Source organism: Primulina huaijiensis, chromosome 14, assembly GCF_012295235.1.
Source record: "Primulina huaijiensis isolate GDHJ02 chromosome 14, ASM1229523v2, whole genome shotgun sequence".
NCBI lineage: Eukaryota > Viridiplantae > Streptophyta > Magnoliopsida > Lamiales > Gesneriaceae > Primulina > Primulina huaijiensis.
Window position 1 is genome coordinate 2,065,226 of NC_133319.1, and position 137,835 is coordinate 2,203,060.

General features: G+C 34.9%; 20 protein-coding genes, 1 long non-coding RNA gene and 1 pseudogene across 37 annotated transcripts in view; 13 read left to right on the top strand and 9 right to left on the bottom strand.

The window, feature by feature from the left end:
- Positions 1–807: 807 nt before the first annotated feature.
- On the bottom strand, positions 808–2,449 carry LOC140957313 (glycosyltransferase BC10-like; annotated as a pseudogene).
- On the bottom strand, positions 1,885–7,234 carry LOC140957311 (AP-3 complex subunit delta-like). The gene is made up of 2 exons (XM_073414511.1): positions 4,285–7,234; positions 1,885–3,383 (listed from the first exon to the last, which is right to left on the bottom strand). The coding sequence occupies exon 1, from the start codon at positions 7,148–7,150 to the stop codon at positions 4,319–4,321; it is 2,832 nt and encodes a 943-aa protein (XP_073270612.1). The 5' UTR covers positions 7,151–7,234; the 3' UTR covers positions 1,885–3,383; positions 4,285–4,318.
- Positions 7,235–8,019: 785 nt separating this feature from the next.
- LOC140956781 (kinesin-like protein KIN-8A) lies at positions 8,020–12,904 on the top strand. The gene is made up of 7 exons (XM_073413646.1): positions 8,020–8,925; positions 10,023–10,296; positions 10,563–10,613; positions 10,718–10,810; positions 10,894–11,259; positions 11,730–12,410; positions 12,547–12,904. Exons 1-7 carry the CDS (start codon positions 8,204–8,206, stop codon positions 12,586–12,588), a joined length of 2,229 nt encoding a protein of 742 aa, XP_073269747.1. The 5' UTR covers positions 8,020–8,203; the 3' UTR covers positions 12,589–12,904.
- A 1,216-nt stretch (positions 12,905–14,120) lies between these two features.
- On the bottom strand, positions 14,121–15,201 carry LOC140957480 (protein MIZU-KUSSEI 1-like). The gene is made up of 2 exons (XM_073414765.1): positions 14,781–15,201; positions 14,121–14,618 (listed from the first exon to the last, which is right to left on the bottom strand). The coding sequence occupies exons 1-2, from the start codon at positions 15,181–15,183 to the stop codon at positions 14,251–14,253; spliced, it is 771 nt and encodes a 256-aa protein (XP_073270866.1). The 5' UTR covers positions 15,184–15,201; the 3' UTR covers positions 14,121–14,250.
- A 2,196-nt stretch (positions 15,202–17,397) lies between these two features.
- Positions 17,398–20,792, bottom strand: LOC140956503 (uncharacterized). The gene is made up of 6 exons (XM_073413261.1): positions 20,484–20,792; positions 19,960–20,102; positions 19,651–19,794; positions 18,982–19,167; positions 18,773–18,897; positions 17,398–17,883 (listed from the first exon to the last, which is right to left on the bottom strand). Exons 1-6 carry the CDS (start codon positions 20,686–20,688, stop codon positions 17,658–17,660), a joined length of 1,029 nt encoding a protein of 342 aa, XP_073269362.1. The 5' UTR covers positions 20,689–20,792; the 3' UTR covers positions 17,398–17,657.
- A 2,385-nt stretch (positions 20,793–23,177) lies between these two features.
- On the bottom strand, positions 23,178–28,479 carry LOC140957296 (uncharacterized). Of its 5 annotated transcripts, none has more exons than XM_073414490.1 (10): positions 28,278–28,479; positions 27,387–27,649; positions 26,768–27,002; positions 26,349–26,518; positions 25,826–25,968; positions 25,593–25,724; positions 24,880–25,454; positions 24,460–24,572; positions 23,845–24,085; positions 23,178–23,547 (listed from the first exon to the last, which is right to left on the bottom strand). In XM_073414490.1, the coding sequence occupies exons 2-10, from the start codon at positions 27,575–27,577 to the stop codon at positions 23,197–23,199; spliced, it is 2,151 nt and encodes a 716-aa protein (XP_073270591.1). In that variant the 5' UTR covers positions 27,578–27,649; positions 28,278–28,479; the 3' UTR covers positions 23,178–23,196. The 5 variants fall into 5 exon arrangements, with proteins under 5 accessions (XP_073270591.1, XP_073270592.1, XP_073270588.1 ...); XM_073414487.1 differs by having other exon boundaries at positions 23,180–23,547; positions 24,880–25,459; positions 25,547–25,724; positions 28,278–28,478; XM_073414488.1 differs by having other exon boundaries at positions 23,180–23,547; positions 24,880–25,459; positions 25,547–25,724; positions 28,176–28,478.
- Positions 28,480–30,485: 2,006 nt separating this feature from the next.
- Positions 30,486–34,298, top strand: LOC140957319 (single-stranded DNA-binding protein, mitochondrial-like). 3 transcript variants are annotated; one of them, XM_073414522.1, is made up of 5 exons: positions 30,486–30,848; positions 31,532–31,761; positions 32,307–32,407; positions 33,766–33,846; positions 34,007–34,298. In XM_073414522.1, exons 1-4 carry the CDS (start codon positions 30,606–30,608, stop codon positions 33,843–33,845), a joined length of 654 nt encoding a protein of 217 aa, XP_073270623.1. In that variant the 5' UTR covers positions 30,486–30,605; the 3' UTR covers position 33,846; positions 34,007–34,298. The 3 variants fall into 3 exon arrangements, with proteins under 3 accessions (XP_073270623.1, XP_073270622.1, XP_073270621.1); XM_073414521.1 differs by having other exon boundaries at positions 33,766–34,298; XM_073414520.1 differs by lacking the exons at positions 33,766–33,846; positions 34,007–34,298 and adding an exon at positions 33,502–33,738.
- A 957-nt stretch (positions 34,299–35,255) lies between these two features.
- Positions 35,256–37,623, top strand: LOC140957320 (uncharacterized). Its single transcript, XM_073414523.1, has 4 exons — positions 35,256–35,663; positions 35,806–35,927; positions 37,123–37,278; positions 37,350–37,623. Exons 1-4 carry the CDS (start codon positions 35,439–35,441, stop codon positions 37,456–37,458), a joined length of 612 nt encoding a protein of 203 aa, XP_073270624.1. The 5' UTR covers positions 35,256–35,438; the 3' UTR covers positions 37,459–37,623.
- A 1,119-nt stretch (positions 37,624–38,742) lies between these two features.
- On the top strand, positions 38,743–43,024 carry LOC140958126 (protein MICROTUBULE BINDING PROTEIN 2C-like). Its single transcript, XM_073415520.1, has 5 exons — positions 38,743–39,058; positions 39,178–39,261; positions 40,805–41,137; positions 42,255–42,473; positions 42,685–43,024. The coding sequence occupies exons 1-5, from the start codon at positions 38,885–38,887 to the stop codon at positions 42,835–42,837; spliced, it is 963 nt and encodes a 320-aa protein (XP_073271621.1). The 5' UTR covers positions 38,743–38,884; the 3' UTR covers positions 42,838–43,024.
- Positions 43,025–43,247: 223 nt separating this feature from the next.
- On the bottom strand, positions 43,248–44,743 carry LOC140956672 (protein BREAKING OF ASYMMETRY IN THE STOMATAL LINEAGE-like). Its single transcript, XM_073413519.1, has 5 exons — positions 44,620–44,743; positions 44,125–44,468; positions 43,929–44,045; positions 43,671–43,837; positions 43,248–43,492 (listed from the first exon to the last, which is right to left on the bottom strand). Exons 1-5 carry the CDS (start codon positions 44,699–44,701, stop codon positions 43,399–43,401), a joined length of 804 nt encoding a protein of 267 aa, XP_073269620.1. The 5' UTR covers positions 44,702–44,743; the 3' UTR covers positions 43,248–43,398.
- Positions 44,744–47,262: 2,519 nt separating this feature from the next.
- Positions 47,263–57,094, top strand: LOC140957240 (isoaspartyl peptidase/L-asparaginase 1). Its single transcript, XM_073414382.1, has 4 exons — positions 47,263–47,499; positions 51,709–51,942; positions 52,797–52,883; positions 56,339–57,094. The coding sequence occupies exons 1-4, from the start codon at positions 47,338–47,340 to the stop codon at positions 56,813–56,815; spliced, it is 960 nt and encodes a 319-aa protein (XP_073270483.1). The 5' UTR covers positions 47,263–47,337; the 3' UTR covers positions 56,816–57,094.
- Positions 57,095–58,139: 1,045 nt separating this feature from the next.
- LOC140956511 (serine protease SPPA, chloroplastic) lies at positions 58,140–70,880 on the top strand. 3 transcript variants are annotated; one of them, XM_073413277.1, is made up of 13 exons: positions 58,142–58,688; positions 59,358–59,541; positions 61,395–61,532; positions 61,875–62,045; positions 62,119–62,222; positions 63,053–63,120; positions 63,588–63,754; positions 64,362–64,431; positions 66,134–66,288; positions 66,957–67,062; positions 68,814–68,901; positions 68,992–69,135; positions 70,405–70,879. In XM_073413277.1, the coding sequence occupies exons 1-13, from the start codon at positions 58,251–58,253 to the stop codon at positions 70,639–70,641; spliced, it is 2,070 nt and encodes a 689-aa protein (XP_073269378.1). In that variant the 5' UTR covers positions 58,142–58,250; the 3' UTR covers positions 70,642–70,879. The 3 variants fall into 3 exon arrangements, with proteins under 3 accessions (XP_073269380.1, XP_073269378.1, XP_073269379.1); XM_073413278.1 differs by having other exon boundaries at positions 58,547–58,688; positions 59,354–59,541; XM_073413279.1 differs by lacking the exon at positions 59,358–59,541 and having other exon boundaries at positions 58,140–58,688; positions 70,405–70,880.
- A 1,371-nt stretch (positions 70,881–72,251) lies between these two features.
- On the top strand, positions 72,252–75,596 carry LOC140956514 (COBRA-like protein 4). The gene is made up of 6 exons (XM_073413283.1): positions 72,252–72,384; positions 72,489–72,568; positions 73,173–73,629; positions 73,714–73,861; positions 74,040–74,317; positions 74,455–75,596. Exons 1-6 carry the CDS (start codon positions 72,252–72,254, stop codon positions 74,736–74,738), a joined length of 1,380 nt encoding a protein of 459 aa, XP_073269384.1. The 3' UTR covers positions 74,739–75,596.
- On the bottom strand, positions 75,471–77,683 carry LOC140956515 (protein SPIRAL1-like 3). The gene is made up of 3 exons (XM_073413284.1): positions 77,605–77,683; positions 76,529–76,816; positions 75,471–75,729 (listed from the first exon to the last, which is right to left on the bottom strand). The coding sequence occupies exons 2-3, from the start codon at positions 76,781–76,783 to the stop codon at positions 75,649–75,651; spliced, it is 336 nt and encodes a 111-aa protein (XP_073269385.1). The 5' UTR covers positions 76,784–76,816; positions 77,605–77,683; the 3' UTR covers positions 75,471–75,648.
- Positions 77,684–78,454: 771 nt separating this feature from the next.
- LOC140956512 (protein EARLY FLOWERING 5-like) lies at positions 78,455–84,820 on the top strand. 3 transcript variants are annotated; one of them, XM_073413281.1, is made up of 9 exons: positions 78,455–78,709; positions 79,221–79,314; positions 80,104–80,189; positions 81,088–81,137; positions 81,241–81,310; positions 81,390–81,471; positions 81,638–82,050; positions 82,972–83,484; positions 84,292–84,820. In XM_073413281.1, the coding sequence occupies exons 1-9, from the start codon at positions 78,626–78,628 to the stop codon at positions 84,502–84,504; spliced, it is 1,605 nt and encodes a 534-aa protein (XP_073269382.1). In that variant the 5' UTR covers positions 78,455–78,625; the 3' UTR covers positions 84,505–84,820. The 3 variants fall into 3 exon arrangements, with proteins under 3 accessions (XP_073269382.1, XP_073269381.1, XP_073269383.1); XM_073413280.1 differs by having other exon boundaries at positions 78,457–78,709; positions 82,969–83,484; XM_073413282.1 differs by lacking the exons at positions 78,455–78,709; positions 79,221–79,314; positions 80,104–80,189 and adding an exon at positions 80,400–80,556 and having other exon boundaries at positions 82,969–83,484.
- Positions 84,821–92,968: 8,148 nt separating this feature from the next.
- On the top strand, positions 92,969–104,331 carry LOC140957153 (protein LEO1 homolog). Its single transcript, XM_073414284.1, has 11 exons — positions 92,969–93,061; positions 94,333–94,454; positions 94,895–95,027; positions 95,129–95,305; positions 95,946–96,119; positions 96,575–96,712; positions 96,924–97,103; positions 97,178–97,309; positions 98,906–99,004; positions 99,091–99,249; positions 103,966–104,331. Exons 1-11 carry the CDS (start codon positions 92,969–92,971, stop codon positions 104,095–104,097), a joined length of 1,539 nt encoding a protein of 512 aa, XP_073270385.1. The 3' UTR covers positions 104,098–104,331.
- A 2,503-nt stretch (positions 104,332–106,834) lies between these two features.
- On the bottom strand, positions 106,835–120,165 carry LOC140956743 (protein LEO1 homolog). Of its 3 annotated transcripts, XM_073413612.1 has the most exons (13): positions 119,931–120,152; positions 119,622–119,699; positions 117,503–117,825; positions 117,171–117,297; positions 116,874–117,059; positions 115,514–115,690; positions 113,895–114,026; positions 113,543–113,722; positions 113,334–113,465; positions 113,080–113,181; positions 112,731–112,967; positions 107,738–107,905; positions 106,835–107,237 (listed from the first exon to the last, which is right to left on the bottom strand). In XM_073413612.1, exons 2-12 carry the CDS (start codon positions 119,634–119,636, stop codon positions 107,774–107,776), a joined length of 1,743 nt encoding a protein of 580 aa, XP_073269713.1. In that variant the 5' UTR covers positions 119,637–119,699; positions 119,931–120,152; the 3' UTR covers positions 106,835–107,237; positions 107,738–107,773. The 3 variants fall into 3 exon arrangements, with proteins under 3 accessions (XP_073269713.1, XP_073269711.1, XP_073269712.1); XM_073413610.1 differs by lacking the exon at positions 119,622–119,699 and having other exon boundaries at positions 119,931–120,165; XM_073413611.1 differs by lacking the exons at positions 106,835–107,237; positions 119,622–119,699 and adding an exon at positions 107,352–107,579 and having other exon boundaries at positions 119,931–120,165.
- A 679-nt stretch (positions 120,166–120,844) lies between these two features.
- On the bottom strand, positions 120,845–126,006 carry LOC140957430 (uncharacterized). Of its 3 annotated transcripts, none has more exons than XM_073414670.1 (9): positions 125,727–126,006; positions 125,387–125,471; positions 124,557–124,598; positions 123,447–123,615; positions 123,015–123,067; positions 122,677–122,901; positions 122,044–122,090; positions 121,434–121,495; positions 120,845–121,306 (listed from the first exon to the last, which is right to left on the bottom strand). In XM_073414670.1, exons 1-8 carry the CDS (start codon positions 125,951–125,953, stop codon positions 121,435–121,437), a joined length of 909 nt encoding a protein of 302 aa, XP_073270771.1. In that variant the 5' UTR covers positions 125,954–126,006; the 3' UTR covers positions 120,845–121,306; position 121,434. The 3 variants fall into 3 exon arrangements, with proteins under 3 accessions (XP_073270771.1, XP_073270770.1, XP_073270769.1); XM_073414669.1 differs by having other exon boundaries at positions 120,845–121,322; XM_073414668.1 differs by lacking the exon at positions 120,845–121,306 and having other exon boundaries at positions 121,423–121,495.
- Positions 126,007–126,186: 180 nt separating this feature from the next.
- Positions 126,187–129,327, top strand: LOC140957431 (uncharacterized). The gene is made up of 2 exons (XR_012171623.1): positions 126,187–126,678; positions 129,037–129,327. It is a non-coding gene; the product is annotated as an uncharacterized lncRNA (long non-coding RNA).
- An 894-nt stretch (positions 129,328–130,221) lies between these two features.
- LOC140957154 (uncharacterized) lies at positions 130,222–132,785 on the top strand (the record flags this gene model as incomplete). The annotated part of the gene is made up of 5 exons (XM_073414285.1): positions 130,222–130,605; positions 130,754–130,901; positions 131,004–131,197; positions 131,312–131,419; positions 131,538–132,785. Coding segments are annotated over exons 2-5 (1,677 nt in total), but the record flags the coding sequence as incomplete, so codon positions are not given.
- A 22-nt stretch (positions 132,786–132,807) lies between these two features.
- On the top strand, positions 132,808–134,909 carry LOC140956985 (uncharacterized). Of its 3 annotated transcripts, none has more exons than XR_012171571.1 (3): positions 132,808–133,350; positions 133,433–133,505; positions 134,487–134,909. XR_012171571.1 is itself a non-coding variant. In XM_073414005.1 (3 exons), the coding sequence occupies exons 1-3, from the start codon at positions 132,828–132,830 to the stop codon at positions 134,462–134,464; spliced, it is 411 nt and encodes a 136-aa protein (XP_073270106.1). In that variant the 5' UTR covers positions 132,808–132,827; the 3' UTR covers positions 134,465–134,909. The 3 variants fall into 3 exon arrangements, 2 of the variants coding, with proteins under 2 accessions (XP_073270106.1, XP_073270105.1); XM_073414005.1 differs by having other exon boundaries at positions 132,808–133,147; positions 134,447–134,909; XM_073414004.1 differs by having other exon boundaries at positions 132,808–133,147.
- Positions 134,910–137,359: 2,450 nt separating this feature from the next.
- LOC140957026 (uncharacterized) overlaps positions 137,360–137,835 on the top strand; it is a 5,949-nt gene continuing 5,473 nt past the window's right edge. The window contains exon 1 of the mRNA XM_073414073.1: positions 137,360–137,789. Within this exon, the coding sequence (XP_073270174.1) occupies positions 137,414–137,789 (376 nt within the window). The 5' untranslated portion in view covers positions 137,360–137,413. The remainder of the gene's footprint in view (positions 137,790–137,835) is intronic.

The window sequence follows — 137,835 nt, forward strand, 5'->3', positions numbered from 1 at the left end:
CTGATAAGATATGATATGATAATTTCTTAATTTATGAAAATAATAATACCATATCTCTTGTTTGAAATGATTTCATATTTCTAGGCTAGGATATATAATTCACATTTTTTTCTTGAAAGAAAAACAAATACTTCAAAAACGTGAATACCGATCGAAAATATAGAATTTTTTTAATTTTGACTATATTTTTTTCCTGTGAAATGCGCTTATTGCAGTTTTTTTATATTTTTATTTTTATAATGCTTAATTTAGTTTTGGGAACGAGTATTATTAGTCGTATATTCATTTAGTTATCTACATATGTATATAAAACTTGTGTTTTTATTCTAAATAAAAATAACTGATTTAATTTTAAAAATAATAATAATTTATGGAATCTAATTTTTGTTTTTATTTTACATTCAATGTAAATATGGATCTGCTTGCAAGTCTATTTCAACAAATTAAATTGTTTTCTTGTGATTAATAAATTTTACAAGAAAATCAAGTTTAATTAAAAAGTTATAGTAGTACTGCTGTCGAATATTAATTTTATCGTTGAATAATTTATTTTAATATACTTTTATTGAAATATGAAAAAAAAAATTGGTTTTTAGATAATTTTTTCCCCTAGAAATGTATTTTATATATATATAAACTCACATCAACCACCAAAAATCCTACATTTATCATCACTGACTGGCTTAATTGTCCAAGTGTTTTAATTTGTGAGCCAAATTAAATGGAGAAAACGAGCATTAATTCAAAGTTTCCAGCCAAATTTCTAACATCCAGGAACAAATACCATAAATTTCTTGTGGATCTTTNATAGCTAACCGATTAATCAAAAATTCATCACCTTTGGAGCAAATCTGAGCAAGCGATCCAATGCGTTGGCGGTGAATTTCCTGGCAAACAAGTAGCAAACGTTGGTAGGCTTCCCGTTATACATGCATTCGGTGCCCGTCCTCATCAGGTTCAGCATCTCGACCGTGAGGTCGAGTCGGAGAAATTTGGCCGGGTGAGGGCCACCCTTGGACCAGTCGACCCAAGTCAAAGTCCGGTTGGCGTTCCTCCTAGGGAATTTCATCGTGAGCATTGTGGGTAAGTAGTGTTCATCCGAATAGCAAGCAGGTTTACAGTATCTCTTGAACAAAAAGTGATACTTGTGATCGGATATCACCTCCAAGGCCATTTCCCGGTCCATCTCGAACCATTGGGCTCCCTTACGCCATTGTTCCAACTTCACGTGTGGCATCATCTGCTTGTTGTATCGCCCCCGACCCACCGGACCCAACAGGTCGTAAGATTCGACAAATGTTGTGCGCGAGTAAACCAGACAGTCGTACACTGTTTCGAAGTTGAACAATGGAATGCAAGATTCGGATAACAGAATGAACCGTTGGTTCGATACATCGAGCAACGCGTTGGCTAGCAGTCGTTTTTCGGCTTCGATCATGTTGAATTTTCCCCATTCTACTTCCTGCAAATTTTGTATAGATCACAGGTAACATGAATGATGTTTACATGTCAATGTGAATATGTGATATTGAGCTTATGGTAGCAGAAAATGTGGTATAAAGCTATCATGTTTACCCGACTATATATTACATAGGATAATGATAATATATATACACACACACACACACACACACATATATATGTATGTATGTATGTATGTGTATATATATATATGTATGTATGTTCAGAGTCATGTACAATAATGTTGGAATCAATTCAAAATGACGAGAGAACGTTGCAGCACCAAAATGCATGCGGTAACCGAGGAAGATTCAAAACTTGGCCGGAAAAGGAAATGAATGAATAACTTAATACCTTACTTGGAATCCTCCGGCCATAGAACACCGAATCTTCCGGCATAGTCCCATTGAACGACGGCTGAGAATGCACGTATATCGAATACAACCCTTCATGGCCACTGAATAATCTCTCCCAAAGCGGGGCCAACGGCAAATACCCTTTAGCCAGAAACATGAAGGCGACTTTCGGGGTACGTTTGAACGGGAACTCACGAATCTTGGGCAGTGGGCACCATTGAAGCTCTCCACAGAAGTTCCTCCTCCTTCATGTCATGCATGGCAATTGGTGGCTTGATATATTCCTTCAGCCCAATTATTCCAGCTGGGATTGGCGGCAGAGGCTGTGGACACGGCGGTGGCACTGCTGTTGTTGTTGGAGGCGGTGGTGGCAGTAGCAGAGGAGGCGGTGGTGGCGGTGATTATGATATGGATAATGAAGAAGACTGGACGATGTCATCGGAGAATCGCTTGCGTTGCGAGTCAACTGGGATTTCTTTGAGATAGGAACTTAGAGTGATTCCGATCACTAAACCGGAACCAAAGAAGAGGAAATAAATAATGAGATTATGAAGGTAGCCTTGAGAATTGAAGAGATTGACGGCTGTGATCAATTGTTGTTTTTCTTCATGGGGTAACTGTTTGTTCTTCATTTTTTTTATCAATGGAGATGAATACGTCCCAAATGCTCGGAGAGGGAACGATCAATCAAGAAAAATGAAATATCATCGTATTGATCAAAACCTTATATGTGTCATTATCCTTATTAAAAAGAATTTTCAAGAATGTTGTGGCATAGAAGAAGCTTGACGACCTTTCCATTTCCCAAGATTCCAAAACTCAAAACTCTCCCATATTTTATGTGCCGATCGGCATTCTTCTTGAAATTTTAAAAAAATAATTAAAAGAATCTGAGAAAACTAGTAACTGCTTTAGCTAACATCACTCGTAATCCTCGAACCCTGCCAAGATCAAAAAGAGACATTTTCATCGACTTGTGAGGCAAAAATACACCTACTTACTATGTGTAAGATTTGGAAAATGAAAGAAATTAGTTGTTTAAGAGGAGAAGCAATTAAAAATGGCAAGTGGTGAAAAGGGAGATGGAGAGTTGAGAGAGAAGAGAGTGCCAAGTGGATGCCAAACTTCCAATGCTTTGCTTTGTTTCCTTATTTTGAGGTAAGGCATTTCACGTGGACAAATTTTTTGTCGAGACCGTTATCATGCGCACATAATTACATATATTTCAAGTTTGTATCCACTATTGACGTGGGTGTGTGAGGTCAACCAATGACTTTGAAATTTTTTTCCTCTTTTTTTTTCCTTTAGGTATTCAATCCCATAAATAAGAAATATTTTTTCTTTATAGTTAAGTATTGCTATTAAACATAATTTCATTGAAAAGTGTATCTAACTCATCGACTTGAGCCTCTGATTCGTATAAACCCATGGCATACCATCGTGTGTGGCTGAGGCTAAATAATTATTCTAGTCCTGACGTACAAGCTGAGCCAAACTCATGACGATATCGACTCAAGGGTCATGCAAACGCTAGCAGACTGGATCCTGAATGAGCCAACATCAAACCTGCTCGAATCAAACAGAACTCAATAGTATTTCTGCAAATTCTTCGCTAAATACAATTTATTTTAGCAGAGTCAAGACTGGCATCTCACTTCGACTCAAGTTTACAGTAGTTCTTTTTTCTTTATGCGAAAAGCACAGCACACACTTGTGAAAAGTTCACGTTTCTCTGATCCAGCAACTTGCTAATTCTAAAGGCTTATAAATCATTGGCAAGGGGATTCGTTTTCTTCATTACACAACACAACTGATTATGTATCACTCAGTCAAATTGAATATCAATTCTAAGTTTCAATTTTAATATGATATCAAGTACCAGACTTATGGTTATATGTATTGGACTGCCATTATGGATCACCAGCTAATATATTATAAACTTCATGTTCTGCTCCAGTTCATTCTTGGACGTGAAAGAGTGTATTAAGTATCTCACATTGCTTGGATTAAGTTATTAAGAGTTATATATATGGAGTTGAACAATATCTTTTTGAGCTAGTTTTTGGGGTGAAGTTAGACTTAACTCTATAATTTTTTTTAAGAAAAAATACCATGAAATTATGATAGCTGACCAACCACGTGGAAACCGATCGAGTTATCACTTTTTTTTTCTAGAGTTGGCAACAGGAACCTCCTATCTATCCACTGTATATATCAGGAATCATCACCATAGTCAGGACCAAGATCTCGTCAGCATTTTCTCGACTAAGTTATGCTATATACAAATTTTTTAAATGAACTCCTTCCCTTTTACTATAAAAAAAGAAAAAGCAACTCTTCATCTCACAAATATTGAATGATAGGAATAAAAATACCTTTGATTAAACCTTCTCGTGAAAAGTAAATCAAAAGAATCTACACAACCAAATCCACATGAGTGAAGATACATATATACAGCAAAACTGACCTTCAAATTCAGAAGATAAGGTCATATAACCATGCTATAGAAGGAAATCTGGGATTACAGGTGATTTTGCTCCCGTATTTAATGCCACGTCTGGTCTTTGCCGACTCTTGTGCTTATCACGTCGACAACCTTTTTTCTTCTCGCTTTGCTGATCATGTTCCTTCTCCTTCATAGAACTTTTATCCTTTCTGTCTTCACTGTTAATATGATGATCTTTTCGTCTTCTTGAACCAGCAAACACTGGTTCATTTACATCAATATTCATCGTCATATTTCTTGATCCTTGTATTCCAACAACGAATTCATTATTCTCCCTTCTCTTACTTGATTTCTCCGATGATTTACTTCTTGAAGATGATGGTGCAGCTTCATTGCCTAAAAGCACTTCTTGCACTGCACCAGAGATAAAACCACTCTTGAACGCGGGTCTTTTAGAGGTGTCGTTTTTTCCTTCCCCATCATCAAATTTCACAACCACGGGCCTTGGCTTTGATGGGTTCATTTCTTTCTTAGTGACAAGTGATTGCTCAGCCAACTTGAGAAGGCCCTCTGTTTTGTCAGTAGCATTTAGTTTAGGCTCATTAGCAGGTGGGTAGTCATTGGTGATCATTTCTTTATCATTTGAACCAAGATAATATAGCCCATGACGCTTCCGATGCTCAGCAAGTAAAGAAGTGGACTCAGTTGATAACTCAGTTTCATCCTTATTCTGGCAATCAGAATTGCTATGGCCATCTTTCTCCATCGAACAAGGTTTTACAAGAGAAAATGAAGTTGATATTGGTAACTTAATATCACTGAGAATTGCTTCCAAGTCACTGAGGTTTTCTTTAAGCTGCAGGCCACCTGGTACAGGTACTCTATCCTGGGCATTAACTGAAACTGGACCAAGCTCCTCTGAAAACGCATCAACAGTCAACATAATCATCTCCAAAGCTTCAACTTCTCCGTTCATTTTATCCCCTTCAAGCTGGTCCAAAGAGCCATGTAAGTTTGATTTCATTAACTTAACTAAACCAAGAACATTATTTGCCCTCTCCTGCACTTCTACTTCATCACTAAAAGCCAAGGGTCCCAAATTGGATTCAACAAGCTGTACCAGGTCCATCATAGATTTACGAGTTAGATGATGTGCCATTGAAGAAGCTACAGAAGTCAACTCAGGAGCGATAACCACAATTTCTCCATCCATTTTGGTATTAAGCAATGAACCACTTGCTACAGCATCAGAACTAACCTGGTAATCTGTTGATTCTATCGATGGTGAAGCACCCTCTCTATCCAATGAGAGATATGAATGCATACAGAATGCTAGTACTTTAAATGTGGACTGGATATATACGGCTCTTACTGATGGTGGCAGGAGACTAGTCTGTCGTTGTAACAATGCTTCCACAAGTTCAAATGGGTTTCTTGAAAGCACGACATACTGCCCTGAAACCCAAGCAGCAGCAGATAGAACCTTGTGGATTAATCGGTTGGCAAGTAAAGCTGGATCAATCACCAAATCTCGAGCAACATGAACAAGCTCTGATCTAGCATCCTTAACCCTCATGCCAATATCAACAATCTGGTCCTCAATCTCTTTCCCTTTCTGACAATGTGGAATCCTTGCCATTTCCCCGAGAAATGACACATACCATTCAAAATCGAAAATTATCTCATAGAAATTTCTTGAACAAGTCAACAACATCATTCCCAAAATCTCATTGCAAAACTCGGGGTCAGACTTCAGTGCATGACTGATCAAAATACTGCAGATTTCCGCAACATTATCCTCGGAGACAATAGACATCACAAGCCTCAAAGCCTCGAGTTTAATGTTAACATCAATATCACTCAAAGCCTTAACTATAACCTCCTTATTCTCCATAACAGCCCACAAATGATTCTGAGCAACAATGGTAAGCGCTCGAAGTCCAAGATACTTGAGATTCGAATCATCATCTAGCAAGAACTCTCGTATTTTACCAACTGCAAGCTTCACTGCTGATTCATGCTCACTCAAACTAGTAACAATAGTCCACACGCACTCAAATACCAAAGATTTCGCTCCACTCCTCTCTAGATGCTCGCAAATTGGCTCCACCACTCTCCTCCCCAACCTGGGTTCAAGCGGGGTCAACAGGGAAAATATCTTCAAAATCTTAATGAGAACCCAATTATTCCTACACTCGACTAAAACCTTATAAAACTCAGGTGCCAAAGGCAAATATGATCTAGGTTCTTTCACAGTGAGCTCACAGACCAATCCCACGGTTGCTGACAACACCCCCACATCACTACAATCAAGATTCTCTACTACCCGTTTAAAACAAACCCGAACCGCATCCGGGTAATGCTCGAAGACTCTCAAGACACACGCGGTAGCTTTCTTCCTCACAAAAAACTTACCACTACCAAGCAAATTAAACAATTCGGGAGTTAAATCACGCGCCAAATCAGTGTTGGCAATAGAGGAGAGAGTAGAAAGAGCAATACCCAGGTCGTGTACATTGGATGAGGTGAGATCCTTCCGCAGCTGATGGGTGAGAAGGAGAATAACATCGGTAGTAAAAGGGTCGAAGGAGAGTGCAGCAGAGAGGTATGCAATGCGTTTGTGGGGATGCGCAGGTGAGGAGGAAAGCTCGATGGAGTGAAAAGCTGCCCAAGACATGTCAACTCCGTGTACAGAGTGGAGGTAGGTAAGTTTTTGGAGGGCGGTCGATTTGGTTAGGGGATCGGTTGATTTGATCTCGCGGCGGATTTCATCTATGGATTTGGAAATGAAGTCGGGAAGAATGGAAGGAGGGGTGAGACGCACGGATTTGATTAGGTCTTCCAATGATCTCTGGAAAAGGGACTCCATTAGTGAAGGAGAAGCCATCTTCTCTGCTCTTCCTCGGGTACAGAGATTGGAGGGAGGGAGCCTGCAGTAAAGAAATGGAAACGAAACAGGGGATGGTTGGTTTGGGTCGTGCGAAGGATTCAAACCCCATATTCAATTTTATATTGATTTTATACAATATATGTATATTGATTGATATAACATCTACTTAACAATACTCTAAAACATAATTTAGTACACATAAATAATAAGATAAATATATAATATAATATAAAAATACGTTAAATGATAAATAAGATGTATGATATTATATTTAATGTTTGATATGATTTTAATAAGATTGATTAAATTATTTTAATAAGATTGTAATGACAAAATTAATCTTATCATAATAAATTTTATAATTTCAAAGTTGTTGTTTGAGTTCATATTTCTTATATGTTCATGAGTCGACAGTACTTGCATGATTTATTTATTTTTACCTAATTTNTATTGAGGTTGAAAGGCTGAGACTTTTTACAAGAGGAAACTTTAAATATTTACAAAAATCATTTATCACATTTCATAAAAGGGATATTTTCTACTTATATAAAATTATTTATCAAAGGCCCATGATATTATCATATCATGGACTTTTTAAAAAGATACCAAACATAAAATAAAGAGGATTGTCTATCAATCCTTCTCTTGTCCAATATGGAGAAAAATTATCCAGATTTTCATATATTTATTTGTTAATTGGGTTTTTAAATAACTTTTCAGAACTGGGCCGAGAAATTTAATATTTGGATTTATTGTTGCTGGGCCACCCGGTGTTTGATGGCCGAATCCAGCTGATATTTTCGACCGTTACAAGGATGATACCCCTCACTCTAGAGTTCAAAAACATCTCCTTTACTAACCGTCAATCTCTTTCATATTCGAATCCCAAAACCCCGAAGCAAAATCACGACTAATCTTGATTCTCTGTCACGACTTCAAACCCTTTACTAATTTCCCAGCTGTGACATTTGCCATTTTTCATCAAATTTCATTTCATTTTCCAAGAAGAGTTTCAGAGATAGCGTTGATCAAGAAAACCCTCTGAGTAGGATGCCCGTATCGACAAGAATCACAAGATCGCAGAATTTGATCAGAAAATCACGGGATGATCGGAATCGAGAGAAAGGAAGCAGAGCACCCAGGAAAGATCCACTTGAAGACACCCAGAAAATGGGTGTAAACCCGCACCATGGCCTCAAAGAGAAGATGAAAGCGCTGACCCTTCTGTACGAGCAGCAGAAACGGGGCCTCGTGGAGCCTCGATTTTTTACGCACCCGAGTGTCGACCTCATCGGTTCTTCAAAGAGAGATGAGAAAGAGAACAAAATTTTGAAGCTCAATTCAGGGAATGTGATGAGCGAGCACGCGTATAGTGCTCATTTACCGTATAAGTTGCCGCCACGCCCAGTTATTGATGATTTTAAGGAGACAAAAAGGTCGAGTGCAGTGGTGAGGAAACTCTCAATGGGGCCCAAATTGGAGTTAAGAGAAGATAAGAAGGAAAATGCACCAGAAATAGGGAATCTTGCTGAGAAAACAAGAGGCGAGGCGAGCCGGATTCTTGTGTTCGTGAGGTTGAGGCCTATGGCAAAGAAGGAAAAGGAAGCGGGATCAAAGTGTTGTGTGAGAATCGTGAATAAAAGAGATGTTTATTTGACGGAATTCTCGAATGAGAACGACTATCTTAGGCTAAAGAGGGTTCGTGGTCGACACTTCGCATTCGATGCTTCCTTTCCGGAGTCTACCAACCAACAAGAAGTTTACTGCACAACGTGAGTGCTTCAAAAATGATAATCTCTTCTATAATTCGTTTCATTATCTTTCCATAAGATGGCCGCGAGAAAGCAAAATTAGTTTCAAGTATGCTTGTTCTTGTGTTTTGGAAATGAACTACAATTATTTATGTGGTCAAAAACTGCTTGATTTCATTTCTTTTGGTGCTATTGTTCGTCAGAAGCTGACTTTAAATTCAGAGTAGCTGCTGATCATTTTTTTGTAACAGGGAAATCAGCGGATTACCATTTTGTGATTTTTGTAATTTTTAAGGAAATAAATGTGTCCATTTTTAGCTTAAACACTGACTACATTAAATTCTTGATATGCATTATTAACAATCGATTTTCTTGTTCCTCATCTTGATTATTCACTGGTTTCCTCCAATTATAAAACACATCTGGTTCATCTTTGTCTTTCATGAGACATGACTCGCACGAATGGTGCCTTGGAGTCCTTGTGCTTCATGAACTTGTTGAACCTTTAGTAACATTGTTATTTGTTTTTAACAGGGGGAAATGCATACACTTCCAGCTAAACATAGACTTTATTGAATTGGATCAATTTTTTTGTTCCTTTTTACTGAATTTGATTCCTATACATTTTTCTTCAAATCTTATCCAACTTTGAGCCATCCGAAAAACTCATTTCTTCAGTCAGATGGCATGAGACAAATAGTCCGAGGGTACTTTTACTTTTCCTTGGTTGTTGAGAGACTTTTGGGTAATTAAAGATCTCGGTCTTCAATGGTAATCCTAGTGTAGTACTATTTGTATATGTCATGTAAAAAAAATTAGTTGTACGACCAGAAGATCTTAAGAAATCATGCTAGTTTGAAATGCTTTTGGTAACTATAATGTATCTCCAGTTTCCAGGGGGTGGTGATGTCTTCTTCCAATTACAGCTTCATGTTAATGTTTCTTTGATCCTGGATTTAATGTTTTGTGCTCATCATTTATTTCCTAAAAGGAACCTACATTGAGTTATTGAGTCAAATGATTGTTTAATATTATAATTTATTGTCTTGGACATTTGTTTTCCTTATAGGAATTTGTGGACAAAAATGTTTTACCTTGATACATTGTTAATTTTGCAGAACAGAAGAACTCGTCGAAGCTGTTTTGCAGGGAAGAAATGGGTCGGTCTTCTGTTATGGTGCCACAGGAGCAGGAAAGACTTATACAATGCTTGGTACAGTTGAGAATCCGGGGGTTATGGTCTTAGCTATTAAGGATCTCTTCCACAAAATAAGGCAAAGGAGTTTTGATGGACATCATGAAGTCAATCTATCTTACCTCGAGGTCTATAATGAAACTGTGAGAGATTTACTGTCCCCCGGAAGGCCGCTCGTTATAAGAGAAGATAAGCAGGTTCGATTTTTGAAAATATGAAAAGTACTTCTTTATCCTTGCCATGGTAGTTAATCCCTTCCCATATCCATATTCTGGCTATAAAGGACTCTCTGCTTCTAGATATTGGTCATTGTTTTACAAAAAAGCAGAGACAGAGTTCTTGTTGGAGATGGGAATCAGAGATAAAAATATAGTGGGGAAAAAAGTCATTATCCTTAAATGTATATACAAATCTTATTACTATTAAGTTTCCTTATTGACCAAATATTGTGCAAAAATTTCAGGGTATTGCGGCAGCTGGTCTTACTCAATATAGGGCATTTTCCACCGATGAAGTATTCTTTTTCTTGTTTCATTTGATTCATTGTCAACTAAAGGCTTCTGTTCACCAGTCATGGAATGAAATTGAAGATTCTTTTTTCTCGAAAAAAAATTGCAGGTAATGGCATTACTTCAGAAAGGGAATTTAAATCGTACAACCGAACCAACTCGTGCAAATGAAACTTCTTCCAGATCACATGCGATTCTGCAGGTGATTTTGATCCTTCCCTTTTGCAGAGTTCAATAACAAAAAGTTGCTAATTAATATTTCTTTTACATGCTATGCAACTCCAGGTCATTGTCAAATACCAAACAAAAGATGCTCTAAACAATGTTGTCAACCGAATTGGAAAGCTTTCACTTATTGATCTAGCAGGTTCCGAGAGAGCTCTTGCTACTGATCAGAGAACTCTTAGATCTCTTGAGGGTGCCAATATTAATAAATCACTTCTTGCCTTGAGCAGTTGCATTAATGCCCTGGTCGAGGGTAAAAAACACATCCCTTATCGCAATTCAAAGCTCACCCAACTGTTAAAGGACTCCCTGGGTGGAGCTTGTAATACAGTGATGATTGCAAATATTGGTCCAGGTAGCCTTTCATTTGGGGAAACACAAAACACACTTCACTGGGCAGATCGAGCCAAAGAGATCCGTTTAAAGGTCAGTCCTCAAGTATTGAGCTTCTTGCATGTGTTTTACTAATATCTACTCTCTTCAAATTCCAAAATGCAATAGTTGCATTATTCAAAATTAAAATGTGAGCTTGTGTTTCTTTTAAGTCCTAAATTTGTTATGCAAGCATTCATATCATTGATCATTATCAATCTGAAAGATACCAAATGAAGGTTTGTTTTTTTAAGTAAGTTTCACCCTGTATTAATTGTACGAAGTAGTAGGCAGTTGGAGAAGCTGCTTTAGCTAATTAGCTTAATGATTTCAATATTCTAATCTTGTACAACTTGTGATTCTTATTTTCTTCTCCGATTCTTTGACTTCTGACCCTTTTCCTTCTGTCTCAAATCTTCATCAATTTAATGCCTAGACAAGCTCCTCTAGTGACAACAACGCCCAGCACCGAGTTAAAGCCCTTTTTCAAAATATTTACGAAGTAAGTTTGTTATTTGTTGCAGGCTTGTGAAGTAAATGAGGAAATGCAAATACCAGATTCCGAAACAGATCAGGCCAAGTTGTTACTTGAGTTACAGAAAGAAAACAGAGAATTGCGAATGGAGTTGGCTCGTCAACAACAAAAGCTGCTAACCATCCAAGCACAAAACTTGGCCTTAAACTCCTCACCCACCCCTTCCACGGTCTCTTCTCTACTATCCCCGGCTCCATCCTCGTGTCAGCCAAACGAAAAACGAAAACCAAGATCATTTTTCTTGGAAAGAAACTGCTTCACACCTGAATCAAAGAAAAAAGTCGGGATTGAATCTGTCAAAGACCTTTTGAAAACTGTGAAGACGTTTGAGGCAGAAATAGAGAGGATGAAGAAGGATCACACATCGCAGATGAAACAAAAGGATGGTTATATTAACGAGCTTTCTCGAAAGGTTGAAGCACTAAGCCGAGTTGGTGGTGGCGAAGGGGTGGCAAGGGTTATCACCCAATCAAGACTGAACCCGAAGGAACCAACTAAGGGCGACTCTAAATGCCCTTCTTATCGCTTTCTGTCTCCTGCCCCTACTGCCAAAAAAAGAACCTTTTGGGACATAACTGCAGCTAATAGCCCTTCTGTCACTACACTAACTGGACGAAAGACTCGAAGCCATTTTGTTGCTGGTGCTGCAGCCCCTTCTATGCTTCTACAGGTACTCCATGATCAAGAATTTCATTTCTCAAGTCATTGCTTCCTTTTTTTTCATATTCAAATCTTGAATAGCTTCTAGGTGATAAACTGTGTTTTTTGTTTTTCTGGTGCCTCATGTGATCCATGACGACTTGTAGCCTGGTTTTTCTCGCCAAATGACTGAAACTTTGAAGCGTTGAAGACAAACTACATCAGATAGCAGTTTTGCCGCAGTTGGTGGCACATCCTTTGCTTGCACCGAGACAAAGTATTGGCTCGATGTTTATGTCATGTTGAGGCTCATTTTGATTTATTTTATTATGTGTTCTGAATGATCCTTTTTTCTGTGCTTTAACCAACTGTTCATCCATGTTAGAAAGAAGAACTCGCAGTTCCTTAGGCTACAAAACGATAGAAGCCAGCCAGCCAGCCTTGGATTTCTTATAGCAAATTGTTGATGCTAAATCTTCTTATTTATTATGTTCCTGAAATTTGTGTCAATAAAGTGTTATCCAATTCACCGAGTATTGTCAATACAAAAAATTAGTTAATTCACCATCACTATGATAAATTAATTATACTAGTACATCTTATATAAACATTATTTGGGATTAAGAGTTTTTTCTTTGGTAAATTTGAAATAAATTATCTTTATAAATTTTTGTAAATTTTAATTTAACTATAATTTTGGCTTTCATGTTTGGTAATGGTGAAGTGGTTAGGATAATGATATAGTGAAATCTTTTTGAGTGAATAATATGTTTTTTTCACCTCAATTATTTTGGAAGAATAATAAAAGTAAATTTGGACATATATTGAAAGTACAAAATATAGTTTCTCGGCTTCTCTCAATTATAAAAAAAATAGTAAAGAATCTTTAAATTGAGCTGGAATTTATAATATTTCAGACAATTGGCACATAATGATAATGAGAATTAGATCTAAGCATTGTGCCAGGAAAAAAGACGATGGACAACTAATAAGCTCATGCTGGAAAAATATTCAACTGTGACTCATGTTGAATGTTGATGAGACCCTTTCAAAGCAAAAGAACCCGCAACTGATACTTAAAATTCAAAGCCAAAGAACCCTCCAAAAAATGGTGTATTCTGTTTGATTTCCAATTAGTGAAAAGCTAAAAAATAGTTCACCTTGTGCTCATCTCTTCGTTGCACGGCCTTTCTGACGCTTCGCTGCTTCATTTATACGATATAGTCGCCAGCTTAGCATATACTCTTCCGATGTGGGATCATAGTTTCGAACGTTTCAAAAGTCTCAACATGCCTCGCTGAAGAAAAACGTAGTAGAGAAGTTGGCCCACAATAAATGCCCGAATATTCAAGAATCTCATGCCATTCCTTCCACTTTTATAGTTTTATTTGCCATACAGAACTTGATCATACAAACCCGTCCTGGACTGGCTATTTCGGCTTCAGTAACAGTTCAACATGCATATCAATGATGCCCTCGAGAGGTTCCAGCAAAAAATCGACACCGTCGCCAAGGACTCGGAATAGTTGTTTTTATGGATTTCGAGAAGAATAACATAAACAAATCAATAAAACAGAGAGAAGCTGAAGTGTTTTAATTCTAATTTCTTACTTTGTATCATATCTAATTGTTATTCACCTTTGATTTATTCATTTTCTTGCTGATGCTCGAAAGTATACAGGCAGTTTTTTGACACTTACATTTAAGCTGGAGATTTAAGAGCACACTTCGCTACCGATGATTGAAGTACCTAATTTCCGCTTGCTCTTAGATTTTTTAAAACGAGAATGAGAACAGATTACATGAAAGACATTAGAATATCAGTGAGCATTAATTAGTTCATGTAAAGGAAATTAACCCAAAAGAAAAAACTAGGCTCTGAGAAAGTAAACGCTAAGTTCAGGAGCAGCCTTGTTATCAGGATTGATCATGTAGAATGCTTCAGAATTTGCTGTTCCCACGACTCTTTCAAATTTAGCCCTCATATATATCACTTCCTCATCTTCTTCTTTTTCTTTTCCTAAAACACCAGCTCCCATAGATATTGGCTCCACGGCCTTCAATATCTTCCATTCCTTCTCCCCACATTCCACTTTCGTCGCGAACCCGAGCTTGTTCCCGTTGCAATAAGTCCTCCACGCTGGCTCATCTAAGAGACTGATCACCTGACTGGTCCGGCCTCTGTTGTCACACTCGAAGGCAATACGGACTAGTCCCGGCCCCATCTCTCGGACCAACCCTATCAAATATATATCCAGGAATATTTTCTTAGTATATAGATCACAAGATTTTGAACAACTTTAGTTGAGTGAGTTGCTGAATTACTGCAAAGTATTGATCAGACAAACTGACATCAACATACATATATTCATGATGCATATATTATGTTGTTTGTTCTTGCCTGTTATTGGTGTAGCGAGTTCAACCAACAAAATCGGCGTCGACTTCGCATCCTTCTGGAAAGCCAAATGCACATTGCCACGCTTGTTCCCGAAAAGGGTTCCAAGAACTAGTCGGCGCTGAAAGCGCGATGCTCGACTTTTGACGAAGGAGTTTAGCACGGCTTGCAGCCTGGAAACAGCAACTGCAGCTTGCAGTATTTTCTTTCTCCTCGGATGACAAGATTTCCCTGCTTCTGCCTCTGTCAAATCGTTCTGATGTTTCTTGGACAATGAATTCAATATTTTTTGAGGTTCTTGGAGAAAAGAGGACACATTATTAGTATCATTTTTCTCTTCGATATTGCTGATCTTGGTTGTCCAGTGGAACTGCCTCTTGCTGGATATTTTCTTGTTATTCATCATCTTATGTCTCTTGGATATCAACGAAACAAGTCCTATATATGTGCGTCTTCTATATTTATTTATAATTATACTGCGTTTGGTAGGTTAGATTAGGTGAGTTTATGTTATGTAATATTTTATTTAACCAAGTCAATCTCTCCTATAAAAGATTAAGTTATATTAATTGGGATAAAATAATCACTCCTCCCTCCCTAAGATTATTTATCCAACTCTTAATACCTCCTATTTTTTCAATTTTATCCTTCTTGTATATCCAAACTCATCATCACTTCCCGCCACCACCGCCGACCGCCGCCGACTGACCATCGCCTCCCGCCGACGGCCGCCAACCGACCACCGCCGCTGCTGTCGACGGCCAACGGCCGCCCACCCCCGCCGCCGCCGACCACCACCACCGCCAGCTGATCACCCCCACGGCCGACCATCGCCGCCGCCGCGGTCGTCGGCCGACCATCACCGCCGTCGACGACCGCCACCGTCTCCGTCCGGCCACCATTATACATCTCTTTATATCAATGATTTTTATGCATCTCTTTATATTTTTTTATTTTTTTTTCAACTTATCTTTAATTTATTTAAAAGTTGAAATTATATGATTAAATCTTATCCAATTACGGTCTGATTTGTTATTTTTGTTTTCAGGCTATTTATTTTATTTGTAAAAGTTATTAATTATTATTATTAATAAAAGAGTAAATAAAGCTAAAAAGAGAACACGAATATGGCCCACTATCTCGGGATTGGGAAAATATGATCATAATTCACTTCTGTAAGATGTGTCTTTTGACCAGTCGCATAATTTTTTTATATAAAGAAAAAAAAGAGAGAATCTAAGGAGACAAAGGATGTGTTATGTAACTTTCGTGGAGCCAAAACGAGAGAGTAAATTATTGACTCACCATTTTTGGCAAACCTTGGTTTAACCTTTTATTTTCGAGATATATTTATTTAAAAAATATATTTATTGGGATAAGTTTTCAATATTCAGAATTTGATTACTCTATAAACAGGATATTATTTCTTACGTACCACGTTATGTAGGAAATATTATGAAATTGCATAACATATATGACAAAAATTTGTGTTAGACGGTTTCACGGATCGTATTTTGTGAAACAGATATCTTATTTGGGTCATCCATGAAAAAATATTACTTTTTATGTTAAGAGTATTACTTTTTATTGTGAATATCGGTAGGATTGACCCGTCTCACATATAAAGATTCGTGAGACCGTCTCACAAGAGACCTACTACATATTAAGTTTTTAATACTTGAAGTAAGAGAAAATAATTACATCAGTGAAGATTTTGTGTGATCGACTCACGCTGTTTGAAGTATTGCCGTGAAGTGTTTGAGATACTCAAAAACAACACTTGTGTAAAGTTTTGGTTGAAGAGTTATTTGTGGATCTGGGTTTCAGAGATACACGTGTACACAATATTTAAAATCTGATACACACAATATCAGTATTTTTATACTTTTATGTTAAAAGAAATCATCTTTCGATGACGAAGATGTGACGACGTTGGTAACAAAATTTGACTATCGACTGTGAAAATTTCATATAATGCTTTATATTATAAGATTGCTATCAAATTTAATGATATATTCTTCTTTTTGTCTTTGAAATTTAATTTTATCGGGAGATTATTAATACTAGTACTATTTGAGCACATATAGTGTGTGCAATATAAAATTTATTTTTCTATATAGAAAGAAATTTAAATTAATTTAAAAATTATTCAAAAATAATTATTTATCTCATCAAGATTAAAAGATTTAAAACAAATGTTATTTTAGGAAAATAAAATCAATTGTTTCGTGCCATATTTTTTTTTTTTGACTTTATTTCAATTTAAATTTTTCATCCCAACTAATATTTTGTTTTATCAAATTCCTATATTTAAATCAAATCATTCCATATCAATATAGTGCAAGGCAAAAATAGAGAACCTAAGCTTGTGAAATTGACAACGGCTTTGAGAACCGATCTTCTGAATTTGAATTTTGAATACTTAAATCTAGCTTTTTTATGAAGGGCTTATTGAATATTGACACCGCGGAGATAAAATTCACCTAATATAGATATAACCTTTGAAACGATGTATAGTAGCCCAATATTTAATTTAAAAAAACTTCCCTCTTTTGTATTTTCTCCATATGTAATATGAAAAAGAAAGAAGACGTAGAAAAATACATTTTCGGACTAATAGTCAATAACCGGGTCGGGATGGCTTAACATCCAAATAAGGCAAAATTTGATCAAGTTAAAGTTTACACATTGCTAAATACATTTATGTGACCATCTTAATTAAGAGTCGAAGACATTGTTGTAACATAAATAAATGGGCCAATACTTCTTCCAGAGGCATCACAAAAACATTTAAAACATAAAATTAAAACGAAAATCTTACTATAGCTTATCCCGCCTAATGAAATAATAATAAATCCGAAATACACCACTTGCATCACTTCATTCAGAAAATTTTGAGATCAACTTATCAACATGAATTATGATATCACCAATGCAAGGTCGAACAGCAGCCTGGGGCTGCAACATCCATGTTATGAACTGGTGAAGCGCCTCTGGATATGGAGGATTAGGTCCAGTAGGCCACTTTATTTGGGCATTTACAATCGCTAACTGCAAGCTTCCTCCTGATTCCCCCAGTGCATACTCATATGGAGAGACACCGTACCTACAAAATACATGAAGATAGATTTAACAGAGGAACAGACTTGCAGACACCGCCTGAAGATATAAGTGTGACAAAAAGAAATATATTCAGGCCAAAATCTCCACCCAAACCATCCCCTCGAACTCGAAAGGTGCACCTAAATCCCCCAGATCTCTCATGCCTTACTGCACCACAATCAGGTTGTTGCGGGATACTCAAGAGGTGTTTGAAAAGTGAGTGTGTCCCACATATTTCTCCACTTCAGAGTATGTACACCCGTAAGCCAGTGAACCATGCCCCAAGTCAATTTCAAGTTTTTCGAGACAACAAAAATAAGCACGCACAATGTGACTGAAATATAGGACAGGCCTCGGGAAACCAATTTCTCACCAGATGCCTTAATTAATTGCCATTATCCGAATTAGGTTAATCTTGCCACACCACCTGCAATAAATAACATCCATCCCAATTTTACCACCTAAACACTACATTTCCACCCAGCAGCACCTTCATCCCCCCAAATGTCAGACGGTTACAAACATCGTCAGCAGTTCCTCAGAAGTATGCCAATTCTCATATTGGTTCCGTGTAAGCGAGGAAAGCATGACAAAAGAGACCAGAACTAAACAGAATCCCAGCCTTTTATTCTGGCAACATTACAATCACGTCCACGTTCATCACTTAGTAATTTAACCACCCATATTTTGATCTTTGTAATCATGTCACCAATAACAATTCTTAAGGGTCTCTCTACAAGCATAAGCATAAAATATCCATAAGGCAACAAAAGGTTTTTACAAGAATAAGATGTACAGCGCCAGGGGACTAGTCAGGTGAATCTCGAATACCCTGGGTTACCGAAGAAATGAATAAGATGTACAGGCTCCAAGACATGAAGAAAAGGCCTTACATGATTGCAAACAAAGTGCAGCCTAATGACCAAATATCAGTTCTCTCATCAATGTCAGTGTGGCTTGGGCAATCCCATAATTCGGGAGCTCTAAAAGGAGCTGAACAGTGCTCAGATGCCCATTCCTAAACAGCAGCATACAGAAATTAAGCCCAGACAATACAAAACACAGCAACAACAGAGATCAACGAGATAACTTTTAAAAGAACCTGCAGCTGTAGTGCTTCGGAACGAGATCGAATTTGCTTCCTTGCAGGACGCGCGCTTCCAAAGTCCATCAATATTGCTAAAGGCGACGGTCCTTTCCTGTATGTCGCAAGGACATTTCCAGGTTTGACATCATTATGGGCATATGGAGGATCAAAACTGTGCATATGCTCGAGTCCTGAACAAAGCTGAAGATGAATGCTCACTTAGTGGTTTTTTTATCCTCAAGGCAAACATAGGTGTAAACAGCTATATGACTGTTGTGTTTGAAGCCATTAACAGGTGTAATCATTAACGTCATATCGCATGCTAACGTAACACATCTTGGGACATAATACAAATGCATTTCACACAAACAGCTATTAGATATATCACCATATGGTATCACTTAAAAAGTTTTTCACGACCAAGCATTTTAAGTGATTAAATTCGAATAGAAGTTCATGCAAGCAAATCACACATAAAGCATATGATTGGTTTTATTATAAGATAAAAGAGTTTCTAAAATATTGATTCAACACATTTTAAGGAGAATAATGAGAGTATGACCAATAATACAGTAATAAGGATAGCACCGAACTCACGTATATATATTATAACTTCTTCATTTGGGCAATGCCTCATGCCAATTTGCACAAATTTGGTAGGCAGAAAATATTCTTCTTATCTACCTGGCGAAATATTTGAAGCACATCTGAGGTGGAAAAGAACTCCTTCTTAACTTTCATAGTTTTTGCAATGTCCAACAATGTTCCATCTAAATGGACTGGAAACAACAGGTATGCTTCATTCTTCCAGGATTGATCTTGTGAAGGCTGCAAATTAAACAAAAGATTCTTGATAATGGACAAACGTAAAGAGGACAAATTCAGTAGACGGAAAGAAATATATGAAATGTTCTAATTAGGCATTTCAAATCTGCGCCAAGCAGCTGTAGCCTTAAGAACCCTGTAAGCAGCTCGTGAATCAACAGTGAGTACCTTTACAGCAATAATTGCATGATCTAGCAGAGGAAGCAGATTGGGGTGGCTAAACTGTGATGAAACACGTATTTCCTCCCTCACCAACTCCAGCTGCTCATTGTTTTGAATGAGAATTTTCTTCACAGCATATGTTCCATCATCTGCACGTAAATAACCCGTGGAGAACCTGTCAGGTAATTACTATATTGTCCTATTTGGCTCCAACTGACAATCATTTCCTTAAAACATTAATGTTGACTCGTGATCCAAATAAAAGTAAAACGAGTTTCTAATCAACAGTAACAATTAGACCTGATTCGCATCGCTTGTTTGATTGTTTTAAATCTTATTCCCATTCTAACACATTTATAAAAATGAAACCGTCTCTCCTTCACATAAAACACGGAAATCGAGATCGAAACTCCGGTTGAAACAGGGAATTTGAAGTGCACGGAGATCCTTGTCACAAATACCAGGAATTCCAAATCTACATACCCCCATGAACAATAATTAGGAAAACGGAGTAAATGAAGGATCAGTACCAGAGATGTGAGAAGAATCCTTGATCTTGGCGGAGATTCCAGGAACGGAAGGATCAGAGAGAACCTCCTTCACAAGGAAAACGTACGCGAATCCACCTTCCCCCAGCTTCCTCACAATCCTGAAACGGTTCTCATTGATCCACACATCTCCTCCGCCGTAAACCGCGTCTTGAAAGGCGTTCAAACCCGAGAAAGAGCAACCCATCTCCTCTATAACATAGACAGACTACAAGTAAATTCTACGTTAATTTTCTTTTTCCCAGGTCTCAATCGTTGAGCTCCCTCACTTCAGTATGCATACAGTTGGCGACTGTTGAAAGTCGTTGTTTTAAAAAAGCACGAAATAAAAGAATAATCGATGTCCCTAACGCGCTTTCTAGCTTACCCATGACTTCAAACTAGCCAATTACAGGATAATTCATAATTATATATTTATAGTTTGCATTTATTCTCAATTTTATTCCTCAAGTTTTAGACTATGTTCTGATTTCATCATAATAGTTAGTTCGTCATTTATAGTTGACGGACCACGTGACTTATTTTTTTTCATCTAAATTGAATGATCAACATTCATAATCTCTGATTTCATCGTAAATTGAATGCTGAAACTAAGATTTAGATATACAAATCGAAATAAAAATAAAGATTATGGATGTTAATTGTTCAATTTGAGGGCAAAAACTTGTGTGCGACGGTCTCACGGGTCGTATTTTGTGAGACGAATATCTTATTTGGGTCATCCATGAAAAATTATTACTTTTTATGTTAAGAATATTACTTTTTATTGTGAATATCGGTAGGATTGATCCGTTTCACAGATAAAGATTCGTGAGATCATCTCATAAGAGATATACTCCAATTTGAGAGCAAATCAAAACTTAAAGAACAAATTGAATATAAAAGCAGACTACACAAATATAATTATTAATTATCCTGTCAATCAACCTACATAATGGGGTACCGGGTACTTTCGTCCTCTCTATTTGTTAGTATATTTGTACACGGGTTATAGTTGTCTAGAGTATAGTTTTCCTATAACTATATAATAAAATTTTTCGTAAAATAAATATCTTTTTAATTGGTTTATCTTGCAAAAAATATTGATGAAAAAAATTATACGATGATGTCACACTTAGTATATAGAAGTAGACGATGATATCCAACTTAACCTTTCTATAAAAAGTTTATCAATAGTAGTAAACTCTTCTATACAAGTCAGATGTCTCTTGACCCAAACGAGAAGGTAAATCGAAAAATATGCACGAGTAGGTAGGGACTTGAGGGAGAGAATAGTAACGTCGACCCTCAGAGTACACTCTTACAATATTAGAGTGAAAAAATGATCCACGAGAATCGGTTGAAATAACCACTTACACTCTTTACGCTCCCACTCATTATGGTATGTCTGCACAAAATTTGTAGTTTCCAATTCAAAAAAAAAAAATTTGTAGTTTCCGGTCGGCAACGAATATCTTTCATGCAAATATCGAATCATAATATTGCGTAAAATTGATCTGACTTATCTATGTTATACATTAAATTAAACCCTACAATTGATATTTGGATGTATTTCCGAAATATTCTATAAATAACATAACTTTCAATAATTTATATCCTCAATTTTCTATATTCAATTCCTCCTACATAAATTATTTAAATCTAAACATATTTATATATATTTCCGTTTTTATAATATTTTCATTTCAAATTAAATCAATAAACAAAATATTATTTTATGTAAACCGATGTCATGTTCACGTAACTTGTGTGTATTGACGACTGATATTATCTCATACACATACGTGACATATTATAAATAGAGATATTGAAACGGGCCAATCCGACCCAATGCAACCCACCATCAAATGAGATATGCGAGTTAACTCATCGATTGATGATTGGATAAAACTCAACCCAACTCAACCCACTTTGAGTTTCGGGTTAGGCAGATCAACACACCAAATTTTGAAAATTTTAAGAAAAAAATCATGTTTTAATACATATATTATTCATTATATAATATATTTAACCAAATAATTCAATAATTAATATCATTAATATAAGAAATAAAAAAAGCATAAAATTTCAAAATAAAAGTTTAACAAAATCTAGGAAAATATTGAATAAATAATATACATACAAATTCTTCAAAATCCATCAACAGTCATTTCTTCGTCTTCTTTCTACTTCCTTCCGCTCTTTATCTTTATCAATAATCTGATATTTGCCAACAAAAACTTAAAATAAACGGTGTCATTCTTCGAAGTTCAGAAATTTTTTTGGAAGGTTTTTAAAAATTCAGCCCAAGCGACGGCGACATAGATTAATATAAAAAAAAATAAAAAAATAAAAAATAAATTAAATAGGTAATGAATTGTGTTTTAAAAATTAAAGAGAATTGAGTTAAAAATTTATCGGACATTACTTAGAGATGAATGATAAATACTCGACTCAACTCGACTTAACTCAAAACTCAAACGGTTTAACCCATTTTGACTCACTTCCAAATGGGTTACTAAATCTTTATTCTAACCCACCTTTTATCATGACGGGGTTGGACTGACCCAATGACCTAGCACACTTAACATTTCTAATTCAACCGGCTAGACAACGTTGAAATATGCACCGACAAATTCAGATCAAATGCAAAACCACCTGTCTTATTCTGTGAAATAAAATTATATATATATATATACATATATACATATAAAAACTACGTGCAGTGCTTTTTACATATGGAAAGGGAAAGCATTGGCACAAGAAGAGGGTGAAAAGATAAACATTCATTTACATGAAATGAGAGCAAAGAAAAACTAGAGATGATATTACATGTGAAACATATTTGGGGTGANTCGTCATTATATCTTTCAAGTGCGACGGGAGCTGCTGGTATGCTAAACCACCAATCTCGAAATCGTCTTTGCCACCTTTCAGTGTTGGCTCTTCTAAGCGGTGAATATCTGGTAAATGTTTCCAGAAAAGCCACTAGAACAATATATTTAACAGGCACAAAAGCAACAAGTAAAGCTATGACCAAAAGCGCTCCTGCACATCTCTCGGTAGCCTGCATATAAGATGTACATAGTAAATGAACATAAACTACTTCAACTAAAATAGATGACAACAAAATATGGGACTGACTCGTTCTCTCAAAATCGACGCCCATTCTTCTAAGATTTTCAAGAACCAAGAAAAAACAATCAAATATTTAGTTGACAAGAACCACAGAAGAAGTGGGAGAATAGAAAGATTCTAAGAACCAGAAGTATTAGCCTTTCATGGCACACAAAATTATGTTTCCCAACGACAAAACAACTATTAGGAGAATACTGCATGGATAAAAGAAAATTTAAAACGACACCTGCGGGAAAAGCGAGAGAAGCAACGCACGGTATTTGAGAAGAAGAATGTTTCCTTCCTGGACAAGATTTTCAGCTTGGGAAGCTGCATTTTGAACTGCTAAAAGCCGTTCCATTGTGTTCATGGGAGGAGGTGCCATTACCTTCAGTTCATCAATATGCCCTCCTTGAATACAACGGTTAATCAACATGAAGAGTGCCAGAAAGATAAGTAATGAAGCAAGAACATGGCCCAACCAGCCTCTGCAAAAAAGGTAAGATTAAGTCACTCGATAGACAATTGTTTTCCTCAGAAATTCATCCACTTGCATGATGTCCCCAAATGCGTGCACAATCAGTAAAATTGAGATTACTTTCACATTATTTACTCCCAATTACTGCTTAGATGGTAGAACACGTGATTATTTCTGATTAAAAGAAAAGGGGAAAAATAGTTTTACATCGATCTGGGATATAGATTGCAATATTATTTCTTTGAGCTTCCAACTAAATGATTTGTTCCATTATTATCAATTGATGAACAATGTCATTCTTCATAATCCAGAACACAGGCTCCAAATATCTCATGCACAACAAACTTGCATGATCAATGAAATCAACTACAAAAATGTACTAACCTACACAAAATATAACTAGAAACCAAGCAGAATGCAAGGGATTTCCAAGGGCGTTCCCAGTAGAGCAAAAGAATAATCCAATTCCAAATGTCTGTCATGGGAGAAAGCAATTCCTGCATTAACATGCACATCTTGAGAACTACACAACTTAAAAATATAACAAGTTTTAGAACAAGAAGATGGGAGAAATAATAGAATAATTTATAGCTCAGAACCATTTTTTGTTCTGACTTCTGACTGCTATGTTGTTGACCATCAGTATATACACCAAAGCCATTTTTAGAAATTAAAATACAAGGGGCTCCGTGATATCAGTTCAAAAGGTCTTATTTAACAGAATACAAAAGCACCAAAAAGCCAGCTGTTTCCTATCCTAAATTTAAGTACATGAAAATCTGTTCGACAAAATAATGTTATCACCTTCATCACTGTCAAATTAGTGTCAATACCATCAACTTTAACTCCATCAACTGTGGCTTGTGCAAGAATTACGTTTTCATAGCTGCTTCTAGCTTCTTTGACTGCTTTCTCTAAAAGTGTTATCTCTCCAACAGCAATTTCACCAACAACAAGGGCAGTCTCATTAGTATTGCAAGAACTTGTCCCAAAAGCAAAGCCCAAGTTAGAAGCAAGCGCTAAACCTGAGATTGAATACATCCCATTTACAGATTTTGTAGCACTTCTCCGGTCTATCTGTCTCATGGTCAACATGTTTGCAACACTTTCTAGAATCAGATCCCCACAGGGCAGCTTGTCACAAACATTGAACATAAGAAGAGCCTCACAGCAAATAGGGATGGTGGAACTTATTTCTTTAAGGGCTTGCACTCGCAGAATCCCAAAAATAGCTTTAAGTATCACTTCATCTCTCTCGAGACCACCGAGCTGAAACTTACGAATAAATTTATGGGCATATAGAACTTCACGAATAATAGCTAACCAATAGTCACGACGGGTGTGACCTTTAAGCTCTGGAAACTCCACAACAACTGGTTCTGATCTGCATTACGAGTCCCAAAAAAATGAGCTTCCAAAAACACAAAATTACTTAGCTTATTACAGTATTTTGTAATCCACCACTGCTTACAAAGATTTTGATTTGTAAAAGACTGCGTTGTCAAAAAGCCTAGTACCCCATGGCCCAGAGAGCTCCGGTCTGATGATTTGCTGTAATTCATCTGCTAGATCATACATCTTAGCTTTGTCATAAGAAACAACTCGATGATCTTCAAAGTATAGCGCATGGTCTGTCAGAGTTAAACGACCTGCAATCACAAATCTATTCTCATGTCTTTTCAGAATAATTAAAGAGCTGTGTGTATACTCCCAGTTCTCAACTTATTCCATACTGCATTTCAAGACTTGCCTGGCCATGCAGATACACCCACATGCTCGATAACTGGTTGGCTAGCAGCTGTCCCATCAACTTCCAAAACTTTTTCTCCTCTGACTAATCGTTGGGATGATAGGAGAGAGGATTCAGATTGAGACTGAAATTTTCGTATTACCCTATAAAATAAGATAAGTAAATTATTAGGAGCCTAACATATCAGAAAAAAAGCTGCAACAGGGCATCATTGATAGTGAAAAAAAATGAAAATGAAAATGGACACTATCCTGTCATTCATTCGTGATTCGCAACAAAACAATGAATTAATCATGGTGTATGTTTAAGTTTCTCCTATCCTGTTAGCCAAACTGAAAGGTGAAAAACCTATCACCGCGACTTATAATTGAAAAAAGATGCAAGAACTTGACATTATGAGCATTTGTTCCATTCTAATTAAGTCCAATTTATTGTGCATGCATAACAACGAGCATGACGTCAAAGTTGTGGAAGTTTTCCCATTAAAAAACTATTTCTGAAACAAGACAGCAGCAGTTAGTACCTTTCCAATCGAATGAGGTACTTGTCATAGACAGAGAAATGAAGCCGGCGGCTGGTTGAATCTGAAAGAACCTCAAATATCTTATCAGCGACAATCACATTACCGATAATGGGAACTGCAGGAGCGATTCGAGAAAAAGCCTCTATTCCAACAGTGGCATCATTGTCCAACTGAAACAAACACTAGCTTCAACAAGACTCACCAGTTACAAGAAGAAAAATTGAGCCTCAAGACCATGGTATACGATGTAGGACTTGCAATTTTTCAGTTCTCATTGTAAAAACAGTTTTCTGGCATTTTTAACATGTTACAGCTGCTCAGACATGATAGAATGAGAGTGAAATAAAACTACACGATAAAGCTAAAAGTAATCAGCATGGTGCTTAAATCTGTTCTGATAATATGACTTGAAATCGTACAGCTGGAAACGGTTGGCTGGAAGCTGCGGGAAATTCCCAGGAAATCATCATATCAAATATAAGCCGGCGAAAGTTCTTGTCATCTAGATAATTGATTGCTTGAATAGAACGAGAAAGAGCCAGGAAGCAACAATATTCCAAAAAGTTCCGTGCAAAATTGGGATGATGCTTAAGAAAATCAGAAGCCTCAGCGTCAAAGTTTTCTCGAAGTTGGCATGTAGGAAGTCCAAGGATTCTGTAAGATTTAATTACACGTATCATATCAAAGAAGTTATCTCAAGGATCATCTAGGTTGTGAATAACTAATTGTCGCGATCTTCTTGCATCTTCAATAAATAAAATTATTTTATTATAAGCATTCATTCCATTCTTAATTACTGGTGTCCCGCTTCACAAAAATACCCCCACTCTATAGCCATTTGTTTTTTAACTGCAATTTCTGATTCCCTGTACTAACTCCCACACATTGTTGGTTGTTGCAGTTGCACGGAGATAAGTTTCCATCTCATTCATTTTGCTTAGATTAATTTTCATACATAATTTGGCCTTAGCTGGATTAGAGTAACAAAAGAAAAACCCAAATAACAACAAAAGGCAAAGAGTTCAGCAACAAACTAACTTTGAGCATCTGTGGACCAGAACATTTGCAGGTGGAGAGAGCTCTGGCAGCCAATTATTCCCAGCAGACGGAGATCTTCTCAGCTCTTCAACCTCTTCATCAAATAAGCTTCGCGTTCTAGACAACCACTTGAATGACCCCTCTTTCACCAGACCCTCCAGCATATCTCGAGTTTTGCTCACCATAGTCATTTCCACCTACCTGTTTTCATGGACCACCCATGGGCTTTAATTACAACAGACTGGTATGGAAGTCCAGATTTCCTGTTTCAAAATCACTTTGCAATCTCATTAACTATAATTTATTTATTAGATGAACGATATTAGTTAGTTACAAATGATTGTATCCTTCGATATTCATATAATTGCAAGCATGATTCAGTTTCATGTTCCACTACAATCAAGTATTCTTCGTCTATATCCAAAGTAACATGCGTCTTTTATCGAAAATATATGTAACAGGAATTGCTGTGAGAATTCAAGTTTAGACCCCAATAAGACAACATCCCATGAAAACCAACAGTAATACATCGTGTATTGCAGCAAGTTTTCAATTTTCGCAGTACATATAATACTGATTAAAGAACCCACATGGAATATCCAAAAAAAAGTGATATTAGTTAGATATATCCGTGAAAGAAGCCCTGAAATCACGATGACGCAGTGCTGCTACAAGTACATAAACCATAAAAAAATTATGCGTATTGCTTGCTAGAGTTAAACTAGGAAATAGGGCGAAAATCCATAAAGAAGGGAAATTTTCATGAATTCACATGAGACTGAAGTTCACCGCTGGAATTCGAATCCCCACGAGGCACGAAGCAATTCATAGATAATCAAGAACTAAAGCTAGATATAAGACGAATGTGAGAGAGTCAACATGAATACCCACCGCCTGTTGGGTTTCTGCAAAGCGACTCAAGCTATACTAGATGGGATGAGAACAGGGATTCGATCGAGATTGATATGTGCAGTCCGGTGACACCAAGCGGGCCCACTTGTCTGGAAGCCTCGTAGACCGTAGTAGTTATGCGAAAGCCTGATTCTCTCGCTTTTTTCTCAATAGAAAACACAAGTGTCAGTGTTTGGTTTAATAAAATTGAAAATTGTAATTGGATTTGAATTCCTTACCAACCTTGTTAAATAATATATATNTGGGTCATCCATGAAAAAGTATTACTTTTTATGATAAGAGAAGAAAAACATATTTTTGTTAAATATTATTTTAAGAAGTAAAAAATAAAGTTCATTAAGAGGGCATTTAAAAAAAAATGTTGCCATGTTTTGAAAAAATAGGCTTGTGTATTGAAATAACCCAGTTTTTAAGAGTAATAAATATTTATAGAGTTTTTAATATAAGTTAATTTTAATTATTTAAAAATAAATTATCAAAATATATAAGAAAGTAAGGGTGGCGTCGGTCGGTTCGGTCCGGTTTTTCTCTATAACGGTTCGGTTTTTCGGTTTTCTGTTTTGAATATATCTAGTCCAAAACCAAACCATTTTATTACGGTTCGGTACGGTGTTTTTGTAATACGGTTCGGTTTATATGGTCAGTTATATACGGTTTTATAATATTTTGTTAAGAAATAAAATTATACATAATTTGATGCTTGATGGATGCAACACATATAAAAGAAACAATGACAGTAGATGAGTATAACATGTACGGTTACAATACACTTATGACTTAACAATCTAATCTTCAATAACAATTTTAAATACAATTTCAAACAGTAGATTTTCAATAAAAGGATACACAGTCATAAAATTCCAATTCTAAGACTCCAAAATGCACATAGATTTTGCATCTCAAATCTCAATATATTTAACAATACGAGCTTCAATAACAATTTGAACTTCCAATTGTCAAACTCCAAAATCCTGTTTTGCAAAATTAGAAAAAAAATGACATTAAATTTATCACAACAGTGATTATGAATCACAATCTTGAAGCATAACTTAAATATATATAAATTTATTGAAACTAACAAAGATCTTTCCCATTTATTAGCCCCTTATACAAAAAGTCATATAGTTAAATATAATATGGCCAGTTCGGTTATTTCGATTTTCTGAGGATCAAAACCGAAAACCGAACCGAAAAATCGAATTTTTTTAATTTTAAAACCGTAACCGGCCGAAAAACCAATAAAACCGAACCATTTAAACCGAATTTTTCGGTTCTGTCAGTTACTTCGGTTTTAACCAAACTATGCTCACCCCTATAAGAAAGTATGTGAATTAATAGTACGAATTTTTGGAGAAATTATATTTTGTAAAATTTGAAAATTAAATTAAAGTTTTTGTGAATGCTTATAGATATTTAATGTTATTATTTTAAAAAACCAAATCCCAATAAATCATTTTAAAACTAAAATCATAAAATAGTATGTATTTAAATTTTATTTTAATTATTTTTTTAAATTTTTACTAGATATATATTTTTTATGTATGTACGTTTCTCATACGAAGGAGTACTATAATTTTTAATATAATTTTTTATATTATTAATCAATAACATATTATTTTTAATATTAGAATATCCAGTCATGTAAATTGATGTAATATATCATAACACCTAATATTCGTGTCTAATCCAAAATTAATATTTACATTGATTATATGTTCACAAAATATACCAACAGACCTGATCTTTACAAACATTCAAAGAAATATATTTTTGGCATTTTATTAAAAACTAATATTATAATCATTTATGAAAATAGTGTAATTGAATTTCAAGACTATAGTGTTTTATAATTTGAATATCAGTTCTATCAAAATTTGATTTACTTACATAACATGGTTTGTAGAGTATTTTGTTAGTTCGAAATCTACACAATGTACATTGAATGATAACTATTGCGAATTTCTCATGTCATAAATTTTTTTTAATGTGAAAACTCTGTTGTGTGAATTATATCAATACATTTGTAAATATATAAATATAAAAGAATTAAAAATGTGTAAATTGTAGTTAATTATCGTTCATTATTTTACAAAATTACAGTATGATTTTTATTTAAATATAAATTAAATACTTTTATTTAAATATAAATGACTAATTACAAAACTGTACAAACATCTAAAGCGATTATGGATAAAAATAGTTAAATGACAAACCTCGTATCGCTCCACTTGAGAAACGTGGAAAAGCTAAAACCCTAACCCCTTGGAGTTGGACTGCTACGGTAGGAAGGAGACACGCAGAAAATCAATGGCGTCTTCACTTCCAAGAAAGCTTTACGGTGGAAGTTTCACCAGATACAAAGCAAACGCGAAAACCTCTTTAGTTTCTTTCTGCACAAAAAGCCTCTCATCTGCAGAGAGGGAGGCAGATTCTGATTCTGATTCTGATTCTGATTTTGAGACAACCCGTCTTTCGTCATCAAATCAGCAGCAATTTACGAGCAATACGGAGCGAACCCTCGAAAACGGTTTGGACTTGGGCATTTACAAGGTGTTTTTTTTAATGGTGTTATTCGTTAATCATTTTCAATTGTAGTTTGGCTCTTGTTACAGCCTACATTTTGCATAGAATTTCGAAGTTTTTTGTCGCTGTCCACGTCTTTCTGGTCCAACGCATCCTTGTTCGAATTTATTTTTTGTGCAGCTCGTCCCCGAATCATCTTCTAGACGTAAAGTTAAAGGTAGAAGGTGTATACGTGACGATGAGTACAATTGAATTCTAAATGTTAAAACAGAACATTCTTCATTGTTTTTATGCCGTACGCGTACAGATTACACATATGTTGCATTCAGGACTTGGCACGGCATTTAGATAAATGACCACTTAATTATGGACTCGGCATAGCTGAACTAGGTGTGCCTTCTTGACTCTTGTCAACACACCTGAATGCCCCAAATGCACAAAATACTATGTTTTTGGATATGGCTTAGTTTGATCAACTTTTAGGAAGTGTAGACCGCTCTCATTAAATTTTATTCATGTTTCTTCTCACTGATTAAACAGAGATGACCTAACAGTTTAATGTGTCTGCATACCAGTTTAACTTATGATAGTGTATTTGGAAATGGTACACGTATAAATTAACATTATTTACATTATCTATGCTATAAAATTGTTACTCCATACTGGTTAACCATTGTGATGTTTGATCTGGGCTTCAATTTTGTGTGAAGCGGGCAATATTGATTGGGCAATTGGGACAGGCTCCCATACCAAAGAAATTAAAGAGTGGGAGGATAGTGACTCTGCTCTCTGTTGGAACTGGGGGCATCCGGATTAACAGGAGGCCTTTGGATAACGAAGAACCCAGAGATTATGCAAATCGTTGTGCAGTGCAGTGGCACAGGGTTTCGTTATATCCTGAGAGATTGGGAGAACTCGCAGTGAAGAATTTTGCAACCGGGTAACTTTCTATTTCTAGTAAAACTTGGATCTGTGGACAGGTGTATTGTAGTCTAAGCACTGTTTGCAAATGGAAATCAGTTACCAGAAATTGCTTGAGAAGAGCTCCCAAAAAGAATGGGGATGAATAGTGATTTGTAGTTTGAAATAAGCTGGTCATGAATTTGTTTATATCGATTCATGTCTTTATGCAATTTAATTAGGATATAAGGGATTGTTAAGTCTGCGCTGTCATTCACCACACTGATCCTATTACTATGTGAAACTATAAATAGTCAATGGAGAAGTCAATCTCTCATGCACAGATGAACTGATATTTTTTCAACTTACGTCACTTTTGTGCATATCATGGAGTAATTTACTTTCAGTTCACACGGTTTTCACTCCTGATTCATGAAATCAAGTAGGACCTCCTTTGTTTTTCCTTTGTTTCCCCATCGGCTCTATTTTTCTCTACACCCAGCCTTTTCAATTTCCTTCATTTCGTAAACTTGTACCTATTTTGTTTTGAATTTTGGTATTTTGATCGAGTTTTACCCATTGTAGTTCTATCTTGTATGTGGAAGGGAATCTAGAGACAAAAATATTCAATGATCCCATAACTGGTTTAATCCGGCGAATACGAGAGATTGCTGTACGTGGAAATGGTAAGCTGACTTTCAATTCATTTGCTTCATTGTGTTAATGTTCCTTATTATATACTTGTTGGATGGGGCTATTAGGAATGCTTTTCTGGTTGCGGCTACTGCAAGTTTTGTCCTACTTTGAATGTTCCATACTAACGGATTCGGGTCCATAACCATGGGTTCCAATGCACGAGATCTTGTAGCACTTACCAATGAGGCCCTATCAATTAGTATTACACAGAAGAAATCAATTCTAGACACTAATACAATTAGATTCTGTTGGTCCGAGGCTTCCATGCATGTTGGAAGGGGTGCTATACCCATTATGGCTAGCAATTATAGCCTATAGGTGTTTATTAAATGTGTGATTTGACATCTTGATGTGCATGCACGCTCATATTTGGCAGGCCAACCATTTAAGAACATAAGCATGTTGGTGCTCGAATTGCTGCTATACCCTCTCAAACAAGTTGAATTTCAATTCCTACTAATAGGGAATAATATAACTCCCAAGGAGTGGCAGTGTTTGTCAGGGGAGAGGAAAGAAGTGTGATAGAACACATGATATAATGTGTGTGTGTGTGTGTTTTTTTTTTTTCCGGTTATATTATTCTCTCTATTACTTAAAAAAGAATTTCAAGAAGTTTTCTAGAGAAGAATCTGTACTTTAAATGCTAAAAGTGTTTGTGAATGTTGAATTATGTTAAAGGTTTTCTACTATGTTTGGGATGGGTGACTTATGGGCTTTATGATATAATCTAGAGGTGAGAGATGAGCTCAAACTTAAGTTTAAATTTTATTTAGTTTGAATTTACATGTTGCTCAAAAGCTCGTGAGGAGTAGTTTAGTTTAATTTGATGTTCATGACTTAATGTGAATTATATGTTCTGAAAATTATAAAGGTCGAATCATCAATGATGTTTAGCCCATATATTATTGTCTTCATTATTATTGTCAGCATGTGCTGCTATTGTTTATACTATGTCAAGCATCAATAGATAAACAACCTAGCCAGACATTGTTTGAATCTTGACTCGAGTTGAACTTGTTTGTTCCCTTATGTATTTTCCACTTCTAGGTATATACCCATATATTATTTTCTCTTGATCATGTAGTTATGGATCAAACCCAGATGTTGGAAGCTGTATTGGGGCTGGACTTGTTTGCATCCCCAACGTATTTTTGCAATTATGAAAAATACATGTATGCTATAGCCTCAACCATTCAGTTTAGTTGTTCATTGAACCTAGGATTTGTGGGAATGATTTGTGGGATCATTGTATAATTTAAGCAGGCTTTTGCTACTTTCTTGGATTGGACTTCTGCTTTGAATTACATCGTGATTCTGTGTCTGAACTACAACTATCTTGGTCTTGCAGGTCGGGTTTTGTTTTTAGGTCACGGAAATGATGCCGAGAAGCTATCAAAAGTTGATTTAGTAGGGGTTGGTTATTATTAAGGTGAATTTAAACATAAAAGCTTAACCTGTTTCACTCTCCTTTGGGGCGATTCCTTGGTCATTGGTACGGCCATCTCAATCTTGCTCTTAACTTGCTCTTCTGACCCCGCCTTTTTTCATGCTTGGGTATCCAACCTGTCTCGGAAATCCAATGCAAGCAGAACCAGTTTTTTGTGGTGCAAATCTAAAAAATTTGGGTTCAGGTTTAGCCCTGTAAATCATAAAAATATCGTTACTGGATATTAATTTCGAACTACAGTTGAGTGACAATAGTTGGATACTCTGTGTTTGACATTTTTAAATTATAGGATGTAATGCCTGTTAGGAGTTATAGGGCAAGTAATTGGTTTAGCTGGTGATATATATCATATCATATTAATTAAAGATTTAAAGTCATTCTAACATAACTTTACTGAAGCCTTTTTAATAATTCCAATAAATCCTTTAAATTTTAATTATCCAATTTCATATTTTACATTATTTTTATCATATTTTTATCTCATACTAGATCGATTCTAAAAATTGATCATTTAATTTTTTTTTTAAAAAAACTCTATTTTTTTTTTCATTTTTTCTTACGGATTATACGCATCATGTGTCACAACCAACTAGTATATAATATCGATGCACAGTGTAACAATTGTCAAATCGCAGTTGGAAAACTAATAGTTCTCTCATAGAGTGCCACGATATGAAGGCCTTAATAACAGTGTGTTGAATGAAATAATGGCTGTATGTATGTATGATTCAATTGGAGTTGTGTTTATCCAATGAATGGGTTTGGTCCCGATTCCACCCAACCAGGTTTTAGTTTCGAATTGGCTTGCCGTGTTTATGTTTAACCATTGAATCCAACACCAACTTAGCAAGGAAGGCCATTAAGATATTATCGCCCTCCAGTCTCCAACACCACTATGCCGCCAAGTCTTCTCACCCATCCATCGTTATCATATTCCTTAATTAAATCAGTCCAACAACATATAGCCAAATCAAAAAATAAGCATGAATCTTCGCTAACTTTTTCAATATCTATAACTATATTGTTTAAAAAGTTCTTATTATATTGGTGTTTTAGTATATTTTTTTGTTCTCTATAACTATTGTTTTTTTTTAACTTATTATTGTTTTTTTATGTCTTTATTATATATTCATCCTATATTAACTTTTGGTGGTATAATTTTTGAATTTCCTAAAACACAATCTGTCCTGATTAAATTTTCCTTCCCAACCCCACATAATTTTCACTTCATTTTCAGTGAAGAACGTTCATCGATTTTCTCTCATATATTCGTTACAAATATAATACGTGTATCTCAGTCGTTAGTTATAATAATTCTTTAAAATAATAAAATTTAATTCAGTGCTTTTAAATATTCAAAACCATTAACATATAATATATCGTGCATATGACATGAGTGTTGTTCAACTCTTCGATACCTATAGTTCCTTGTGTGTATATATATATAGTCATCCCTGCTCCCTTTTCAATGATAGAGTGGGATAGGAAACAGGTAGACACATCATATCATCAAGAGCCAAAATAAACAAATAAACAAATCCGAGCTCCCGCAAAGTTTCCAAGGGGGGAAATTGATGGAAGATGTGAGAAAAATAGTCGTCATTGTGGAAGATGTACAAGTAGCAAGAACGGCCCTCCGGTGGGCACTTGAAAACATCCTCCGTTTGGGTGATTTAGTCATACTTTTACATGTATACCCAAAATCAAGATCAAGAAACAAGAAAAAGAACAGAACACTTCGTCTCAAAGGTTTCCAATTGGCCCTCTCCTTTAGAGATATCTGCAACTCTTTCCCTAATGTACGTATACATATATACATACGTTCACTCAACATTCTACTTCATCGATCTTTTTTAATTTTTTTTTTTCCTTTTCTTGAAAAATGGAAGTTAACAAAAAATGGGCTTTTCTTTCTTTCTTTTTTTTTGGCTATGTTTGCAGACGAAGACAGAGATTGTGGTTACAGAAGGTGATGGAGAGGGAGGAAGGGTCGGCGCAATAATCAGAGAGATTGGAGCTTCCACTCTTGTTTTGGGACTTCATAATCATAGTTTTCTTTACAAGTAAGTTAAAAGTTTTGGTTTGATGCAAAATAATTGATTCTTAGCTACAAACTTCTTGAATTTGATCAAAATTAATTTGGGTTTGAAACTTAACGAAAGATGAAAAGATGAATGGTTGGTCAACGGTTGTTTCATTATGGGCAAACCAAGAATTCAACATGTTAGTTGGGTTGATGAAATGCTTACTGAATTACAACCACAACATATGCAAACGAAGAAATTTCGAAAATGAAACAAAAAAAAAGTGGCCTCCATTTCTTTTCTAAAAAAAAAAAGACTCAATGAATAAAACTTGATTATTGCTCCATTTTTATAATATTAAGGACCATCTTGCTGGCTGTTGCTAGTAGTGGGATGCTTCTACATGTCTACCTCAACCCAAAATCAGTTCTACCACTAAATGATAATGAGTATGAAAAGGGCTCCACTTGAGTTAAATTTCTCGCCTCCCTTTTGTGACCTATTCTTTTTAATGAACCAATTATGTTGATTGTGACTCAGGCCCATGGGTGATCGTAGCAAATACAATATTGAGACACTACTTTTTTTTTTTTTTTTTTTTTTTTTCTGAGGTCAGAGAGAAATGTTGCTGTTTGGCGGTAGAATTGAGCGTTTGTCGTTTTACTAAAAGTTATAATTGTAGTGATGATGCAAGTCAAATCTTTGAAATCACACAATAAGTCATGTCGTTCTAGTTAATCTATCCAACAAAGACAATTATTGTACTCAACATAAGTTTCGAATCGACAAGTCATCATATAAAAAATTTAGTGATTGGGATATTTATTTTGGTGGATTGGCTACAACTTTCAATTGAATAACTAGAGTAGGTTTTTTTTCTCTCTAAAAAGAGATAATGCAACAATTAAAGTTGTATCTAAACACAAAATCAACGGCATGAAACTAAATATACCTAAGTAGGTGAAACCATGCAGATAACGTGTGATTAAATGAAGGATACAACATATTTGTTTGTCAAGTGTATTGTGATATTCACGGAAAATATAAGGTTCGATTCCAGCAATTGTCGTTAGTCCAGATGCTGGTTTTGAAATTGCCCTGAGTCTTAACAAATCTGAGATATTAAGTTACTTAATTTTCATTATTGCTCTAATCTCATTAGATACTGTTTGGCTAATCTTTCGTATAATTCGGTTGAATGAAACAAATATATGTACATAATTTGTTCATGTAGGTTGGTGATGGGCCAAAACAATATCTCAATTAACTTGAATTGTAAAGTACTTGCAATCAAGGAACAAGCAACTGATCTGACACACAGAACCATTTCATTACAAGGAGCCACTTCTACTAATATGGACTTCTCTCAAATTGAAGTTGCTACATTAAGGTTAGATAATTACCAACTTCTTTTTCTTTATATTGACAAAAGGAAGACGATTAATTTTCATGGTTTCGCAGTGTTCCTCAAGTTCCGATTCCAAAAATCGAATACCAAATTTGTCCGGATCCCAATGCGATTATGTGGAAGTCGAAGCCATCAAGAACCTCGAAATATACCTGGAACTGATCAGTTATACAACTACAAAGCCAAATCATATATGTTACTTATAACCTACATAGTAAATTGATCATTGTACAATGATTTCACATACAAGGACGTGGCCTTTTTTTTGGTTATTCCGAGGATTCAGACTGATGTTGTTTGGCTCGAATACGGTCATTAATTGAGACATGCTTCAATGTACTAAATCTTCCCCATTAAGAATTTTTTTTTAAATTCACGTAATTAATTTTTAATCTCTTATTTAGGTTCATATTATTATAAGAATTGTAAAAATAAATCGATATAGGGTGAAGTTTACACAAGAGGGGAAGGGGAAGTCATGGGTGGGTGTAAACGAACCGAATTGAGCCGAATATGACGAAAATCTGAAAGTTCAAATTAATTATATTCGAGTTCGATCTCGATTCGAAGTTCGAAAATGTTAAAATTTTTGGTTCGAAATATTCAAACATGTTTGCGAACTAATTTGAAAAATTGCTCGAAAATAAGTACTCGAAAGATGCGAAATTTATTTATTTAGTATATAATTATATTATATTAATAAAATACTAAAGCATGTGAGCTATTGAATAAAATAATTTGAGCTCGATTTCAACTCCAAAAAAAATTTGAACATATTCAAGTTTAAATCGAATTCGATAAGCTCGAATACGAATCATTTATTTTTTGTTCGAAAAGCTCGCGAACATGTTCGGTTTGTTCACACCTCTGTGTCTGTGCTTGGATCCGTCGGATTGCAACTTAACCGAGTGAATTTTGAGATGGATGCTCAGTTGTGGTGGCCTTCAACTCTTTTGATGAATGGCGAGTCAGAATTAATAAATGAGATTGCTCATTCTTTGACAAAAGAATCTCGTTTTTATGCTGATCTTTATATTTGGTCGAGTTAACCAACGATAATCTGATTTTTCAATAAAAAGATTTCATTTTTGCCTAAAAAACGTGAAATTAACTTTCATTTTATTATAAATTTAAATGATAAGTTGAGTATATGTAAGCTTGGATATTATACCTAATTATCTATGTAACCCTAATTGGAATAGATGTTTTTGACAGCATATTTGTACAAAATTCGAAGAATAAATTAAAAATATTTTCTCACATTGAAATCCAATAGACGTGCTTGATGACAATTATTTTTTTATTTTTTATTTTTATTTTTTTATAAATATAAGAAAATCAAATTATATATATTTTAAAATTCCCATTAAAAAAATCCAATAGACGTGGGCTGCCGGCCGATTTTAAAATTTTTAAACAATTGACAATCACACTCTATATGTTTTCAAATTAGCTTTTAAAAAAAGTGTTTTCAAATTAATTTCGGGAGATTGAAAGAAATCTATCCTCGATTTCAGTTGAACAAATTTACCATCGAATCGAAGAATCGATTCCCATTTCACTTCACTGTGTTTTCGTTAGAGCAAAAATGTATAAGCAGCAGCAGCAGCATTTGGTAGACTTGCAAGACACCGCCGGCGAGGACCACTCACCGCTCAGTCGCACCTTCTCTTCTCTGTCCGCCGCAGCCGCCACTGGCAATGTAGACCGTGTTCTTTTTAACGACCTTGTCGAGATCGTTCCACTTGTCCAGTCGCTCATTGTAAGGACACCCTTGCATTTCAGTACTTTCTTTCGTTCCATTTTATTTTATTTTTGAGAAATCTGGAGTGATGTGTTCTCTGTGTTTCTGTATTTTTCCGTTTGGAATTGAAACGCTAGGACCGGAAAGCGAATTCTTCTTTCACGAGAAGGGGTTCGATGATCTATACCAAAACGCCGTCTAGAGAATCCCTTTATAAGAAGGTAATTTTTTTTTTTTTGTAAAATGGAAGGCAATCTGTTTATATCAAACGACTCCAATAGAGGGTTTGGAATCCGTTATAATGAATATTCAAAATTCATACAATTTTGCCGTCAAGCACATCAATCCGAAAACGCCCACAATCTATTTTGAAAGTTCTAGCTACTCTGATGGAAATAGTGGATGGGATTAATTCTTAGATTGCTGCCAACCATCCACTGCAGACGCTAATCTTGGCTGTTGAGACATCATTATTGGCAAAGAAGATTAAATTTTTCTCATCCTTATAATATTTGTTTCTTTGAAGAATGTGGCTTATCATTTGAATACCTTATCTGCAACGAGCACACATAGTAACAAGTTATTGTGTATGCTGATGTATAGTTGAGGATGGAATTACTTTTTTGGACGCTACTTTATGTATATTTGGCTCTTGTCTAACTACAATTTTTTTTCCTTTGTCAACTGCCTCGGTGGATTTTCTTTGGCACCTGGCGAAAATAATAATGTTTTTTATACTCTCCGTGCCAATCCATTACTTAAAAATGATTTATTCAGGAGTAGTTTCATCCATTTTCATTCTTAATTTTTGGTGGAATAAATATTCTCAAACCTTGAGTCTGGATGCCCAGTTTTCAAATCCTTTCTGTGTTTTAATTTAGGTAGAGTGGACTGCACAGTTTTGCTGGATTATGCATTACACATTGATCTTTGCTCATGTTTGGTAGTATTTTTCTGTTCAGAGAAATTGCACCAGCTTCACACATCTATTATTTATATTCTTGGTATTTCTTAGTTTTCCTGACTACTTTGATACTAGTTTCAGGGTGCATGATGCTTTATAACGTGAAGGAATTTAGTTAAAACAGACCATCTTAACTTTACAATAAAAGCCGAACTCGGTTAAAATGTTAAATATCACTTTCTTAATTCACAGTGATTTTCTCAAAGTAAATCAATGCACGCAACTTCAGGGAAAATGCAAGCAATCAAATAATCAAGTAAAGAGACGAGGAAAAACGAAATTTTTACGGTTCAATGATAAGGTGACTACTCCATTGTTCTTGGCCATCTCGTTTGCACAAGTAATTCACTATTTCAATATTCCTCATGGTTTATGGCATTTAGTCTTCCAACTTCAGTGGTGCTGGGTGATGTGCTCTTGTGACTTTAGGAAACTGCCCATCTAAGAATATGAATTTTTTCAATCTTTAGACTTCAAGGCTTTCATCTAATTTTTGTCTTTTAAGCTCCTTGTTTCATTGTGCCTTGCATGCATGGATACACTCACGCACAAACACCTTTAGAGAAAAAAATTTGATGCTTAAACTCCAAATGGCTGTTAAATTTCCATGTTTGATAACTTGTACTTGTTCTCGTTATGAAGCATTCCCATCATGATTTTAAATTGACTTCCTTATCTCCGAGTTTCCATGAAGGTCTCATTTCATGTGAATATTCATTTCATTCATCACGGTTCACTGTCAAATGAGTTAAATTTATTGATTGACAATGAATGCATGCTGTTGATAATGTTTGCCGCAGACAACAGAAAGGAGCGCTCTTCAAACCAAAAAGCAAAGGGAGGAGAAAAACAAAAATACAGCCAATAACCAAGATGGCTGCGATGACAGCTTCTCAAAATTTTCGTCTAGATCATTACCATCTGAAAAGGATAGAGAAGAACTGATGGCATTACGGGACCAAGTCGAGGATCTGAAAAGACAATTATCAGAAAAAGATGAACTTCTGAAATCAGCGGAGCTTTCAGAGAGTGAGATGGCTTCAATGCAATTGAAATTTGATGAGCTAAAAAATGAGGTCGCAGGAAAGGACTTGCTGATTAAGTCGACACAGTTACAGCTCTCTGATGCAAAGGTATGATCACTTATGAGTGTCTTCAAAATCTAAAATTTTCTATTGGACTAAATTTATTACTTGTCAAGATTTTGTACCGGAGTACCTTGTTATCTTTGCTGTAACTACTCTTATTCAAAAGTCGTTGTCCAAAAACATATCTTTCTCTAGATGATACCTTGATTAGGTAGATTTTGTGCTCATTTCTCACTTCCTTTGTTTAGAACACTTCCATCTGCATTTTCATCCACACCTCATTCAATATAACTCCTAAGCATGAGTAATTGTTGTCCAAATTTAGCATAGACATAACCGGAGCATGTAAAATCGAGATTTTTTCCCGGTAGACAGTGTTTATAAGATATGCTAAAAAAGATTCCATTATTCTCTCTCTATTTCGCTATTTCCCGGCGACTGCTGTCTACGATCATCTAAACACTTGCCCTGTTCACCCAGACCAGAGTAGCAAAGATTACCACGACCTCCTATAAATGGGTGACTTAAACAATGTTCATTTACAATTTTTAAACAAACAGTTTAGTGTCTTTTTAATTGTAATTATATTTGTTAATCATCTCTACCAAACACCCCCTTCGGTGATAAAACATAACCATCCCCTAAGATTTAAAACCTTACTCAAAACATAATATTTGAGGTGAGTTGCACCAAATCATCAATTCTTTTAGTTTTGATTTGTGCTCGTTTAGGTCCTGTTAATTGAGGGTAAATGTATATACGCAAATATTAAATTGGAACATAGTGAGGTTAACCGAAACTTATTGAATGGAACAATGCCGTTGCACAATACTTGAATGGAGATATGACTAACTGTGGAGGTGGCGCGTATATAAAGATATACTTGTGTTATACATGTTAACCATAACTATCTGGGAGCAGATATAGTGGTTCAACAATTTATTATCATGCGCTTCTCCATGGTTCTTCATTTTTTATTGTAAAAGCTGTCATGTTGCATCTGAAACTTGCTATTAAATAAGAAACTACTACATGTTATCCCCGGCTGAAAAAATTTGATTGCTGATGTGATGAAATTATTTTGTCTGACCTTAGTTATTCTGAAATGTGATATATTTATTTTATCATCTATCTCTGTTCTTGAGGGTATATATTCTAACAGATTAAGCTAGCAGACAAACAAGCTGCTGTGGAAAAACTACAGTGGGAGGCAATGACTTCCAACAAAAAAGTAGAGAAGCTTCAGGAAGATCTAACAAAACTAGAAGGAGAGATTTCATGTTTCATGTCATTAATCGAAGGCTTGAGAAGGACTGATATTACTCTTTCTGATTCAGACTGTGAATTTGTCTCATACCCTCTTGAAGAGGATCACGAGTCAGTAAGTTATTTATACTCATGAGCACCGTTCTTTTTATTACTTCCTCTCTCCCCCATTTCTACTTTGTGTTTTAGAAACTATGTTCTTTATTTCAGGTAACACAAGTCTTGTGTGCATTATATATTTTATTTTAATATCTTTTTAGATCTTTTTCTTTTTCTTAATTTATTTTATTTTAAGTATATTGTAAGAGTCCGTGCTTTGTGGGCAGGAATCTTTGACTGAAGTAGAAATGCAGAAATTGGAAGCAGCTAGGGAAGCCTATATCGCTGCAGTGGCAGAAGCAAAAGAAAAGCAAGACGATGAATCTATTGCTGCCGCTGTCAAAGCTAGATTTCACCTGCAATCGGTTGTTCTTAAATGAACATGAATGTTGGAAAATGACCTGCTCGATGGGGTTTCTTGTCCAAGTTCGTCAGATGCACGTCTGCCCTTAACTTATGTGTTTTAGTTGTCGGAATGATTGTAATATTGTCCTATATTTTGTATCTTACATTTGCTGCTGTTAAGATGGGATTGTTATTTTTGCAATCTGAGTAACTTATCTCTAATTTGCCGGTTGATATAAATTAACTGTTCTAGTTTGGTGCTTCATTTCCTTGAATGAATTAATTACGCTTATTTTTAAAATAAATTTCAAATTTATTTATATTTTATTTTCAAATTAAGTTTTTGAGGTGCTTAATAAAGTCATCGGAGCAAGGAAAAAGCAGACAGGAAAGGGAAACAGATTTAGCTTGTGGGAAAAGAAAAAAGACGTGCATCTGACGAATCGTGTATGCATGCATATGGTAGGCTTATTACATTGTAGCGCAACAAAACACATCGCAATGAATACCAAACACCCCACAATTTACATAAGATATGTAGGCTTATTATCGTCAGATCGTTGTCGTCGCAACTCGAATCGGGTGCTGTAGCTCGTTTAGAATCTGCAACAGTGAAGAAGCACACTTGTGGCCCTGTGTTTTTCCGGCTTGGGCATGTGAACTGGACTCCCTATCCATTCAATACCCAATCTGCAATGTACATGTTCAAACCAAATTGAACAAAATATTTCAATAATGACAATCGTTTATGCATGCATGTGGTAAGACTTGATGAATATTTGACAAATATTCCTCCATGTATCGAATGGGTGAAACTAAATCTCAAAATGTACGTATATATATAATAAATGGTGGGATGAGATTTTACTTCGGGAAGGAGAAGGAGTTTGTGCTGGTATCTGATTTATTAGAGTTACAAGACTCGAAAGATTCTTCTTCGAATCCCTGCTTGGTCTCAATGGTAGCAGAGTCAATCTCTTTGATTTCATCTTCAGGCCAATCACTTTCCATCTCATTGCACCATTTTTCCTCACCCTAATCATCATATATTACATATATTAAATAAATTATTCTTGGTATATTTTTTGCTTTGAAGCTAATGTGAAGATATATTATGCACTTAAACCTTTGCAACCAAAATGGGGATTTCTTCCGCATCTGTTTGAGTATCCTCTACGTGTTCATCGAAACCTCCCCCTCTTATAGCATCACAAGATCGCTCGGCTCGATCTTGACGACGAAACTATCCTCCCACGGAGTGATGATCACATTAAATATGTTAGAAAATTTGGTATATATGTATATGTGAGGAACTAACTAACCTTTTTGTTGTTTTCATCATATGTTTTTGATGGCTTGCTATCATTGATCATATGGATAGCCCCATCTTCTCTAAAGCAAAAAACTATGTAATCCTCTTCCGAAAATCGAGGCCATTTAGGATCTCTGCTGCTTCCCTCTTCGACTTCATTGTCGTCAGTACTATCTAGTGTCGAACTTTGAGCAGATGACTCCCCTTTCTCTTCTTCATTGCATATTTTGTTTGCATCCGAAGTTTTCCTAGACGAATCGCGGGTTTTACTCGAACGTTTCGAGTTAGCATCCATTCTTGCTTTTTGCATTTGAGGGATCGTGCTACGGATGATGGTACCAGGAGATTCTTCTTCTAAATGAACGAAACACCTAATATACATGAGTTTCTTGCAAAAACTCCATGTTTGAACTAGGATCAAGACTGACAAACGATTTGCGCAATAACAAAGTGATCCCTTTTATTGTACAATAAAATTAGATGATCTTGAATGGAAAAATCTTACCCAGAGGAAACCTGCAAGGGTAAAAGCATGACGCCAGATCTTTAACTCGACATCGATCGAGCCTTGTACAAGGTGAGCTCATGATCCTTATAGCTTGTTGCTTTGCTAGGGTAAGTAGGTCGTTTTGTCTCGTGTTAATTATGAATGAGATAGTTATGCTACGAAGAAGGAATTAATGGGATATATTTATTTTGAATTTGAATTTGAATTTGAAGTTGAAGTTGGATGAAAATTAGGCATTGAAAGGGAGTTACGTTAAAATCATAGTGTGGAGGATAGAGTCGGTTATGATTTTGTAAACATGGGATGGGAGTAAAATGTGGAGATTTAAAAGGTAAACACGTTGCTTCAATATTTTGATTAAAAAAAAAAATCCTAATCGAAGTAGAAAAAAATTTGTTGATGTTTTTTTTAAGACAATAAAGAAAATAAGTACAAAGATTTCTCAAATAGTCACACATCTTAGTACCATCCTCATCTTAATATGTTTAACTTCAGAGTTCTGGTGGAATCCGGTGCATTAGTCCCAAAAATTTATTGATGATAAAAATGTTGTGTGGGAAAATTTTAAATAAATAGGAATTAAAAACTAAAAAAAAGTTAGTATAAAAATATGAGAATTGAATTTTTGGTGCGCAGTCCCATGCATGCAAGATTTCATGCATCATAAGTCGTGGTGAGTTCCATCCCGTTTCATCGTTTGTTTGTCGATTTGTGATTTAGTAGTGTGTTTTGTGTATAATATGATATGGGAAAAGGTTGAATAGGCTAATTTTACAGAGTGATACTAATATAATAATAAAATGTGTGAAAAATGGGTTCAGATGCAAGAATATGAGAAATTTTTTTAAAAATAATTAACATTTTCTTAAATTCGGATAAATAGGGAATACAAGAAATTTCAAATTTGTCGATTTTTAGAAGATATTAGAAATTAACATTTTTTCCAAAATTGCCCAAAATAAGGGTAATTAACTTCAGAGTTCTTAAGTGATGAGATCTCGAAAAGAAATGCATATTTTTTATATAGGTACTACCTATCAAATTTTTGTATACACTACACAACTGCACAATCCTATATTTGAACATTTTTGGAATCATTCTCATTTCCGATGTGAGATCGGTTAATTCATGTTCCATTCACCTAGAAACCTGACAAAAGTCGTTCCTTGTCCATGTAACTTAATGACACAGGCGATCATTTCCCGCCATCTTCGATCCGGGCGTCACAAATAAACTCACAAAAACAAAATTAACTAAAAATTTGTGAGAAGTAACTAATGTATTAATGAATAAGGGTAGAATGATGAAAGAACAAAAAACATAATACTAAATACAAATATCGAACTATGTGTTTGAAACATAAGAAAAAAGAAATTTAACTTTTATATTTGAGACATAAGGAGAATTATCTATATCATTTTATTATTATTATTATTATTATTATTATTATATATATATATATATATACACACAATATATTTTATTGTTTTAGCATGGTATAGAAGATGTTTTGGTTCGACTTGATTACATCTATGTCCAATTTCATATATAACTCTAAAAGCAATTATTGCTAACTAACCATTTATGGACAAATATGTCAAAAATATATTTTCGTTCATTTTCTCACACTAACTATTGTAACTTTCGACTAACATAAAAATTCCCTAAGTTCCATCTCATATAATCTCTATTTCTTATATCCTCAATTTTTTTATAATTTGCTAAAACTAGAAACTTTAATCTCATTCATTCGTCTATTTTTTTTTAAAAAGACAAAGTTCATGTATTATACACATTGTGTCACATTTGTAAAATTAATGTGTATTTATTGTCTTTGGTGAATAATTATTTACAAAAACGTCATTTTCAAAAATCTTCTCTATTTTCTATTTTTATATTAAGGCTTTTGTATTTTTTATTTACCATTTATTTTTTTCATTTTCTTTTTGTTTTCTATTAGCACTCGAATACTAGTTATAATATAATAGTTGAGACCTTCTCAATAATCTTTACTATCTATTAAGAATCTCTATAATAGAGACAAAAATGGTGTCTTGGTCTGTTTTTGACTCTTCGAATTTTGCCCTTATGTGATGTCAGTATTACATTTTTATTTTTATTTTTTTTATTTCAACAAATATTTTTGTTTTTATTTTTTTTATTTATAACAATTCAAATAGCACTTTAGTCTCTCGAAAATTATTAAAATAAATATACACACACGTACCGCGTGTACATAATAGCTAGTCTTTATGACGTGCTAAATCATCCCAAAATTTATTCTCATTTTACCTCAAAATTTAACCTCAACTTATTTAAGTTATATTTCAAATTACAAATTTATCCATAATTTTTATTCTAATAATTTTTTTATTTCCTTCAAATTTCATCAGTTATAAATTCCTATTAAATTATTCGTATAAATTTTTAGTCATAACTATCACATGCGTATAATTAAAAAAGACATCGAATAAAACATTTAATCAAATAAAAAAATAATACCATATATCTTCCGTTGGGCTTTCACTACTTATTATTTAATTAAAAAAGCCCAATGTCGTTATCGAAAATATAAAAAGGAAAGGCCCAACAAGGGGGCCCGCCCAAACGATATATTACGTACGGAGAAATCGTACAAAAGCAACAAACCAAGGATGAAGTAAAAGTCACTCACTCAAGGTGTTCCACAGTTCACGGGAGGTGGTGCTTGTTGCGATGGGTTGGGCAATAGCACTGCACGGCGGCGCCGGCGACATACCGCGTTCGACGCCGCTGGATCGATTGAAGCCCAGAGAAGCTGCGCTCCACTATTGCCTCAAGATCGGCGTCGATGCTCTCAAAGCCGGTCAACCACCCCTGGACGTTGTAGAACTCGTTGTATGTACTTACAAAATTTTTAATCGTCCTTTGTGTATGTATTTTTTTGTTTTTTTTTGCTTTCGATGTATTCTTGGTGAAAAAATAATGAACTTGTCGGGAGTTTAAAATTTACGAGGTTCTTGCCGGAGCTCGAGGTTTTGGTCTGGGTGATATATCCTCAAGTTTTTACTCATCAATTTGGTATAGAAAATTAAGGAGATGGTTTTTTTTGGATGCTTAGTGTTTGCACCAAAAATAAAATTGAGTAATTCAAAATGATTTGAATAAGTCAAGTAGCCTGCCGATCATGCATGAGATCGGGGAAAAGATCATGGGCAGTGAGGAGAGTTGAGAGAAACACTCAAACCGAGAATAAGGCAAGGAAGATCGGCAGAAGAAAAACAACTCACAACTCAAATCAAACTCAAAAAATTGTTTTAGCAACTCTTCAAATTTTAGTATTTAAATTAAAGTATTTCCATCCTTTTATTCCAGAGTCTAGCTCTTTTCACATCTTCATTCCAGATTTCGATATAATTTTATTCAAAGTTGTCAAAGGCGCGCCTGAGGCGCGCCTAGGCGCGCCTCAGGCGCTAGGCGGAGCTTCAGCGCCTTAGATGACAACCAGGCGACGTGCATGGCTGGGCGAGCGCCTTTAGCGCCTGAGGCGCGCCTTTCTCCAGGCGACGGGCGGTCCAGGCGTTCCGCCTCTTTGCAGCAGGCTTCTCCTTTATTTTTTAATGACCCAAAGCCCAACTAAATAAGCCCATTACTAATTTCAGCCCATAAGTAATTTATTTTAAAAAAGTAGCCTAGTTTTGCATGTCGATACGTATTCTATTCCTACAATCGTCCAAAGGCCCGCCAATTGAAGCTTCTGCGCAGTACGCACCAATCTCTTTCTGCCGATTGAAGCTTCTGCGCTTCCTGGACTGCCGATTGAAGGCTCCTGCCTCCTGAAGCCAAAACTTCTGTAAGTGAATTCTTCTATTTCAACTTTCAAGTAATATTATTATGCAGAGTGCTTATTTTAGAAAGTGGTGGATGGTGATGTGGATGAAATGATTGAAGCCATAGGTCAGTACGAGCCAAACAAAATGTGGTGGATGGTGATGTGGATGAAATGATTGAATTAGAAAGTGATTGATCTGAGTCTAGATTGTTTTGGAAAAATTAAATTGTCTAGCATAAGATTTGAATGTGTTGATTTATCGACAATATTGAGATATTTTTGTTTTTTGTTACTTGAAGCTTTATATATTTAGGTTTTCATATAGTTCATTATTATTAATAGTTGATTTTTAGTAGAACATAAATATATATTACATTCTCTCTTTATTATCGCCTCGTGGCTAGGCGATCGCCTTTTGTCGCCTAGGCGTTCGGGCGCTAGGCAGTGGCTCATCGCCTTGAAGTCGCCTAGCGCCTTGACAACTATGATTTTATTATATTTGTCATGTTTTGGAATTTTCTATTTATTAGTATATACATAATTAAGTTTGAATTTTATTTTTTCAACTTCCATTATCGTTCTTTTAGTTTTAGCATCATATTTTTTAGGAGATTAGAACTAACAATCAAATTAGGGATTCATTTTGTATTTAGAAGTTAGATTTTTTACGTTTTTACTCAAATTAGTGCTTGAAGCACCTGAAACGCCTGCAATATAAAAAATTGGCACGTCCGGTGGGACACCAAAGTATGCCGCCAAAAAAAAAAGAGATCCATCTGAGAAAGCTAAGGGAATTGAAGTTTATCTAGAATGTGAAGAAGAGAGTTTTGAAGAAAATGCACAAGAAGTCTGTGCAAGACATGACTAAACAATTGGAAGGCCCATTCCATGGTCAGCTTCCGTTCTAGGAGACTCATGAATCTCAAGAGCCTTCAACCAAAGATAACTCAAAAGAAGTGGATGAAGCATCTAAGCTACTAGCCTCCTAGCCTATGTGAAGGCTATGGTGAGCCAAACAACCTAATCTGTGAATGCAGGTCAGGGGTGCAATTTTCTCAAAGAGGTTGAGCAAGGCTTCGGGGGTGGTAAGGTGGGTGATACTCACCGCCCAACTTCAGCTCTCCCCGACCATGAAGATAGATACACACCACCTCACCGTAAGGAAGAACCTGTTGGGCAAATAATTTCTTTCCATGCTAGGGGGTGGAAGTGGAAACCCAAGGCCATATCTGCACTACTTGTATAATGTGACTAATCAAGTAAATTAATCTGGTTTTTATGACGAGGGTTTCAATGGTGCATTTCAAGGAGGTAATACTGATTTTAATGCAAATTTTCAAGCTCGGTGGCACATTATTATCATCATACACTCCCAGCTTGAATATCCCAGTGATAAATCTTGAAATGGTAAGAGAAACGGTTCAAGAGCTATATGGGCTAGCCTTGAGACAGATAGGCCGCCCAGAGTTTCACAAGCACTATCCAAACTACGTAGACGTGAATAACCCATATCTGAGAGGTTATAGAGTTCATGACTTCAACTTATTCTTCGGGGAGGACAGTCGGTCTAGCATAAAGCATATAGTTAGATTCACTATCATCTGTGGGGAGTTAGCGAATTTTGAGAATTTCAATAACTTGAAGTTACGGTTATTCCCAAACTCCTTCTAGGAACTGTATTTGCTTGGTATTTCTCACCAGAAATTCAATATGAAATTGGTAAGAGATGGAAAGACAATTTTGTACTCAATTTTATAGAATTGAACCAGAGGTGTATATTGCTGATTTGTCTATAATCACTCAAAAGAAATACTGAGTCTCTTGGGCCGCGAACGTATCAACAGTAGGGCGGCAACTGGATGGACAATCAAATAGGTGATGGAGTTGGCCAAAAAAAGACTCTGGAACAATATGAGAACTTATCGTTGTTACTGGACATAACACATATGACACGTGGCTAGAAATCCCAAGAGAAAATGACGTCCTATAAGTCGAGGAGAAAGAACAAGCACATAAAGGAGACAAGTTCGTCGTGACTGGCAGAGATGAAGGTCGATAAAAAAACAATGGCAACAAAATGTTTATGGATTTTCATTTGGGCAAATCCACAAACACCATTAGGACGCAATGATGAGCAAAATGAGTTCTAGGTTGACATGGCTAACACAAGGGGTGAACCAGCGGTAGCAACGACGAGAGATTGTAACCGAATATTGGAGATAATGCAATGATTGACTTGAGAATTGAACGGAAGGTCTGGGGTCAGGGCTCTTAATTTTGAAATGTGGGGGTTGGATTATGAGTTTTTAGAAATCTGGTTGTGTCTAAGGCTGGTACGAGAAATTTTTATAGAAGCATTAGAAGAAAATTTAGTGATGTCAGAAGATGAGCGGGATAAAACGTTTTTTCTCGATTTGAAATTTGATGGGGGAGTTGATTTCTTGGATTATTCTTCCCAAAACAAATGGTCCAACCTAGCTACTTTGGACCTCATGTTGCAAATGAGTAAGTTGAATAAAGATACGAATTTATATACATAGATATTTCGGTCCAATGGGCCAATACCTGCGGAAAGCATTTGTTTATACCAAAAATAAATTAAGTCTAAATTAATTAGGCCGGAGTCCAAAAATTTGAGGATTGCGAGAAGTATTAAAAGAAGCCAAGAAGCCCATCACCATATCAAAATGGTTTGAATAAGTCAAGTAGCATGTAGATCATGGACGAGATAATAGAAAAGTTCACGAGCAATGATGAGAGTTGAGAGAACCACTCAAATCAAGAATAAGGCGGGGAAGAATCGACAGAAGAAAAACAACTCACAACTCAATTACTCAACATATCAAACTAAAAAATGCTCCAGCATCATCTCTTCAAATTTTAGTCTTTCAATTCAAGTATTCTCATCCTTTTTTTTTTATAGGAAGTATTCTCATCCTTTTATTCCACATTCTAGCACTTTTCATATTTTAATTCTAGATTTCAACATTAATTTTATTATATTTTCTATGTTTCGTAATTTTCTATTGATTTGTATATACATAATCATGTTGGAATTTTATTTCTTCAAGTTCCATTATCGTTCATTTTAGTTTTAGAGTAATATTTTCTTGGAGGATTAGGAATAACAATCAAATTAGGGATTAATAGTCGCTTTGTGTTTAGAATTTAGAAATTTTTACGTTTTTTTTTCTCAAATTGGTGTTTGCACTTGGCACACCAGCAATATCAAAAATTTGTGCAAACACTTAGATTACATATATTGAATGATGTAGGTGCGTGAACTTGAAAATAACCCACATTTTAATGCTGGCAAAGGGTCCGTTTTGACCAGCAAAGGCACTGTTGAGATGGAAGCTTGCATCATGGATGGAAATACCAAGAGATGTGGAGCTGTTTCTGGTCTCACTACGGTGAAAAATGCCATATCTTTAGCTCGGCTGGTAATGGAGAAAACTCCTCACATATGTCTTGCATTTGATGGAGCTGAGGCATTTGCGGGGGAACAGGTTAGTGAGAGATTCTGCTCAGTCTTTGTTTGAATTTTTTCTTACATTTGGTATACCTCATGTAATTTCTTGCTGAAATTCGGTGGCATGTTTGATTGTTGTGGTTAAGTACATAAATTTCTGTTGAAGTTGCTCATTTAATGTCCATGGCATTTTCTTATTTACAAGCTCAACATTCTGCTCTGTTATAAAATTGTGTGGCTAGCACTGTTGAATATTGTTGTTGCATATCGTTTTGAATGCAACACATTGATAATCAGCGACAGAAGTAACTAAATGTCTTTGCACACCCCATATGTTAATAAACCTTCTTCTTTGTTCAAATGTTTGATGTTAACAAAGAATCTTACCTTTCCATACAGCTATATCTTGGAAATTTATACGTTTCTGACAATTTTGCATCCTCTAATTTTTCCTTACTTGTTTCCATGTTACCTCTCAAATTTTAAGGCTCTTTTAGGTTCAGAGTTGCAGTGATTATCGCAAAAAGATTATTATGTTGAGTAAAGAGTTCGCCATTTTGATTGCATATTTTTTGGTGTTAGCTCATCAAATTGTCCAATTTTTCATGTCTTCAAATAGCAAAACCACTGTAAATATTGAATTATTTCCACTTAAATTTTAACCTTGATAATCAATTATATGCTTTCTGTTGATATTCCTTGTTTATCATCATCGAAATACTGAAAGTTGGAAACACAAAATTCCAGGCTTCCAGCAAGGCACTTTCTACCATATGTTTACATTTCTAGCTGATCGATAAGCTTAAAATGAAACTAAAACCAATTTAGTTATCTGTTGCCCCCTTTCTCATTTCATATGGTTTATCATTGATTTTTCTGTCCTTTTTGTAGGGCGTTGAAACTATTGAATCGGGGCATTTTATAACTCCGGAAAACGTTGAGAGACTAAAACAAGCAAAAGCAGCTAACAGAGTTCAGGTATTCTCTCTCTCTTCCTTTCCCCCTATCTCTTGCTCGTTATTAGTTGTTCTTGCTTCCGCTTCCATCTCTGTTTCATTTTCACATTCCCCTGTCTTTTAGTAATGGAAGGTTTGATTAAATTGTCCATTTTTCGATATGAACTAGAGTCTGTAGTAAGTTCTCAGTGGTAATCATGTTATGCACCTAACCTTCAAAAACGTGCATCATATATACTTTGTTAAAACTTGGGCTATTTTACGCAATTAAGAATAAAATGGTTGAACAATATAAACTTTAAAGAATTTGTCCAAATGATGTCAAAATGCAATCTTTCCTGACCAATTGTAAGTTTGCCAAGCTTTGTAAAAATAACAGCCACTCATGCGATGTCATCTTAACAAAGAAATGTTCGCTGAAAATTGTGGGAAAGTGGCATCAACATTGGGAGCTGGACTTGCTATTTTTTGCGCTGGACTTGCTATTTTCTGCACTCTATGGCATGAATATTATGTTGGATCTCGGTTTTCTACAAGCCCAAACGCAACGGAAGTTTTAAAATTTTTTATTATATTTTGACAATCAAAATATATTTGATTTGGACGCTCGTATGGTTTTACGATTAAACATTCATAGGGAGTTAGAATATTATACCTTTGTGAATTAAATCACTTGGCTCCAACTAATCCGGTATAAACGGATTAGCTCTTGATGAATCCCTACGAACTTTCTTCAAAAACTCCTTTGTTAATTCTTCTAATCAGGTCCACGACCAGAAAATTTGTTCCTCTTCCAATTTGCACTAGAAAATTGGAAGAAGTTTGGCGTTGAGATTAATTAAAACAAGAGACGGCTCAACTTTTGAAAAACAAGGCGGCCGAAAATATTTGGAGGATGAAGAGGCTGATTTTCGAAAATTGCTTATGGTGGTGGCTAGGGTTTTGACTCTCAATCCCTATTTATAATAATCCATGACCTAATTATTATAGTATAATAATTGGGCCCTTTAATTAACATTAATGTGCTTAATTAATTAATTGGGTTAGTCACACTAATTTAATCAATTAATTAAGGTCCATTAACAATTTTAATTATTTAATATGTTGGACTTGTACTCCTACAAGCCCATTAACATATTATCCACCATAATTAATTTATTAATTAATAAGCTCAACGTTTGAGTTTAATAAATTAAATCATTATAAATTCAACATTTGAATTTATTATTTAAATTATAAATTCAACTCCTTGAATTTATATCACCTCTAAAATTTAATATCTAATAAACCCAACATTTTGAGTTTAATATATTAAATTCTCAAATTTTATAAATTCAACTCATTGAATTTATTTTCTCCAAATTTCATAATTTCAACTTCTTGAATTTACAATCTCATAAATTCAACTCCTTGAATTTATTTTCTCAAAATTTAATTATCATAAATTCAACTCCTTGAATTTACTATATCATAATATAAATTCAACATCTTGAATTTATTCTCTCAAAATTTAATTATCATAAATTCAACTCCTTGAATTTACTATAATATATAAATTCAACTACTTGAATTTATTCTCTCAACGGGAACAAATGATCCAGTACTTGTGTGACCCTCAATGGTTCAGGGATACAGCTAGCCGTGGGTTCACAACTCCTTGTGATTCAGAATAACATTTATTCTTATTCGGGCTTACCCTAGTTAGCCCCATTCTTTTCATCAACACCTTGATCAAGAATGTCAGAACTCATTTCTGATTGCACCCATCGGATCATGGTAAGAGCGTCTAGTAGCATCGCCCCATGATCCCCTAGGTATCACTGATAGTGCCTGCAAGAACCAGTCGATTATGATTAACGTACAGTACGGTCCCTTCATCTCATATATCCCGATCGAATCTGCAACCATTGGTTCATCGAGGGTTGCATATTAATTCGATAACTATGTGACAACTATAATAGTGGCATCGCGTGTACTATTGGAGAACTCTTTCTCTAACGTACATCTCATACTCTGGCCAGAGATTCCATGCACTATTATTACATCAGATCACATAGGATATCCACACCCGTAGGTGAGCGGTGAATCCCCGACTACAATGCACTGGCTCCTATATGTGTCGCAACTATACCCAACCTCGCCACCTGATGACTCTCCTGGAGCCGGTAAACGAGTCAAAGCACAGCCCTAGCATATAGAGCCTCAGTGTTGTCCCGGGTCGTAAGGACTAATGGTGTACAATCATAACCACGGACTTATCCTCTCGATGAATGATAACCACTTGGAAAGTCCGAGGGAGGGTTGTTCAGTATAATCATCATATGACTACCCATCTGTATGTTTGGACATCTCTATGCCCTTACCAAGAAACGCAGTACACAACATCACAGATGCTAGTCTCGAGCTCGAGCGACCTTTATCCCTATTTTAGGCGGCTAAATCGACTAGGAACGAATTTAGAATATGCAGTGTTTACAAATGAGTTTCAACATCGAATTACGATTCATTTGTATTAAAGCATAATCAAGGACTTTATCTATGCTGCTTGCATGGGTATACAGATAAAGTACAACAAAACCATTAAAAAGTAAATTATATTAAAATAAAGATTGTTTATTACAACTGAGTCAATAAATTCCCTAGCCAACAGTTGGCTTACAGGGCATCTACTCTAACATATTAACCATTGAACTTGGGCTAAACACCTGTTAATTAGCAGGTTTTAATCTAGTGTGCACTCTCACAGTCAGGTATCATTGTATTTTTCAAGTTGAGATCAATTTCCATTTATTTGTTAAGTAATTAACAAAACGCATCCATGAAGAGTCCAGAAATATCTGTTTGTTTGCAGGTTTCATTCTTTAATACAAGTGAAAGTTGGAATTGAAGTAATTTGTTTTAGACTTCCAACTACACTTTTAACTTACAACTAACTGAAGAAGACAAGAACAAGAAACTAAGAACATCTTGCTAATCCAGTCTGTACGAAATAAGTTTGGAATCTTGGAAAGTTTTTTCAAAAGCTGAGGTATTTATCTAGGGCACTTGATGAATCGAGATTTTCTAATTTTAGTTTATTCCAAAAAAAGTATGATACGGATTTGAATTTTGATAAACAACATTCACTGCTTGCTATGTTGGGTTCAAACTTACGTGTTCAGAAGTGTATCCACATTCGAAAACCATTTCCTCATACTTTAATTTCAGAAATCTCTGTAAATTAGAGATTTTTTTATAGAATTTATGTAGAGGATCATGTTCTCTTCATATAATTCTTTTATCTGGCCTTGTATTGTTTGCTCCAGCTTCAGAAGTTTAAAAAAGATCAGAAGAAATACTGGTGCATTGTTGCCACAGAAAACAGCAAGCGAACATTTAGGATGTCTCTCTCTCTCAAAACCGGAGTTAGATTTAAAGAATTCTTAACTATATACTTGTAGAGGTAGTGGCTAAAAATTGTTGCATCATTATCTACAGATTGATTTTACACAACCCAATCAAAAAGTTGGAGAGAAGGCATCGGTTCCTTCCCTGGATAGTCAAGATGGTACCGTTGGATGTGTGGCTGTCGATGGTAACGGAAATTTAGCTGCTGCTACATCTACTGGTGGATTGGTCAACAAGATGGTGGGGAGGATTGGCGATACGCCCATGATTGGTGCAGGAACTTATGCCAACAGTTATTGTGCAGTCTCTGCAACTGGTAAAGGTGAATCTATAATCCGTGCTACAGTGGCCAGAGACGTGGCTGCTCTTATGGAGTACAAAGGGCTTTCACTTAAAGAAGCGGCGGCTTATGTTGTAGAGGAATGTGCACCGAAGCATACTGCTGGCTTGATTGCTGTGTCTGCAAAAGGAGAAGTTACCATGCCCTTCAATACAGTTGGAATGTTCTGTGCATGTGCTACTGAAGATGGTCATTCTGAGGTTAAGATTTGGCCAGATGAGCCGTGATGCTAAGTTTCAAAGCGATGTATTCATGTCAAAATCTGAATCAATCGTCATTCGATTAATGTCGTGCCAAGTTTGAGGAGACCAGATTTTGTCAATGAGCATCTTGTACCCATGGTCTTGATGGTGATGATTCAGCTTATCTCCACTGGATTGTAGAGATCAGATTCAATCCTCTTATCTTATGTTGTTTGATGTTTCTGTGATCAAGAAATAAAATATTTTCAGTTTATAGGTCAGCACATTTCATCTCAACCCAGTAAGTTATAATTTTGTCATTAAGTTTTTGAAATTTTCGTTCAAAATATATTTTCGGAAGGTAAAATTAAACAAAGCAAAAACTTGTGTGAGACGGTCACACGTGTCATATTTTGTTAGACGGATCTCTTATTTGTCTCACGGGTCATATTTTGTTAGACAGATATTTTATTTGAGTCATAAATGAAAAATTATTATTTTTTTATGCTAAAAGTATTACTTTTTATTGTGAATATCGGTAGAATTGATCCATCTCACAGATAAAGGTTCGTGAGACCGTCTCACAAAAGATCTAATAATTAAACAATTATTTCAAGCAAATCAGTTATTCAAATCAGGATAAAAGATAACGCACTTCATCACTTATAACAATTTTATAATTGTTAAATAAGCATCGCTTTGTTGTGTGGCAAGACTAAATTCATCTGTTTGCTTCCTAGGATAGAGGCGTGATAGTATTCTTTCCCATGAAATTTTTGAAGCAACTTATTTTGTCATAATTATTTTTAAATTTTAAATTTAAGAAATTATGATTCAATTTTTATTCGGTTTGCATCAAGTGAAAAATAAATTATATACTACATATACTGTACTATATTATAAATAGAAGACACCTTATAATAACTAACCCTTTCGAATTGCAATTGCAACTCTTATTTTTATTTAATTTGCTAATTATTTATTAGATAACTTATTTAAAAAATAAAAAATGAGCACAAAATTAGACAATATATTTTTAATTAATTAAATAATTATTTTTAGTTGACGAAAAAATAACTTCGTTAGTAATAATAAACAATAAAAACAAAACTTTTAGCATGTCCAAATTAGTAGAACGAGTATATTTGTAATCAAATTGATGGAAGTGCAAAACAAGCATCGTGCTGTTAGGCGAAACAATCTGAATGTTTCAACTTAGATGGGAAAAGTCTAATAGCCGAAAGCATCACTAACTTTACGTTCGGACCACGTGCCGGTCGAAAAATGAGCTGACGGACTCATGGACAATGATTTCGTTAAGCAAAAATGTTCATCGGATAGTGGTTACGGATTTGGAAAACTAAAATAAAATAAAGAATAAGGGTCCGGCCCTTCCAAATTTTTCCACTCGCTTCCATTTTACTCGTAACCTTGACCTTTGATTTCATATCATAATAACAATGATATATTAATTTATCACATGCCTTCGTTCTTGCTACTCACGAGAGTGGGAATGGCTAAGCTCCTTCTCGCGCCTCACTTCCCTTATGTCAATCGGCACACCACCTATTCGATTAAATGTCTACACTTATCTCCACATTTCTCTGTAGCTCCTCAGTTGAAAAAGCCTCGTTCTTTCCTCCAGCAAACACGCCATTTTTCATGCCGGGCTTTTGATGCAGATGGAAACGAGAGAGTGACCGATGAGTCCGCGAAACCGGAAGCGGGAAACGAGGGCATTGATGATAATGGAAGCATCAGTTCTAGGGGTGATGAGGAAAAGTACCCAAGTGGGGAGTTTTTGTTTGAGGGGTATGATATGTGGGAGAGTTTAGCTGTGAAGTTTAAAATGTTAATTGCATGGCCTTGGGAGCGTGTCAAGAAGGGCAGCGTTCTTACGATGAAAATACGCGGGGAGGTGGATTTTCGACTTTCGTTTTCCCTATAGCTGCTGATTGTTATTCGGTGACGTTAGTTTGAGTTGTTGAATTTGTTGCCCCAAAATATATATCACATTTGTTCATCCATTTTGCTGCTCTGGCTGTTCTTGTCTTCAACTAATTGTGAAGTTCACCCCTCTCATTTTTCCGTTTATTTTAATTTTTCTATGTTTATGTTGTTAATTGAATTATCAAACTGAAAGCCTTGACTATCCAACTTTTTTTTCCTCACATACTAGAGCAGTTGGATTGATTTGTGAGTGTCAGTGCACACGTGATTTAAGAGTTTGCTTAAATATTATGCGACCATATAGAAAAACACATACCTGTATTTATCTTAGATATCTGATAAGCTGAAGAGTAATTTATCCTCAAAAGAGACAAGAACGATAGTGTGTAATTTACTATAAATAGCAGAAGAGTGACTGATTGATATGGTAGAGGACGTATGAGATACATTTAGAAATCACAACGGGTTGTGTACTGAATCAACACTGCGAAGGACAGCATGCCATTAGATTTAGCTTGGAGGGAGGTGAAATGCTTTGCATTTGGTTTACTTTACTGAATCCTTCTAAATGGTGTCCATGTTGTTGGCACACTGTTAGGTTATAAAATTGAAAGTGTCTTCCCTGTTTTTAAGACAGGTATCTGATCAGCTGATGAGTCGTTTCTCCTCTGGATTATCTTTACCTCAACTATGTGAGAATTTCATCAAAGCAGCTTACGATCCTCGTATTTCGGGTATTTATCTCCATATTGAACCATTGAATTGTGGGTGGGGAAAAGTTGAAGAAATGCACAGACACCTATTGGACTTTAAGAAATCAGGTATTCCTATAATTTCTTTTAGGGCTCGCACTTGATCTGTTTATGCTTCATGGCTCTGATAGAGTAAACAAAGTAGATTTTCATATCTGACCTTGATAGAGTTTTGAGTTTGGCCAACCTAAGGATAGGATGCTGAAAACTCTAAAAACTAGCTGTATCCCTGAAGATTTGACACATAAATGTAAATCTAGTCTAATATGGTACCGTTTGTTGCTTTATGCTCATATCTCTGCAGTTCAGGTTTTAGTCTCCATGAAAAAATCCATATTCATTTCCTTTCCCTCGGGTTAAAACACTTGAAATAATGCTTTTCTTATAGAAGCCAGTGGTCCTATTCCAGAATTCTCCCTCGACCTTGATCAAGATTTCTGTTGTGGCCAATCAGGAATGTATATATAGTTTCTTCTCCGCAAATCTTCTGTAATTGGTTGCATTTGCTAAACATTCCCAGTTGACCTCTTTAATTTTGTCTAGTCAATTTTGTCTATTCCCTTTGTGCCTCGTGATGGAGAAGTTATTGCTTTCTGATATGCTGCCAGTTGTTATCCAATGTACTCTTCCAATATCTCACTTTCCTCTAGTGTTGACTGCATTGATCCAGCAATCGATCTCCATTTGAACCTTGGTGTCCTCCACCCCTCTACTCTTGGAAAATTGTTGAATTGAAACAACTTTCATGTGTGTAAGAAAGGATGGGCAGGAGAGGAATAAGGTGGGTATAGAGATGAGGAGAAATGGGTTGGCCTGGTGTTATAGTGAAACCAATAAGATGGATTGATGTCAGAGAGGTTGGGTAAGGGAGAAAAGATCAGCAGATAAGCAAAAGTAGGCAGGCAAAGGACAAGTGCCGCAGTTGGGGGGTGGGGGGAAGATAGGAGGGGAAGTAGAAGGTGGTTTTACAGACGGGAAGGTGATGCAAAGATGAGGTAAGAAATGAGAGATGGGCAAAATTATAATTTCAATATATCGTGTTATCCTACCTTTAGTCATATATACCAAACGTGTTACCAGTTAGCACTTAACATTTTTTTCCGCCAGAATCTTGTTATTTATTTTTTGATTATCAGTCAATCGTATCAACAACCACTCCAAGTGCAGCCTAAGAGAACACTTTTCTTCTACAAATATGAGTATATGTAGATATTACACAGTAGGTTTCTTAATTTTAAGACACTGGTAACATGGAAATTGCTTACCGAGTACTTTAACAGCTTCATTCACGCTTTGAGGATGATATTCAATATTCTCCATAATAGATTATCTCAACAGTTAATATTCCGAACTATATTCTTTCGCACTTCGCCACGATTTTTTATAGCTGTAGATTTAATCTGTTGAATGTCGATTGATAAATATTATGGCCTGTTTGCGACATCTAAGCTTGGTTGTCAATTTATCAGTAAAAATTAATGCACAGTTGCTACTTACAGTTCAACAAAAGCAAACATTGGATTAATTTTTTGATGAACTCTTATTTAATTGTGTAAATTTCATTTATTACCAAGTGCCTATGCCTGACAGAGTTGTGTTGACTTATATAATGATTAGTTTATCATCCAAAGTCAACAAAAGTTCCTTTGTTTTATTGAGGCAATGCGACCTCATAGAGTTATTCAACTGATAAATTAACATGATGTCCTGCTGAAGTATTTCTCATCCAACACTAATAGAAATTGCGTATGAAGCTATACATTCTTTCATAACTGGATAAAGTAGCTAATCTGGCATAGTTTATTGAATTGAGTCAGTTAACTGAGGCTCTTGTGATTATTAAATAAATTTCAAAGTTGAAGTTCTTTTAAATCTTCATATTTTAAAAATATTTACTGAATAAATTTGTTGGGAATATGTAGGCAAGTTCATTATTGGATATGTGCCAGTATGTGGAGAGAAGGAGTATTATATTGGCTGTGCTTGTGATGAGCTCTATGCACCCCCAAGTGCATATTTTCAGTTGTATGGGTTGACTGTCCAGGCATCATTCCTTGGAGGTGAGTCATTTTTGGTGGCTATGCCAAATATTTTTATTTTTTTTTGGGAATAGGACCTGAGAGCTTGTGCATCCATTAATTTGTTAGCCCAGATTGTAAAACTGGTGTAGATAGCACAGATTTTTCATTTCAAGTGGATTTGCAGTTTTAGATAAAGTTTGAATTGGAACCCAATTTTAGCAACAATAAAATGATGACGAGCAATCAGAATCCCAAACTCTTTACGATATTCACAACAGGAGAATAATTTGTGAAAATTCCAATATATNTTTGTCGGATATGTTTGTGCTATTTGAAATTATTTCAAAGGAAGTAGGTATACTTTTCCTTATATTTTTGTAGGTGTCCTGGAAAAAGTTGGGATTGAGCCGCAGGTTCAACGTATTGGTAAATATAAGAGTGCTGGGGATCAACTCACTCGAAAAAGCATATCGAATGAAAATCGTGAGATGTTGACAACTCTACTTGACAATATTTATGCAAATTGGGTAGATACAATTTCTATTGCAAAAGGTGACGTTGCATTTTATGTGTTGGTTGTTTCAAGTTTTTATAGAATAATTTAATATATTGTTTCACCATGCAGGTAAGAAAAAAGAAGATGTTGAAAATTTTATAAATGAAGGAGTGTATGTAGTTGAGAGACTAAAGGAAGAGGGATGGATAACGGGTACAAAGTATGACGATGAGGTAAAGTGAGTTGTATGCTTCTTATTGGATAGTGGATACCTTGCCAATAAGCCGCCTTTTTTCAATTTCTCAATACATGGACATTGAACTCAAATATCACCTGGCCAAGCAGCGGTTCTACATACCTGAATTTACTTAGTTTATGGGAAGACAAGAGGAATCTTTTAGGCTTATGCTATTCATTGGACAACATCTTCGAAGAAATTTAGACATTTAGTTACATTAACTAATCCTGAGTTGGATGAACCACTCACTCAACCTTTCGTTGAACTATTTTATCTCCTGAAATAATAATCTTAAATTTAAATAAAATGGATACGTAGTTAATAGATATATGCAAAAGACTATTGGATTGTGATATTAGTAGGGGGAACTGTTGCCCCGTAAGAGCCTTAGGCTATTTTTTGTTTTTGTCATTTGTTTATTTGGTCCTACTATTAGCGCACGATGACCCATAGTTTCTGCTTATCGCCTTGGTATTGGGGCAAGTTTCTCCCCTATAGCTCCATCTAAGATTGAGATTCCTGATTTCAGTATCTTTGATGTTCACCGAAATAACATAACTAAACCCTTGGAGTATTTTGTATAAGATGTCTAGCATCATCTCCTACCACCGTACAAGTCAACTTACCATTTTCACTTACGTTCCACTTCACATAACATTAAAGAAATCATTAAATTTATCACAAGAGTCACTCGGGAAGTTTTTGGACTTAAATTATGGGCAATCCAGGAATCTTTGAGGTTAATGAATCATATGTTCTTGAATTCGAGTTTGTGTTTTATTATATCGATGATTCAAATACTTTAAGTAAATTTCCACATTTCAGGTTATATCAATGTTGAAAGAGCGTTTGGGGATTCCTTCTAGCAAACCTCTTCCTACAGTTGACTACAGGTATTTGTTGAGAATCACTTCTTTCCCATTTGTTCCCTTGTAATCCAATCTTTGCACAAAACTATTATTTGCATGTGAGTGATTTGTAATCTTTCATGACTGACAGTCTGAATGCCTTTTGGCACTTTGCATCAGTTAAATGATTAAAGTATGTGCATTTACTTGTCACCTATGTTATTCTTAAAACCTTTTTAGACTAAATATAATTTTGATGTCGATTTAAATCGCTGAAATATACCTAGATGATAATATACAATATAATTTAGCTGTGTGAGTTTTGGAAACTGTCAGTAATGCTGGTTGAAATTTTCGAACATTTTGATTAGTCATTATTTTCATCTGTGACTATGACCTTTTTTTCCTTAAAAGAATGCACCGAAATATTTTAATAATAATTTTTTTGTACAATGTAACTCCTTTTATGTTTTAACTTTTAAAGATGACAATCTAAGCTTGTGCATGTCCAGGACTTACCGCCGTGTTAGGAGATGGACTCTCGGATTGACAGGCTATAGAGATCAAATAGCTATAATCAGAGCCTCGGGAAGCATTAGTCGTGCACAAGGTCCATTGAGCTCATCCAGCTCAGGGATTGTTGCTGAGAAGTTCATTGAGAAGATTCGCAGTGTAAGAGGTATGTGTATTGCTTGTGTGTGCGCTAAAACATATTTATTCTTCTTATCTACTAAAAGGCTTTTAATTTCATAAAAATATTCGATCAAACTACACATAATGTAGATCACATTGGAGTTTCTGGATGGAACATATATCAAATTAAAAATAATTATTTTATATTTGAACTAAAGTAGCAAGATATAGAATAAGTTTCGTTTTTTGGTTAAGTGTATATATTGTCCCCAATCACTAGGATGTCAGCTGGAAACTAAGGAAAAAGGTTAGTTGGGTCTGCCAGCCTGTCCAGTGTAATATTTAGATTGATCATCTGCTGTGTCTGGATTGCATCTATATCGTACTAGCCTCTAGCATTCAGATAAAGCATTGTGTTTTTACCGATAATAATCCTTCGACGTTTAAAAACATCACGGAGATCCAATAAATACCCTTCAATTATAAAATATCATGTCGCTATTGGGCTATGTTACATGTTAATGGGTATTGCTGATTTTTTCATAGATCACATAAATATCGACATATTTATTTCTATCACCGTGGAGAAACAAATTTAAAATTCCATCATATACTTCTCTATTCGTCTGATTTTTGATGTGGGAGTGTGGCAGAGTCGAAGAGATTTAAGGCTCTTGTCCTACGGATTGATAGTCCTGGAGGGGATGCTCTTGCTTCTGACTTGTAAGGCACTATACATTTTTCTTTTCTTTCTCCTTTCCTGTGGTAGTATTTATTTGTTTTAATCGATGTGTTACTATTAATTGTCAATCAGAAGCATAATAAGTTTAAATAGTTGGGCCATTATATTAGGGTTGACTCAGTTCAGATCATTTGAAGATTCAGTGTCCAATTGCGAAAATTTTAGAAAAACACAGTGTTCAACCACTGGGATGTTATGTCAACCAACTCACAATGTGTTAATACACATTGATGACCATGCAAAAGGACCATACGAAAGTAATCCCAGAAGAAGAATTCCATGCGTCTGAAAGAAATATTGAAGGTGAAACACTTCAGTTGTCTTGGGAATAATATTCAATTGGCTTGCTAGACTCACAATTATCACACAGATTAATCGGAGAATTTGGAATCCTACTAACAAAGTAGCTGAGTTATTTAAACAGAGGAAAGACCATAAATGAGACGTTCAGTAAATAAACCGCATGAGCTCCCAAGATTTTTGAATAAGAGGAGATTTGTGACATGCACTTCATATGAAAGAACAAGGAACTAATCCTGACAAATATACAGTCTCTGCTGTGGATCAAGCTGCCATCAACCCTCAAATTTTATTTCCGTTGCGTAACAGAAATAAATCCTGAGGATTGAGCATCGTTGCAATTTTGATACGATTATAAGAACACAGCATAGGCTTTTTGACTTGATCATTGCAATTTTTTTCTGTCTTAATTTTTTTCCAATTTAACGAGGTTAATGTTACCTGCCTTTTATGATATCCTGGTTTAACCTCCATACCTATGAGAATTCTTATATTTCGGTTCCTTGTACTGCTTCTGTCAGTGCCCCGATTATGGTTAAGAGGAAGTTTTACATAATTCCTCAACCAAGGAAAAATATATAAAGATTAATAAATTAATCGGTTTATAATGCTTAGGTTTTACCCTTGAGATGCAACACTTTTGGTGATTTATTTTTGCTTAGAAAAGATCCTGAAGTATAAGTTACGCCACAAGTATTTGAAAATTTTGACTTGTGATGATTATTAGAAGGATTGGATTTCGCCTGTATGGTGATCTACTGGTTTAGATTTGTATTAGAAAAGCTACATGAAAACTTGTGTTTTCTCAAAATCACTCTTGAGCTGACGTGGAGAAAAAAATTTGAGGAAAAGTTTAATTGTTAAATAATGCCATCTAGCTACCAGATGAACCAGAAATCCTGTTTTTCAAGTAAGAGTTCTTTTTTTTTTTAAACAGTAAGAGTTTTTTTTATGCGTATCTATAGGGGGCACTTCCCTGTTAAAGAATATTAAAGACAGAGCAGAGCAATCATCGGAAATGTATAATTCAAAAAATTGGATCTCTCAGATATTAGTCGAGAAACTTTGCGGCATGCTTTCGATTCCTTGATGCCAGCGTCAGCACATGTATGATCACTTACATCACAAAATCCTTTCAGATATCGACCAAGTTATGTCTTAGTTTATTTGGTTATGGTAAAGCGTGTGATTCAGATCTGTTGAATCTATAAGGAGAATGCCACTGCTCTTTCAATCAATCTGTGACCCTAACCTATCTTACCACAAATTGATATTGATTGGTACACTGATGAAAGATATCTAATACTTTGGGGTCAAAAGATCAGGATCCATAAAGAGAAAGGCACTTGCTCATTATCAATGTTGTTGTGTAATGTTGCTTAGGATGTGGAGGGAAATCAAACTTTTGGCTGCCTCAAAACCTGTAGTTGCTTCAATGGCTGATGTTGCTGCTAGTGGAGGATACTATATGGCAATGGGTGCAGGTGCTATAGTTGCAGAAAATCTTACACTGACCGGATCAATTGGAGTTGTAACAGGTGAGTTCTTGTTAAATGATATGTTTCTATCTCTTGGATGAAAAATATCTTACTGTACTGGAGCGTTAAAGTTTGACTACAACTAGTCGGTGAACTCATGTTTTAGTTGTGCTGTGATACCGCGTTTAAATTTATTAGAAATTAGAACAATTGAGTAATACACAAAACTTACATGCTTCAAACATAGGATCAATATGAGAAATTTGTCACCATATGAAATAAATTGAAACATGTTCCATTCATTGTCCCTTCCTCTGTTCCAAAGTTGAAGTGTCCTTTTTTTTTTTTTCTAATTGGATCATTGAGTAAAAAATTATTATCCATATATATCAAATTTGTTAGTCTGTTGGTCACCAGTCATAAATTTATGTTTGTAATCGTTTGCAGTTGTTTTGACTTCCATCAGAATAACTTTCCATTTCAATTTCTCTCTTGCCTGAATCACTATTTGCCTTTTTGGAACCAATTAGTTTTGCTTTTTTTTTTTCTTGTCTTCTTTAGTGTCAAAATTCAGTTAACTGCATAATCACTTGCTTTATCTATGTCAAATCATATACGTGTTCATCCCTGAATGAGCTGATAAATGGTTTTTTGGGAATATAATGGGTCAAAATTCATCAACTATTTAAGCCAAATGGATCCTTAAGACGTTTATACTTTGTTCCTAGGAAAGTTTAATTTGGAGAAACTTTATGAAAGAATCGGCTTTAATAAAGAGATCATATCAAGGGGAAGGTATGCAGAGCTTACTGCAGCTGAACAACGACCTTTCAGGTATGTAGAATATGGCGCTATCAAATATTTACTTGTTATTTCACTTTAATCAAGGAGACATGCACCTTATGAATTCCCTTTTGATTTTCCTCTAGAATGAATTGTATCTGTAGGTCTCATCTTGTGCTAATAGAAAAAATTTCAACACCATAATTAAAATTATTTCTGATGTAAGTTATTGAAAAACATCCACTATTTAGTTCATCAAGGTTCATCGCAGTCATTTTAATCTGATCTGTTAATAGTCATGAAGTTTTAATGATTTAGCTGTTTGTATCATAAGAAACTCTATTTGAGTTTTTGAAAATAAAACTCGTCGAATATGGGATATAAAAAGTTCAACCAGTACATAAATAATTCCTTTCCAAAATCTTTAATGTGCATATTTTACAATGCAAGATTCCTTACAAAATTTTGCAATGTAGCCGTTGTGGCATGATTGATTGATGTCTAGAAAGTTGCATTTCAAGGTTTCAACTAGTAAATCATTGTTAATTACTATATTTCTAGCAGATATGTTACATTCATCCATTGTATTAGTGCTAGTAGCATTGTCAACAAAGACATTTATGGTGCCTGCGCTATTTGTAAGATTGGTGAAAAGATTTTTGTTGCTGATCATGCGTCTTGAGCATTTACTATCCGGATATATAAGGAATCTTCTACAACTTCGCTCCTCTATACCTATTATGACTAGAATAGTTTAACGAATTGTTACCCGTTAAATCATAGGTTGGAGGTTAGGGCTTTGTTTGGGAATCCAGACTTCTTTAATTCTAATTGGTTTAGGCATTTCCCAATATGGTTCCTGAAAAATAATCATATTCATGTTGGTGTTGTGTTTACTTAGAGTACGCATACAGTTTCAAGTGGTTTGCAAATTGTATGGATCTTACATTCTTACTCTATCCAAGGTTGATGGTAAGGTGTCTAAATCGTTTTTGGCAGTTTCTCATGTACTTGGAAAGTATCTGCTCACTTATAGCTTTGGCGTGATGGGGTTTATTTTCATACTGCACAGGTGTATCAATGATGGTGAAACCACATCAATATTTTGGCCTTTACAAATGTAACCAAATCCATTGATTTAGGTTTTATTCACTTCTTTATAGGTCTCCACATTGATCCTCCAACTAATTTAAAGGTGCTTTCAATTCTTAGTTGTTTAATCCGAAACATGTTTTTTCATGGGCAGATATATATGCTTTAGTTATCTTATTACCGGAGGTTGATATATTTCTCCATGGCTGAATAAGCTTGGACAGCTTTTGCTTTCAAGAACTTGTAACTTTTTACCTTTTCCGGAACTCATGACCTTTTCTTCAGCTTCAGAATTTCAGCACTAAGTGATTTGCACATTCTTTTCGCTTTGCTTGGCTGGTTATCCAGCTTTCCTCAAGTTAGATACGTTCATCCTTCAAAGTGTCAGTCTCAGCTTTGAAATCCTCATGTTTCTTTAACTTTAATTTAAAATAATTGACCAGTTCCAATCCGGCAATCAAGTCCTTGGTGAACTTGGTTGAGGAGAAATCACAGACCTCTTTAAGTTTTGTTCAACATTTCTCGTCTGTTTTTGTCTCAGCATTGTCTTCCATGATAGTCATTCTCTATTTTGAATCTAATAGCATGGTTGGTATGATAGCGTTGGACATCATGGTATCGCATCATATGTTTACTTTAGTTGGCATGACATTTCCTTTTCCCGGAAAATCTCTTGATTGATAAAATGTGGTCTTGTTCGTGATTCGCAGGGCCGATGAAGCAGAACTCTTTGCCAAGTCCGCAGAGAACGCATATAAATCGTTTCGTGACAAGGCCGCCTCATCAAGATGCATGACTGTATAATTTCAGTACCCTGTATGACTCTAACTGTTAGAAGCCAGTGATTTTTCTCCCATATTCACCAAACTTCAACCAATGATATTATAGGCAGAGAAGATGGAAGAGGTAGCTCAAGGTAGAGTTTGGACTGGTAATGATGCAGCTACACGGGGCCTAGTTGACGCTATTGGTGGAGTTTCTCGAGCTGTTGCAATAGCAAAACAAAAGGCTAATTTACCATTGGATCAACAGGTTTCTTCGAGGAAATTTCTCGGTCTTGGCATGTGATACGTTTTCTCTGTATCCCACCATTTACGTTAAAGTATAAACATATGTCAAGTTTAGCAGCTAGCATCACTTGGGTTGGTAAAAGTTACTGAGAGATCATGAAATAAAACTAAGATCTGTTTACAAATTTTTTTGGGAAAAAATCCAATATAATATTAATTAGCCATCGAAATATGAATAGCCAATGAATTAAATAACATGGATAAATTCACGGACGCTAATACAGTACATAGAAATTGTTACATCAGTGAAGTGAGTGTAGTTGGTGACTCACGCCAATAGCTCTCCTTTCATACTTCCAATACTCTTTTGGGAATTTTGTATACATATTGGTGAATATTTTTCCTTCATCTCTTTTATTTATGCATTGACTAATACTCTGGCAATTTTTGTTGCTTGCTGTTCAACCTTTTTTGGTAACTTTGAGAAAACTTATTTTATTTTTTTCCCTGTCAAATTTGTGAAGTGAAGTGAGTGCTTTTTCAAGTCAAATTTCTCTTTCCGTAAAATATTAATTTCTCAAAAAAACTTTTTCAACGCTGATTTCCTTTCTCTTTCCAGCATATCATAAGTTTACACGTCAAACAAGAAATTCTGAACTCAATCCTATTTTTGTTCTCTTTTGTCTGCTTGTCACAACACAAAACACAATCTCAATTATCCGGATTTTTCTCTCTTTTCTCAAATTCTCACTATCTTTTTAATTAGATAAGAGTATGCAAATGATAACTGAAGAGTATCAGCTACAAACTTCATGCCTAAACCATTTGCTATATAACAATGTGCGGAACACTTTACAGCTGTGCAATGTTTGGCTCTCTTATTCCTTTTTATTTTTTTAAAAATTGCAATTAATTTCTTAAAATACATTTCTAGAAATCATGAAATTTCTATTACCAACTTCAGTATTTTCTTCATTAAGGGTGGGTTAAAAACATTTCATAGGCTTCTGCTGTAATGCACATCCTCACGTCGATTATTGTTTTCCCATCCTTTGTTGGCTTAGGTTATGTGATAATTTAGTTGGTTAACTTCCTAGTGTTTGGGAATTTTCCGTAGTATAATGTTGATGTGCACAAAACATGTGTTGATGAGTTTATGCTGGTTTAAGCTGTACTAAATGCAATTTTACTGCTGGAAATCACGTTTAAAGAGTTCAACCTTGATTTCCATTTTTTCTCACTTCTTGAAATTCTTTTTAGGTCTTATTTGCTAAACTGGTTTAAAACATAGGTCACCCTTGTTGAGTTGTCAACACCCTCTCTATCCCCGCTCAATATCATTAGTGGATTGGGTAACTCCCTCGTTGAAGAAGACAAAGGAATCAAAGAGTTGCTACAGGTCATGGCATCTTCTGATGGAATTCAAGCCCGCATGGATGGTATCATGTTTGAAAAATTCGGTGGACCGGCTTCTTCTATCAGCTTTGTCTTCACTCTCATTAAAGATTACTTGAGATCACTCTATTAATTTATGAAGATTTTCTTCACACATATCTACCAATCATACACTGGAGTATACATATCAATATATATATAGCAGTCAAGAAACCAGCAGGCACCAAGGCTTGTGAAACCTGAATCAATACTATTTCAGGTATTAAATTACTGGTTCTGACGGAGTGTTTCATATACGATGGAGTTGTATCAGGACAATGTATTATTTGTATGATCTACCCCATAATCATTGTATGAATTTTGCAGTATATTTATCAGCATGTTCAATTATGATGTATTTTTTGAGCAAGGCTTAAGTCTCTCATCTGTCATGCATAATAATATCTAGAGTTCCCAAACATGCATGAAGAGGTCTTTCCCATCTATGGAAGATCTGATTCGGCTAATCATCTAATGTTAGAGTCATTCTCGAAAGGTGGAATGAAGATTATTGAAAATATTTCCTATCACACAGCTCTTTTGATTTCACTCGTAGTACGTGGTTTCTTGTTGTGCTTCTGCCAAAGAGATTTCGGTCTTGTAAATGTTACCAACAATTCCGGATGGCTATTTATTAACTATAAAGAAAACCTAAAAAGGGGTTGAGTAGTTTCCAAGTAACTAGAGTGATATATGACTAAAAACTTGATTGAATCTAACGTAAACAAAGAGAGGTGCTTCACCAAAACTTGACTAATAAGCTACTAAACTCAAGTGTCTCCTGTCTTAATTTTTGTACCAATTGAAGTCTTATTTATGACCCAAGAAGTTGCGAAAGAACACTGGTTAAATCATTGGGAACAACCAGGACAACTTAAATATATTGAAAACCACATAATATGTTAAAAACACTTTTGATAGAGAGAATGAAAAATATATCGCACAACTTTATTTGGCTCCAAAAGACATTGTAAAACCACATAATATGTTAAAATCTTTTTGAGTTTCATAATTAATTAAGTACATGAAATATTGCAATTTGGAAAAATTACAATTGTTAGAAGTTGATTGGATATTATATAGAATGATTATAAGTAAAATAGTATAAATAAAAATAACTATATAAGTTATAAAATTTTGCAACTTATAAATAACATAAACTTTTAGGGTGTGCATATGTTTATTAAGCTAAAATCTACAATAAATACATTTTCAATATAATTGTATTGTTATAATGCTCATTAATAATATAATAAAAACTTAAAATCAAATTATATATTTCTATGACAAAAAAATAATACAAAATTAACAAAAAATATTACATAATTTATATTAGTGTAATTGGTTTATTTTTATCATAAACTTGAATCAAACCATTTTTTCTGTTTGAATAATTTTAAAAACGATCCAAACCATACAATTTGATTTGGTCCGATTTGGTCCGGTTTCTGAACACCCCTAGAATTACGTGGTTTTGTTTATTTTCCCTTATAACATTTTCGATTTTCTGGGCTGAAGTTTAAATTCCCATTGAGTTTTTAGAAGTTCACCATGTAATCGAAGTACAATGAAGCCAAAAACATACGATGAGACAGGGCAATGGAAAGATTGAAATGCCAACAACTTTTAGGTGTGAAATCACTTGTCTTACCAATTAATTAAATCCTTTTATAGAGACATACATTCTTTTTATGTTATAACCCTATGATAAATGTTCCAAAACATTTACACAAAACCGAAAGAAAAATGAATCACAGAAAATGGTTAATTTTATACTCTCCCAATATGAAGCTCTACTTATGGGCAATCTTGTTGTTTGTGAACTTTCTGCAAGCAGGTACATTCACCCTTTCAAATATTTAAACAATTTTCAACTTGTAAATTGCTCTTTTATACACAATAAGTACTGATTATGAATCCTATACGTTTCTTGGTGCTTAGAGTCATTTGATCCATTGGATCCATTTGGAAACATAACAATCAAATGGGATGTGATATCATGGACAGCAGATGGATATGTGGTAAGAATCTTTATGTAATCTATGACTCCATGTACTAAAATAGATTTTTAAGTTGAAGATGGCTTAACTACTACGGGGTGGCGACTTCACACTTCAATTTTTCAAAAAACAATTATTGTCAACCTCCAATATGATGAATCACATAAAAAATTCTGACTACATTCCTGTTTATGAACCTCCTAAAAATGAGAAATGCTTGATTGAATTTGGACCTTCTAAAAATAAGAAAATGCTACAAGTTTTTAAAATTCATGTAATTCATAATCGCATCAAATTCTTTTAATATAATTTTTCTTCATATTTAATGTCCACGATCTTGAGTACTCGAATAGATGAATGAACACAGTCAATCGGCCCAAACCAATGAAAACTTTCGAAACTTAATACATTATTTTTTCCTAAAACTCGCAACTTTCGCCTTCAAAATACATCAAGTCGTCCACCTTGTAAGTGATATCATAAATCTCGAAGTTTGCTTTGCTTTGCTTTGCTTTGCTTTGCTTTATTATTATTTTTATATTGGGAGTGGGGTCTGTCCCTTTTTTGGGACACATCTTTTAAATAAACTAGTAATCAAGTAATACCACAAAATCTTGGTTTATAGGCAGTTGTGACAATGAACAACTTTCAAATGTATCGACACATAATGAGCCCTGGATGGACCTTAGCGTGGAGTTGGGCTAAGAAAGAAGTCATTTGGTCTATGGTGGGTGCACAAGCAACCGAGCAAGGAGATTGCTCCAAGTTCAAAGGAAATATGCCTCATTGCTGTAAAAGAACACCCACAATAGTAGATTTACTGCCTGGTGTGCCTTACAACCAACAAATTGCTAATTGTTGCAAAGGTGGTGTTGTTTCATCATGGGGCCAAGACCCGTCCCTCTCGGTTTCTTCGTTCCAAGTCAGCGTCGGCCTGTCCGGAACATCCAATAAGACCGTAAAACTCCCGAAAAATTTCACTTTGCTCGGCCCCGGACCGGGCTACACTTGCGGACCTGCAAAGATTGTGCCTTCAACTGTACTCCTTACACCTGATGGAAGACGAAAAACTCAAGTATTGAGTAAGAAGATGTTGAAAAAAATTTATTTCTTCTTATTTTTTCCTGGGAACGAGTTTAAGATGTCGGTGGTTTTATGCAAGACAGTGACATGGAACGTGACCTGCACTTACTCTCAACTATTGGTGTCCAAGAATCCAAGCTGTTGTGTCTCCTTCTCATCTTTTTACAATGAGACCATTGTTCCTTGCCCAACTTGTTCTTGTGGTTGCCACAACAAAAAAAATTGCATCATGTAAGCAATTCTTTCAAAGTTGTGTGTGACTTTTTCTGCCATATTATGAATATTTAATCTAGTAATGGTTCATTAGCTTAATCTAGAATCAAGTAGGCTTGAATCACCATATATCCCGAATATAAATGGTAATTGTCTTTACCATCTTCTTGTTATCTGATCAAACTAATGCATGCAGGAGCAATTCATACAAGCTAAAAATGGCGGGGATCAACACTCCGAGGAAGGATAACACGCCATTGCTACAATGTACGCATCACATGTGCCCCATACGCGTGCACTGGCACGTAAAAACCAACTACAGAGATTATTGGCGCGTTAAGATGGCCATCACAAATTTTAACTACAAGATGAACTACACGCAGTGGACGCTTGTTGCGCAACATCCTAATCTGAACAACGTCACCCAAGTGTTTAGCTTCGATTACAAGCCCCTTGTTCCCTACCAGTCTATAAGTAAGCTCAGATTCCCATTTTCTTGCATTAACTTATCTGAGTTCCCTTTAAGTTGATTTAACCGAAATCTTGCATACCCGAATAGGCATGCTCCATCGTGTTACTGACAGATTTTAGTGGTGCTGTATCGATCGCAGATGATACAGGCATGTTCTATGGGATGAAGTTTTATAATGATCTGCTGATGGAGGCTGGGCCGTTGGGAAATGTTCAAACTGAAGTACTTTTAAAGAAGGATAAAGATACATTTACATTTAAGCAAGGTTGGGGGTTCCCAAGGAAGATTTATTTCAATGGCGATGAATGCCAGCTTCCCCCACCTGATGCATACCCCACTTTACCCAACTCGGCACATAATAATCTTGCAACTTTTTTAAAGATTGCAGCAGGTCCCATGATTTGGGTCTTTTTGGTTATTTGATCAAAAGATCAGTTTCTTAGTGATTAATTAATGAAATGGTGGATTGTCTGCTATCTTTTGTAGTGTGCTTTCTAATGTGGCGATTAGATTTTTGCAAGTGTACTATTCGTAGTGAAGATCTGAAACACAACCATGTACTTTTCTCTTTGAAGATTTTGATGAACGATGAATTTTCTGCTGTGTTTCTGGATGAGGGTACAATGTTTTTTATTTTATTTTGTTGTAACACCTGATGTGTTTTTTTTCCCACCAAAAAATTCATTAACAACTTGTGCAACTCTGTCAGACAAGTACATGATCTTTAATCTTTACGAAAAATGGAATTTCCATTTGAAAATTATATCGTCATCTTTCCAATTACTTAAATTTTTGGGGCTACCATTTTTCAAGAAAAAATACACACAACGACTACATTGTGACGTGTAATTTATGTTGAACAGACTTCAAACAAAGTAACACCATTCGATCTATATTTACATCTACATTAATAGAGTCCACTAATCCATGGAATCGAGTAAATAATACAAAATAAAATTTCCCTGGCCCGTGTGATGTAGGCCGACTTAACAACGAGTCGTGAATATAAAAACTGGATTCAAATTTTTGTTAACTTATTTACTAAGTACATCCACGAGCAACTATAGCATGACAAGAAATTCAATAATATAACCACTCACAGATATTAGTTAGCACCAATAAGGACAAGAACTTTAATACAGAAACAGCGCTCCATGAAGCAAGGAAATGCTCACAAACAACTTCCATTTGGGACAACAAAGTTAGACAACATAACGATTCAGCGTCAGATGAAATTTAAGATAAACATGCTGGCAATGACAATAATTCAAACGATACGAAGAGGCAAACACTAAATCACAAACTCAAGTTCGACTGTGCTGAGACAAAGGCATTATTTGGAGCCGCCGCCAAAAAGGTATCCAAGGGAAGATCCACCGCCTGGGGCAGCCTGGACTTTAGTAGAAGGCCGGTCCTGTTGCCAGAAAAGTTCACGTATAAAAATAACTTCATGAAAGTTTAAAGTCAGATATTATGCGTGATGGAGGATGTTATATCATGTTATAGTCATTATTTCACGACCACAAATCTTATAGATGGGGATCGATCAACTCGTGCACAAGTGAAAGGACCCACGGTGATCCCATAGCAAATCGATTTCACAAGTCCTGATCAACATGAAATGTCCACAGATGTACAGTGACCTTTAAATTGGAAGGTGATCCAATCAAGTCAAATCATAATAAACAACTTGAAGGCAAAAGAACACGATGGTACTTCTGTATGCACTAGACCGTGATTGGAAAATGATGGATCAGTTCCCCACCTGATGCATTCTAGATCTATAGTATTAATAGCATATAATGGATTCAATGATGATGATTAGGATATTCATATGGGTTTGGACCAAAATCCTGTCAATTTTCATGGTATGACTGTGAAAGCATTGAAAAAGAGTCTAGAAATTGCAGCAAACGAAAAAAAAAAGATTCAAGATTCAAAAGTGTAAATTATCAATGGGAAAAAAATACAGATCCGATTCAAGCATGATTTTCGTTGGTTCTTTATTTGTGTACTATTGCATCTAAAAAAGGTTTATAGCATGCTTTTACTGGTTAACTTTTATAGTCACAGAATCACATGGCTAAATCTTGTGCAACTCTGGGCAGTAACACAATAAGTAAGCGTTTGTCAAGTCAATTTTCCACTAAACATGCGTGTGCAGCAAAGTAAAAAACCATTGCAGAACAATAGCAATCGGATAATAAGCATACAGTGAGGAAGTTGCCAGTGTTTTGGCCATCGGCTCGGAGATAGTTGTTCGTTTGTCTTCCCTGGATGCCAGCTGGAATTTGCTTATCAGAAACAGAAGGAGCCTTCTCTGGTATCGCCTGACAAGCCACTGGAGCCTGATTCTGAGGAGGAGCTTCCACGGTGCTTGTGGTAGAATTTGGGGCAGGGGCTCCACCATCTCCAAAAAGGTACCCCAAAGAACTCTGACCCCCACCACTGCTAACTCCTCGACCCATTCTAGGTTTGGTTCAACTTATCCCAAATAAAACCTGCGAAAATTACAAGATAAAATACACATAAAAAAGATATTAAACCCATAAGTTTGTCCATATGCTTATAGTGGAGGATGTTCAATTCCCGGGAAACAGCGAATTCAGTCAATTATTTACACACATCATTAGAATATGTTCAGAAAATAAATCAAATTAAAAAAATAATGGATAAAAGATTCTCCTAAAGGCTGTCAAGCAATTCACTCCTAGGTGCGCAACTGCAATTTGTTAGAAAATCCTCCTTATTTTTATAAAAAACTCTCCAATTTTAGATTAGCATTGTGGTTTTACACTCCCCTAGAAAATAGCGGAAATGGTCTCCACTCGGGATTCTGGATCCACCCTTGACTATGAATTTATCTTCGATGAAAACACCAAGTAGCGTTGAAGAAATTTTCAGAAATTCGACGACTTGGGTTGTAACAACTTATATTTCATTAATCATACATCATTTATCTTTTCAGTCAATACTAATTTTCCTAGCATTTAGAAAGCAGACCCAAAAAATTCAAAATTATAAAAAAACCAAGATCCTCACAACCAAATCAACTGTCTAAATCTACAAAAAAGGAGCTCAGATCTACATGACCGGAACCGAAATACAAAAAAGAAACTCGAGAAACGACGCTACTGATCTTTACCTTTTTCATCACAAAAATCAGAAAGATCTAAAACGATAGATTTGAAAAACATTGAAAGCCAATGTAATCTCAGTTGAAACCGATTCAAAGCAATTCACGTCGAAATTTTTGAAAAAAGTAGAGAGAGAGAGAGAGAGTGCTGACCTTTGTTGTGATCGAGTGAGTGAGGGATGAGCACACTCGTGAACACTCACACTTTATATTAATCTTAGTGATTCCTTCCTTTCCTTACACCAAAGACCATTGATTTATATTTTTTTTTTAACTTCAAAAAAGACAAAAATATATTAATTTAATTTTAAAAATGATTTATATTATATTAATTACTATACATAAACATTTTAAAGTAATTTCAGATAATTAATTACTATTTTTTTTTTATAAATTAATGAACATAATTAAAAAATGAATTTTCCTTAATAAAAATTAATTAGTTTATTTTAAAATTTATAATGAGGCATCATACAATAATAACAAATATTTAAATTTGAAAAAACTGTTCTCTCCCCGTGCTATTTTCGATAAATTTATTTTAAAACAAAGCTCAATATCTTTATTGTGTCGAATAACCTTATCCATTGCGTGCTTCTTACACTCCTTAGATTTGTTTCTTTATTTGTCTTTGAAACAACATTCACCAACGAAGATCGAACAAGATAAAACTCAAAACAAATATCGATACAAAACATGCCTATTCTAGAAACACATGTATCAAATTTACATAACAATCATTGATAACAAAAACATGAACACAAAAAAGAAATAATTAATATTTGTAATTTATAAATAATTATCATATCTCATCTGTTTTTTAAAATTATGAAATAACTAATATTCTTTTATTTTTATAAAATTTTGAATATTTAATACACTACTAGTTACAATTAGTCACGTGTAAGATTATTCATTAAATTATTTTTTTTATTAATATTTACTTGAATAAATTAAAGATACAATAATACATCATGTTTTTCATCAAATCCAAATAGAAAAAATGGGCCACTACAATACCCGAGACGTAAACCCGGGTATAGAAAACCAAACCCGAACTCTGTTCATCGTTCCCAAATCCAAATAGCTAAAACACCCCCCTTTTCTCAGAAAAGCCTCGGCAGGAACCGAAGGAAAACAAGTGGAATTCAAGTAATCAGCAATAAGCGTCGCAATGGTGAAGACAACTAAGGGTGGAAAAACCATGAATCCAACCGATGCTTATCGGAAAGAGATTCGTAAAAAGGAATTGAAGCGGGTGGGGTACCTCCTGCTGCGAGTTTGTTTTATGCAGTTGATTTACGTGCATAATTATTGGGAATATGTTTAGCCACGCCCCCCCCCCCCCCCCCCCCCCCCCGATTTATTTTTATTTAAATTCAGAAAAAGGCCTTTAATTGGAATTGTTCGAAGCTGAATTGATGGAACCTGAGTAATAAAATTTCGATACGAGCATATTGAGTTAGAATTATTCATGTTTTTAAAGAAATTTTGTTGGTACGAAAGTGGTTTAGTTGATTTTTGTTAACGTGGTAAGAATTGGTTATGGACGTGTGGTGTATCTCTTGTTAATCAAGATTATAGATGATGGTGATCGTGTTCTTTTTCAGAAAAATTATTAGGATTTTAATTTTTTTTTTTCTGTGGAGATTGTATGCCTTTTGACTTCCCTTGGTACTCCCATGATGGAAGCTATGAACTCTAGTTAATATGAATCTTCAATTGGAATGGTCAACTGACTGAAGTTGATGAGAAACTATGTTATACAGAATAAAAAGGAAAGGAAGAAGGTGCGGGAAGTTGGGATCTTAAAGAAGGATCCAGAGTCGCTGAGAGAGCAAATTCAAAATCTGGAAGCGATGAGTAAGTTATGAGGTTTTGCTTTTGTTTGGTACTATACCCAGTGACATGATTAATTATGTATCTTTAGCAATCACGGTATGCCCTTTTATGGCATTATCCACTGTTGTTGCACGAGAAAGGTGGTCTTTCAGCTGGGTAAATCTTATTTGCAAAGATTCTATTAAAGCAACAAGCTATACTCTGCTTCCTTATTCACATTTTTTGTAGCACTAGTTAATTCAGGTATACTGGATTTTAGAATCAGCATGGTAGCGTCTCCGACAAATCTTTAACTTGACTAATTACCACCCAGTGAATTTTTTGTGGTAGAAGATGTGATTGCCCAGTTCTTTCTCAAATATATTTATATCGCCTTCGTTAGCCTAAAGTTCTTGTTTGTTTTCCCTTTTTTGTCATTTATTTATTCTCTAAGAACACAAATTCTCGAGATATACCGTTGAACTGGTGGTTGTCATTAAAATGGTCTGTTCACATGATAGTGCTAGTGTGCTGACGATATGGTTGTTGCTGCATCTAGGTCCTGTGGTTGAAGAGTTCAAACATGGTTTTATTTTAATGAAACACTTGTCACTTCTATGTTTGTTCCACGAATAGGTCAACATTTTGCATATTTTGTTTGTATAACTGTGTATCACACATTATCAGTTTGAGTGATGATGGGGAGAGGGTTGCAGGAAAGAAAGGAAAGTGAAGGGGAGAGATTCTCTGGACTATTAGAATTTGTTTTTCCCTAAGAGAAAAATATGATTTTTATACGGTCTCCTGATCTGTGTTCTATTGATTCTGCAGAAGCAGATGGAGCCTTGGACAAAGCTAGAAAGCACAAAAAGCGGCAACTTGAGGATACACTGAATCTTGTGATCAAGAAGAGGAAGGTAATTGCTAAACCTTATGCACATAGGAGGAAATTTGATCATATAGTCTCAGTGATTAATGTATTTTGCAACATCATAAATGATGAATTTGTGTTCTTGTTTTCCATCACGATTTTAGAAAAATAGATTATATCGGTACTTCAGATTGCGTTAATCATTATGAAAACAGCTTGGCGCCGAGCTTTGCAACAAATAGATAATTATCCAAATTAAAGAGGATCCGGGTAGATAACCAATTCGGGTGGTCAGTCAATCCAAATGGTTAGTTGACACTTCCACAGTCCTAAAAAGCAAGTTGTGTGGGTCATCACCTGCGTCACGAACAACGTGGCGCTGGGGAATACCCGGCGAACCCTCCGTCGCTCAAGTAAGCGATCACCCCAATAAATCTACTCAGAAATGAAGAATGCTCTCGCCATATTTAATTTTTATTCTTTTATCCAGAAATTTATAGTTGACATGCTCCAAATTTATCAATGCAAACTATTATTTGAATAAAAAATCATATATCGTATGACCAAGGAAAATAATTTGAGTAATCTTGCAAATATATTAGTTTCATCAAACAGAAATAATCTTGCAGCTATATTAGTTTCATTAAAGAAAATCGTCCTACCAATAAAACAAATATTTATCTTGGGGCTTCCAACATTACAATGATTCCCACAATTTTGTTCAACAAAATCCTGTAGCCTGGACTTAAGAGTCAATTGTGGATATCCTTTGTCTGTGCTAAAATTGTTTACGACTTCAAGTTATGATTTTCAGATAAAGTATGCTTTTGGCTTTGTCTAACACACGCTTGTTACATGTTCCACTTCTTTTTGAAATAGAACTTTCCATTTCCTTTCAAAAGTCGATAATAGTTTAATGGTCTGATTTCCCTTTTGTTGGCCAGGAATACGAAGATAAAGCAAAGGAAAAAGGTGAAGCAACTGTCATGTTCAGGTCAGCTTTCCCTTGTTTTACTTATAAAATTATTATTTTAATTTAAATATGAATATTCATATCAATTCTTAGTTCAAAGTTCTATTATGTTTCCCTTTTCTAGCCATTTGGGACCTGTTAGAAGGCGAACTACTGCAGAGGATGAAGAAAGGGTCAATCATCCCAGACCTGAAGTAAGTTATTACTTAGTTTCCGTGGTTTACTAACTTTTTTGTTGATCTGTGAACCCACACAAGAGATTTATTGTCGTAGGACTCTGTATATTATCACCCTACTCTAAATCCTTCTGGAGCTCCTCCACCTGGGAAACCACCAATGTTTAAGTCCTCCATAGGTATTCCTTGTTCTTTTCTACTTTATATTACTCAATGTTCAAGCTATCCAGGTGTATGTTAATTGCTCTTTTTTCCTTTGTATCACGCCATATTTCTTCTTCCCTACTCGGTGACCTCATCCATAATCTGTACATTTTAGATTCTGCTGTTTATTTTGAACTGCAGGACCCAGGATCCCTTTAGCAGAAGCTTCAGAAAGTAATACTATATCTTCATCAAAGCCCGAGTCAGAGGATGCCGCTTTATCAGCCCCGACTTTTCCATCTCCACCACCTCCTTTGCCTATTTCCGACTTAGATTCTGGAGATGGTTCTGTTGTTCCTGCAGGTTTGCCTTTGCCACCGCCACCCCCCATGCCTCCAAAGCCTGCAAATACAGATGTTACCACGATATTGCCTCCACCACCGTTGCCTCCGCCGCCTCCTCCTGGTCCACCTCCAAAAGAACTGCTTGCTGTTCGTCCTCCTTTTCCTCCTCCCCCACCCAATCACCAATCTTTTCAACCACCTCCTCCTGGTACTTTTGGAAGTGAGAAGCCGGCAAAATCAGAAGATTCAGCCACCGGGAATTCAAATCAGGTATACTCCTACATAATTCGTTCCTACGTTTAAACTCTTGGCCTACTCTTCAATCTTGTAAAATGTCATGCTTCCCGTCGAACTTTTTACTGCCAATTCATGTAGAAGTTATCTATTTTTTGTTACAATTATTTATAGCCCATTCAAAATATTTTCATATCCTGATATTCTGCCTGTTATCCTTTTCTTTTAAAACTTATTCTGCTGCAAATAATAAAAGACATATATCAAAATTTGGGTTTTTCCCCTCAAAATCACTCTTGATTAACTTGTTTTTATATATAAAAAAATAAACATTTAATAACAACATGATCTTTCTTCTTATTTCCTTAAGTGATTTTCTTATATATATTGATAAATAGTGACAAATGCATGTATATCAAGAGCTTTTATATTTTCTTCTTATCACATATTGAATCATATTAATCAATTCTTTTTTCAATTTATGTTAAATCATTTTATTTTATTTTCTTAAATCTTTAGTTATCGATATGTGTAAATGATCATTTTTTATGGATACAGTTCACATGAGATGATATTAATATATATTATACCGCCATTCATATAATTAGTAATTAACATACACCAAAATAATCTATTTTTGTCTAAAAATATTGTTGTACTCACAATTATATAAATTAATGTTAAATTTTTTTTGGTTATAATATAATATCTATGTTTTACTTTGAAATTTAAAATACTGTCCATAAAATGATACTATTTTAATAATATATAATATTTCTTTCTAGCCATCAGATGGTTTTAAATAATATTTTAATTTTTTTGACAAAATACGAAATGGAATTTATTCGAAATCCATTTGAAATCCAATTCCATTTTACTCCATTCCAAATGTAGGCCGGATTACTTGTCAAATAATTTTCTTAGTTGATGATTTTCTTGTTCTGGTTGTCTCAGAAGCCTACTGTTCTTCCTCCACCACCTCCACTACCAGGGCTGTCTTCAAAGTCTGGAAATAATCAACCGGGTGAATCTGTAACAAAAGCTACTTCCGAGGGCAAAGATTTTCTAAACATGGTTCCTCCCCCGCCATCAATAAGGCAACAACCATTAGTGCCTGGAGCTCCCATGCAGCCAAATTTGCAGCCTGATGTACCACCTCCAGGAATTTTGCGCTTTCCGCCGCCGCCGCCCCCAAATGGCATGCGCCCTCCTCTGTCCACCCCAGGACTTGCCGGACAACCTGTTCCACCCGGAGTCTTGGTGCCATTGTTACCAATGCCACCTTTTGGACCTCCTCCTGGTCCTCCACTAATGATGCGACCACCACTTCCACCTGGCCCACCTCCCATTGCGCAAGATGATTTTGTTGCTAGAATGCCTGCTCCCCAGAAGCCATCTTATGTTAAATCTGCTGCTTCAACTGTTGTAAAGAAGCCTCTGGCACAGCATACCCCTGAGCTTACAGCTATGGTGAGTTTCTCAACTAATTTTTTCTTGCCTATTTACCAAATCAAAATAATTTTGAATATGGTGGTGCATGAATGATGATAGACGTGCATCCCAATAATAAATCAAATTGGTTTCACAGTCTACTCCTGGTTGGGAAACGTTGTAGAGACCCTCAATCGTTATTGAGTTTCACACGTTATGTTATAAATCATTATGCAATCAAGTAATTATTATAATAGATTGCTTTAAAATAATGTGCAAAACTGGTTTCTTGAGGATTGAGTTCTGAATGTGAATCTCTCTAATTTTTAGCGGAGTGGTTTGTGTTAAGGAAAATTGAATTCAGACCGGTGCTCTAATTATATTGAAATTCAGGTGATAATGTAAAAATTAATACGCGCAGAGGGCTTTGATGTTTTCTGTGTTTAAAGTTTGTCGTTCAATTAATTGTTAGTTAAATCGATTGCATTCCTTAAAAAGGTCAAATACGAATATTGTGTCTTTCACAGTTTATTCAGTATAAAGTATCGAGGTTAATTGTGAACCAACAAGTTTTGAGTAAATGGGTAGGCACAAAAGTGGAGCGGTTATAGTCATTAGCATGAAGTCCAATGCCAATATGCGTTGCTCAGAAAAATTAGGGAAGGATAATCTCGCACCCAAGAATTTTGAAGAGGTCGGCTTCTTTGGCAAAAAAACTATGTACGAAATTTTGAAATTTTATGATCTGGGGGAGGATTACTGCTACCCCTACCTTGCCTCTTCAAAGTTTCTAAACATGCAATGCCCTCTTTTTATCAAGTTTTTCTCTTCTTCTTTTTTTTTCAGGTTCCTGCCTCTGTACGCGTCAGGAGAGAGTCTGCGCTCCCAAAACCGAAGTCAAAATCATCAGCTGTTTTACCCACTAACCGGCCTATAGCATCACCCAGCACAAAACAAGAATCCATTTCATCCTCTTCTGCAACAAAGCCCCAAAGTATTGATGACTCATACACTGCATTCTTAGAGGACATGAAAGCCCTTGGTGCACTTGATAGTTGAGCTGAAACTTTGCATGATTAGAGGTCGAAAGCACAAACATTTTCTGCTGTAGTTGTTTCCAACTCGAGTCGTCGTCAATAAGTTGTTTCAATATATTGGTGTGGAGACTCGGGACGATCTCTGGCGGGTGATATTTTAAGCCTTGATGATCTATTTACTTGGGCGGGATACATTTTATTTACTCTCTTGGAAGGAAGGAAATTGTAAGTTACATTCCTTCAAATTCTTCTGCCCATCTCTCTCTGTAGTTGAACTGGCGAATATTTGGTTTCGAAGTCCTCTAGTGACATAATTTCTCCGCAGTTTCTCATATGAATTTTTTATAATTATTTGGTTATGTTTTCAATATTTCTGCAAAATATTATTTGAAAATATATTTAAGAATTTTAGGTATGTTTGTCGGGAAATTGGCCTTCAGTCCTCAGCCGTCGTTTTTTTTTGTGTTCAGTACCTTGGTACTTTTTTAGTACCACATTTCCACATGAAGTGTACCACATTTTCACATGAAGTGTACCATAATTTTGTGAGTAGGGAGTGAACCCAAAGAAATATTTTGATTGGGGATTTTTCACCAACTTCCCCTGTGTTTGTCCATGCTTGGAAAATTTTTTGAGCGATAATATACACGTAAAATTGTTGATATGCGTAGAAATATCAACAAAATTGAGTCGATATTATTTCTATGGAATCTTTAATTTTTTTTCCTATCTTTGCAGTTCTCTGTTAAGAAAGTGCTTGATTGTTTATATTGTTCAAATTTAATTTTTTTTAAAAGAATATAGTCTTATTTGAATTATTCTTGTCAAGTAAAATCATGATACTATTCATTAAGCTACTATGAAAAAAATTTGATTAGAGTTTATTTATATTGAATGATATTGTTTTAGATGATAAAAGATGGTTAGAGCTACTAGAATCAATGTAAAATTAATAATACAAATATTTTCATTAAATTGCATTGAAAAATAGCGAAGAATAATGGTTATATAATGATATTTTTATTGAATAGATTGTAATATTTGTAAGGGATTTTATTATCAATTTACTAAATCTAAAAATATTTATAAGACTGATGAACTTTGAAGTCTAAATTATAATATAATTCATAATGTTATATTATATGTTTTTATCTATTATTTATACTACATTATTCTATATTATTGAGGTATTAGAGTACTATTTTTTGTTAGATATATCATACCAATATTTTTTTCTAATTTTTCCTTAGCAACATATGTGAATTTCAGTTGATAAACTTCTTAATAATTTCAGCATCTTCAAACAATTTTTTCCCATGTTTTTCTCTAGTATTTCCTACAATTATGATAGAATAACTTTTTATTTATTTATTTATCGACTATTTTAGATACAAGAACTCACAATTGTGAAAAATTCGGAAATATTTAAGCTGTGAAAAATCACAACTAAACCAAGTGTTTAAAAAATAATAAAAAAATTATACATTAGAAATATGTAATATTTATGTATTATTACGTATGGTCACCTCAATTTTTGAGGTGTTTACCCAAGTTTCTTGTGCAACATATGATTAATTTTGTTTATATTTTAAAGATGATAAATATGTGTTTATATTTGTCTATGTCTAATTTTATATTTTTTTTGTTAATGTATGACAATTAAATAAATATAAAATAAAGTAAAGCAAATGTAGATTTCTTTGTAATAAATTAATATATGAAACCATATATATAGCGTTTTTTTAAAAGACTAATCAAGTTTGATCTATTTGTGTAAAAAAAACCTAAAAGCAAATGAAAATAACTTTTGTTAATGTTAAATATGAGAAAAAATGTTAGTATTATATATATCAAAAGCTATAATGAATGGGTTTATGCATATGTGATATGTTTGGGTGTAAACTGACATGTTAGATGTAGAAATATATAAATTTGCAATGTTTAAACTTATAATCCTTAATTTTGTTAGAGTTAGGTATGCATGTTGTAACATGCAACATATTTATTGAATTTATTTGAAAAATAAATAAGCTAACAAGTTTGAATGAATCTAAGGAAGAGCAATAAGCAAGAAATTACAACTAAACATGTTAGATAATAATTATTGTTTTCTTCCTTTAATTTTTTTTTTTTGAAAAAGGTCACTATTATCAGTTATTATGTTAACATGGTTCATGTATTTTGCTAATTGTATGTGTTAGTAATCAAAATCCTGAAGCTGCTTTGACCCAGGGAAGATATATTCTAGCTTATCTATTCTACAAGTTCGATTAATGTTGTTACTGTGAAGCTATGGTTAAGATACACGTGATCTTCTTGTTTGGCCATTGGATAAAAATAAAAAAGCACAAAATATTTTTATACATGTTGGAGATAGTTATTATTTTTAAAGTTTTAGTAATAGGCACGTTTTATATATATATACTATTTTCTCTTGTATTTAAACGTTTATATTTCGAAAATTTTTAATGCATTATATTGTTTAAATAATTATGTTTATAAGAAATAAGGTGTAAATTACGTTTAAAAATATACGCATTACAAACAAAATCCATAGTTAAGCTTGGATGCAGTTAAATTATAGGCGCTTGAGAAGGACAGATAAACACTAAGGGACACGAACATGCTGAATACACTCTCGATTTTGAGAATCATGATTTGTTACGTTGGTGTTTAATTATTTATTTAATTATAGACATGTATAAAATTGTATTTTCAAAATTTTGGTTTTATCATGAGTAATAATAAATTCGAAAATACTAAATAATACATTATATTCAGAACTTTTAAGTCAATAAATATATTAAATTCGAAAATCCTATTCAATGATTTCGGAATTTAGGGCTAGAGTATCAATCAAATTCGGAAGAAAATAATAAATGCAAGTACAAGAAAACAGAATGCATTCAACTACCCAACCTAATATAAATTTCAAAAACTATATAAACTCGAAGACCAAGTTTTTGAAATTGGCAAGGTAAAACGTATGGAAAGAACGTCTCGAAATTGTTGAAGAATTATCACAAAATTATGAAAGAAAATCAACCGAACTATGATAAGATTTTCAAAACACCTCTATAAATACCCAAGCTCAAATTTTCAAAAATAATACATAAATTTCACTCTATATTTTTTAAATTCTCTCTCCTAAGTGTTGTCAAATTTTCGAGTCAAAATTTTCAAGTTGTAAACGCTTCAACATATTTTTAAGTTGTAAACGCTTCAATATATTTTCAAGTTGTAAACGCTTCAACATATTTTTATCGTTTTCAAAATTTATATTGTAAATGTAAATTTATTTTATAATATTTACGAAATAAATTGGTTTTGATTTATACCGTACTACAAAACTTATTGTTTATCAATAATGCGATGGTTGAACATCATCAAATATTCATGTTCGGTATCGAAGCGTGACATCGAGTGTGTAAATATTCGATTTTTAATACAAATCTTTGCAAACTCATCGAGATCGTGAGTAATTTTCATGCAACAATATTATGTAAAATACCTTTTGTTTTATTAGAATAAATACCAAAAGATATGTTGAATTCTGGGAACTTGCACAAACACCTGTCAAAGCAGAGTGGACATGCGTAAAAGTTACCCGAGCAAATTTTTATGGCCATTTTATTCTGATCAATTACAGATGTCCACTATTGCAATAAAGAACACATATGTAATATAATAAAAATAATAATATAAACCTTCGGTCCTCATTCAAGCAAATTTTTATGGTCATTTTATTCTGATCAATTACAGATGTTGCATTAACAACTATTTGAAAATTTAACAACTTTTTTATTGAAATAATTAGATTGTCTCTTGGAATAAATTATTTTATTTGATCAGTTTGATTTGACCAAACTTTTTGTACGCAAGTGTGTGTTTCATTTGGATCAGGACTGCAGATTTTGATGTAGCGATTGTAAATTATATAATTAACAAACAAGGAGTATTTGATTGATTAAATTTATTTTGTTTCTGCTTATATTTCCATCTTCGAGTTTAAGCTCTTGTTGAAGCAACTTAAAATTCCACAGGATTGTGAAATTCAAAAGGTTTCAATTAGGTTCGAATTAGAGTTTACGAGACAATTTCAAACTTAATTCCAGAACAACTGTTAAACGAAAAGCCGATTCATGGATTAAATTCTTGACATATATTAAATCTCACAATGTGACACAAAATTCTAATGTTGTGTTGGATTTAGGGCTGTAAACGAATCGAATCGAATTTTAAGAATTTTCAGTATTCGAGCTCGAGCTCAAATCCGAATAAACATATTCGAAGCTCGATTCGAAACTCGAACTTTTATTATTTTCGATTCGAACTGAGGCTCGAGTTCGAATTCGATTCGAACTTTTCAAATACTAAATCGAATATACTTAATAATATTTTATTTATTTTTTAAATATAGCTAAGGTTCGCGAACAATCGAACAATATAATTTTAGTTCGAATTCGATTCGAAAAATATTCGAACATGTTCGAGTTCGGCTCGAATTCGAACCAAATATTATTCGAACCGGCTCGAAAAGTTCGTGAACGTGTTCGGTTCGTTTACACCCCTAGTTGGATTCTCATATGGAAAAAAAAAAGATACAAGGGGACAATGTTGTTCAACGTGGCGGAGGGACAAACGGCGTAACGACGTAACAACGTAAGCCATGGTGAACTCCCCCACTTTCTCCACCTCCCCTCTCTTACCAGCCCTCAACACCAGATTGTTCCGAGTGTGTGAAAAGATGACATTCACAAGGATTAGGATGTCGCCTCCCTCAAAAGCATCGCACTCGTCTCCCCAAAATTGGAAGTGCACTGAAGCTGTTTCATGATAATCAAGGGAGTGAAGTGGAGGAGAAGGGAAAAGGTTGAAATCAGAGCAAGAAAATGCATAGTAAAAAAGATATTATTGATGAAGAACCAGAACTCTATATATGCTTTTTATACCTTTTATTTTATAAAATGAAGAAAAGGTGGAAACCGAATGGTGTAAGCGTCCTTTTTAGACAGTACAAACTCTTGTGTGTTGAAAAGAGCAAAGTAGGATACGTGTGTTTTATCTTACATGTAACCGTATCAAAACAAGCTCATTTCAAATTTTTTGCGCTTTCATATGTGTAGAATTAAAATTTAATTTTCTTCTTTATTTTCTCTGATTTTTAAGCCTTCAAAAATGAATATTAATAATATTCTAAAGCATTTTATTTTTTTCCCCTCATTTTTATCCTACCAAACTAATTAACATCGGCATATGATCTTTTTCTTATTTGAATTATCTATAAAAAAAAATTACAATAATTGACTTCTCTCAAAGAATTTCGATTAGATCGGTTAGTTTCAAAAGATCAGAGGCCGCAGCTCAGTCAGGATTACTGTCCCCCAATCGATCGGAAAGTTGGTGGCATGCCTTTGCTGCTACTACGTTACACGGCGCGGAGCCTTATTATGGCCGGAGAAAGTGAAAATAAGCATCTTCCTTTCATTTGGTGTGTGTCGTCTTCCCTTCTTCATCCCTTCATCTTTTTCGGTTTCAGGGAAACTGTTATTCACACCTTAAAATTACCCTTTTGCATTATTCGTTCCCATAACATGGCGGGATTGCGAGGGATTAACTTTGGTGCCGCGATAGTGCTACATGCGGGCTGCACTTTCTCTCCTTCTCAATCATTAGGTACGGATAATGCCTTCTTTAGTTGTTTTCATGGAGAACCATTTGTTTATTTTGTGTTATTTTGTTCTTATTTGTTATTTTGTAAATAATTCTCATGTTTTTTGAAGGTGTTTGAGTTTTTTTAAAGTGGTACTGCAAATTGCATCCCATATTACATTCTTGTGACAGAATCTCTGTAAAGTGTGATGGGATTAGTCTTCTTTAATCGTATAGGTTGTGTAGAATGAAAAAATTTAAATAATGAATGAGGAAAACAGTTTTGTTCGAACTGCTCTGCCTTTCAATTCAAGTGTTTCGTTATTAGAGATATTGATATAGAATAGAGAATTTTATGCAATGGATGGGTGTAATCAGTAGTTGTGGATAAGATGTAGCGAATTTAGCTAGTCTTTATATGTTCACGGTGTCTGCCATTGGATGAGTGTAATCAGTAGTTGTGGACCCTGAATTGAACCAGGGCTTGGATTTTTTCTCCAAATTATATGTTCACAGTGTCTGCCATTGGTCATCAGCAGAGTGCCTGCTAGAGTGTGTAGTTATGTCATTTGTAAGAGTTTTCTTACAAATTACAATACCAAGGTTATAAAATTCGCTAGGCGTTAGTCGGGCGCTAGCGCCTAGCGCCTAGGCGGGGACTAGGCGCCGCTAATCGGATTCTATGATATCAAAACATAATAAATCATATACTAGAACTTTAACACGATAACATCAAATTTAAAATACGTTTAAAATATTTCCAACATAGTCTAATGTGTCATCACAAATTTGCTCCACTTCTTCTTCTCCGAAATTTTCAACAACTTGTTCTTCATCGGACACAAAATCAATATCATCATTTTGATCATCATCTTCTTCTTCAGATTCAAAATCATCCTCATGACGTTTTCTAATTCTAGAGCTTCTTCGGGGTTGTAGATTTTCATCTGCCTCAGTTGCTTCATCAACTAATTGCCAAGTGAGCCCCGAACCTGGTTTAACTTCATTTTCTTCCCCACCATCCAACCTTGTGCATTTGAAGCATCTTTTTCAAGAAAGACGTCGACGTTCCTTTCTTTCTCTCTTTTTTGCTTGTTAAACAATCTAGCATTAAATTGGACAAATATTAGATTGTTCAACCTATGGACATCCAACCTATTTCTTTTCTTTGTATGAATCTTAAAAAAAAACCGAGAAAGTAATTAGTATAGTTAGGAATATGAATATACACTTTAAAAATTAATAATATATTTTAATTAAAGTTTAAATTTACTCCTTCAAATGCACTCCAATTTCTTTCACACTCAGATGAACTTGTAGTTAATGAAAGAATCCTCAATGCCACTCTTAGCAAGTTGGGTGTGTGAGCACCGTAGGTACTCCACCATGTACATGGATCAAATGTATCGTCATTTTTTTCATATGCTTTTGCAGCCAATGCTTTCCCAAATAACCCAGTCTTCTGTCTATATTTTGCAAATTCCTTGTTAATAATTGTATCTTGCAGTTCAAACTCATCGGCATGCAAAACTTCCATGCATTCCCTGCCGCGACCTCTCCATAAAGAGCAATAGAACTATCTTTGTAGTAGAAGTAGGGATTCAACAAAAAGGCTGTGGTATGCAATGATGTATCAAGTCTATCCTTCATTTTTAACAATACCTTTTCTATCAACTGGTACTTAAAACACTAATACTTCTTCACATTCTCGTATTTTGTTCAAAGTCTAGAGTGTGACTAGAACTCAGGATTTTAGTCTTCAGCGTTTTCTTTTTATAATATCCATATATGCCCTAATATTTTTCTTGTAAACCTGTATGTTACCTCTTGGACTAATCATTATCTAACCTTATATGAGCAAATGGTCTGTTATGGACATAAAATTGGAAATAATCAACATGATTCATTTACGCCTCCTGGTCAACGGTTGCAAGGGAATATTGTCAAATATTTAGATTGCTCATACTGATAACAAATGTGGCATTCCTAAACCATGGTTTGAGCATGGGTGCAGTGGAGAGTGCTCGCACATAAACTAGAAATTTGATGCCGAGTGTATGAGGGCTGTCTTTAAATACAATTTAGTCGGTGGTAAAAGGAGTAAAGTACCAAGTGAAGCAAATCTAAAATGAAATCAATGCAATTGCCTCCCTGGATTTAATAATGATTACAACGCATATTGAACATAATTTGCATTCATTTTAAAAGAATTAAATGCTGCAATCCCAAATAACATCCATGCGATCTCTGCACATTTATCATGTATTGCTGTAAATACATTTACAGATTTACTTATATGTACACACATACATTGCATTAATTCATTCGTTATTTTTTTTAAAAAAAAAATCTACGATGAAAAGTCACGTGTGCACACATTTTCCAAATGATGTGTATACATTTTTTCACCAATTCAGTTCTCGTGTAATTCCATGTCAGAACAAATGCGTTCAGAATTGACTTGCAAAAAGTTCTTTCCACTCTACTTTCACATACAATTGAAGTAATCTGTAATCCCAAAAATATTAGTGTAACCTGTCATTTATTACCTCTGACCAAGTTTCTTTTCCTCGACTGTTTTATTTATGATACAGCTTTGCACACACGCACACACGCTCACCAACAACCCTAGTCTTTTTGAAAACTCCAAAAATACAACGCAGCACTGACTCATTCATATTCCCATTCACTTCTACAAGAATAGTGCCAACTGGATTTGCAAATTTCACTCCCTTTGCATAAACTACACACTCAAAGCAGGGGCACCCTTGGTCACTTCACACACACACACACACAGAATCAAGAGGATTACTTGTGATAAAATGATGAGAGAAATGGAGAAGCGTCAGATCATGCAAAACTTGTTTGGTGACCAATCAGAGGATGAGAAAGTTGAGTCAGAACATGAATCACATCAGTCAAGCCATGTCTGTATATAAATTTTGATTGTAATTTTTATTGTTCTAAAAAATTTCAAATAAATTTTCTTTTTACCATTTTAAAATCCTCAATGTGTGGCGGATTCTTTGAATTGCAATGATAAATAAAAGGAAATGCTTGTTTACTTCTTTTTTCTTTTGAAATGCCTCTTGAGTTTTGGCTAGTCAAATTTATCACTGGATCCGTATGTTAAATATTTCATTAATTTTCTATGTTGAATGCATTATAAATGTTAATTAAAAAAAATCCAATTCCATATTTTATCTTTTTTTATTAATATTCTTTATGCATTTTTCTTGTGTTTGTTTTTTTTTTTTTTTAGATTTTTACACGCAGTTGACGTGCATTGCATCTTTAACTTGATTGTTTTTTGGTAGCCATCCATTTGGCGTTTATGCCTAAATTTCTTTTTGGAATTTCATGCGTGCATTCCTTGAGTTGTATTTGTTCCGATTCTTCAGAATATCGTTGAAAACTTATTTTTATGAAACTGAAATTCTTATTTTTTGATTGAACCTCAGATTTCACAACCCTACATCATCACTGCATTTCAAATTAAATGGATTTTCTTTCCAATTCATTCATGAAACATTTGTGTCTTGTTTTGCTGTAAGATTTTTTCCCCATTCTCTGTTTGAAATTCATTCGATCCATGGATTAGTTTAGTTTTTTTTTTAGCTTAGTTACATGAACTATTGTTTTGAATGCATTTTTTGTAAATAAATCGTCTGATTTAATATTTCTAATTATTGGTGTAACAAAAGTTAGCGAATCAAATTTTGAATGTTCTAAAAAGGAAATCCAGCAGCAACTGTGATAGCCTTGATTGTTTCATTTTGACCCATGTCATGCAGGATCAAATCCGCATGTCAAACCCATGTCCCACTTGGGAACCTTGAAACATGATGTACATGGAGTTTTTGGACTATATTTGTTCGTTTCATTAGTTATCTTGACATGCACAAATATTTTATAAATTCTGTTAAGCACAAATGAGTTTTCATGCCTTTTGTGTAAACAATATACACATTGACTTTGTTCTCTTTCAGATGGTACCCGTACATTTGTTTTTTGATTGTTTGCTGCTTCAAATACAGCTTTTTGTCAACAACTTTTAAAATTTTTTGGGTTTTAATGTTTTAATGATTTCAACAAACGTTTTTCTATTACCATAATTTTCCATGTTTCTTGTTATATTTGGTTCATTGTTTTCTTGTTATATTTGGTTCATTGTTTTATTAACCACTTTTCCCTTCAGCGTGAAAAGGACTGGGGGGCCAACCCTGAGAATGAACACCAAGACAAAATCCAAGGAGAGGCTGAGCTACCAAGTGAAAGTGTGCCAAAGAATTTGGGTCATTGTCAGGGCAAAAGCTCAAGGTCTTTGATGAAATCTCTATCCCGGCTTTCTAAGTGTTAAAAGTTCAACATTTCTACATCTTAGTAGGATCTATTAAATTTCACTCTGTAGTTTTGAATACATAAATCTTTATTGTTTTCCCTCATCTCCAATGAAATATATTTCTCATTTGTATTCTTCCTTGAAATCTTTTTTGACTGTTCATGCTCATCATGCACCATACTTCTCATTGTATTTGGGCTCATATTCGTGTAATATTTGTAAAAGCAATGAATTGAAAAGCAATATCTTGGATGTTATCTATATTGTAAAAAATTCTCGAACCCTCTTTATCTTTTTACCTTTACCCTGTATTTCTCTGCTATACCTCATGCTATAAATTTGCTAGCTTATTTTATCCCACATTCCTGTAAATATTCATCTTTGATCCTTATTATATTAGTGTTTTTTTTAAACATAGATCTCCTGGTATTGAGAAAGATGTGGATCCAGCAGTGCTGTCAGCTTCAGTTATCTGTGACGTTTTTGGGGACACCAAGAGTGATGAAAAAGCAGAGGATGGAGGTCATAATCAGATTGACAAAGTGGAGAATGTCAGATAAGATACTAAAACAGTTTCAGTTTCTGTTTTTCTTGCTACGATGCTGTGAGTATATTAAAAATTTAAATTTTCCAAAATTTTTCCCTAATGTAGAGATTACCTGTGGACAAAAAATGTTATGCCAATGTTGCACCTGATGAAAATGCGACATATGAGTCTCAAGCAGAACATGCCGAGTCTAAGCTCAAGGTCAAGGATGTTGATGCGGCGGAGAGGTTCCCACTGGTGTTTGAGATTCCTTCTCGCCCTCACTCTGTTTGCGCAGATGAGGTTTGTACTACGTTTTATTCTCATTGAATTCAGTAACATTTGTTTCTTTAGACAAATTCTTATCTAATTTGTGTTCTTATGACTAACCTCTATAGATATGATATAATACCTGTTTAATAATGAGTTTCCATAATCTAATCAGATCTGATGTCTTCAGTTGTTAAATGCCTGTAGAAAAGAATGCTAGAAATTTTAAAATGCCTGTAGAAATGAATGCAAGACTTTTTTTTAATTTCCCTACTTATCAGAGTTGTCCTCTTGCTTCTTCACTTGAATGCTATTGGTTCTAGGGAAAAACTTCAATGTTTGAAGTTATAAAGATCAGTGCCTGTTTGTATATGGTGAAACACATTATCTTGCTACGTTATTACACTCTTTCATCTGTTGTTCCATCTGAATTTGGTCATATTGAAGAAAAGAGCCTGAGAATCAGTTTCACCAAATTGAAACTTCATATTGCAAACTACTTTAAATTATTCCTTTGTTTGTCCCAATACATGAACTGTATTCTTTAGGACTGTTTGGCAAAAACCCGCACTTGAACATTTCACGCAGCCAAGAATTTTTGTCGGTCAATTTTTCTTCTCTCCTTTTTCTTTTTGTTTATTTTTGTACATTTTATATTGTTCTCTTTGTGCAGATGGCAACATTCAACATCTCCAATATAATTGGCGTTGACCCCAAACCATTTGATCCCAGTACATATGTTGAAGAGAACTATTATGTGACCGACACATCTGGAACTAAACGGCATCTACCCTTCACCAACATAATCCGATGGAGACAAGTCATTGGTCCTGATGGAAAAATATCTGTAAGTTATCATGTGATATCTTGTCACAAATTTTAATGCTAAAGAATGCATTTGTAATATATCAGTTGGAGCCAGCGAGGAATAAGTTTTTAGGTGTGTCTTGTTCAAATCTTCTAGCTTATGTTATGAAATCAATAATATGGATTCGTTATGTGAACTTGTATTGAGATTCAAGGGGCTAGGTCAACAAACATTTAATCAAAAACTTAGTATTGTATATGGGGGAGCACTGGGATTGGGAGAGGCATGTAAGGAACGTATTAGGCACTCTTTTTGTCTAGCGTCCTTAAACTATTTTTGAAGATATCCGTCTATTTAGTATCTTGATGCATCTGGCTATCTTTCTGAATTTGCAGAATTTTAAAATTTTTTATTTCTGTTTATTGATTAGTCCACTTGACGACATTTGTAGAAACTAGACTTGTCTCTCGGTCAATATATATTTTTTGGTGCAGCTTGAAAGCAATGCTCGCTTTGTTACATGGTCGGATGGGAGTTTACAGTTGCTTATTGGGAATGAAAGTTTTGACGTGTCTGAGCAGGCTGTAGAGGACATTCAGTCACATCTTTTTATCAAGCTCAACCATGAAAAGGTGCCTCTTGGGTTCATCTCTGCTCATGCATGAATTAGATGACATATGTGGGCTTTTGACTTACTGATATCCAGTAACTGCTGTATTTTGATGTTTCTTGTTTGAAATATTGTCTACCACGACTTCTATCTCTGAGACGCTTCATTATCACAATCATTTTATCTGTTTTTATTTATGAATCGACCTCTGATTTTCTGCACAAATTATGCAGGGAATTTACCAGTCTCAGGGCAGAATCTCAAGAAATATGAGGTTTATGCCTTCATCCTTATCATCGAATTCCCACCACGTCTTGACTGCTATGGTTAATTCCCGAAATAAAAAGTTCAACAAAGTCAAGCAGTACGTTACTGACGTGGACCCAGAGTTTTTAGCGGAAGAACAAATGAGGGTAAATGCAAGGTATAATTTTTGTTCTGCTATTATTAGAGTGGATTTTACTGTTTTTTTTCCATGACTTTTCAGGTTGAAAAGCAAATGATGAAATCTGATAAACAACTTAAAGGAAAGAAGAAGAAAACAGCAAAGAAGTACACAGCTAAGGGTCACAAGGGGAAAGGACTTGCACCTGAATATCTGGAGGATGCAATTGACAAGGTATCCGTTCTTGTACGTTTTCTTTTCGTTAGAAACTTGTATTATGTTTCCATGTTTGTGGGGTAAGTAAAGGAAACCAGTTTTGGTAATTAGTCATGTCCTCAACTTGTTTCTGAATAGTTAACATGATTTATAGAATGCAGTAAATAACCACATTCTTGCAAAAAGTGGCCAAGAAATTAGTACCTAACTCCAGGAATAGACTCTATATGAAAACACTCACATTCAACATTCAGTCAACTATCTGCTTGATATCCTAATTCCATCGTATCATATTAACAAACAGCCAAATAACGCCAAACATCTCAACCCTTTATGCCTTAGCAATGGAATTATATATATGTTTTCTATATTTAGAGACTGCTTGGTTGAGATTGTAAACTTCGTAAAACATCTTATATGATGGATTTATGAACTTTTAAGATGTCTATAAGTGCGTGTTCAATTTTTTTGAAAAAGATCTAATGGATAATTTTGGAGTATTCTTCTATGACCCGTCGTGGTAATTGTAGGATCATTAGAAATCAAGTCGAGGAGGAAACATAACTCCTCAATGAAATATTGTCTTTAGTTATTGTAATTTTTTTTCTTTGTTGTAGTTGATTCGTTCACTTGGAGGTTTAAATTTAGTCCCTCTCACTCATGTGTGTAATTTCTCTTATTTTCAACAATAACACTCTTTGTGCTGTCATTTAAAAATATCTTATACATTCTAAAAATATCTTATACACTCATTTATTAAGTGTTTGGAAGATGAAATTTCAAAATGAAATTGGTATTTGATATAATTCGATTGGATTTGGTTTAACTACGTGAAATCCTTACAAATATGAAGGCTTTTCACATGATTTGAATGGTGGAGAAAATAAAAATTTATTTTTACTATTGACTTTGTATAACCTGCTCACAATTTTTTAATCCTTTTTTGAAACTTAATAAAATATCATATTCGTAAAATACTATAACTCACACTTTATTATATATTTGAGAAAGTTATGTTAGAATCAAATCAACAAATTTTTTTGCTTAAATAATTCTATTAGTTATATCTTCCTCTTAAAAACCTCCATTATTTTTAATACCAAACGTCTAATTTATCAAATTTCGGTCTAAATTCCTTACAGTGAACTTTTTTTTCAATTCTTAAAAAAATAATTTAATAACAATGTGGTCTTTTTTTAAGAATAAATTTTTCTTCTATATCATGATATAAACAATATGAATAATTACACAAATGTTATCAATAAACAAGGTATTGTAAAAAATTGAGTGATACAGATTTTTGTTTTCATGTCAATTAATATGAGTTTTAGCAGTCAAATTTACTTTTTACTTATTACCGAAATAGAATTCTAAATCCTATGGATTTTAAAATACGATTCCAAATCCAAATCCAAATCCCATTTTTTATTCAACCAAAGATAAAATTAGCTGAACGAGCTCCTTAAATGGTGTTTATTCATGGCAATTCCTTGCTCCTTTCCATGCAAAGCTGCAAAAAGGGAAAAAATTATGTTTTACATGCGGATGTAAAATAGAGCTCAAGTATTTGTTTTCTCTTTATATATATTGATTCATTGTGTTTACTTTCTTCAGAATCATTATGAGTCTGAACTCTCTGATGACCTGCACCATTTTGGGTTGGACCAAGAGAAGGAAGCTGCAGCAGAGAAGCGCCTATTTATCGCAAAAAAGGCATTTCATTTACTCCATAACTCCCAACTCTTACATTTTTCTTATTGAAACTGAGATCACTCACTTTCATGAATGTTATCTAACAGAAATTCGTTGAGGGGCCAAATGATCCTGCAAGGGAAAATGCAGAGTTAAAAGATGGACTTAAAGGAAGAAAGGCTGAAGGTTCCATATCGCATGAAATGATCAAAGAAGTTCAGGAAGAACATGAAGAAATCTTTGAAGATTCAGAAGATGATGCTACGGTAAAGACTAAATCTCTTTAAAGTTATTCTATCTTCTATGGGCTCAGAAATATTCGTCCAAGTTCTCCTGTGTAGTACCTGTTGGTTTTAAGAACTCAAGAATCAAGATATTTTTGTTGTTATCACATTTATTTTGCGGATACTCCTTATTGTTTAACTTGTTGATTGCAAGCATCCTTGAATGTGGAGTGTCCATACCTTAATTTAATTTTTTTGTTGCTGGTAATTGAATTAACAGTGACAAAATTTGTTTGCGTGTAACAGTCGAGTTGCATTTTAAAATTAAGAGCATGGTTATACAGTTGATGCCGAAAGAATAATACGTTTTAAAAGTGTGTAAAATGAAATTTAAATAATAACTAGAAATATTAGCATATGACATTGATCTTATTACAATGTCCGTATGATTTACTACTGCTATGGCGGAACTTTTCTGGTTTTAGTACTACGTATTGAATCGGCATCTTTATTACATGGGGAGATGCCAAATTTGAAACTCCACCTGAAACAAATTGGTTATCACTATCGGTGTTATAGGTCCATTGAACTCCTAAAAAGAATAAGTCCTACGATAGAGCATGGTGCAACATGGTAACATGGGAAAAGCTAATAAATGACACAGCAGATAAGAAATTATTTTATCTGTTGGTTGATAGCTTCTTTATTGGTTATTTTCTGGTAATTCTTGGAACGCTTTTTCAATGTCCACTATTTCTGCGGAAATGAAGGTAGTTTCCTTTTTAGTCTCTTCTATAATGCATCCAGTTTCTTACTTTGTGTACTCTCTGCTTGTAAGTAATTGCATTCTGATTTTGATTCACTGGGGTGGTTTATTTATTCTTAGCTTCCAGTATGATTATCATGACAAGTTTCCATATATGCTTGCAAATGAAAAAAGTCCATGGAATGTCAAAAGCAGAAACACATAGATGCGCTAGACTGTCACATCCACTACATGTCTAACTTGGATCTTGATGGATATGAAACTGAGAAACTATAAAGAACTCCCACACGCATCTGATGTGGAACTCAGTATCCAACCACTTTCCACATCAAGGTGCAAAAAATTAAAAATACCATCGGCAATACTTTCATTTGCAGGCATATCATTGTAGCTGACTTTTTTCCTTTACGATTCCTTTGTCCTTTCTCAGTTACGGTGTTCCCTAAATGGCTATATGTGCACGAATCACGGGCCTTCTTCTTCATGTGATTTAGGAAGACATTCTACAACAAATGAAACTAGTCTGTCAAATATTTCATCTATAATATTCTGCAACTAAGGAAAGGATAAACGCAATCTTGAACTAATTCAGTGCCATGAGTCAGGAACGAAATTCTAATTTTCAAAGCGCTTCCCCTAAAGCTATAGCATCATATGCTTCGAGCTTGCGCAAAAGCTCTGCATGGATGCGATTATATCATCATGCACGCTCCATTCGGTCTTACCTTGGCTAGAAATTTTTGTTACATTTCCTTTATTCAGTAATGTTGGACAAAAAATTGACGCCCAACAATAATTTTAGCATTCCAGGCTTAAATGGTTGAGTAGTGTTCCATGCTACTTGGTCATAAAACATGTCCCAGTCCTCCACAGATCAGTGCTAAATGCTGCTCTTCTTATTTAGTTAGTGCCCTTTAGGATTACGTGTGGATGATTCATGCTGCTGGTCTCGAATTGTATGCTGAATGGATGAAGAAATACGTTCATAAGGATTAAAGGAGGAGTTGTGATGGTACAAGAAGGGGAATTTGATCCAGCAGAGTTATCTAAAAAATCCGAGTTTCTTAAACATTTAAATATTTTCTATTACTTCTCTTTCAACTTCCTTGCAAACATCATAGCACAATGGAATGAAATATACAACACGAGCTTTCATTTTTCCTCTCTTTCCTAAATTTTTTGTAATAAACAATGTTTGGATGTTGGAGAAGAAGATAATGCTAGTATCTTAACAAAAGCATAGAAGAGCAGTGGAACCATTTTCCTGTCAGTGTGGTGCAAGGATTTGGGCTTTTATGGAACTTATGCCATTGAATAACGCTCAATGAATAGATAAGGGTCGAAGTATTAGAGCTTAAGTCTCTATCCACCAATAGTCTTGTTTTGTTTACAGAAGTTTACGACTCTGTTACCTTGTTAAGAAGAGCAATGAGAGCAATAATATGTCATCTGTTTTCAATGGAGAAAATTTGTTCTAGGTTTACAAGCTATCATCTTTGTGTACTTTAGGAAGACATCAATACTGAAGGAACTGAATCCGTTCAGGATGACTTGGAACATTAGGACTCTGAACGGATTCATGGAACTTGAAGTTGCTCATCTCCTGAACAATATGAAAAATTACCACAAATCTGAGCGTTTGAGATGAGCAGATAAAATGAAAGACGTAAGATCTATCCATAATATTCTAGTCCATTAACGAATGGTTAGAAAATAATGCACATAATCAAAACAAGAGCTAGGAAGATGTGAAAAGATAAACGACCATGTGTCACTTGAAATATTGTGAGGAAGTCTGCAGAATAGTTCCCTTCTGTATCATGCTAACAAGGATAACAACTAAATATCGTAGGATGCCAAAATTCCGCTTGCCCATTAGTTTTGCATAGGAAAATGGAAAGGACATCTTTTGTCACAAACATATAAGAGGAATAATGTAGAACCTTCGCGAGGAAAAGAAGCCAAATTTTGTGAAAGAGATAGAAATAGATGTTTGTCTTATTTGAAAATTCAATCATGATGTTTTGAAACATTTAAGATTGGTTAATTTGGATGAACGAAGCCTCAAAGAACATCACGAAATGGAAAATGATTGGAAATCTGCAAAGTCCAATAAATTAGCAAGTTACTAGAAAAGGAAACATAATTCTCGTATATTAAATAGAACTTTATTTTGAAGCCTATTTGGTGATTGTTGATGGAAATATAGGCGAATTAAGATGCACATTTTTTTTATATAGAAAACAATATTATATCAAATAATTAAAAGCTAATAGTTAAAAAAACTAATAATAAATCTGCAAGGTAAAAAAAAGAAAAAACAGAAACACGGATCATATCAACAACAAATATAACTATAATCCTTTATTAAATCTGTGATCGAAAAATTCTCAAAATATTAAATGCTTCCCGATCCAGCCTAATGTCCGAATCTTAATCTCGTCCCAACACTCTTCAACCGACTCTTCTATATTTGCAAAAATCTTTCTATTCCGCTCTAGCCAAATCGACCAGCGAATATAATGAGCTACCATTGTCCGAAAAATTATATCGCTCCTACCAAGATCACCTCCAAGATCTGCATTAAAAAGTTCGTGCAAAGATTTTAGTACTACTCAAACCAAACCCATCTCTTTCAAAGCTCTGAACGAAAAACAGCTCGTGAAAAGACAATGAAGTCTTTCTGACAAAGAACACACCAGTTCGGACAAAGAGCACAAGTAGGCCACCTCTTTTGCATCATATTAAAAGTTGACAACTTACCCAAAACTGCAGTTAAAGAGAATACTTGAATATTTGGTGAGACCGTTGCTTTCCAAATAACATGACATAGAGGAAATAAAAGAAAATCGTTGATGGGATGATATATTTAAATGGAACATAGTTGTTGGACGTCCATGATGATATTTCATCATTGAAAAACATCGAGTGGGGACCATGAATTGGTTTTTAGTTTGATGAACTACTTTAATAGGTTCTCTTCATACTAAACAGAACTATGTTTTAATGGGTGGCTAATATGTTCTTGTCAACAATAAGAGAGTGGCATAAGCAAGGTATTTGCTATGTTTTATCATCGATAAGTGCTCTTATTGGAGTTGAACTTGTCATGGATATGATACTGTCATGTGTCAGGACAAGCTATTGCATTATCTTGTGACTGGCTCAAGAATGCTTGATCATCCTTGTGGGTGGTTGAGCTGTATCCTGTATATTTCACAATTATTGAATAACATTCTCATTTAATAGCATAAGGTGGGGCGATTAGTTGTGTTTCTCCCAAATTAACTCCAATCAAATCAGATTAATTAATATTTAGTAGCGTGAGTGAGTACAGATCGTTCCCGATTCCCATGAGTAGGTGTGAATTTTATTATGCTAAAAAAATAAAATAAAATAAAGGGGTCATTTTAGCAATCAAACAAATAATGATAAATTATGAAAAAACTTAATAATAATCGATGTTCAAATATAAATAAATCAAAATTATACGCAAATATTAAATCTCACTAAATATCTAAGCAAAGAACAAAATGAAAATAATAATAATTTAAAAAAAATAAAACTAGCTATGCAAGGAGAGATTTTCGTGCTTTTCCAAAAAATAAAAAAGTCTTGCTCCCCGAGAAAGTAAATTCAGTGCTGAGAAGTTGGTGACCGAAATATTAGTCTCACTCTTCTTTGATATTTTTTCCTTGTCAAGTCTTTCTTGGGCTCTTTAAATCTCACTTTTAAAAATAGGCATAGGTTCGAGTAATTGAAAGTTCTAATCATCAGGAGGAGTTCAAAGATGTTACCTTGAACATTTTCGGGGTTACTTGTATTCGAGTTGATCTCCTAGATTGGCTCATGCTAAGTTTTTAAAGTATTTCATTTCATATGCAGTGACCATGTAAAGTAAATAACAATTTAAAGTTCTCTGCTGCTCCAAATTGCAATTTAAATTCATGTTTTTTTTTCTCGTCAAATGAATGTATCATCACGAGCCAAAGGCAGAAGGTATGGAGTTGAGAAGTGGCCGCAAAAAGCAGTACATTGAATCAGACGAAGAATCCCCTACTAGGAGAATTGCCACCCGATGCCACGGTTATTCGTTGTTGATGGAGACTGGTTTGGTGTACTAAATGATACTGTCTAATCCAAAAAGGGTGAAGAATAGCATCATGATAGGAAAGCCTTTACATATGCAAAAACACCATATTTCCTTGTCCAACAATCAAATGGGCTAAAAATTGTTGTTTTTCCTCGGAGCATTACAATTAAATAATTTCATGTTTCTTAGGCTGTCTGCTGCTGCAATCCATATTTGATATATGTCTCTTTGCGTTAGATTTTTTGTTCCTCACTTGTTATTTTGTCTTGTTGAACACGCAGAAAAGGTAATTTCGGTGCATTCTTTTTGTCTTCATGTGTTACTCTTTGGGTATTCCTTAATAGTATCGGTTCACAGATAGTTGAGACTTACCCCTAACTTGAAAAGAGCACGCACCTAAACAACTACTCTGTTATACAGGATCAAAATATGGTAAGTATCAAATTTCGCCAGAACTTCTCTGGCAGTTAGTTTATTCCTCTGCCTCTTACTGATAAAAGTTACCCACCTTTACGTCTCGTTTGTTTCTATTCCCTTGGCTTTTGCTTAGATGTCTTTAATAATCATCCTTTTTAAAGTGCACGCATACTGTATCTGTGAAATTATTTTGCCCTAAACCTGCTAGCTTCCTCTGGGTAGAAAGTAACTAGTCTAATCTCCATGCATCTCTCTGCAAAACTAGAAAGAAAGCTTCAAATAGCCATCCCAGTTCATTGTATAGACCAACAAAATGTGCAGTTTAAAATTTTAGGGAATCGGGGGATTGTAACACGAGTTTTTGTTTTATTTATGTCACATAGGCGATCTTAATTCTTATGGAAATAGTTGTGTTCATATCTGTATCCCATCATCAATAACTGCTATCAGTTTGAGAATTTGGCCTAGTCAGTTGTCACGGTCACGAGGTAAACTTGTCCACTTAGTTGGTCCTTGGTCGTTTTTCTTTCGTCACTTCTGGGAGTTTGCTCTTGCCTCATACTGCTCATTTAACATGTTTATTTTTCTATAGTCCAACTACTACATAGCAAATTGTTGAATGATGCATAGAGGAAATGTTGCCTGAATGACAAGATTTCAAATGAAATTTTGGCAATAAAAACAGAAAGTAATTGCCCCCTTGACTGAATACCCGGTCCTTCGTGGCTAGTAGAATCTGTCGTATTTTCCTTGGAATTTCTTGACTCTAGACTTTTTACAGGATTCAAGATTAACGAAAATGTGCTCAACATCTACTTGAATCTGAATCAGTCTAAAGAAAAGGCGCAGTCCTGTGAGGAATTTCTATTCTCTGTCATATTATTATATATTTGAGACATTAGTGTGTCAACAATCATCTTTGCAATTCGAAAATTTTCTCCGTGTTGAAGATCAAATTTTAGCTTGATTAGTTCGGTTTGAGTTAAATCGACTCTATCAAGCATATATTTAAATTATAACTTAAACTTAATTTCCATTTATTATTGAATCGTAGTAAAATAGAACATTATACTGTATATGTCAAATTAATAGTTTGATTCAGTTCGCCAAAAATGTATAACATCAAATATTTTTCAAAATCGATATGTTACTGCCATGAAAGGTAGATTTTTGAAAAATCAGCTCGATATTTAGGATAGATAACATTAATGCCCAACAAATGGAGGTCTCGTGATTATTACACTTAGGTTGCGTTTGGTTGATGGGATAAGGTGGATTTATTTTTTTTAACACACCTTATCCCTCGTTTGGTACGCTTGATTATTTAATCAAGTCAATCCTTCCTATGAATGATTAAGTTATATTAGGTAGGTTAAAATAATACCTCCTCACCCCCTAGGATTATTTATCCCACTCTTAATCCATCTTATTTTTCCAATTTTACCCTTCTCCTAAATTCAAACTCACCACCACTTCCTTCCACGGACAACCCCCACCGCCGACCACCGCCGGCAGCAGCCGCCGCCGCCCGTCAGTCGCCGGCCGCCGCCGGTCGCCGGTCGCCGGTCGCCGCCGATCGCCGCCGACCTCCGCCGCCGCCGGCAGACAGCCACCGCCGGTTTCCACCGCCGACTGCTGCCGCCGCCGCTTCCGGCCGACCACCGTCATCCGCCGCCCGACTCCGCCGTCTCCGGCCGCCGGAGTGGAAGAATAAAAAAATAAGAAAGGACAATTTTGTCATTTCAACAAAAAATTCAAAATTATCCTACGCTTAAAAATCTTACCAAACATACTACCATATATTACATATCTACGACAATCATTTTCTTTATTATTTACATACTAATCATTAGTTTATTTTATCCTGCAACCAAACGCAGCCTTAAAGACTGAAGTGTACGTACGATCCACCCGAAACTCTCACATGGCCTCCAATGTAAATTGAAAATTCCAATATTCATTAAGAATCCAAATGTATCTCACCATACATAACATAATACGTGTCGATTTATAAAGCCAAAATATCAATTTATATATATTGAAATATGATATTATAATCTTGTATCTTTTATTGAATAGATTATAGTCATGTGAGTAGGTTTTAATGATCAAATTAACCTTTTTCATCAAAATTATATAGTTAAATTGTTAATATTATTGTTAAATTTTTATAATTACATTGTTAAATATATGTAAATATGACAACAAATTTTTTAAACCATGTAATTATAAAAAAAATTAATATTAATATTAGTCATTTAATTTGAGGATGACTAGTTGAGACATAGTTATTGAACTATAATTGATTCAACAAAAGATAAGAGGACAAAATCACAAATCAATACATGACAAAAATTAAAATTTTACCAAACGATAAATATAAGTATTCATCAGCCTTGACTACAGATTCAACTAGCAGTCAATATAGCATATATCTGAATCTGACTGCAATTTGCACATGTAAACGTATCCGTCATGGCATGATATCCAAGCTAAGATTATAAAGAAATGAATTTGGCGACATGATTCAGCAAGCTAATATTTTTTTCAGATCCGAATCATATTGCAGAATGTGCAACGGGAACTCATAAACTGATAAACTGTTAACTATGCCGCATTATCCAGACAGACAGATCATATACAAACAGATACCCCAACTCTTAATAATTACTGATATTCATCAACAAGTACCTGGATGGTGGTATAGAAAATCGCCACGAAATTTTTCATGGAACAATTGAAGACTGTGTCTATCTGCAGCAGAAAGAAAATTTTGGACCATGAAAAAGGCACTAAAAGTAGAAATAAAAGTAAACAATGTAAAAGAACAATTGAAATTCAGAATTAATCCGCTGTTAATTTAGAAATGACAGTAGAAGGCGACATCTGTTACAAGTGCACGGCATCTATAACTACCAGTGTCCTAGTTTAACTTCTAATTTCGTGGAGTTTATATCAGGTACATTAATAGTTTTGATGCATTTCGCATCTCCAACCAAACCAAAAGAATTGCACGTCAATTATGGGTTCATGCATATTCAAGTGTTTCGAGAGTGCATTTCCTCAAGCAAGTATATATTGCACTGTATACATTTTCTGCAACAGTCATAAATAGTCAAGTGTTGCAATGAGCACAATTAAATATAATCAGCAAGTCCCACCAACTCGTAGAAATGGAAAAAATAACATCTCAGTGTCACACTAAAGAAAGCCTTTTTAAAATAGTAAAACCACGTCTAGCAGAAAAAACATACTGTGTTGTCTTTTCTCGCAGAGCTTAAAGTCACGTATCATTCCTCATCGCTGTCGTAAACCATTTTCATCCGCCGATGGGTTGTAGCCTTCCTTGGAGGAGAGTCTTCGTCGGACTCGATGTCCTTCCTTTTAAGGCTGCCTCCAGAACCATTGACCTGCTTAGCCTCCTGGTAAATAATAATGTCAAAGAAGAAAGTTAGTAACCCAGCACTGCTGGGAAGGGCAGCCCAATCAAACACTGTAAACAATATGGCAAAGTGTATGCAACTTGTACAAAACAGTCAGTTCTTACCAGGTGTTGCATAATCTTAATCAAGCGATATCCCATTAAGATCAACTAAAACAATATATCAGTGCATATAAAAGCTTCATCAATATTTTCAACATAAAAAAATAGCTTCATTCAGTCACCATCTGTTAGAGCTCGAGGTACAAAGCAAAGCACATACCTTGTAAATGTGAAGTGCTCCGGGAGAAAAAATGATACATATATCAAAGAAGCTACATGTTTCACATAAAAATTAAACTATAAGACTTTTTTCCCTTAAGATCATACTCGAATAAAACCAAAATGATTTGCAAAAAGTGTAATAAAATAACAAATTTCAGGACTACTAGATTTAAATGCAAATGGGAATCATTTATTAAAATATACAAAAAAATGAAATAAAAGAGCATAAACTACCCTAAAATAACTAGAGAATGCAAAATACAACTCTCTGGAGTTAGCATTCCTGGCCATCTGTTATAGTAATATGGTAAATGCATAGTTGTCAATCGCGCATAGCGTCCCGTAGCGCAAAGGTTGCTCATGGCTATAGCGCATAGCGAATAGCGTAGCGAAGGTTATTTGAAAGTAAAGCGCCACAAGTATATAAATATATAATATATAGCATATAGTAACATCAATTCAAAAACCTTAATTTCCAGCATAATATTCCTTCAACTTTAATTTTTAAATACCAAAACCTGAAATTATTTTAAGTTTTTTCATTGAAATATCATAGAAAACACAAAAATAAAGCAAGAAATGCAGAAAAATATAATTTCCAGCAAAAACCTAACTAAGTACATGCCAAAAAAACCAAAATTAGAAGAAAAAAATGACAGAAAATAAGCATGCAGCTTTGCTTTGCAATAGCGCCGCTATTTCAGCTATCGCGATTGTCGCTATAGTGCCAATAGCGAGGATAGCGAGCGCTATTGCAAAGTCCATGGCCCGTAGCGGTCCATAGCGATGTGGTGTCGCTTCGCTACGCTATTCGCTATAGCGAGGGCTACGGAGGCTATTGACAACTATGGGTGAATGAAATTGGAATATATTATCATATAAATAAAAACCATAAAATAGGAAAAAATAAATATAAAAATAGCTGAAGCCCAACTAAAAAATAACCCAGAGTTACAAGCCCAGGCCTCGCCTTGGACCTGCTCAGAGGCATGTGCCTCTTCCCTTAGGCACGCACCTCTGGTGATGCCAGAGCACGTAGGATGTATCCACTCACACAGGACTGCACCTGATGCACCTCATTCCTGAGGCTCTCTTTTGAGAACTATGTAAGTCACAAAATGGACATTTCAAAAATCAGGTTCACAAGTCACAACTAATATCAGGTACGAGCATCACCGCGGTAACAATGGTTGGGTAAGGTGTCTCATGATGACAAATGGAAACTTATGATGGTAAAATGGAATGCTTTTGTCGCGCTATGAAGAAGTTCCATTGTTCCAACTACAACAATTATCTAGAGGATCAAGTATCTTAATATTAAAAAAACTTGAAGATAAATTACTAACTTAAGAGTAACAATGCCTAATTTCAAGCTTAATCCATTTTGAGAAGTACCACCGTACCACAACAAATTGGTTCTTTTCGTATTAGAAGAAAATGAGGTGATATATTAATTAGCAGCTTAAGTTTAATCTTGTTTTATTCAAGTTCAACCCATTTAGCGCATGGTCCACGATGAACATGCAGTACGTGGATGCCATCAGGAATGAAACAGACAGCCTGTATTTTGAATCCAAATAGTCACATCCATCAGAAATGAAGGGTCAAATCCATCAGAAATGAAACAGATAGCCTGTATTTTGAATCCAAATAGTCCTTTGTCATTGCATGACCTAAGATCTCTGATAAAAAGAACATTTTAGCGGTTGACACATGGAGTTTCTTCACCGTTAGTATTTCAATCAGGTTCAACTCAAACTACACGTTTAGTCAGGATCCTCGGTCAAATTGGTCAACTGGTTTACAAATTTCATGAAATTTCACCCATGTGGCATGCCTCGTTAAAAGAACAATATATTTGATTACCGACTTCTTAAGAACCTGAATTTCACTGTCAAATTCTACACAGCAATAGGCAGTCGGGAAATTCTATGCTGCACCAGCTGAAACAGTATTTTCCGTTGAATTTCGTGGGCCCCACATGCGTGTGTTATCACCCCAACGGGGGGTGTTACACCCAGTGGGAGATAGAATTTCCCTAGGTAGTCTTGTATCGTACAAGAGTTCATATCATGTTCTTTAAAAAGTATTGGAGGAAACAACTAAACATTTAGGCACACCGTTTCAAGTTGTATATTATTAATCAATTGATAATTTATCTATCTTATCACATGTTTACCTAGTCATATTATTTATCCATCTACTAATTATTTATTTTACATCAATCAAATCATTAATTATTTGTCTTTCATCAGTCAAATCATTGAATTTAAATTATAAAATTACACTTACTAAATAATATTATTACTTTTTTAAAATTATTAAAAGGACAAAATGGTATTTATCATTGTATCATTTCGAAAATATCCTATCAAGTGACATGTGACTGTTCACGACTCTGAAATGAAGAGCGTAGACTAAAGAGGTGGCTCTCACCAATATTCGATGTAACACTTTTCCCCAAATACTCAATTAGAATCCGTACAATTGATCATTTACGAATCGAAATCACATTATTCAGATGAACCATACACCAGATTTTGAATTTGTTACTCATTGGACTCGCTTTCCGAGCCGAAACCGCGTTGTATAGTGGACTAGTAATCTGGTACATAGACCGGTGTCCAGACTCAATTCATTAATTCATTCATTCAATCAGTAATAGCCGATCTTTAATCAGTCAAGAACCAATAAATAGAGATATTCAAATATGCAGGACAATATGACTAATAATCTGTGACATGCACAACATGATGCAATATATAAATAAATCAGTAGTTTATAAACGTTATTGTAAATTTCAGGCCAAATGTCAAATTCTATTATTAACGAAATCGGTAGGAAAACCCAACCTCGGTAGCTTACTATTCACCTTAGTTGTCGATCACAAGCCAAGATAATTCGTATAAATATCATTTGAGGGATTTTACAATGGTTGTGTTGCAATCTTTAAAAACTCTTTTTTGTACAAAACTTGTACTTAGAGGTTTTAACACTTTAAAATTTCATAACAATTAAAATGCATGTCCAAAAATCATCAAACTTTCCAAAAAAACCAAAAAATAGTCCAGAATTGTTCGGAAGTAGGACAATTCATGAAACTTGTCGGCACGTGGCGTGGCCGAGAATCGTTCGGAAGTCGGACAATTCATGAAACTCGTCGGCACGTGGCGTGGCCGAGCTCCGACCGCCACACGCAGCCGGAATTTTTACAGGAGACGCATCTTGTTATTTCACACAACTTTTATGTTGAACACTTTCCAAATTTGGAACGGATCAATAGCATAATTTGAAAAACTAGAATGACTGTCAAGCTCACTTTGGACGACCAAAAACAGTGCTTCCGGAGATTATCGGGATGATCGGATGACACATTTGTGAACTAGGAAACATTTTGAACAATTTTTATGTTAAAACTGAAGGAAAAAAATTCGTTCAACAATAAGGAAAAATGAGGATCACAAACTAGTAACTTGGAATTGAGTTTTACACGGTTTTGATTGATTTTGGAAAAATTGATTGATGATCTTGATACACCTCCTGGCCTTTATGATTTCTGGATAAAAGAGGATGGTTATGTAAAAATTTCAGAATTTTTAGAGATGACTTGCTATTTTTCCGTCAATTTCCCTTATTTCTACTTATTTTTGTGACTTCTTTCCAATCTCGTATATTTCTCTAAATCCTACAAAAAGTAAAATGCATCTCAAGTGGTCTATTTATAGTAGAAAATGAAGTGGATGAGTAACTATACATGGCCAAGTGTTGCCTAAATGGATGACACATGATTGTTATTAGAATTAATTGATAATAAATACTTTCCATTATTATATAGACTATGGGCTTATTCTATTTATTAATTTAGTATATATGAATTTAATATATATTTGTATGTATGTGATATAGTATAATTTTATTTATTTTGAATTCATTTTTAGGTCATTTATACATTTTCTAGAATCATTTTTCTCCTTAAATTTATTATATACTTTTAACCTCTGTTTAAAAAAAATCTAATCTTTAATTTATTTATTTATTTTGATTTTATTCTGATTATTACTAACCTAAATAGTTTTACTTTATATTTTTATTGAAATGATCTTTATTCCATTTTTAAATAAATCTAAATTCCCTTGTTATTTACTTGTATATATTGTTTTTAATTAATTAATATTATTTTACAAACATATTTTATGTATTTTTAGTATTAAATATAAATTTATATAACTTTTTTTATGTTGAGGATAGTAGATTTTATTTTATTTAATTAATGTATTGTAATTATTTTTATTCAAATCATTTATTTAAATTTTGACTAAACACTTAAAATTTTTTGAGGAGTTACACGACCCTAACAAATTACAGATACCAGACATGAATTTAGCCTGAGGACATCATACATGTAAATGAAATTTATAATGGGCCAATTTGGTGAAGAGCCCTAAAAGAGAAACAAAAACAATTTCAAATTTTATGCCACGATACGTGCACATATGAAGGCTAAAGCAAAAACAAATATCATGAAAAGAACTTTCCCTTACCTCAGCCTCCACTTCGGATTCAACATAAGTCTCTTCCTCCTCTCCTTGCTCATGTTCTTCCTCTTCTTCGGCATAATCCTCTTCTGCTTCTTCACCCCTTCCATGTACTGGAGAATCTTCATCTTCTTCACCTTCAGTTTCATACTCAGACTCCTCCTCACTTTCAGAGAAATCCACTGGTTGTCGAGATGATTTAGCACCTGGAAATGCCGACTTATGAGGTATATCTTTAGGGCCCTGAATGTAAAAACCCATAGAGTTAAAATCAAGATTAAATGATAACATTAAATAGAGTGACTAAAGGTAAAGGGACATGACTGCTCATATTACTCATGTCAGATTGACTAACCTTCTTCGCATTAATAATGCGCTTCTCTGCTCGTGCTTCCATCTCTAGGTCGTCCTCAAAGCGACGATGTCCCCTAGAATCATAATAATCTTGTCCATCCTCCTAATGAAGTGAAGAATGATACAGAAACTAATATCAGAAACGAGAATGATTTCACAATAAGATTGGGAGGCAAGTAGTTTTGATTAGGCATTCATGATACGGCAAAACAACAAAAGTAAGCTCGTGTCCAGAAAAGATGCCCTAATTCTAACCTCATCAAGTGCATCCTCCAGAAAACCAGGTGAAAGTTGACGTTCCCTGCGGGCAGGTTGTGTATATTTACGATTCACCTTCTCCTTCTTCCGGTTAAGAAGTTCACTAGCTTTGATTGATTGACTAAGAGCCTAAAAAGACCCACACGACAAAGCAATACTTGAAGTCCATTCACCTGACGATCAAAGCTAAGTACATTTAATTATACCTTCTCTTTTTGCTCCTTCTCCCTCTCCGGATCAATATCTGTGATGCAGTTCTTGACTTTGTAAACCTTTTTGTGTCTCGAATCAACGAGAGCAGTCAATAAACGGTGAGAATTAGAGGATAATGATGAAGGCATAAACCTCATTTTTGATGAAATACTCCCCTGGGATTGGAGAATGCCCTGAAACAGAATTGTCAATCAGCCGAAGGCTCAGCATTATCTAATGAAAATAAGATATCATCCATCTGAACCTGTGCACCTACTAAAGTTTTATCAATAGCTTCGCCAGTATTACATTATCTGTATAATAAAGAGACAATGCACAATATGCAAAGAGAAATGAAAATATTACCTTTCCATGTCTAAGGAAAAGATGTGTTTGTTCGTGTTGAGCATCCTGCTTAGATATATCAAGCACTTCATTTCCAATAAGCAACTGTAGGCTTCCATCTGACCACTCTACAAATCTGGCATTGCTTTCCATCTACACAGATAATCACTCTATCATGAAATCATAATAACAATCAACTGAATTCGAACATATAGCAACATTATTGTGAGTGCAATTCAAGTACGAAAAACATTCCTATCCAAGATAAAATAATGAACAGAGCTCATATATTGACGATATTGATTTGTGAAGGTATCCTGTTTAAATTTCTCACTTCATCACCAATTCACAACAAAATTTCTCACTTACTCAATCATCAATTCACAACAAATCTATGGTTACATTAGAAAATAAAACCAACTCCTCTATTTTATTTAAGTAATCATCAATCTATCAAGATTTACTTGATTTATATGTTGTTTTAATTTGCAGGCTTTGCCTTCCAACATTCTCCTTGGCCTTCAACTTGTAAATCTTGAAAAATATCTCCATTGTGAAACAAAAAATAGAATTCACGAGCACAAATTAAAAAGGCAAAGATAAAACTAACCCAAATAGAATGGTAATCTGTCCAACCGTCGAGTTTCTTTTAGCATATTATATTAAAAAAATTAGTTTACTATTGATTAAAATTCTTAAGTCACGGTTCTAGTTCTACACTGTCTTATCAATATGTTTATTTTATTTCCAGGTGAACGGGTCTCGTAACCTCTTAGTATTTTGAAATTATGTATTTTGTGCTTGTTGCTTACATCAGGCAAATGTGAACCATAATAAAAAAGTTGGTACATTTCTTTTCACTAAATTTTATACTGTGTTACTTTTGTGTTGTTCTCCAATATTATAAGGACTTTAACAAACATTAAAATATTCGATCCCATCACAACTTTATAATGTCATATCAGAAAGGAATAAAATGGCCCTCTCAATGAAAATATGAAATTTATTGGGGTATATTAGAATTAACTTTCCATCCCAATTTGTTGTCAGTCATGCATTCCATGATCATATGAGCATCATGCACCTATGCAGCCAATTTTACATGTTGTAGAGATACTATAAGCAAAAGATTTACAAACCATCTGCAATAATTTACTCTTTCCACACATTTCAATTCAGGGGACTATATCAGAAGCTATAAAGTCAATGTAAATCTCACAAAAAGAGAGGACCTATTCAATCATATAAGTCTCGTCTACAAAAGCCAATAAAATGTGATATATTGCCCAAAACTACAATAAAATAAATATATATTAATGAATATAGTCAGGTTGCATTTCAATTAGTGAAGAATTCAAAAGATGAATCTCAAATAATTTCAAGAGTTTAAAATTCATTATACCGATCTATAAACAAGCTTAAAAGAGAGAAGAAATTTCAAATTCAAATGACTCAAAAACATGCAAACAAGTATAAAGGATTCACATTATGAATTTATAATCCATTGATTTTACATTCTTTAATCCAATACTAAGTTTTTTTTCCTCGGATTAACTTATATTTGAGTATTGACAACTTCACTTTCACGTGCACATGTTTCAAATGGGAACAACTGAAAAAGCATTGAAGGCTTTACTTACAGACAATGTGCCATCAGGCTTTTTGACCTTCCTCCAACGAACAACATTATTTTCCAAACGTATCCGCTTTCTCGATCCTGATTCATCAGTCTCATAAAAATCTTCTTCCACAAATGTGTTGGGATCAAAAGGTTTAGAATCTATGCCCATAATATTTGAGACTTTGATCATATTCATCTGCAATAGTAGAATCATCACTACTGTTTCAGCAACTATGTACTTCATACCTAGAGTTTATTACTAAATTGTCCAGGTAAACTAGAACCAATATCCCCTCCAAAACAAGTAATTACATAAATAAAAATCGAATTAAAACCTACCTAACCATAAATTTTGTATAAGAATGCTATCCAATTTCAAAAGACCCAAATATTTTTTTTATATAAGAAACGATATTATATATAATATAAAAAGGATAAAGTTACAAAAAGGCGGAGTTACAAAAAGGCGGACAAGATATCCGCAAGTTCGTAGAAAATAAAAAACAATATGATCACAACATCATTGAATGAAACTCCAATCCCTAACCAACTCCGAAATCGATAAATGTTTGAAAACTGAAATATTTCTAGTCCACAATGCAGCTCTAAATCTGATGTTATCCCAAGTCCCAACACTAGCCAATCGACTCCACTCCGTTGTCGAAAATCTTTATGTTTCGCTCCAACCTAATCGACTTGTAAACAATAGTTTGGTTTGCACAGGGGCAACGCGAACAAGTTTAGGTTCTTCATTATTGGTTAGACCGGGAGACAAGTTAACTTTCAGTAGATCATATCTCGAGGACTTCACATAAATCATGGCGAGGCTGAAATTAAAGTAAGCATGATGGATGGTTTAACAGTTGTAGGAAAAGTGGTACCTTCGAAATAGACAACTGATCCACTTTGATTTTGTCTTCTTAGATGATATCTCATTACACTAAGCAAAAGCCCAATGTGATTTATATTTCCTACCTTCATACTAGTATCAAAAGTTCCACAGTTCTCAATATGTCATTTGCATCCATGTTTTTGTTAAGATCTACACAATTTCAGCACACATCCAGCCTAAGTTGTGAAAGATTGCACAAATTGAATAATTTATGCAGTTTGAATACTATAGATCAAGTAAACGCTTCAGAAGAATCTATAGGACTCATCACAACTATTTTCCACACAAATTCACCAAACTGTCTTGGTTGTTTTTGAAGAAGCAGATGCCCCATGAAATGATTTAAAACTACCAATATATAATCCAATTAGTACTCTGGATAGACAGAAGCACCGGACTCTGTAAGTGTATTATATCCCAGTCATGAATATTTTGGTTGATTCCAAATTGTAGCAGCTTCCAGTGGAAACAAGACTGTAGGTAAAACCTTGTCTGATTCAGCTGGAGGATGGCGCAGAGGAATCTCCAACTCCAGTGGGGGGCCAACCGGTTTTTCCTTAGGTTTAGAATCGGTGTGGTCCTCTTCAGAATCATATGGTGCATCTTCATCAGGTATCATATCCTCTGGCCTAAGCTCTCCCTCATAAGTTACCTCTTCGTCCACAGGTGATTGCTATATCAAGGGAAAATATGAGAATCATTTCATATGTATATTATTTATAATTACAGTGCATCTTTATGCATGAACAAAAAAGAAATTTTCAAAATGAGTTCTCCTACTAACGTTTCCTTCTTCAATCTGATTCTGAACTTCGTATTCTGCTTGTTCTTCTTCATCAGAGTCTCCAAAAACATCACGTATCTCTGGTGCGGAGAGTAAAAATTGATCACTTTTCTCATCACCAGGCGATCTGCAGCAAGCCATTAAATTCAGACCCTTGGACACAGTCATCTAAACTATCATACTGAAGAAATGATAAATAACTCAGTTTTGAAATATTCAAAGCAGGTGACAGGAAATGCATTGTTTATAATCCAGTTTAGGCAGAAGGGAAGATCAAATAATAAATGACAACAATTTGTAAAGTAGTGAGCTGATAATAATGAGTAAGAGACCTGTGACTCTGGGCCATATTCACTTCATCGTCCTCATTAGCATGGAAATGATTCTCCTCGGATCTTTCTGATCCACTGTCAATTGCATCACGTCTTCTGCTTGTCACACCTCGTTGGCCATATACCTCCTTTTCATCGCTCTCCGAAGACCGATCTTCACTTTCTTCCCTTTGATCGCCTAATTCAACTTCTTGAGAGCTCTGATCTCTCTCATCCTCGCTCTCTCCATGTAAACGATCAAGATCTTGCGGTTCACCCCCACTCTCAATTTCGGCCTCCCCATGACCTTCACCTTCGCCTTTGGGTCTTCCATCTACTTCATCCTAAAATTAAAACAAGTGTCAGAATATGTTGCATTTCGTTCAAGTGATACGACTATATAAGAATAAATTATACTGGGACTATTGAGATAACTATATTGAATATGAAATAATAATCGATAGATATTAGCATGTTTGATTTGACTAATTCAAATTTGGATTAAAATAACGACAAGATGAATTATAATTTTATCTTTTGACCATCACAGGTAATAGTATACGGTGGCGCTTGGTTCATAAGATATAATTGTGAAATGATAGATTATGTTGCGGCGATTAAACCAATATGATATACTGAGAAATAAATATTTGATAAATTACCATTATACCCTGAAAAAAAAAAAGTTAAGCCTGATAATTTCTTTTAATCTCCACATTTTCTTTTTTCCATAAAATTTCATAATCCTTGCCTACCACCAAAGAGGAAGAATATGGTTCGTCTCAGTTCCATAATGATGTCAAAGCATAATAAGAAAAACTGAGGTTCAAAGGAAAACTGGACCAGCTCATAATTTATAAGGGCGATAGAATAAAATCATAAATTAAATCATCCAACCAAATAAATCACCGTCAGTGTTAGATTTATATCTCTGAGTAAAAGACATTTGCTCCATACAACCTTCAAAATCTAGTGTCCACTGATATTTTCTCAAATCAGGCCGCACATGTTGTCGGGTGCATTATTTTATTTTGGGTCATATTGGGAGTTTTGAATTCAATTAAGAAATTGGATAGATTATCACATCAACAGGATGAGTTGTAAAGAAAAAATAATTATTTATGTTGAGCATCTGTATAAGAATCGGACCTGAAAAATCTTACCAAGCATGTGTTGGGAGAATTATTTAACCTATCCGACCTCAATCATCCATACCAAACATAACCATATAGTAAAAACCAGGACTAAGGATGTCAGTCATGAATTCACTTTTCAGACATGTTTCATGAAAGTAAAGAGTTGCACACTCATCACCAGACAGATTTCAGAGATTTTCTTCTACCCATTGTAATTTATTTGATAGCTCTTTATTGGTGGCCCCAAACAAAAAATACTACAATAATTTTAAAAAAGAACAAACATTGAAGTTCAATAATTAGCACATCTTCTGAGGCTGTCAGATTTGAAACTCATATACTTAGGGTTAATAGCCACATACTTGTGTGTCATCGATTTATGGATTGAAAATGATAAGAAATTCTAGATAAACCTTTATCATTCAAGGAAATCTCAGTTAACACAGAGCAACATTGAAAGTAAAATAAAGATAACTATGCATGTACAATCTCTTAAATTGAGTTTAACAAAATTACGTAACGTTTAATCAAGACACAGACAACATGGGAGCAGAATTTTTGAAATGGGAAGAAAGGAAACTGCAGATTGAAATTTGATATTTTGATTAGCAAAAATATAACTTAGATTCTTGAATGAGCATGTAACGTAACTTATACCCTCAATATTTGTCAGAGAACCTCACCTGTAATTCAATTATAGCAATACAAATCACATATGCTTAATCTCCCTGCTTAATCTCATTAACCTATATCCAAAACTAAATATCTTTTGAATCAACACCTGATCTAATAGATGCAGATAAAGTTACACGAGTTCATAACTACAATTTCGAAAAGAATAATGACCAAAATCATTCCATACCAAAAAATGGACACTCTTGCAAGCAGGGACAGGAGTAAAATAATAATGAAAGGCAACACTAGGCTATCATATGCACTTTTATTTTAAAATCACAAAACTTGGGAACTTTTGCAGGAAAAGCTCGTGTTTTCATGATTTATACCTTGAAGTTTACCATACAGGTCTACTGCCCTACCTTCCACTGTTAAGCCCACCCTGTGCGGAACAAGCACACAGAAGCCTGCATCCAGGTATTGGCTCACCGTAAATAATTTGGGAATTAGGTTTAAAATATCAGGCTCCAAAACACAAGGAAGACCGATTCTCGCATCCATTACAGCATTGACAAACCAATTTCAGTAAAATAAAATAATTTCATCAGCCAAAACACTTTCGGGTTATAATTCGTTGAAAATTGAAAGTTTTTTTCGGTTTAACAGCGAAGAAAAAATTGAGTAAAAAAAATCCTCACGGAAGCATAATCGGGCTGTCGATTAGATTCGTGCTCGGATTCGATCTCCTCCTCTTCTTCCTCTTCTTCTGACTGGTCACCGAACAGGTTTTGCATCATCTGATGCCGCTTCTCTTCTCCCGCCATTTTTACACGAATTCGAGTGCGTTTCTCTCTGTGCTGTGTGTGGTGTGCGCGCGAGTAGGGGTTCTGAGAAGGGGGCTGCAATCAAATATAGATGAATTATACAATCAATATCCACGCCTTTATTAGGAAACAGTAACCGTTCATGAAACAAGACTTTATTGTTTTATTTGCCATTCCCAAAAATAAACATATTTTCATGGAAATGAACTCGTGATTCATTGGATATTTGACAAAAGAATTGTTTGTTCAAAAAACAAAAAGAACTATACGCGAAGCTTATATAATATGTGGATTATCCATGAATAAAGAATTTTTGTAGTCGAGTTGTATGTCACCAAAATCTAAAAGCAGATAAGTTACAAATCATCGATAAATAATTTTAACTAATTTTTGTAACTAAATTTTTATAGAGATTAATAATATTTTACTGACAGCCTTGTATACAACTAAGAAAACAAAATTGTTGTCCCAAGAAGAATACGAATTGGTAGAGTATATGATTGTTTGACTGATCAAGAGTTTGACTCTCTTTATTAACACTTTCTTTGACGAATTTGTCACACAAAACATGTCCAATATATTTTACGTGACCAACATGATTAACAAGCTATTATGTTAGTCTAAATTAACTAACGTGATTTGCAATTTATTGCATTAATCCGAATGTTTACTCATTACACGTAAAAAAATAGTTGTTATGAGTTCCGATGTAAACAAAAAAACAAAAAACAAAAAAAAGTTGCTGTTGAATTAATTTAAGAGTGTTAGTTTAGTAAAAATTACCTTTACCTTTTTTCCCTAAAAAACATTGTCAAAGGCCAAAAGAATTACAAAATAGACAAAGATTCAAATATATGTTGGTGCTTCATCTATCTGGCTGGCCTTCGTGGCTGGCCTTCGTGTCCAACTATTTTCCGGATACAAATCAATTTCCCCGTTACACCGCGTCATTAGCGATCAGTATACATCTCACCCACATACTTTCATACACTATCTATTCCCACATTCAAAAAGTATACACGCAAACTTAACTAAAAAATTAGTCAAAGTGTTCAGCAATCCCGATATTTTTTTAAAAAATAATTAACTCTGATCTAATAATAACAAGTAGACAATGTCTTGACCCGCCACAGAGGAACCTTGTTCGATATGGTAATAAGCTCATGTATTTCCATCATCTTCTAGGAAATGGAAACCATCGATATAGATCCAGTGACAATTTGTGCCCCGGGGTCGATTTTTTTCCAGGACTGTAGACACGTTTTTCTGCAAATCAATCAAACAGGGCCAAAAAGAGTGCCCCAGCATTTACCAACAGATTATCAAGGTGTTGATACTGTGAATTCTTAGTTGAACCGTGTACTACCTTCCACCAACCTTATGTTTGAAGAAAGTCGACACGCATTTCGGATCCCACAATAGTAAATATTTCGTCCACCCTGTAAAAGGTTCAACAGTAGAGAAATGGTTTAAATAAATAAAGAAATAATAATATTAAAGGAAGTTTTCTCACCATGAGGTGTGAATTCAAGTTGCACAATGTAGGATAATTATAGATGTTTAAAAATCACCGGGAATTTCCATTCAATTTGAAGGTCGGTATTCAGTAAAGTCATCCAACCAACACAGACTAAGATGAATGAGTGCCCCAGAGCTATGCACTAGGAGAGAGGCATGCTCAATCAAAGTGAGACACACTGAGGTATGCTATTTTAAAATCCAGATGCTTGAAAAAAATTATGTAGCATCCGATATTAACTTTACGAACGATTAATGATAACAAAAACAAATATTTATCACTGTACATATGGTGTATTGCTACATTGCATTTTCACTTCGGATTCAAAATCCATATTAACCTCGACATGCAATTTGCAAAAGCGTAGCACGTTGACTGGAGCTTGCACTTAAGCCTAGACATGCTTTCAAACAGCTATAGCCTCAAATGTTAAATAACAAAGTGAACAAAAGTTTGAAATGTAATTACCTGCTTCTATTTATGTTCACATCGACCATCCATGTTGTTATGTAAACCTGTAGAGTGAGAGATAAGTTGAGTAACAAAACTAGAGAGGAAGTCAAAAAATGCTAGAATAAGGGTGGTTTTTGTATGAATTTGATACTCATATATGCAGAGTAATGGACAGATACACACTTTTGTTGGTAGATCCATTTACAAATTTCAGCGTATCCATATATTTTTGTTTTTTATACGCATATGTAAGTATAACCACACAAAGGGAAATATATGGAGATTAAATCTATTCATTTTATTGTAGAATTCCAAACAGGTATTGAGCGCATTTATTAGTACCCTGATCCAGTACATTTATAGAAAATGCTAATATGTTGGAGAAAGACGTGGATTTAATGGGGGTGGTGCTATGCACTTGCAGACAGACCACAAAAGGCCTCATTAAAGGTAATTTTTCGGTCTGAATATTTTAGACAAAACATTTTGCAAATAGCAATAGCACTAGCATGACAAATGATGTGCATAAACGGATATTTAGTTAGAATTGAATTGAATACACAATCGTGCATATTGGACACAGGTAACACGTAGACGATGACCGTTCACTCCTAAACAACAACGGATGTAAAGTGGTATGATCAATACCTGTAGAACATCACAATTCTGTTTTTGTTTCTGCTGAATAGTTGAAGTACTAGATGTGCAACTCTCAAGGGATGGAAGCATTGGTTCACAAGTTTCTTTTGAGAGCAAGTTAGAGATACACAGATCCTTGAATTCCCCCTCATAGAATTCAGCAGACCAATTCAAACCAACAATTTCTGCAACATTATCATCATAGATTGAGAGCAAACCCAACACAAGCAACCGCTGCAACAGTGAAATTCGAGATGGAAAGTTAAAAAAATGCAATACCAATTAAAGGAGAAGAACTAAAAACAATCTTTAAAAGTGGCAAAATAGAATATTAAAATTGGATTCACCTTCAGCTTCAGCTCTGATATAAACATTTGAACAACTTCCCATGCTAGTTCCTCTGTAGAATAAAGTTAACAAAATTTGAACATGACAAGATCACTGTATAGCTTTTAAAGAAAAACAGTTCAAGAGCCCAAGATAAATTATAAAAAGAAATCTTGCATTCTTGCTAAAAGAAGAAGCAATACTGGACAGCATAGTATTAAAATAGTACAGGATATGAAATTGAACAATGAGCTGAATGGAGTAGCATTAGCATATCTGATTTATTAAAAAACTATCTTCAGTCATTGCAAATTTGAGTTTACTAATACCTACAGTTTGTTAGACTAAACCGAACAGAGATGATCAGAATAAGCTTCAAGCAGGTATCCGTGTCCTTATATATAAGCAGACATAAAAACTGGATGAGAATTTAAGTTTAAAATTGCACGTACCAAACAGAGCAATTGACCAGAAGGTAAAAACAGGTATTCCACCACAGTCACCACTATCATTGCTATCCTTGGAGCTGTAAGAAAACTGAGCTAATGGGCTGCTGCTAGTCGCTCTATTGTAACACCTCATGGAGTTACAAGCATTGACCATATGAGTCACAACTGTTACCTGGAAAATAGTTTCCCAAGAGCTATAAATGTGTGTCCTGTTGATACACTACCCTCCAGCAAGAACCTAAGTGTAGGCAACAATTCGTTCATATAGTTCTAAACAAAAGTTTTTGTAGCGAAATATTAAATAAAGTAACATGATATTAAAGAATTACAAATTTCTTCTTGGAGCATTCAAATGTTGTTGTGAAATATGGTAATATATGTTATGTAAGTCATAAGATGAGCAATTTTTTTCCAATCTTGTTTCCAAAGACAAGCGACTCCCATAATCCAGAATACTAACAGAGTGTTTCTATGAATGAATTCATGCAACGTTATAGTGCCAGATTCCCGGATGTCCAATGTACATAAGCAGTCGAGTTTACTACAAGAATATAGAACATAAAAAAGACCAGGTCTTCTCAATTTTTCATATGGAAAACTCTTAACCACAAAGAGACATCAATTCATAACCAATGACAATACTTAGCAAGGCATATCATCCTTCAACCTTATCAAGAGGTGAAATTATCAAAAATAATTTCCTAGGGTACGATAGACACGGTCGAGCCATATACATTTAAATTGAGATGATGCGAAACTGAATTCATGCATTGCTTGGGAAATTTTCATAAAAAAGAAATCTCGTGCAAAGACCGAATTCAAAATCAAAATCCATGAATCTCGCATACGAACTTGATTTGCAATTGAAATTAGGACAAAGAGTTGCAAGCACTGCTTTTCCTTTAATATATATAGCTCCGCTAACAAAAAACAGATAAACTAAACCCAGAAAGCATAATAATATATGACCACATAAAACAATGCGCACATCATATCATACGAGCTAAATCTTTCATGTTATAGGTCTTCCATATGAATGAATTGTATGACTCCAACTAAAACACAGTACATAAAAAATGTTTTTACGGTTAAAAAAAAGTATACTTCACTTACCATATCTCTGTAAGATGACAACAATTTGCTTCTATAAAGCTCCTGAGAAAACAAAAAATGTCACATGCCCCACATATGGACAACAGATGTTCGTTATAGACACGATGACACATACATAGGCATAACGTTTAGACTAAAACCTCATCCAGCACATAATTAGTCTACAGATATCAGACAAAACATAAGAAGTTAAACGCATACAGCATTGCATATGCAGTCTGCTCCATCAAATCATTAAATTAAAGTGCCAAGCAGACAACATTGATACCCATTAACATATTAAGATTAATACATGTGAAGCCATTTTGTTTAATAAAGAAGAAAATAGAAGTAAAAACATTACAGACAACAGGTCAAACAAGCCTCTCAGTGTCAAGTGTTAAAACTTCATAAAGTATCAGGATTAAGTTGACAACTTTATTAACAAGTTGTAAGTTGTAATTCAAAAGCAAGGATATATGATAATTTATGGTAATTGTTAGGTTCACGTGAGTGGATAAGAGCACAAATAAAACTTCACTCATGTGTCATGCAAGTTTATTATCAGCAGACGATTCAGAATAATCATTTCCCACATTTGTCCCAATATCTGGGGTCCGATTCACTGCTTTGATCAAATTAGGAGTGTCATTGGTATATACTCAATTTGGCTTTACAATATAGAAAATGAAAATTTTAATGTCCTTTATTTACGCGTTCAATGAAAAACACAAGTTTCAGCCATACATGAAAGAATCATTAGCTGTACATTAATCTCCGAATTATGTAAACACTTTAAAGTGAAACAAAGGGAGCAAAGGAAAAGGAGATGAAAAGGTGATGGTACATGCCTGCTGCTTGAACAATTTCCGACGAGCCTTTTTTTCAATGTTAGGCATGTCACTCAAAACATTCATATCCATTCCATCCATATACCTGTGATAATCCACAAGTAGGAAGCTCCATAAACAGGTAACATCAACGATGCTTTTATACACCAAATGACTGTTTTAACTGAGATATGAATAGCGAGGGTTTTGAAAATTTAACTTTCGCAATAATTTTCCTTTTGAAACATGATTCAAAAGCTGTACTTTCCAAAATCTGGCTGTATATTAAAATACGCCCATAATTTCTTTGAATTTCATCGTACTTTTATATGAATAAATTGCCTGAGAGTATAGAGCGTACTTTTGGGAGAGGTAGGAGTTCACAATGAAGGTGGCATGAGAGCGGCCGGCGGCGGCAGCGCTGCTCCAGTCGCGACGAAAAGAAGCTAGCTTCGACCACTGGTTACGGATATTTCGCTGTGCAACCGGTCTCCATAGCCGCGCCGCCGATGATGAAGCCGGAGCCGTAGCGGGCTCAGGATTTCGGGAGATCTGTGTAGACCCTCGTGGGGGAGTAATTGGCTCCATTTATCTCTGGTTTTCCGCTATGTTCGTATTCGGTCACTTTGAAATATACAGCGGTCAGCCTTCGAAAAACATTTTGCCGTGTGTATTTATTTATAAGAGCTATGAAAAAAAATTGATTGTTTTCTTTGAAAAAAAGAAAATTACTTCAATTTCAAAGACTAGAAATATAATATATATATATATATATGAAAATTAATAACTTGAAATGTATTATTATTAGAATTAATTTATTAGCTAATTTTACTTGGTGAAGTGGTCTGATAATACTTTTCCGTTAGCATGAGTTTGTTGATTGACGGAGAGGAAAAGATATGAGGAGAGATATGGCGTCGCAATTCAACAATCCTCGGCACTCATCGGCGGCGCAGCCGTACAAACCACAATTAGTTGCTCCACAGGACCTTCCAGTCGATTACTCTGGATTTATCGCCATCATTTTCGGCGTACTTGGTGCAATGTTTCGGGCGCACTAGCTATGTTAGATCTACATATTACCGTTCAATTCACCATTGCAGTTAATAGCTTCGATAATATCACTTTATGTCCGGTTTGAATTTCTCCAATGAAGCTTCAAAGGGTTAAAGTTAGTTGTTGTTTAATCGTAATTTGTTTGCTTTGCCACATATCAAGGTTTGTTCGTGGCTCGCAATTATATTTTGCACTCAATCGCTCGCTAACATGAGAAATTTTGAGAATGATCTTAAACAGATCTCCATGGCCATGATGTAAGTAGTTTTTAGAGTGATTATTTCTACTATGTACCCATATTATTCACATGTCTTTGTTTGTTGGAGATGTTAGGTTCTTAATGTATGTTCTCCCTTTTATTTGGAAAGTAATTAAAAAATTGGATATGTATGTTTCTCAGAGGAAGTACCTAAAAAACTGGCATTTGTTCCCACGTTTTGTAGTTAAGAGATGAAATAAAATACGTCCTCCTTTAGGGAAGGGGAATGTGAACATCATATGTATTGTTATCAATTAATAACACAAGAAATAAACATAATCATGAGTGTTTACTAATTTCCAGAGTAAACTACCTGGAAAATAGTTTACTAATACCTATAGTTTGTTAGACTAAACCGAACAAAGATTAACAGAATAAGCTTCAAGCAGGTATCTGTGCCCTGATATATAAGCAGGCATAAAAATTGAATGAGAATTTAAGTTTAAAAATTGCACATACCAAACAGAGCAATTGACCAGAACGTAAAAACAGGTATTCCACCACAGTCATAACTATTATTGCTATCCTTGGAGCTGTAAGAAAAATGAGCTAATGGGTTGCTGCTACACACTTTATTGTAACACCTCATGGAGTTACAAGCATTGATCATATGAGTCACAAATGTGAACATCATCTGTTTTGTTATCAATTAGTAACACAATAAACAAGGGATTGGTCAAATATCACACACAATTTATAATCAATCATCTGTTTTGTAATCAATCAGTCGAGATGATGTCATCAGATGAGGATTAATAGAATTAAGGGAACACGAATTTTTTTTGGAAAAATTAGACATGAAAAAGGTTCTCATTTGATGGGGTTAGTGTCACCCATGTCTGCTCGTGCGTTCCACCCCTGTTTAAAAGCAGATATAAGTTCTCCTCAAAAAAATAATTTGTGCACTAGTGTAGTTGAGAGTACATTGATTGTTGAGTGAACTTAATGGCTTATAGTGTTGTAGATTATAGCTTGATGTTTTTTGTTAGAGTCATTTAGAGAGGGATTGGTGAAATGTCTCACACAATTTATGCTTCTAACAAGTGATATAGGAAAACATTACAGATTAACAAATACATGCCTTCAATTTAATATGGAAAGACTAATAGGATAATTTATAATGAGAGCATGATCAAGTCATATTACTAAACGAATGTCTTTAGTAGATGGTCTCAATTGTTTGTTTCTGTTCATGGCTAACTTTCTCTAACCAGCAGGTATTAGCTTTATCACTCTTCCTGTTCTTCATCACTTCAAATACTATTTCTAGATCTTATGGCCACTGAATATCTGATCTCATCACTGACAATCTCAGCAGTAGTCATTTTCTCCTATAACTTTTGTCGATTATTATTGTGAGCGAGAAAAGATGAGTGGACTGTTGTCTTTTGGCCACTTAGCACATCTCAATAAAGCAGCATTGACCTTTTATGAGTAGCCACTGTGAGCAAATATACGAGGTGATTAAAAGAACTTGTTTCTAAATAAAAGCCACAAATTATGAGAATATTATTGTAAAAAAAGTCTAGTTAACAATGAGACAGATAGGGATAATTGTTTAACTTTTATCGCCGAAAATTTTTCTATATGTTATTGATGGATAAGCTTTGCAATATTATTTTACTATAGTATACTCTTTGTCCTGCTTTATTTCATGAATATTTACTCTGAATGATAGTTATATCATAAGAACGATGACATAAAGATGCAGAGAAGGAAATTAAGTATTGCATATGGTGTTTATTAAGAAAATATATAGAATTGTGTCCCAAGAGAAGTATTATGGTGTATTTAACAGAAAGTAGGAGTTTGTCAGAATATAAAGTCGAATAACAAATGTGTGATAGTATGGTAACTAACACAAGGACGGTAGAGGTGATACAAAAGATTTTTATCATTATTGTGCTACACCAAGATCCTACATTTAGTTCAAGTCTCTTTGCATTGATTAATAGCAGAAAATTTTAATGGAGGGAATATGCTATGGTTATTGATTTTGAAACATGGTCTAAATTGACATCTCGACAAATGAAATCAAGAAAAGGTTTGAATTATGGAGAGAAACCTTCAAGTAGACGTGGCTTGAAACTGAGTAAGACTTTGTCAGGATATATGCTCTGCCAGTATAATGCTATGAAAAACACGAAAGACGAGGTGATTTCAGATGTTGCTCAATTACCTCATTGTTAGCAATTATGATTTAGGACATAGGGAAAGAAATACTGAAGAAAATGTTGCATATATGACCTAGATTACATAGTTACAATACATATTTGATCTGCTGCTTTGTTCGATGAATATAAATGTCATTTTTATGCCTGACATCATTTAACTAGTTTATGCCTGTGGACACCAGGTTTGGTATCATGGGCTGGTGACAAATTACATGGGGTTGAGCCCCCGCTCGAGCCCGAAAAGCTAGGAGGTTTGATACTTTGGTGTTTGAATTTGGCTAATTGTCTTGTTCACCAAAAGACTTTAGGCTCTCATATCATGCTCTGATAGTTTCGACACAATGTCTCTTACATTTTTACAGTATATTTGTGTTTTGTTTCATTGACTATTCAACGATAATGATTTTGATATTGGTAAATAAGCCTCCGAGACATTGGGTGTCAAGTAAAGATATTAAACTTGAGTTCGACAACTCCCAAGTTTTTTTTATTTTTATGGATTATTCCCAAGTTTTAATTTTTACATAAAGGTTCATTTATTTATTGAACATATTCTATGTAATAGATATAATTATCATGAAAATGAAAAGCAATAGAATTATTTTCAGTGTATAATTGATTAAAAATTGATCCATGTTTTTTTTTATCCTAATTATTTTTACTTGCTCGCGATTTTGAATCCAGTCACCCATAAAGTAGCAAAATCATATAGACCCAAATGCGAAAGATCAAATATGGATGATCTTCAAAGAGATTAAATAGAGCCCAGGCTACTGAATTAAATAACCTTAGAAGGCCCGAACCCGAGCCTGGGTCCTTTCTCAATTGATAATATACTATTTTGAAATTAGATTCCAAATTAGGGATCACAACTTTCTCCACGAATTTGGAGCCCCACAGAAAAAACCCGAAACGAGGATGGGAATCCTTGATTTTTTCAGGTTCGGGTTCGGGGATTTAAAATAAATCCCCGATGTAGTTCGGGACGGATATGAGATTACTATCCTCATCCCCGAACCCGCCCCGAAAATAATACAATAATAAAATAATAGTATTATTAGTATTAATAATATAATAATAATATTATTTTTTAAAATATTAATAATATTATTAATATTATCACTAATAATAATAGATAATAATAAGTTTTTGTTGGAGAAAATCTCCGAATCCGTCGTCGTCTTGCCATATTAATATTTTTGAAACGAAGATGAGGACGGATTTGAGGATTCTCCGAATCTGAAAAAACGGAGATCGGAGTGAGGATGGAATTCGAGGACGGGATGGGAATGACAAACATGTCCCCGATCCGCCCCATTGCATCCCTATTCCAAATATAATTAAAAACATGGTCTCTACTATGATATAAATCAGAAGGCACATTCAGATCAACGAAACTGCTCCCTCTCAAAACGACTTAACGGGTCAATTGAAATTTGTGAAGGGCTATTGACCTAAATTTCCCCTAAACAAACAAGATTGATCGGTGATCGGAAGTCGAGCGTGGGTGCTCGTCGGCGAGTGGATGGCTGCGCTGATTTTCTCCGCCACTGCTACGGCAGCGTAGGTGAGAGATTTAATTTCTTCCTTGCGAAACGTACTCGTTTACTGAACACTTGATGTACGAGAGTAAAAAAGAGGCGGGGAACGAGGACAAGGGAGGTGAAGGAGTAGAAGACAAGAGAGAGATTATTACAAGAAAGATTTTAGAGTTTTGAATTTTCTATTAGATTTGAATCTAAGATAAAAGTGTAATTCTCGTGCTCGCAATCATTTTATGTTCGCTTCTCTGACGCTTAGCCTTATACTGGATATTTGTTTATCCGACGTTATAATTTGTAAGCAAAGGTTGAACTTAATATGTGATTGCGTTTCTCTAATCCGGTTATGATATAACAGGACAGGCAAGTCAAGCAGTGTATGGTTTCCGAAGCTTTGAGTCGGTCTTTTATGGATTTCCAGCTTTCGTGTACGTCACATTTGCCATGGATATGGGTCATGGAGACACTAGCGCGCTCCAGTCAAGTTGATATATCTCTTTTACTTGGTAAACATGACGTTGGCTTTTGTTTGGTGATGTACATTGTTTTTTATGGGTTCGATAGGTTGGTTGGGAGAGTCACTGAGTAATATGTTCATGTTACTGTAGATTTGGTTGAGAAGACCCAAGAATTATCTGATGATCTTAGTAGAAATACAAGGGAAATTGTGTCTTTGAGAATTTTGGAGAATGTTGTTTTTAGGCGAGCAAGTACTAGTCCGATCTCTTCCACGTCATGTTCAAAAATTGATTTGAACCCATCTGAACGTTGTGAAGATGTCCTTCGAAAAATATTACTCGAGGTACTTTAGTATTTAGTTTACTCGCGTATAAAACTTTAATGACTTGTTTTCTGATTAAATTATGTAATAGCAATGGTGCTTACTAATTTGTATAATTTTCATGATTACTGACAGACATCTGCTTCGAATCTGTTATCTTCTGGACCAGATAGGTTGAAGTGGAACCTGGAGTCCTTTTTAGTGCAAAAAAGAGCTAGCTTGACTAAATTTGCATTACAACAGGTGACACAGAGCTAATTGAACTCGTAAACAATTTGAGGCCATGAGAAATAAATAATAATCAAGACGTTGACTATAGTGTTGCTGCTTCTCTTTTTTTTTTTTTCCGGTTCTCGAACAGCTTAAAGTTTCAATTCTTAAAGGAAGTCATCCTGTTGTTGCATCCCTGAAAAAACACAGTGATTTGCAAGTTGGGGATCCACCTGAACATGGAGTCTCCATTGATGATGTTAATTGTGGCATTGTGCCTACGCACGAAGGAAGTGAGGCACATACTCAATATGGTGCAGCCAATGTCTCATCGAATTCTCCTGCATTGCCTCATGAAAATGGCCTTTTGCACAGAAATGCACCCATTGAACACTTATTACTGGCTAATAGAAATGGAAGTGGCACTTTTAAAAATGCAGGAGGAAAGTTCTGTCATGATGAAATGGCAATGAATAATGGTTGTGAAACCTGCTTAAAAGGGGCCAAAAAGTATAAGCATGATGAATCCACGGGAATTCGGCAGTATAGTAAAGGACATAGCTGCCCCTTGGAAAAAGTAGATTATGTTGGATGCATGGGGAAAAATCGACTTTCTACAGATAATGAATGTGGTCCATCGAAGGGGCTTATTGGTGATAATGAAGTTTTACTTGGAGTGCCAAATGACAAGGCTGATGAGGAACAGGAACGGCATAGCATCAATGAAACTGAAGGCGAAAATAAAGGTATACTGGAGCTCAAAACTACTAATCAAGCCATGTATACAGATGAGCAAACTAATAATATAAATGTCTCAAATTGTGGTGCACCTGAAGAAGATTTTGATCATTTTTGTGACAATGGGTATAGTGAAGGGAGGACTGATATTACAATAAGGAGAAATGCTTTCTTGAGCTCTCAATGCACATATAGCCAAGATTCCTTTGCAACATCTGATTGTCGAGAGGTAAATCTTTGTGTGAAATGTAACAAGGGCGGAAAACTATTGGTGTGTAGTTCTACCTCTTGTCCTTTAGCGGTTCATGTGCATTGTCTAGGTTCTGCCATGAACTCTGACACGGTGGAGAGTTTTTATTGTCCATCTTGTGCATATTCTCGAGCAATCAAACAGTATGAGGAAGCCAAGGAAAAAACTTCATCGGCATTAAAAGGTTTGATAGCCTTCTACTGCTTTGGGGCCTGTAGAGAATCAAAGAAACAGCTTGTAACGTCGAATCAAATGGAACTGGATGAAGTTGTGGAAGAAAATAATGAAGTGATCCATAGAAATTTCTTAGAAGGGCGCAAAAAATGTCAGAGCAAGAAAAATGTGGAAGACAAACTGGCAGAACCTTCAGCATTAAACTCTGGTGACTGTCTCCCCTCACAAGGAAAACCTCTAGAATCAACACAAGGAAAACCTATAGAATCAACCAATGAAATGCTTCTCACTATGGATGAACTTGACCATGGCGTGAAAAATATGGCACAAGACTACCAATCTCCCCAAGATCGAGGACAAAACCATATGGATGCACTGGTGGTTTATCAATTACCATATGAAAATTTATCCGGACAGGACCCAGAGAGAAGCGATAGGTGTGATAGATACATGAAAATAAGATCCAAAAAGGGTGGGTTATGTCCAAAAACAGAATCATCACGAAAACGAACATGCTCATTATCTATTAAATCTATTGATGCAGAAGAAATGTTTGACAAAGAAAATGAGAGTGCTTGTGCTTCAAAATACTTCGTAAGGTACGAAATGGAAGAAACATAGCTTGAATATATCAAGGCCATATCACTGATACTTATACAGTCGTTTCTGAAGAAGGTGTCATTTTTCATATGGTACTTCTGCTTGTTGGACCACAAAGCTCAATAAGATCAAACATTCTATTTACTTTGATGATATTTAGTTTTAGGTTTTTTTAGGGACTTCATGGTTCAAGTTGCTTGCTGTAAGTTCCTAATTGAAGATGTTTCTACTTTCTTCTTATATACAGACTGAAAAACTAAGCATATTTTCATCCTAATCTGCAGCTCACGTCCATCAATTCATCTATCTAGGCGGATGAGACGCCCATGGACGAGTGCAGAAGAAGAGACACTAAAGGTTGATTTTTTTTTGTTAACGTGATTTCATAGATATTACAACTTTCTCCCCCCATCGGTTTCCTGGTTCTCAGTGTTCACTAAGTGATGTGATGCAGATAACAAGCCACTTTTAGATCCATTTACAATCTATGATTCCAATTGCTATGACCTTATAAGACAAAGCTCCCTAGTCTCTGATAAAGTAAATGATCCATCTAGCTATATCCTTCGACAGGTCTTCCCAGTCCTTAAAACCAAGGTGATTTTTAAATGTAAAAATTACCAATTCCATCTCAATTTACCTTAGGGTGCATTTGAATTGAGGTATTCTGAGTCATGGATTTCAAATTTATTCGATTTGTTTGGAGGAATTTACATTAGGTGATTGCAAATCCATCCTTTATTACTTTAGGCAAATATAATAGTAATTAAGATGAATATAAAAGGCACTCAAAATGGGTGTCCTCTCTTGAAATTCATTCTGAGTTCAAATTCATTTATTCAAATTGAACTCATCCATCCAAAAATACAACCATAGAATTCTGTCCATTAGGCACTAGGGGGGAAATCTAAGATCTCTGTACTCTGAGGTATTCTATGTAGTGACGCCCTTTAGACTTCATTTTGAAGTTTCTTTTTGTGCCGCAGAACATGTATTGCACATGTACCCTTCCACTCTCCTAACCTTCTCATAGAAACATTTGTGGCTGGCCTGATACTCTTCCGGTAGTCAGATGCTTAATTTCACAATATGACGAGCAATTAAGTATGCAAAACAGCAGGTGTGTGATTCTCTCGACATCATTTATGGCAAAAAATTTTCATTCCCTAAATTTCTCAAGCATTGTTGGGTTTCAATAGGTGTTTCACACTTATCTTATTTCATGTCTAATGCTTGAAGTTCATTTTCGTCATCTCCTTATATCTGATTATGACTCTTTAGTAAACTTGTGTTGGCAGTTCTCAGCTCAAATGTAAGTTGTTGTTTTCTCTCATACAGGAGGGGGTTCGAAGGCATTTTAGTCCTGAGGATAAAAATATCCCGTGGAAGACAATATTGGAATTTGGAGCCGGTATCTTCCAGAGAGGCCGTACTGCAATGGACCTCAAAGATAAATGGAGGAATATCAGCAAAGCAGATCCAAATTCCTAATGAAATTGATGTCGGGATGATGTTGCAATTTCTAATCAAATGCAATGAAAGAAAAGCTGGTGTTGGTATAAAATCTGCCTACCTAGAAAGTACATTTTCTTACATATGGTTTTCTTTTCTATAATGATCAAGTTTATCGTGATTAGTTAACTGACATTTGTAGCGAAGTGTCTCTGCGTTATATTATAAAATGATATTAATCTGAAACTTGAACCTTTTAGTTATGCAATTTGTTCCAACATAAGAGAACCCCTTTTAACTTTTTGCCAAGGACGTCCCACAAATCATTCCATATTTCCATTCCTTTGACATCCTCTGTACTTTCAATAAACCTATTTGCATGTTTGGGTAAAAATATCGTGTATCTTACCCAAATGGAGAAGGTATTGAGGGTGTATAAGGTAACACAAGCAAGGGGCGACAAGCTGCTGAGGCTTGTTTGTGGTTCTGCTGTAACGGCGGTAACACTGTTTAAGAAATGCTTGAGCTGTTTACTGAGCTCCATATTGGGCTTTTTTAAAAAAATTGGCCGAGTAGTTTTTGGATGAAACTCCGTGAATCGTAGCTTCTAGGAATGTTTTACTTAATGTTTTTATTCTAATTACTAACGTGATTGAGATGTGTCTCGCTAATATCAGCATGCATTTGCTACAAAACTTTTTTTTAATAAGCTACAAAACTAATTTTGTTCAATAAAAGGTGTAAAACTAGCGTAACTATAAAGGCTGAGGGTTTCGATTCTGGAATATCTATGATAAGTTAAATATTTTTTTTCCCACATGAGAAGATAATCATTTCCGATTGCTCTTACGCTATTCCTCTGAGAACTCGGGCTGCATAAAACTAGTAACAAAACCTTACAATCATTTGACTATCAAAGTTGTTTCTTCAGGAAATGAATATCCTACCTTTTCAAGTAAAATATACGTACTACGAGTATTAGGTTAGAAAAATAAGAAAAAAAGGTCAGAGTTCGGAACAATGGTGCAGTGTAACCCAACTTTGTACATGCATTGGCCAAATATACAGAGTCTAGACGCCTGTTCCAGTGGCACAGCCAATTCATAAACATATCAAGCCACCTTCGACACAGCTATTTGCAGCAATGCAGCCGTATCCAAACGTGACATGATCAACTAACATTATCAACCATTTTTTATGGTAAGCCCTCGCCACGAGGCATTTTCTTTGATCCCGCCGCAAAGACAATTTTACGAGTAGGTGACTACTTTGAGAGTACGTGATCAATTTTTGGAATAGAATTTGACTGAACTTGATATTATCAATTGAACACCAAGATACATATCCAAATAAAACATAAAGAATCATTGGCAGAGGCAACTTTAGCCTCGTGTCCTTGTTAAGCGCGACTGGGTGACAAGTCGGGGGAATATAAAAGATTTTACAAAGCCCAAAGATAGAAGCAAGGACAAACAATTATATTTTATCAATAATGCCACTACACTAGCCTTTTAAGAAATGGATGGTGTTTCACACTACGTCGTATTCAACGTAACGGAGTATGAACAGGTAACTTATAATATGATGCTTCAAATTAAAATAGTATTATCTGCATCATATGGTAATTTTAAAAATAGATAGCATTTAGAACAAAAAAAGAAACACATTTTTCATGAGCATTGGGTCCCCCAAACAAATATAGGCAGCTTCCCCATAATATCATTAGGAAAATCAAGATCTTTAATCACTTTTTTGGTTGTTTCTAGAATTGGGGTATGCCCGTGTAGTTGGTGATGGGTATCGTTAGTTCGTATTTGTACAAAATTCTTTTTATCCTTTTTAATAGATGTTATATAATAAATAAAAAACAAGGATAAAGCATATGTGGAGAATATTTTACTGTCAAGAATTACATAAAAAATCCTAAACTACATCGTCCTATTATTTTACCAAGAGCACGGGCGTGATTGCTTGATTTCACTCGTAAAGCACAAATTAAAAGCAACATTCAAATTCAGAATTAATGAGTGAGAGCATAAAGAAGAATTTATCAAATATTCACATAGCGCAACATTAGCAGCTTGACGCACGAAAGCTTTCTAGTTGGTAATTTATCTCATAACTACTTTCACTCATACATGTTTAACTCAACATTTTTCTTAAAAAGTATAGAAATATGATTATTATGAGACTCGAACAGATGACCTCATTCTGATACCAATTATTAGGATCAACTGCTTGCAACTAGGTTGAAAACTATAGTTGTTAGCTAATGTGTATCTTTATTTCCTTATATTCGTGATCGCATACAGTGCACCTACTTGAGTGTTAATCGGTCAGACTTTTAGGTCCATGAGTTCGAGATGTGTGTATCTATCTACTAGTGTTGTCCAATATCCTTATATATAAGTCTTACTTTTTCTTTACCACCGGTCATGTCCTCAACATAGACACATCCGTTAAGATCTAGTGTAATTATTTTACGGTCCACATATCTAACTAGATCAAGATGTGCAACATTATTAGTTTGACGCACGAGAATTGTTTAAGAAGTCATATATCTTATTAATATTCTCATTCATGCACATTTATCTCAACACATGAAATATAGCTTTTTCATATTGGTTGATTTGCTCGAAATGAAAAGTTAAATTTAAGCATCCGCGGTTCATTTATTTTCTAAAACGAAAATTAACCGATAAATAAGCCAAGATTTTTTTTTTCCGACTTACAGCAAACACTAAAAAATAATTATTTTATCGTGCATGGCTAATTAGGTCTCCCAAAATCAAACAGATCCAAATTTCTCTCCTATGGCTGGGAAAACAACAGCCGTGCCGACCTCAGTCAGCGGACTTCAGCATGACACGCGCTGCCTTCTGTGGTGGGCGCTAGCCTCTCGACTTCTTCTTCTGACCTTAATAATCCTCTGGCGATCTCTTCTCAGCTCCTACGACACTTCCTCCGCACTAAACCCACCCTGCCTATCCACCATCTCCGCCGGTTCCTCTAACCCATGCCCCAATCCTCCTTCAGTTCTCCTCCCGCGTGTTGGATCTGCAATCGAGAACAGTATAGTATGGGATAGCGTTCATTTCCTACGCATCGCCGAGTGTGGGTACGAATACGAGCACTCCTATGCCTTCTTGCCGTTGCTTCCCATCTGCATTCGCCTATTCTCTAATGCAGGTTTTTTTTATTAGTTCTTTGTTTTATAGCTTCAAAATTAAGCTGC

Excerpts from the sequence above, each read along its gene's own strand:
- LOC140956503 (XM_073413261.1), bottom strand. The coding sequence starts at position 20,688 with ATGGGTTGCTCTTTCTCGGGTTTGAACGCCTTTCAAGACGCGGTTTAC. Across the intron at positions 19,168-19,650 it reads TGCTTCAAATATTTCGCCAG|CTTTGTTCAGGACTCGAGCA; the intron begins GTAGATAAGAAG and ends ATTCATCTTCAG. Across the intron at positions 18,898-18,981 it reads CCGAAGCACTACAGCTGCAG|GAATGGGCATCTGAGCACTG; the intron begins GTTCTTTTAAAA and ends GCTGCTGTTTAG.
- LOC140957319 (XM_073414520.1), top strand. The coding sequence starts at position 30,606 with ATGGCGTCTTCACTTCCAAGAAAGCTTTACGGTGGAAGTTTCACCAGA. Across the intron at positions 31,762-32,306 it reads GTGAAGAATTTTGCAACCGG|TTCTATCTTGTATGTGGAAG; the intron begins GTAACTTTCTAT and ends TACCCATTGTAG. Across the intron at positions 32,408-33,501 it reads GATTGCTGTACGTGGAAATG|TTATGGATCAAACCCAGATG; the intron begins GTAAGCTGACTT and ends TTGATCATGTAG.
- LOC140957430 (XM_073414670.1), bottom strand. The coding sequence starts at position 125,953 with ATGGAGCCAATTACTCCCCCACGAGGGTCTACACAGATCTCCCGAAAT. Across the intron at positions 123,616-124,556 it reads TGTCATCTTACAGAGATATG|GTAACAGTTGTGACTCATAT; the intron begins GTAAGTGAAGTA and ends ACTATTTTCCAG. Across the intron at positions 122,091-122,676 it reads AGAATTGTGATGTTCTACAG|GTTTACATAACAACATGGAT; the intron begins GTATTGATCATA and ends CTCACTCTACAG.
- LOC140957311 (XM_073414511.1), bottom strand. The coding sequence starts at position 7,150 with ATGGCTTCTCCTTCACTAATGGAGTCCCTTTTCCAGAGATCATTGGAA.
- LOC140956512 (XM_073413280.1), top strand. The coding sequence starts at position 78,626 with ATGGTGAAGACAACTAAGGGTGGAAAAACCATGAATCCAACCGATGCT. Across the intron at positions 81,138-81,240 it reads GAAGCAACTGTCATGTTCAG|CCATTTGGGACCTGTTAGAA; the intron begins GTCAGCTTTCCC and ends TCCCTTTTCTAG. Across the intron at positions 81,472-81,637 it reads AATGTTTAAGTCCTCCATAG|GACCCAGGATCCCTTTAGCA; the intron begins GTATTCCTTGTT and ends TTTGAACTGCAG.
- LOC140956511 (XM_073413277.1), top strand. The coding sequence starts at position 58,251 with ATGCCTTCGTTCTTGCTACTCACGAGAGTGGGAATGGCTAAGCTCCTT. Across the intron at positions 61,533-61,874 it reads CCAGGCATCATTCCTTGGAG|GTGTCCTGGAAAAAGTTGGG; the intron begins GTGAGTCATTTT and ends ATATTTTTGTAG. Across the intron at positions 66,289-66,956 it reads ATCAATTGGAGTTGTAACAG|GAAAGTTTAATTTGGAGAAA; the intron begins GTGAGTTCTTGT and ends CTTTGTTCCTAG.
- LOC140958126 (XM_073415520.1), top strand. The coding sequence starts at position 38,885 with ATGTATAAGCAGCAGCAGCAGCATTTGGTAGACTTGCAAGACACCGCC. Across the intron at positions 39,262-40,804 it reads GAGAATCCCTTTATAAGAAG|ACAACAGAAAGGAGCGCTCT; the intron begins GTAATTTTTTTT and ends TGTTTGCCGCAG. Across the intron at positions 41,138-42,254 it reads TACAGCTCTCTGATGCAAAG|ATTAAGCTAGCAGACAAACA; the intron begins GTATGATCACTT and ends ATATTCTAACAG.
- LOC140956515 (XM_073413284.1), bottom strand. The coding sequence starts at position 76,783 with ATGGGTCGAGGAGTTAGCAGTGGTGGGGGTCAGAGTTCTTTGGGGTAC. Across the intron at positions 75,730-76,528 it reads ACACTGGCAACTTCCTCACT|GACCGGCCTTCTACTAAAGT; the intron begins GTATGCTTATTA and ends TTCTGGCAACAG.
- LOC140957240 (XM_073414382.1), top strand. The coding sequence starts at position 47,338 with ATGGGTTGGGCAATAGCACTGCACGGCGGCGCCGGCGACATACCGCGT. Across the intron at positions 51,943-52,796 it reads AGGCATTTGCGGGGGAACAG|GGCGTTGAAACTATTGAATC; the intron begins GTTAGTGAGAGA and ends TCCTTTTTGTAG. Across the intron at positions 52,884-56,338 it reads AAGCAGCTAACAGAGTTCAG|ATTGATTTTACACAACCCAA; the intron begins GTATTCTCTCTC and ends CATTATCTACAG.
- LOC140957153 (XM_073414284.1), top strand. The coding sequence starts at position 92,969 with ATGGAGAAGCGTCAGATCATGCAAAACTTGTTTGGTGACCAATCAGAG. Across the intron at positions 93,062-94,332 it reads AATCACATCAGTCAAGCCAT|CGTGAAAAGGACTGGGGGGC; the intron begins GTCTGTATATAA and ends TTTTCCCTTCAG. Across the intron at positions 97,104-97,177 it reads TAGCGGAAGAACAAATGAGG|GTTGAAAAGCAAATGATGAA; the intron begins GTAAATGCAAGG and ends ATGACTTTTCAG.
- LOC140956985 (XM_073414004.1), top strand. The coding sequence starts at position 132,828 with ATGCTTCTCACTATGGATGAACTTGACCATGGCGTGAAAAATATGGCA. Across the intron at positions 133,148-133,432 it reads GCTTCAAAATACTTCGTAAG|CTCACGTCCATCAATTCATC; the intron begins GTACGAAATGGA and ends CCTAATCTGCAG. Across the intron at positions 133,506-134,486 it reads CAGAAGAAGAGACACTAAAG|GAGGGGGTTCGAAGGCATTT; the intron begins GTTGATTTTTTT and ends TCTCTCATACAG.
- LOC140957320 (XM_073414523.1), top strand. The coding sequence starts at position 35,439 with ATGGAAGATGTGAGAAAAATAGTCGTCATTGTGGAAGATGTACAAGTA. Across the intron at positions 35,664-35,805 it reads TCTGCAACTCTTTCCCTAAT|ACGAAGACAGAGATTGTGGT; the intron begins GTACGTATACAT and ends CTATGTTTGCAG. Across the intron at positions 35,928-37,122 it reads AATCATAGTTTTCTTTACAA|GTTGGTGATGGGCCAAAACA; the intron begins GTAAGTTAAAAG and ends TTGTTCATGTAG.
- LOC140957480 (XM_073414765.1), bottom strand. The coding sequence starts at position 15,183 with ATGATGAATAACAAGAAAATATCCAGCAAGAGGCAGTTCCACTGGACA. Across the intron at positions 14,619-14,780 it reads ACTCGCTACACCAATAACAG|GGTTGGTCCGAGAGATGGGG; the intron begins GCAAGAACAAAC and ends TATATTTGATAG.
- LOC140956743 (XM_073413610.1), bottom strand. The coding sequence starts at position 120,056 with ATGGCGGGAGAAGAGAAGCGGCATCAGATGATGCAAAACCTGTTCGGT. Across the intron at positions 117,826-119,930 it reads GACAGCCCGATTATGCTTCC|GATGAAGTAGATGGAAGACC; the intron begins GTGAGGATTTTT and ends TTTTAATTTTAG. Across the intron at positions 107,906-112,730 it reads AATCCGAAGTGGAGGCTGAG|GAGGCTAAGCAGGTCAATGG; the intron begins GTAAGGGAAAGT and ends ATTATTTACCAG.
- LOC140956672 (XM_073413519.1), bottom strand. The coding sequence starts at position 44,701 with ATGAGCTCACCTTGTACAAGGCTCGATCGATGTCGAGTTAAAGATCTG. Across the intron at positions 44,046-44,124 it reads ATGATGAAAACAACAAAAAG|TTTCGTCGTCAAGATCGAGC; the intron begins GTTAGTTAGTTC and ends GTGGGAGGATAG. Across the intron at positions 43,838-43,928 it reads TCCCCATTTTGGTTGCAAAG|GGTGAGGAAAAATGGTGCAA; the intron begins GTTTAAGTGCAT and ends TATGATGATTAG.
- LOC140956781 (XM_073413646.1), top strand. The coding sequence starts at position 8,204 with ATGCCCGTATCGACAAGAATCACAAGATCGCAGAATTTGATCAGAAAA. Across the intron at positions 10,614-10,717 it reads GGGCATTTTCCACCGATGAA|GTAATGGCATTACTTCAGAA; the intron begins GTATTCTTTTTC and ends AAAAAATTGCAG. Across the intron at positions 10,811-10,893 it reads GATCACATGCGATTCTGCAG|GTCATTGTCAAATACCAAAC; the intron begins GTGATTTTGATC and ends ATGCAACTCCAG.
- LOC140956514 (XM_073413283.1), top strand. The coding sequence starts at position 72,252 with ATGATAAATGTTCCAAAACATTTACACAAAACCGAAAGAAAAATGAAT. Across the intron at positions 73,630-73,713 it reads ACGAAAAACTCAAGTATTGA|TGACATGGAACGTGACCTGC; the intron begins GTAAGAAGATGT and ends TATGCAAGACAG. Across the intron at positions 74,318-74,454 it reads TGTTCCCTACCAGTCTATAA|ATGATACAGGCATGTTCTAT; the intron begins GTAAGCTCAGAT and ends TATCGATCGCAG.